The 144179-nt window shown below is 41.4% G+C and overlaps 3 protein-coding genes across 9 annotated transcripts in view; 1 reads left to right on the forward strand and 2 right to left on the reverse strand.

Moving 5' to 3' along the window:
- The first annotated feature begins 25562 nt into the window (after nt 1-25562).
- Nucleotides 25563-45233, forward strand: ENO4 (enolase 4). Of its 6 annotated transcripts, none has more exons than XM_068198185.1 (14): nt 25563-25641; nt 27757-27885; nt 29102-29292; nt 30157-30290; nt 31876-32045; nt 32257-32388; nt 33782-33847; nt 34623-34670; nt 36496-36663; nt 37898-38023; nt 40265-40460; nt 41394-41461; nt 42008-42125; nt 44209-44324. In XM_068198185.1, exons 1-14 carry the CDS (start codon nt 25606-25608, stop codon nt 44295-44297), a joined length of 1671 nt encoding a protein of 556 aa, XP_068054286.1. In that variant the 5' UTR covers nt 25563-25605; the 3' UTR covers nt 44298-44324. The 6 variants fall into 6 exon arrangements, with proteins under 6 accessions (XP_068054286.1, XP_068054285.1, XP_068054284.1 ...); XM_068198182.1 differs by lacking the exon at nt 25563-25641 and adding an exon at nt 26357-26539; XM_068198186.1 differs by lacking the exon at nt 25563-25641 and adding an exon at nt 26410-26539 and having other exon boundaries at nt 27785-27885.
- SHTN1 (shootin 1) lies at nt 44965-99110 on the reverse strand. Of its 2 annotated transcripts, none has more exons than XM_068198181.1 (17): nt 98924-99110; nt 93190-93242; nt 86682-86742; nt 82539-82633; nt 80313-80481; nt 77718-77815; nt 76695-76776; nt 74894-74988; nt 65952-66098; nt 64498-64651; nt 63347-63452; nt 61582-61664; nt 58612-58721; nt 57942-57995; nt 55080-55200; nt 54130-54313; nt 44965-46891 (listed from the first exon to the last, which is right to left on the reverse strand). In XM_068198181.1, the coding sequence occupies exons 1-17, from the start codon at nt 98979-98981 to the stop codon at nt 46681-46683; spliced, it is 1881 nt and encodes a 626-aa protein (XP_068054282.1). In that variant the 5' UTR covers nt 98982-99110; the 3' UTR covers nt 44965-46680. The 2 variants fall into 2 exon arrangements, with proteins under 2 accessions (XP_068054282.1, XP_068054281.1); XM_068198180.1 differs by having other exon boundaries at nt 58612-58724; nt 98924-99109.
- Nucleotides 99111-142427: 43317 nt separating this feature from the next.
- VAX1 (ventral anterior homeobox 1) overlaps nt 142428-144179 on the reverse strand; it is a 5419-nt gene continuing 3667 nt past the window's right edge. Inside the window, exon 3 of the mRNA XM_068198576.1 lies at nt 142428-143027. Within this exon, the coding sequence (XP_068054677.1) occupies nt 142491-143027 (537 nt within the window). The 3' untranslated portion in view covers nt 142428-142490. The remainder of the gene's footprint in view (nt 143028-144179) is intronic.

The following is a 144179-nucleotide window of genomic DNA, read 5'->3' on the forward strand; positions in this document are numbered from 1 at the left end:
TTAGCCAACAGCACAGTGCCATCGTGTGGTTCAGCCTGTCACCGGCAACTGGTGGAATATCGGGATGTTTTCACCAGAGCTTTCCTAGTTTTCATTTCTATTATGTTAATAATGTACCAGCTTTATACTTTCAGTGTATTTACTGAAAGATTTTTTTAAATGAAGCAGTTAATGTAATTCCCTCTTCAGGGTAGAAGAATGTTCAGTAACATTATTCAAAATTAACTGTATTTTGTATGCTTTACTTTAATAGTGGGCTATTTCTAATATCTTTTAATGGAAGACCACTGCCATCCTTCCATTTCTTTCAATTGATCCAAAATTTGTGGGTTATTTAAATAATTACATTATTTTTTTATATCTGTGTCTTCACGCACATAACTTTACTGATCTGTTCAGCTGCTCCTCTAAACAGAGAATGAACTTTCTAGTCATTCCCTCAATCAATTTGGATCAGTATTCTAATAACAACTTGCCACTCTCCCAATTTATATTCGTGCCTGGTTTTACTCCATCCTGGGAGTCCTGGGATTGTCAAATTTCATCCCATTCATTATTGCCCAATGCTCCAATCTATCAAGATCCCTCTGCAGGGTGTCTTGTCCCTCAAGAGACTCAATGGCACCTCCCAGTTTGGTATCAGCAAATCTGCTCATGGTGCATTCCTCTCTGACATCCAGATCATTGGTGAGTATATTGAACAGAAGTGGCCCTAAAATTGAGCTCTGAGGAACACTGATGGTATTCTGGTGTGATATTTTTTAGGAATTTGACTTTGAGAGGGAGGGCTGTCAGCAGTTGTCACTCATAGCTGTTACTGCACAGGGAACAAGCAACTGCTCACTCTAAAAGGCTGGCTTTATTTTTATTCACAAAGATTGCAGCAGCACCTCCAAGGGACACTCAGTTGTTACTATCAAATAAACAAGTTGCTTGAAGTAGATAGCATTCAAAGCTCATACCAGGTATTTGTTATTGCATGTCTATGGAAAAAGGCCTTCCTGAGTCCCTACAATGATTATATGACATCCTGGATATTTTTTTAAGCTGAAGTGAATAAAAAGTCAAATTTGCTTTCCTTCTGGCACTTCTATATTCAAATATTTAAAATTTGGTTATGTGCATACACTTATTATATATAAACATACACATTTACATTACCTTTATATATTCAGTTTCCTTTTTTTTTTTATAGTGTAGCCCTCAGCTGTTGTACTGGGAGGACAGATACACTGGAACATCCCACAGGTTGTTCAGTATGTTAATGCCATACATTGTATGACATCATTTTCCATTATGTTCCAGAAAAGAGAGTTTATAAAGAAACCTTTCACAGACCCTTGTCGGTTTCTTATTTCTACTCAAACTCCACACCCACAATCCCAGTCCTGTCCTTCAATTTTGGAAGCCTTCTCCACGGCCTCGGGTCAAATGTAGTGTTCTCCCGAGGGTCTGTGCCTTTCAGCACAGAAAGCCCAAAGCTCTGGGTGCCCAGGGTGCAAGAGAGCCTCACCCTTGCCGCGCCGCTGCCATGTCCCCGCTCCCGGTGCGTGCCGGCCGGGCACGGCGGCCCAGAGGAGGGCGTGCTGCGGCTTTGGAAAGTGACCGTGTCCTGGAGCCCGGCACAATGCCGGCCTAACAGCCCTAAACCGGCAGCGGGAGCAGCAGCGGGTGTGCGGGCAGGCAGGTGAGTGCAGGAGCGCAGGACAGTCGTTCCCCGCTCCTGGGCACACCGAGCGCGCTCTGTTCCCCGGCTCTGCGGGATGCTGCCCTCCCGCATCCCTGCGCTCCCCGGCACTGGGGGCTCTCCCACCGCCCGCGCCCCCAGCCTTTCCCTTGCTCTTCCTTGGATTTCTCCAAGCGAATCATCACACAACGACCCTCAGATTTCAAGAAGTTTTGTAGCGTGGGAGGTCTGGAGTGAAAGGTGAAGATTTTAAACCTGGCCAGTTGTCTGAGATGCTAAACACCAATGGCTTCTCAGAATTTTAGGCTGAACTTGCTGAAAACACATATTTAATATTGAACCTGAGCTCTTTTCCTACCAGAAAAGAGCTGCCATGTCCCTTTATGAGAAAGACTTATTAAAATTGGACACTTAGCAGGTCATACAGTCATTAGAAATATCTAATTTGTAAACAGCAGAAGGGACATCCCAAAGACGAGCTCAGGTGGTCAGAGCATGGTGCTGATAACACCAAGGTTGTGGTTCAATCCCTGTAGGGGCCATTCACTTAAGAGTTGGACTTGATGATCCTTGTTTTACTTGATGATCCTTGGGTTACTTCCAACTCAGAATATTTTCTGTAAAATATTATGAAATTTTGGGACAGGAACCAACATAAAAAGCTTATCAGAAGATTTGGAATCTCTGAATTCCAAAGGAAATACCTGCACACTCTGCCCTCCCCAACAATTTATGATATTTACTTTATCAATCCTATGGCTTTGGAAACCCTTAAGAATCATGAAAGAAACAAATCCTGCCTTTGAATAAAAGTTCTCTTTTAAGTTTTACATCTTTCCTATAGTAAAAGAATATTTTTAAATGGGAGAAGTTAGACTTGCTAAAAAAGCTTCACTAACAGCTGGCAGGAGCTTTTTTGCTTAAAACAGCAAATATATTTCAAACCATTCAGTACTGAAAATAAAAGAAAACATAGGAATGGTATATTCAAAGACAATTATAACATAGATGAATGTTGCATTTTTTTAATGTATGAAGTATTTTTAACTTCCATATGACTCTATTATGCAGAAATAACTATTATAGGCATTTTTAACGTTTAAAATCTATTTCTTTTAAGTGAAAGCAAGGATATCTTTCATGTGTTCGAATGCATTCTGTTGTATTACTGAAGTCAAGGTCAGCTTTTCCATGAACTTGAATAAGAGTTGAACTTTACAGTTCCAGTCAGAGGGAGGGATATTCTTGATGAAAGGTGGATACTTTGAATTGCTAAACATAGTTTTTGATAACTTTTGGACAAATGAATATTTTGAGGCAAGACTCAAAAGACTAGACTTACTAAAAGACTAGACAATGTCATAGTCTGCTGCCCTGAAAATAGGCACTTTTAATTTTTCAAGGTCTTTTAAACCTGAATTTCTTGTCTTGACCTGGGAACTGTTAAGATACACAGTTAAACAGTTACAACTGTTTATTTCTGTGATGTTTCATTCCACAAGACCTGCATTTCAACACCTCACAAGCTGGTGCTGTGTCAGCAGGACAGTTTGCAAAATGCTCTGAGGTCCTTTCAAATGAAATATAGTGTGGATTTAAGATGGTCAAGCTGACCCCTGTAACACATCAGAGAGCTGGCATAGTCCCTGGTATCTGACCAATGAAAAATCCTCATTCTTTACACAATATTCAGCAGGTCCTGCAATTTTTCTCTCAACAGGAGACAAAATGTTAGGTTACAGAACCCTTAAAATTCCCTGCTGGATCTCACAGAATCTGCAAGTCCCACCCCGTGGAGAATGCCACTTTGTGGCAGTCTCTGCACATTCCCTGAAAGAGTTCAAATTCTTTACACCAATTGAATGCATTTCTGTGTCGTTTGAATGGCAGAGTGAATGGAGACACTTGAGAGTTCTTGGTCGCAGACATTCTAATTGATCTCTTGGCTGCAGTATACTGTAATTTGTATGGAAATATGCATTTCTCTCTGGAGCCTGTCCTGCAGTGGACTAAGCATAGCCATGTCACCTAACAAGAGCACTTTATGACCATAATTTTCTCTGTTCAAATTATATCTCTCAACTTAGGACGTGCATGAAGAACCTTTCCATATACACACACACAGGAGAGAACCTGTCAAAACATGTAGCTTTGATAACATTGACTCAAAACCTGAACGCTTAACAAGAGCCCTCTATGAAATGAATGGAGAAGAGGCTAAAAATCATGTTCTCTTAGGCTAAACAGCTTTCCACACTATCCACAAGAGAGCCTCAGCTGTGGTGTCCATGTGGCAAATCTCATTAGATAGGCTGGTAAGTTTTGCACGCAGAAACAGACTTCTAAGGATTGCTCTGCCAAGAGGGGGAATGGGCAGCACACGGAGCACTTCCCTTCCCACTCCCTGTGCTGTGGGATCTGGTGAATCCCCAGCTGTTCTCCAGGGCAGCCCTGTCAGGTCTCATGCACTGACTCACTCTTTGTATGACACTCTGTCACCTCCAGCATTGCACGTTGCTGCACGGCCGTCCCGCGGCTTCGCTCCCACTTTTGGATCCCACACATCACATGCAGGTGGTCAGTGCGCTCGGTGATTATCTGACCAGCTGCATCTGCTGGCAGGGTCAAGGAGCAGAAGAAAGGTCACAGTCCTGGCACTGCAGCTGGGGAATGTGCTCTTTAGCAGGACCCAGTGCTGACAGGAGCCCTGCTAGAAGGCGTGCTCCCCTCTCAGGGCTGTGTTCTGCAGGATTTGGCTCTTTAATGACTGGACAGATGCTTACCACCTAACCTTGCACTGGAATCTGTGCCCCAGCACATGGAATCTCATGTCTGAAGACCAGAAACTTAAGAGGTTTGTTTCATAGGCTTAGCTTTCCCATGAAATTTCTGCAAAAGACACAAAGAGACCACAGAGATCTGGCTGGTATTTCCACAAGAAACCTTTTGTTGACCTTACCTTTACCCTTGTGCTCTTACTTATCAGCTATTGGAGACACAGAAACAACAACATGAATTCTAATATTTTTTTTTTTTTTTAATTTACAGAATAAAAAAGGCAATAAAGAAGTACCTACTGTGAAGGTAACAGTTGTGGACTGATTGATGCTTACTTCTGAGTCTCTCTTGGTGGCAATCAAAAATTACATTTCATAAATACATGTTTGTTATACAGGTACTTAAAATGAAAAAGGCAAGTATTTCATTCCTGAGATTTTAAATGTCATCCACCCAAAAAAAGTACTGTTAACATTTTAGCTGCCCTCAGTAGAGGAGGCCAGTGACTGACATATTAAAACCCTCAAGGCTGTAGTTAATTACAAATTTTGATTTTCTAGATTCTTCCACATGTTTAATTCTGCTCCTCACCATAAACCTTCCCACTGTATTTCATTGACTGGCATTTTAACAATAATTTTAATTATTCTTAACATTTCTTTTTCTGGCCTGATTTTTCATCACCTTAAATACTATGCCAAGAAAGAACAACAACTGGAAAACATCTTTATGCAGAAAACTTCCATTTGGTCTGTGTACCATTTATTCCACACTGATGGATGCAGCAGGTTTTCACTGCTGCACATGACCCTCTGTGGTTTCCATAAAAACAGGAACAGCACTGCCTAAACAGAGGCATAATAAACTAGCAGGATTCAACAATTTTCCTCACAAATGTAGTCCCAAAATCCAGTAAAATAAGACTGAGGGAAAAATTAGATAAGCTGTGCTTTACATTAATTAGAATATTATGGTTTATTTGTCAGAGGAACTTCCTGTGGCACAGTCTCCACTGACAACCACATCTTGTTTAAAGTATCATGTATGTTGGAACATGGATATCTGTTCTTTAAGCATTAAATCTTTCATTATAGATGAAAACCACAATCCTCACATGTAAGGAGAACTTCTGATCTTAAAGATTTATAATTTCTATTACATTTCCTGAATCTCAATTAGTAGTGTGCCACTGCATTTATTTTTATGCACTGAGCCCTAAACATCTGCAAGGCTGGAAAATCTTAGTGCATTTTTAAAATTTCATTTCATCTAGAGGTACAAACACCAAAAAACCCTATAAGAAACAATAAACAGGCCAATTAAATAATCAAATCCAATAATCAAATCCAATTAAAATAATAATGTTATTTTGTATGGGACAGTGGATAAATTGCAAGCAGACAATCTGTTTAAAACTTAAAAATGGTAATTCATGGTAAAAGAAACTTCTAAATGGAATGTGTAAGTTTGCTATCCATCTTATAAGGTAATAAGCAGTGGCAAAGCAACATAGAAAAATATAAAAACTAAGTGTCAAATACTTCAAGAATTTATAGTATGTTTCAAAGACAGGTGTATTAATAACCCCTCAGTGTGTAAGAAATCTGTATCCGTAGTCAGAGGAGTCATTAATTATGCTTAGCCTTCAATAGCAGTCTGTCCACAATACTATTCTGCAGAACTTCTTGCGTATCTGCTTTCTCCAAGCATTTTCCTCCTAGTTGTAGCATTTTCAGCTACCACTGTTGACTGCTATATCTGATCAAAGTGAAATAAATATTAGGCCCTGCAGATATCATTCACCCTCCTTTTTCCTATAGTCAAATGAATCCAGATATTCAGGAGGAAAACCAGCAGTCAGAATTCCACACAAGATCTAAATCCTCAGTTGTTGGGTTCCACCCAAGAACTTGAACCTTCCTGTTCCCATACCTTTATACCTATATTTCAAATGAATCCAGATATTCAGGAGGAAAACCAGCAGTCAGAATTCCACACAAGATCTAAATCCTCAGTTGTTGGGTTCCACCCAAGAACTTGAACCTTCCTGTTCCCATACCTTTATACCTATATTTCAAATGAATCCAGATATTCAGGAGGAAAACCAGCAGTCAGAATTCCACACAAGATCTAAATCCTCAGTTGTTGGGTTCCACCCAAGAACTTGAACCTTCCTGTTCCCATACCTTTATTTGCCATATTTCACCCATTAGATTGCACTTGCTGTCTTTCCATGTGCCACCACCAGCTACAAGTGGGTTTGATATTGTCATTTCACTAACCCTGAAGAAATTAATTCTGTCCTCAAAGTCATTGTATGGGTGGAGTCTGAGGCACCTCCCACAGTGTGGCTTCAGTGAAACAAAGCAGAAGCAGATGGGAACTTGCTGGGCATTTTTTCTGTGGCTAAAGTTGTAACCTGCATGCAAGAAGATCTCAAGAAACCTTAAATTATCCAGAGCCAAGCACCCCTTCTAAAAACATTCCCACCAGCCCACTTCTTCCTTAATTTTGCTCACACTTCTAACAATAGTTGATCTTACACATCTACTTTAACACCAGTGGAAGAAAAAAATGGGACTTACATTTCCTGGGCATTATTCAGCTGTTTGTAATGCATCCCCATGCCTCCACTTAGAAAGGAAAATGTTATTGGAAAGGTTTGGCAGATGAGCCACCTTGTGCAAATGTCAAAGTTTTAAATATGTCCAGTACTTTTTTTACTTAGTTTCCTGAAGAGAGAATAAACAATTTAATTCCTGAAAGCTTTCTGATTTTTCCCTCCCCAGTTTATTTTCTTTTTGTTTCATTCTGCTATTGAACGTAAAACAGATGAACAAGAAAAAACAAGGATGGAAAGAGTGTTCTAATGGACAGGATTAACTAATCAAAGAAAGACGAGAATAATGTTTCCTACTGGCAGGTTTGCAACACTGTCTTTTGCCTCAGTGGATCCTTAGCAAAATCTAGACTTAAATACAGGGACAAGGAAATGCAAAGAATGCAGAAGCTGCTCTGTGTTTGGGATCGATTCTATTTCCTCCTAGTCATTTCCTCCACTCTTTGAAAATAAAGAAAGAAAAGATACACATCCCATGACTTCATATTTATTTCCAGTTAAAAGAAGATTTGTGCTTTTTTTTTTTTTTAAGATATTGTAAAGGCTGAACACTCAACTAACCCCCATGTTTAGGTTTCCCTGAGTGCTTCACAGAGATTTGTTAAAGATATAAAATAGCACACCGAACAATGAAGGAGCTTGTTTCCCCAACCATTTCTGTTGAAAGCTACTTTGTATTTGTTCCTATGCAACAAAAATTAACTTTATGTGTAGGTGTTCCATGTTTGTACAAACTCTACACTCCTTAGTTGTTATAAGATTAAAACAATTTTCTCCCTCAGTAAATGCTTCCCTTGAAAACCACTGGAAGCACATAATTCATCTGTCCATTTATAGCTTCTATTTTCTTCTAGGCACCGAGAAACTGCTGATTGTGATTGTTGTTTTCCCTTTTAAGAAGCTGATGTTGAACAAGTGACAGATAAGACAATTTAATGTTTTGGTGACCATACAGATCGATTTTTCATTTATTCTGAAGTTTAAAAGACAAAAAAGACAAGCAACTAAGGTATGATTGCAGAGATTTTGTTTAGCAAATTACTCTTCTATACCCAGAAAATTTAACAAGGCACTCTCATTAAACCTGCAGGGAGTTTTAAGGTAGCTTTAGTACCAATATTTTTCAAAAAATGCATTCAAAGATTTTTCCCCTGAACCATTTTCTTCTCTATGGAATCTATCAGAACAGTTTGGAGATACAGTACGAGTCTTTAGGTGGGAATAATAGAAAAAGAAGAAGGAGAAAAAAAAAAAGAAATTTATTACCACAGGCTGCAGAAGGTCTCAATAAAAAGATAAGTGAAAAGGGAATATTGTGGGGTTTCTGAATTGGACAGAGAAATGAAAACCATAAAAATTTGGGGAAAGTGTTTGTATGGAAAAGGTAAGGATTGGATCACACTTTACATGAAGACACTAAACACTGCTGAAATCTGCTGTTCTGCATGAAGAAATCCTTCTGGGGAGAGCAGGGGGCCTTGGGTATCTGACCTGGCTGTCCTCAAGAATTTTAAGCATGAAGAACACCTAAGTCAAAATCTTCTTTCCATTTATTCTTCAGGAGTCTAAACTTGGATGCCAGAACTGTTTATCTGTACCCAGTCCTGATGTCAGGTAAGGTGGCACTAACAGAAATTTCTGCAGTTTTCATGATATTACACAAAAATAAAAACTGAGATGACTAATCAACTCTGAGTAGTCAACAGAGATATTTAAATTACTTTCAGTAATATCCTAAATAGCTTTCAGTCATATTTCAGTAATATCCACTGTTTTCAGCTTATGGGATATTTGCAAGAAATTTAAAAATTATGTCAAGGATTTGACAGTGATATCCCAAGCAAACCTAGAAATATCCTGGAGATACTGTGATGTTTTTTATTCACAATTCTTACTGCCCTCACAGTGTTAAGCATCACTGAATCACTATAAAAAACCCATAATTTTAAATTCAGAAACCCCAGAAGTAATCCTAGAGATAAGCCTGCTTCCATCTATCTATAGATAGATATAAAAAGCATGAAGTTACTAAAAATAGCAGAAAATTCCCATCTGTGTTCTTATGAAGCAATTTTTTTCTGCCTGTTCATTTTACTGATGGGAAGCAGAATTTTATATTCCAGGGATTTCTGTGAGAATCATTTAGAACATATGTCTATAGATAGTAACTTGGCACAAGTATTCACTATGAGATTTTTCCATGGGCTTAACTGTTACTCTCATTGTTAAAAAATACTACAAATCTTAAGCCATATTAATGAACATGTATCTATGCAAGTTTTGCAGTACAATAGAATTACATCACTATCAGTATCCTAAAAATAACCATTGGATCTACTAAATGCTAGAAGCAGATTTTATTGCCTCATATACTACTCTTGACCACTTAATTAACTACACAAAGGCTAATTAATTAGACATCACAGTCCCTAATCATTCTGGAATTTGCTGTATTATGTTCAGCTGGAATATCCTCTTTCCTCAACAGACCCCCTAAAGTTTAGATGAACACAATAAAGCACTATGGGGTTTTTATTTTCATCTTTCCACATGCTCAAAATCAGGACTGAATATTTAGACTGATTCTTTTTTTTAAGATTTTCCCTATTTAACTCTGTCTTTATTACAGTGGATGTTTTAGTGTGCCTGAAAGGCTTCAGCCTGTTTTGATGTTAGTGTTCTAGCATTTTAACCTAACACTGCCAAAAAAATCATTCTTGAGAAGGCAAGAATTTCATCAGCTTAACTCAATGACTGCCTACTGCTGCTCTATCACAACATGCATGTCACATGCACAGGTATTTTGTCAAGTGACTTATCAATTAAATTCAAAAGCTGCACCTCCACCACTGTAAACTGTTTTGTCAACAAGATGCAGCCGCTCTGTAAAGTCAGCCAGTGTATCGTGGTGGAATGAAAGTACCAATGAGAAACAAGCTGATAAATTGGTTTGACTAATCATTAAAACCCATCCAGTATAATCGTTTTAGCTGATCTTGTTTAAGTCATTCCGTGGAGCTGCCAAGAGAGTTCAGGGACAGGTCGATCTTCTATTCGCATCATGCCAGGATCAGGCAGATAAAATCCGATCAGTTACCTGACCATTCTTGCATTTATATGTAATTATTCCCTGTTGTTTTAAAGCTTCCATCTGGAGGAAAGAAATCTGTTCTGCTCCTGACCTTTTCAGACCTCATGTCACTGTATTTAGCTTTAACAGATGGATTTTTCTGATCTGATATGAAAATAGAAATAAAAGATTGAAAACATGAAAAGAGCGGAAAAATATAGAATCATTAAAAGCCCTGATTCACTGCTAAATGCAGGTCAGTGGGTGAATCTTCACTGGATTCATGGGTCATTGGTCAGGCCTCACAGCTTGTTCCTGCCCTAAACTGCAAAAGAATTAAAGAGACTCTATTAAGAAGGTGACTGGCACTACCTTCCTCTGAGTGGGAGAGAGCAGGAAGGACTGCAGGCTCACCCTGTGTCCCCAAGGTCATGACTACTCCTAGCACACAGCTCCAGTCTAAAGTGCCAGCTCTGAACAACACTCAGATCTACCTTGTGGCAGTGACAGCAATTGCCCTGAGCACAGCAGATCTCTGCTCGAGAGTAGAATTCTTCCTGCCTGTGCATGTCTTTTTGTCAATTTCTTCTATTTCTTATTCAATTTCGCTGAATGCAACAGAAGAGTATTTGTTGTCTCCAGAGTGGAATGTTTTTTGTGTTGTCTCTTGGATCAGAGATAAGGGCAAACAGAATAAATAAATTTAAAAAAAAAAAAAGCAAGTGTTTAACATCATTAATAAGAAGGGATGCAACTGTTTCCTATTTTAGTCTTCCTGTTTAAAAAATCCCTACACACCCTGTCATTACAATATGGTTACAACTATCAAGTGATATAATTTCCTTTATTGTTTCCTGCCCTTAATATTATTGAGTATTATTAACCAGTTGTCTGTTATTCTCCAACTGCTGCCTTTTACTGCAGCAGTGGTTTCATTCCATAGAGGCCAGAGCAATTCCTGCACATAGTGACTTTATGTAAATGGGGAATGGTTAAATTCTTCAGCCTAAATTTAGGAGTAACAAGTATTGGTTGTAAGTTCTATAAACCAGACACTTTCTGGAAATTATATTCACCTTATGTTAAAGAAATCCAGTAAATTATTTCACCCTTCATCAGGCTAATGCTTTGTGCCATTTCTGGGTAAACAAGTTTGAAAATCTTGACTTGCTTTTACAATGGTCAGCAATGTGCTTCTGTTTTAAAGGCTGTTTTCTCAGTTAAAAACAGTTATAAACTAGCATAACTCAGCTGAAGTCAATGTGTTATTGACTAACTGAGTGAAGATTTATGTTTTAAAAAGCCAATTCTCCAATAAGTTCGTGATCCAATTTTCAAGACTCCTAAAACTGGCCAACTGTTCCAAAGCATGTGGCCACGTATGAAGACAGTCAGTGGGCCACTAAGAAACAGGTGAGGTCAAAGGAAAACTTTATTTTTTCTATTTCTCTTGCTATTTTCAAGAAACTATTTTTTATAGTAGTGATGAAATAAAATTTTAAACATGTTCTAGGCTTTTGATTGTGACCGCAGAAGCATTTTATATTTTTAAGTGTCACTCAGGGTGTTTATTTAATATACATTAATAATAAGGAATAGGTTTGCAACAAACAAGTAGGAGGGATAATATTTATGCAAGAATCTACATTTACTCCTTTTCCTTTCCATATCTGGACTGCCCAGTGCCTGGCTTCTGGAACCTGTGCTGTTTCTGCACCAGTGCCTAAGGTTTATTTGGGGAGGGGAGGGAAAAGGGCTGCTAATGATCTCCCAGAGATAAATGAAATTGCTGATTTAGTCAAGCTCATTCTTGACCTTGACACAAGATGGGACAGGCAAAGGGAAGAGCTCAAAATAGAGCAAGTGTAAGAAAGGAAGATCAAACGAATGCTCAGGTCTGGCCAAGACCCCCCCACACATTCAGCTAACACCTGGCTGAGTTAGAAAACATGACCAGCCCAACCTTCCTGTAGGAGCCGATTGAAGCTGTCAGCTCCCGGCTTGTCACCCACTGCATCAGGAGGCCCCTGGGCTGCCACAAGAGCCCTAATTAGGCAGAAATGGCACTTCGGCAACTGACCCGCCAGGACCTTTGGCAAAGCATTTAACATCATTAGTTAACATTTTTATTAAAAAAAGTGTGAATGTAAATGAACAGCCAATGCATTTCAATAGGGTTTGTCGGTGGCATTGCACGCCCCCCCACTCTCCCAACCACACACACACTTTTTTGCATGAATAGTTCACTTGTTTTCTCTAAAGGGGGATGGGGAGGTAGAGACTGTTTTTCAAAGGGAACAAGACATGTTCAAAGCAGAAACAAGGTCTTAAACAATCAGACACAAACTCTTGCCTTTTGGGAAGCGTGTTGGGGAGTGAGTGCAATCCTACCTGCAACATGCCTAAGGGGATGTCTGAAAGGGAAGGCAGGCATAACCCACACCTGAGCACAGACATACAAATCACATGTTCATCTGATTGTTCCAAGGGTATTCATTGTGCTCTTGTTCTTTTCTGTTACATCCAAGAATAGGTGCCTAATCCAGTAAGCCTGCAACCCTTTGCCACAGCTATCAAATACTACAGCAGTGGAAAAGAATGAACATCTAAGAATATACTGTCCTCCTCTTTCTTTGTAATTCCTTTATTCATTGCACATTACCTTTGACAGAAGATTACAAAAAAATACCACTCAAGCATATTAGCAACCTACCTTAATTAAGTCCCCACTAGCAGCAGTTTATCTGTGAAAAGTTATTTATTCATACAGAAGAGTATGCAGCCTTGAGGCTGTTTGTTAGTACTCCATTTTTTCTGCAGGTTATTTAACTGAAGAGTTTCCATAATTTATCAATACCTGCCCAAAATCCTGGGACAGATTTTGGAAATAAGAGACAGGTGAATATCAAATTTTACAAATATACATCCTAATAAAGAACAGGACAGGACTTAGAAACGTGTACTGCCCTGTGATATTTTATGTCTGCTTCCTATGAACATCCCCCAGTCCAGGTAACTTTTCCTTTCTTTGAACCCATTACCTCCTTCTTCCTCCAATGAAAGCTACAAAATTGAGCACTAGGGCTGATTCCTTAAGCCAGATAAAGTCCATATTACCCCAGATTTTGGAATTTCCTCCCTCGGTCTATAACAGCCATACGGTACCAGCAACGCTTTTTTCCTACCAAAGAAAATATTTTTTCATTCCATTACATTCTATGTACATTCCATTACATTCTATCTACGTGGCCTATCACTTATGCTTTCTAAATAAAGTTCAAATGTAAGAAGAAATTAAAATAGATCTCCCGCAATTTGGGACTCAGGTAATGAGATATTAGTTCAAAACCCAGCTCATCAGTCTTGCTCTGAAGCCCATGGAAGTTTATCCCTTTTCTTAGAACCATATTTTAAAAAATGAAATAATAATATTATCATTTTATCACACATTGGCTTACCCAGAGATTCCAGTCCCTGACTGCTTCCAAGTCATGTAGAAGCCATATCAGGGAAGAAAAACAAACCCAAAACTTGGCTATGCATCTCTCCTGGTTTGGGCTGGGATAGAGCTCATGTTTTCCCTGGTAGCTGGCACAGTGCTGTGTTTTGGATTTAGCATGAGACTCATGCTGATAATGCACTGATGTGTTTAGCTGTTGCTAAGTAGTGTTTACTCTAAGTCAAGGACTTTCAGTTTCCCATGCTCTGCCAGTGAGGAGGTGATCAAGTTGTGAGGAAGCAGGGCCAGGATATGACCCCAACTTGGCACAGGGATATTCCACACCACAGAACTGGAGGGAGGTGGCCAGGAGCCACTGGTCACTGCAGGACGATGGGCTGGGTATGGGCCAGTGGATGGCAAGCAGTTGCATTGTGTATCACTTGTTTCTCTTCATAAATGCTCTGGGATCCACAGATTATGCCATGTAAATTTTAACTCTCTTTGTGTGTGTATCTATACACAAATAAGTGTTTGTATTCTCTTTTTAAACAAGTGTGTGTAGCCTTTGAAACAACATGGAATTCCAGATATACATTTTTAAAGCACAACACTAAGTTTAGAACTCCATCTAAGAAGCCTGGCTTGATCTTTTGACACAGCCGTTGACAACAAGCGAGCAGGTAATTTTGGCAGCACTGAAATAATTTTTACTAGTGAAGTAACAAAACCAAAATCCACGTCTTTCTTTCTAGAGCAGAAATAAGATGAGATAGATATTTTAAAAATTTATTTGCTAATGACACTCATCTGGTGACTTGTCTATCCCCATGATGCAGGTTTTGGCTTGAAAGCAGTATTAGAAAAAAACCAAAAAAATAAATTCCTTGGGAATTGCCCAAAAAACAGAATCATACAAGGCTCAGAAAGTTAGTAACTGTAAAGAGTCTATATGTGACCCCTTTTCCCATCACATGACTATTTTCCAGTCTAGTTCTTCAGTATGGCTGCTCCTCTCCCGCTGGGAGCTTGAGGGGTGGGTGAAGGGAGAGAGAGGTGACAGCTTATTGAAAAGCCACTGCTCCCTGCCTAGTTTTGGCACATTTTCTGCAGGTGCCTCCCACTATAGCCACAATAGGCTCTGGAAGAGAGGATTCAGACCTGTCAACAGCTACAGGAGGCAACTGCACAGCTTTGTCTTCCAGGCTAACTTCATTGTCTGCTGCTCTGAACCCTGCAGCACAGGCACCCGTTAATGAGATGAGCCCCTTTTCCCTCCATTTGTTCCTCCCTCTGTTTCCCTTGCCTTTCTGTAATGATTTCACTTGATCGCATTGGTTGCTCTCTAGTGGGGATTGCTCCAACAATCAGATAAGATAATTGCCTGTAGAATACTGCTCAGCAACAACTATTACTTCCTTTGCTGAAAATGTCAGAGCAATTGAAAGCTCTTAGTGAAGTTCAAGAACAAGGAGGCAAAGAAGAGGCAGCTCCTCTATAGGTACCTATCTGTGTATATTTAGCAAGTTTGCAGTGGCCAGCTCTCCTGGGTGAGAGCTTTATAAGCCAGATTTTGAGCATACTTTATATTTTCATTACTTTTAAAACTACTTAAACAATGTAAACATACACACCAAGTATTTCTCACATTTACTTCAGTTTTGGAAGACAATATTATAGAATTGCCTGGTTTGCATTTCCCCCAATTCCTATTCCATTTCTAGAGACCTAAGTAATGCAACCTCTTTTTAATCTTAAAATTTAATCTTAAAATACTGTCTTCATACAAAAGTTTCTGAGGTGAAATGACAGCTGTGAAAAGCTGTGAAAAGTGACATACCAAGAGAAGGTCATTTAAATATTGCACTCCAAATGTAAGTACAATTAAAATACCAGAAATAGTTTGGGCCACTCTTTAATTCACTTCTTCACCTGAAACACACACTACCACTGCCAAATACCACGTGATGAACAATTCAAGAGCAAACCCACAGACATAATGCTTTTTATCACTAAAGTATACAGGCTCTAGAGATTTTGTATGACATCAAGATCTCCATTTATTTGACTGCCAGGACAAATAAGCAAGGAAAAAACCACACATGCAAAAATTTACTCAGAGCACAATTGGAAAAACTGCACAAAACCTCATCCTTTATCCTTTTCCAGTTCCCATTTTCCTATACTGTATCTGCACTGTCAACAATAATACACCATCACATAGCCACAGCCATCAATTCTTTTTACTGTGAATTTCATAAAGAATAAATAGCTTTTGAAAGCTTCTTAGAGTTCAGTGAAAAGACCAGAGAGCTGAATCAGCAGCTGGATCATTACAGACTATTCATATGCTGAGTTACTGAGGAACCAACATAGGGAAATTCCTTATTCTCTGGAGAGGAACTCCAACATAGGCATATGACAGATGATTTTTGTAGCATCATGGGATTACAGCACCCAAATCAGTGACTGATATCTGGAGAGATGCAGGCCCCTGTCTTGCAATATTATTCAACCACACTTACACTAGTTTAACTGCGTAGAAAGCCAGATGTACAACTTGTTTATACACTGGATGTTTCAGAAACTGAACACTATTTTACAGTTAATTTCATGGTTATGTTTTGCTATATAAAGCTGCATGCAGTAGGACTTGCTCCTCAAAAACCTGAATTAATCATAGTGTGGGTATCCAATTAAACCAAGCACTGATTTCTGAAGTCCATTGTGTAACTTATTCTGAATTACTTAGAGGCTTTTGCTGGATGATGAGTTCTGCAGCACTGAAGTAAAAGGATTCTGTAGACATATGAAATATAATTTCCTCTTATTCTTTTCACGAGTATAGTTTGAAAACTTGATCATTGCAAGAGGCACAATTTTTTTTTAAAATAGTGCCATAACTTGTTTGTCAAAATTAAAGTTGAAATTCTGCCTAAAACTTCAACGCGAAGAACTGGCATACAGGAAACTGAGAGTAACTGATCTCTCTTTGTGTCTGAAACTTAGGCTAGCAGTGTGACTCTGGAGCCCTTGACAAAAACTCACACTTCTGGAGAAAAGCTGGCAGTGGTAATTGCTACTGATGCTTGTCCTGAAACAACTTGGCCTTTGAATGAACTCCCATCACAGGGCAGACTGGTGCAGGAGCTTCGCAAACACTTCATGACAGTCCTGAAAAAATGACCCTTTAGAAGCATGAAACACAAAAGAAAAGCTCTGCTATCCTCTGACAAGGAGCCAGGGAATTTAAGATGTTTCTGTGCTCTTTTTCTTGATTCTTATCCTCACAGATTGTGGGTAGAATTAAAACAAAATTGAGAGCCATGCTGTTTATTAAGATCTTTTGCTGCAAGCAGGCAGTAATCCATCTCAGATTTAAGCCTTAAAGTCTTTCAACATGTAGATCATATTCTTGATACACACATGAAGTGAGGAGGAGATGATCCAACAGCCCTTTGTGAATTTCAGCTTATAAATGCCAGGATACCATTTAACTTTTAAAATAGAGCAATAGAAAACACTTCTCAAAATAATTTCATTATGTCACCTACTTATACACAGAATGTTCTAGTCTGTGTGTGATGGCCTGCTTCTCTCCCCATGCATGAAGCACGTAACTGAGAATTAAAAAACTGGCACAGTCAAAAAACCTGAAGGTTTTACATTCTGACAAAGATAACTGTATACATTTGGTACTACTCTTGGCTTAATCACTAAACATCAGCAACTGACAAAAATACATCCTCTTTCTTTGCTGAGGAACATGATGAATTTTATGATGGATATTTGGGCACATTAGCTGTAGTGACTGTTTTCTGGTTGAAGCCTGATGAGTTGTACACAGAGTCCTTCTCATTGCTTTAGGTGCATTTCACAAAACATACAAATGCAAATTTGCTAAAACCTCTTTTTCTTACTCCTCCCCTCATGTTGTTACATTAGCTATTTGTAAGAAATGGAGATTAGAATAAAGTTAAAGGTACATTCCTGTCAGACAGCAGGTAGACAATATTTTCAGTGGATAACAAGCATATTTTCTAATAAATAAGAGGTCCTGGCAGAAATCTGACACTGAATTCTATTCTTCAGCACAATTCCAGTTATGGTCCATTGAACCATAACTTTTCTTACACTAACATAATGAAATACACCATATCAATACACCATAAGCAAACAGGGTTGTGCAATTCCATCAGTGCAATTAATGCAAGAAAAAGAAGGGCTTACTGGAGTGAGTCCTGTGCAGGGCACAAGGAGGATTAAAGGGCTGCAGTGTCTTTCATAATGGGAGACAGCTGGAACTCTAGTCAGGGAAAGAGAAGGCTCAGGGGGCTCTCATCAGTGTGTAGAAATACTTGATGGGAGGGAATGAAGAAGACTCCTCTCAGCAGATCCCACTGGCAAAACAAGAAGCAATAGGCACAAATTAAAAAACAGCACATTCAGTGTAAGACAAAAATATAATTTTTGCCATGAGTGCAGTCAAACACTGGAGCAGGTGGCCCAGAGAGGTTATGGAGTTTCCCTCTGGGGACATTCCAAACCTGACTGCACATGGTACTGGGCAACCTGCTTGAGTGGACCCTGCCTGAGCAGGTGGGATGGAGTAGATAATTTCAGGTCTCTTCCAACCTAAATTATTGTGAGTCTGTAATTTACATCATAGGATAGCTTCAGGAAAGAAAGATAAAATTTTGTGAAAATTCATTTGAAAGCTGTACCCTTGTGCTCTAGGAATCTGAAATGCTGTGTTAATATTAAACAACATTTTCTTCTAAAAGTCATCATATTAATTACCCTATTTATGTCATAAAATTTTCAGTTGTTCAGTTGAACCAAAAATATTTTCCAAAACCAAGCCACATTCAGAAGTAGAATATTTCTACATTGGTCCATATGTGTTTGAATTTTGAAGCATTTTTATCAGTGTCTGGAGATAATGAATGCAGATTTTGTAATAGAAACAGTCACTATCTCTATGTTTATATCAGCCACTGCTTAATTTTAGAAAACAGAGATAGTTGAGATCCGAACTAATCCCTTCTGTGCAAATGTACCATGCCTGGTTATTGCTCCAAAAGTCACATCTCTTCCAAAACACTACAAACCCAGCAGACTGACCTCATGGCCATGGAACTCTTTAATTTCCAGCCTTTCTGTCAGAAATGCTATGCATTTACAAGTGTCATCGATTTTCAATGGAAGTCAAAGGTGCACAGGCTCACTCAAAATCTTCTGCTTGGAGACAAGCCACACAACAAGCTTCTAATGGGATTCTCTCAGTACAAAAAATTTATAAAAATAGTATTTCATGGATGAGTACACCCCCAAGCACTAATGCCAGTCAATGGATTTTTTTCCTACAAAATAAGGTATATTTCATTCCATAAGCTGAATGTCATTCAAACATGTCTGAGTGTCTTATATGGAACTATTAATATTATGTATTCTTCAAAAGTCAAACTTTGAGAAGCTTTTCAGTTTACAATCACATCTCACTTCAAAAATGTGCATAGATTATGTAAGATCATTATTTCTTTTTGTTTCTTTTTTTCATTAAATAAATGAGTCTTGAAGTGAAGAAAACAATTAAAGGTAACAACCGAACATTGGGAATTTTGCCTCCACACCTCACACAGCATTTCCCTAGCCCCAGGGGAACTATTTAAAACTTGTTTGTAGGAAAAAATGGATCAAAATGTCACAACTTTCATAAAAGATCTGAAAATTTTGCAGAGTTGTGTAAAAATACTACAACAGGAAGCAAGTTTTTTGAAAAAAAAAAAAACAGACCATATTTTTGAATTAAAGAAACCTAAATTAGTGAAATGGAAGAAATGAAGTCAGTTATAAATTCATATGATCTTATGGGCTTATCACGAAATGATAGTCAAGCTTTTGCTCCAGATGGTGCAATAGTGCTTGTGACATCCACTTTGAACTGCAATCTAGTTATGTGTCAGGCAGGAGAGTCCATTATTCACTGCATCAGTGCTGGGGAAAGAAGGTTAAAAGTTCAAGACATGCCCCAAGTGATTAAGGTTGTAAAAATCAGGAGATATACCATGGGGAAAAAATGCCACTCTTCCTTTTCTTCCATACTCAGTTTGTTCCCCAAAAAAATGTGTTTAAGGAAAAAAAAAAAAAAAACAACCCAAATCCAAACAAAACACCAAAAACTCAAAACAACAACAAAAAAAAATTAAAAAAAAAAAAAAAACAGGATGCAGGAATACCACAATTCCCTACAGTAATGTACAAATTATCTTTTCATTTGAACTCCTTAGACCTTTCTGCTACCAGCTTCATTTTACCTAGAAAGAAACATAAAAACTTCTCTTAAAATCTGTCCACAAGTTACAGGACTTTAGAATTCAGTTAACACTTTCTCGCTCATTGTGATATTCTTCTCAGCTATTACATACTTGTAAATAACTCGGATTTCAAACTTTATTTTTCATGTTCCCCACAGATCACCAGTTCATCTGCACTAGTTAGGCTTCACTTCTCAGCCATGTAAACCTTTGCTCTGCTGATCAGTAACATAACCTACAAATTGCTTCCCACCACCCCAAAAGTTTCTACATTTGGAACTGCAAGTGCCACTTCTCCAATACTTAAGCAAATTCAGATTTCTAATTCAATATAGAAAGAAGAAGATGCAAAACTTGAAAGGTGAAGCTAAAAACATTTCAATCAAAAAATATCTTCTGCAAAATTCTTCATAGTGAGAGTAATGAATGGAGAGTATTAGGAAAAAAAAAGGTGCTGTAGTGCTCAGAACCTTTGAAAAGGTATGAAGTAATTATTTTCAGGAAGGTCTCTTCTTTCAACAAACAGGTAGAAAAGAGTAATTCCATTGTAATAAATTTTCTGTCTGCTGTTTTCTAACTCTCCATTAATCTCTGAGCTTGACTGCACATTTGTATAAACTGTATTATGAATTATGTACTATAAATGTATTATGGCCACGCTGCCACATCCTCTTTGAAATTACCTTATATGTAGTAACTGATGTATTAGCCCACATTTTATGCAAAGGAAAATACTGAATATGAATTTCACAAAGCCTGATAACATTCAGACTCTGTATATATTTGAAGTGTGTTAACATTTCACAGTAGCATATTGACAATGCAGACAAAAATCCCTGTAATCCATCACATCCATCACAAGGGTCCTTGAGCTACGTAGGATTTAGTAATGCCCTAAAGTTCACAACAGTTACTTCAAAATGCACACACAAAGAAATGCTGTAGCAAACTCCTGAAATCCAAGACTAAACCTAGCACTCATCAATAACCTGTGCATTACATGAAAAAACCTACACACTCCAAAACTGTATCTAAATGTGAGGACAACCTTCTGTAAACTCAAAACTCAGCTCAAAAACTTGTCTTTAAATACTGTGTGATCCAAATCACTTGTGGAGTTAGGATGATAAATCAAAGCCTGGGAGCTCTCAGCCTGCAGTTCAGCAGGCTCCTGTGGACAAGGCCAGGCTCACCCTCGCACAGCAGGAGCTGAGCAGACCCACAGGAAGGATCCTCAAAGTTTAGAAAGAAATTAGTACTAAAGCCCACTCAACTTGAAGTAACCATTGGAGCGGAGAATGATTACTCAAGGCAAATGAACTCACATAGGAGTACTTGGGAAATTAAAATAATAGTGCTGGGCGAGTTGGGGGAAGTTTTAAATAATTATTTGAAATTTCCAAACATGCCATATATATATTCCTTAAGTCCTTGCAAGTTTTTATCTAGACTAAAAGTCTAATCTAAATGTTGTGTTCAGCCATGTCCAAGAACAGAATCTATTGTTTAATCTTATACATAAAGTCATATTTAGCTTTGTTACTGGAGTTTTTTCTTTAGAGGATATAGAATATTATAGATATTTTAGATTTAAAAAGATTTTAGATATAAAAAGAAAAATCATTAAAACCCTTTTTCTAAAAGGAATTAAAATGCTTCAAAAGCATTAATATATCTGTAGAAGAGAATCTGTATCACCAAGCTAAAATGACAATGCTGATTTTATTGGAAATGCAGTTTTTATATACTGAGAGCTGACTTTAAAGAAGCCCTTCTCAGTGGAATGAACACATATTACTCTGTGAAATCCTGCAAGAACACAGATGGCAGTGAGACCATGATCTTAATTGATTTAAGGGTCAAGTTTATATCTTTAAAGATGCATTTTGGAACAGCAAAAAGCAAATCCTTCATGCAACCCTTAAGCGTGTGTTATTATACTTGGGTTTAGAGCATTAGCACCACGTATTTTTACCCAAAGGAGATGCACATGAAAAAGGGAACACACACAACACAGTATCATAAACGAGGAAAAGCTGATTGTCATTTCTTTCCTGGCACAAGAGTTACTATAAAGGCTTGAGGTGAGATAAAACTCTGTACGGTTGCTCTCAAAAGAAACTCGACGCATTTCTCTCTGAAACCAAAATAAGAGGTAATCTGTAGAAGAAGTGGGGCAAATTCTGGTAAGACATAAAAATATGATGTCACCCCTAGGAATGTCATGATTGCAGTTATGCAGATGGGGTTTTAATGTACATGTTGATATAAGTGAAGTATCTTCCCTGTTTAAAAACAAAACAAACAAAAAAAAAATTTACTACAGGGCATCATTTGTACCCAGTCATTTTTCAAAGGCCAGAGTTACACCAAGCACAGGCTTTTCCTCACTGGGTTTGTTCCTTGGCTCTTGTTACATATACTTTGATTAGAGAGTTTTTAATTACACTTTAGCCTGTTAGCACCATGGGGCCAATAAAACTAAGAGAAATAGAACTAAATTCTTTTCATTCAACACAACTGGTAACTAAACACCAATTAATTACACCCACACAAGCCTAATGAAGATAATGGGGTTGCAGAGAGTTCACGGATGGTATGAAGTGGCTTGTGGTATCCTAACCTTAATCAGTTAACTACTTTGTAATAGGGAGGATCACAGGATAAGCCACCCTCTTTCTATATGCTTATAATTACTATTGCTGTTAATGGAAATTACATGGCCATACAGATACTTCATGTAACATTCACTTGATCAGGAAACTAAAATGATAAATATTTGAGGGACTCCCTACTAGTATTTCCAACAGTTTACTGAAAACAAGAGTGCAGGGTTATTAAATGAGTATCATTCTGCTTCATCTCATTGCTTCACTTAAGGCAAACCTGACAGATTTCTTCTTTTCCAAGGAGGGGGCATCCACAGCATCTCTGGGAAAGCTGTGCCAATGCCTCACCAGCCTCACAGCAATTAATTTCTTCCTAATATTTAATCTGTATCTGTTTCAATTTGAGGCCATTGTCCTTTCTTCTATCACTGCACAGCCTTGTAAAAAGTCTCTCCCCATCATTCTTGTAGGGGGACCTTTTAGGTACTGTCAGGGCTCTAAAGTTCCCCTGGAGTCCTCTTCTCTTCTCTTCTCTTCTCTTCTCTTCTCTTCTCTTCTCTTCTCTTCTCTTCTCTTCTCTTCTCTTCTCTTCTCTTCTCTTCTCTTCTCTTCTCTTCTCTTCTCTTCTCTTCTCTTCTCTTCTCTTCTCTCTTCTCCTCTCCTCTCCTCTCCTCTCCTCTCCTCTCCTCTCCTCTCCTCTCCTCTCCTCTCCTCTCCTCTCCTCTCCTCTCCTCTTCTTCTCTCCCCTTCCCTCCCCTCCCCTCCCCTCCCCTCAAACAATGCACTAGAGAGCCACAGTCACCTCCCCTGAGCTGCTGCTCCTCACTCCTTTCCTGCAGCCCAGCCCAAGGGTGGCTTTCTGGGCTGGCAGCACAGACTGCTGACTCAGGCTCAGCTTCTCCTCCATCCACAGCCCAAGTGCTTCTCCTCAGCCCCTGCCCTGCTCGGCTTCCTGTCCCCTGCAAACGCCATGCTCAGGGGGAGCTCCATCTGCTCTGTGTCACTGGCAAAGCCACTCAAGAGCCCTGGGGCCAAGGGCAGAGCCCTGAGGGACACCCTTCATCTCTGGCCTCCGCCTGGACATGGAGCCACTGACCACAGCTCCCTGGCTGCGTCCATCTGGCCAATTCCTCATGCCCTGCACAGCCCACCCTCCAAAGCCAGGGCTCTGCAGTGCAGGGCTCGGGGTGTCTCTCATGTGGCACTGTGTCCAAAGCCTCACAGGGCCTCTGGACACATCAGCAGTGTCAGAGACTGAAATGTTATGGGTAATGATTTAAACACTGTTATGAAAGGAGTTTTGCCCATTATGGCAAAAGAGGCTGAGACCACCCAAGCCCACCCCTCCTCCACCTGACTGCAGCTTTGGGCGGTGACTTAAGCTGCCATCAGAACTTCAGATACGATACTATTGTTCAATTACCTCTAGTCTAGGGACAAGGAAACAAGACTAAGGGAGAAGAATGTACCTACAAGAAAGCCAGACCCAGGAGATGTCCTCAAAATCAGCTTGGGCCAGGCTCAGCGTTGGGGAGGCCATAGCCCGCAGGCTCATCTCCTGAGGCCACGTTTGCACATACTCCCCCAAAACCGAGAAGGGAGAAGCATAAGTGTAAGGGTAAGCATAAGGATAAGGAAAGAAATAAAAAGAATAGATGATAAATATAAGAATAAGTTGATGTAGAAGAAAAAATAGTAGTAGAAGTAAATGCTAAGAAAAGAAGAAGAATAGGGATAACAATAATAATCAGATGAAGATTAAATAGTAGTAGTAGAAAATTATTATTATTATTATTATAACAATAATATCAAGTTAAAATACATATCCACACATGCTGGAGGTAGCATCACAGAATGGTTTAGTTTGGGAAGGACCTGAGAGATCATCTAGTTCCAACAGATTTTCTTCTGCTCTTTTTCTCTGTCTCTCAACCTCTTTCCTATTTCTTTCTATCTCTCTTTCACATATTTCAAGTTTAATAAAATCTACGTTAAATAAAATCTGTGTGTTGTCATCATATGGTCTCATTGGCACCTTCAATTGGGCAGAGGCATCTCTCCCTAATCTGGTCCTAACACATTCTCTGTCCAGCCTGTGTTTGTGCTTGGGATTGCCCCAACCCATGTGCAGGACCCTGCACTTGCCTTTTGGAACTTCACAAGGTTGATATGGATCCACTTCCCTCCAGCACCTTGACTGCACCAGTCAGCTCAGGGTCACTGGCAAACTTGCTGAGGGTGTCTCAGTCCCACTGTCAATGTCACCAACAAAGATGGGTAACAGCCCCAGGCCCAGCACTGACCCCTGAGGATGCCCCTTGTCACTGGACAATGGACAATGCCCTCCCCTTGGTCATTGAGCCACTGACCACAAACCTTTCCATGTGACCATCCTGCCAATTCCTTATCTACCAAGTGGTCCATCCATCAAATCCATCTCTCCAGTTTAGAGAAAAGGATGTAGTGCTGGCAATGTCAATGCTTTGCACAGGTACAGGCAGATGACATCAGTTACTCTTCCCTCAGGTACCAACACTGTTACCCCTTTGGTCTCTCAGTCCTTTACCTTCCTTTTGCAACTTGGGTGGTGTAGGTGCAGCACTTGGAGTGAACAGAGGCACAACAGCCATTGAGCGTATCAGCTTTCCTCACAATCCTAGGCAATCAGTTCTCCCACTCCCTTCCAGAGAAGTCTGACATTTTCCCTAGTCTACCTTTTATCCCCAACATGTTCCTTCATGATGCATTTTGTTTAGAGCCTGTGAAAGGGCAGAAGGTGGGAAACTGATAGAGAAGCACTTAAACATATCAGAAGGCACAGGTCTCACGCTGGGTAGTATTTCACAGCGTATGATCATGCTCAGAGACCACCACACCAGCACCATTTACCTCCAGAAGCCTGTCCTTCAGGACCATTTAATTAAACTGGAGCTTTCTGGAGCAAGCCGGTGCATGTGACAAGTATCTGGCACTGTTTGACTACTGCCACCCAGGCCTCTGACTGCCCAAGCCCGTCCTGAGGCAGTTGTGTGCCCAAAGGAGCAGCCACGCACCACATCAACTCCTCCTGAAGTAAGAAAATCTAATGAGGCATTCGCTACCCACTCTCCTCAAGGAACAGGTAGTGTCACTTTAGAAACTTCTTCAGAGGAAACAGCTTTTAAAAAAGGAGGGTTTCAATCTCTGGAGAGGTACCATAGTATTTCTAAAGGATGTGAAAGGAAAAGAAAATGATTCCTTTGGGATTTTTCTTCATTATCACCCCACCTGGAGAAGCGAGCACACAATGAGCAAAGGTCCACACATATTGATTTTAGAGCGAGGGAAGTGTGCAGCTAACAGCTTTTAAGTATCTCCATTTTCAGTTACTTCAACAAAATTACCAGTGAACAGTGTAAGAAAGTGAAAGTTTTTGTAGGAAATTGCGGACTAAAAATGATCATTTAGGTCGCGAAATGTTTCCTTTCATTGAAAATGGAGGGCTTTCAAACCTAGGAGTTACTGCTGGCGCTTTGCAGCGTCGCCTTCACCAGACATTTACCAAACCACAGCCTGTCCCTCTTTCAGGACCATAATCTTACAGTTTTGTTGCTCGAAGGCTTTTAAAACCGAGGAAGGCTTGGTCGGGGCGTCCTGACTCGGCAGGCGGTGACCGGGCTCTGAGCGAAGCGCGGGCACACGGGGCACCGAGGAACCAAAGCGGGCCAAAGCGAACCAGCTCTGCCCCGAACCCGGGCTGTTCCCCCAGGGAGCAGAGCCCCGGCAACGCGGGGCCCGGGCAGAGCGCCCTGAGGCGCCGCCGGCCCGCCCTGGGGCTGGCGGGGAGCGGGGAAAGGGGCGGGCGCTCCCTGGCTCCGTTGCCCGGCAGCGGCCGCGGCCCCGCGATGGAGGCGAGCGAGCGGCGGCGGCTGCGGCGGGAGGCGGCTGAGTATTACCGAGGGCACCGGGTGCCGGAGCGGATGGAGGACGCGCTGAACGCCCTGTTCCCGCTGCACCCCGAGGATCTCTACGGGGAGCTGGTAGCGCGGGGCGGGGAAGCAGCCGGGGGGCCGGAGCGGCCTGTCCTGGCCCCGCGGCCCGCGGGGGGCGGCGCGGAGGGGCCGCGTGGGTGCCCGCCGCGCCGCTGCCCGCTCCCGGCCCTTGCCCTCGGCCAGGGGGTGCAGCGGCGAGCTCAGTGTCTGTGTGGTGGCAGTTCAGCGGATTGTCCCCTGGCCCGGGCGAGCATTGCCGTGGTTCTGTGTTTGTGGCCCGTGGCGCTGGGTGCTGTGCCGGTACGGGTGCGCAGCAGCCGGGCTTCTTGCCCTCTGCTGCTTGCTTGTCTCGACACGCCAACGAAGTATTGCACAGATGGACTGCTGTTTGTCCCTAACAAAAGCGCTGCTCAGCAGTGATGACTCCCGGGCCAGCGGCGACAAGAGGCTGGGTGCTGTTCACGCCGCAGCTGCTCATGAAAGGCAAATGGGCCCCACTGGAAGGGTCAAGAATCAGACCAATTTTATCTGTTCCCACTTGGCAAAGTATTGTTGACAGTAGTCATAATGAAACTTCCATTAGGGGCTATACTGGAATTGCCAATATTAGAAAAAGTGAGCAGCTCTGGAAAAAAAAAGATTTCTAGTATGGTTCTTGATGGGAGAGTGGCTGTGGAATGGAAATATTTCGTTCCATCTTACACTGTCTCCCATCTCCCAGGTGTTTTGCCATCATGAGTGGAAGGGACTGGAGCTGGTAACACCTTTCCTTCCTTGCTTTGCCTGGTAGTTGGCATGTTCCTCTTCGTCATAGCCCTCAGCGTTTCGTACTTTCCCCATTTGGTAACCTGTGGTTTGGTGACTTTCCAATTACCAGATTAAATAATGAAACTAGTAAGGAAGTATGTAGAAACCTCAGGTAGAAACGTAATCATTTTTCTAAATCAACGCTAGATCATTAAATCATTGTTTATTAACTACAAACACAGACCCAAATGTATTGAGTTATGATAGTTTGTCAGGCCCAATAAAGACCATGTTGGAAGAATGAGGACTCTGCCTACCAGAAGTCATGGTTTCCACCTTCTCACAGGGCTCAAAGCTTGCTGGAACACATAAATCATAGAATAATAGAATATCCTGGGTTGGAAGAGACCTGTAATGGATTTGTTTAGTGGTGGACTTGATTGTAAGGTATTTCATGGAATAAAAGCCTCATTGCCTGGAAATTGATTTTTAATTGAGTTCTTTCTCTTTCATTTAAGGCTAACTACTTTTCTAAATTTTCAAAAGCTCCAGTAATATGCAAATTAGTTGGAAGAAAAGTTCTTGATGGAGTTGGTCAGCCAACATTAGAAGTGGAAATATACTGTACAGTTAAAAACTATGAGAAGGTATGAGCTGCTTCTTTAGTTTTATTTATTTTACTAGGACAATATCCAGGAGAAGTACTATTCTTCTCACATACTAAGGAATGTTTTATTTTCCATCTTTATGACAAGACATAAATCCCAGCTAAGTGTTGTAACTTGGAAAAAAAAAAAGTGTTGTGAAAAGTTAGACAGTGGCAGCAGCTATAAAAGCTTTATTTTCCAAGAATTAGACAATATTTTGTGAGTGGGATCTGATAGTGTATCTCTGTATATTAATTTTTTTTCTATCTCAATGATCGTGTAGGTTTTTTTAATACTCCATACTAACCTTATATGTTCACTTTCATTTCACCTTTTCCTTTAATTTTCAGATCTTTATATTTCTCTTTGTGTGACACTTTCAGAAAAATACAGTACAGCTGAAAATACAGTACAGCTAGATTGAGGCACTTCTTTTACACTGAGCTAATAGGGTGACAGTAAAGTCAAACATACTCATTTAGAACCTGCAGTGCAGAATTGATGGCTCATCTCTTCCCCAACCTGAAATATTCAAACTACATCTTTGCAGCTCTAGCTATTGTGGAGTAATTATTTCTACTTTCCCTCAGTTGAACTCGGGTTCACTTAATTCTTGAATTACATGTAACCTCATAGATATTCACAGGATATAAAGGTGATACTGTTAGTGTAGGCAACTGTGGGAAATTAGTAAATTATGTCTTCCTTAAATGAATTTTCTTAATATCATTTGTTGTTAATCAGTACAGAAAGATAGGTCTGAATTATCTAAGACAAAAGTAACTGATCATGAGGGATGGCATTAAGCATGAATGCTGATGAATCATGGTACTACAGGCTACCAACAGCTGCAATAAAAGGTGTCCTAATGACTGTATGGTCCTTAAAATAACTCCATTCTGTCCTGATAGCATAATATGTGTATAAAGCAGACCTGTCAGAGGGGTTTTGCCTATGTAGTTATAATTTTAGGTCAAAAAGCTTGAATAATGTCTGCAATTACCAAAGTATAAGAGCCTAAAAAGAAGGTGCTGGATGAGAAAAGACAAGTGGAGCAAATAGATTTGGAGATATGTACTTGTAGGGTTGGTAAGGACTTAACTCTTAGTCTGTCTAATGACATTTCCAAGTTAGAAATTAAATAGTGTTTTAAACCTTTTACATTGTTTTGGTTTTGGTGGGGTTTTTTTGGTTTTGTTTTTCTTTTTTTTCCCAGAGGATTTGTTCCACTGTAATGGCTACTCATTCTCAAATACCTGAAAATGCTTTACCTGAAACAATTGAAGCTGATGAGAAAGAAAGAAATGACTCTGTTCATACTGCTGTGGAATGGGTCAATGAAGCACTGAACACGATGTTACGGGACTTGGACCCTACTGACCAGTGTCAAGCTGATAAGATTCTTGGGTAGGTCTTGCATGTTATGAAAATTATTTCATTTAAATATTGGAAATAGTCACCATTAATTTATATTGTAATGAAAGACATATTTAATATTAACTGGCTTATACTTTTTTAAAAACTGTTTTTAGGATATAATATCCATCTAAGACCCATTTCACTACATTATTGCCTGCTTTTCATAATTATGATATAAAAAGCATGCTGTTTTGGGCTGCAACACTGAACACAGGCTGTAGCACACAGACCTGATTGCCTTCCATGTGGATTTGGGAAAACCTTGATAATGGGAATAAGGACTCAGTTGGAAAGTGGGTCTAAATAAGATTTCAATGCATTGTTTACACTACTTTATGTATCTCACGTACTCAGTTTGCCTGAATTGGCTTTCTGTGACCCATGGGTGAAGATTTCACTTCATGCATGTAATTGAAATCCAGCCACTTCTGAGTTTGCAGCCACACAATAGCCAGTGTTCAACTCACCTACTGTCTTAACCCAGGCCTGGCTGATGGATGTCATGAAGTTATGACAGGATCTGTTAGTACCCATGCAAAGGAAATAAATCCTTCATGCTCAGACTGTCTGCTCAGAGCTGACCTTCAAACCAGAGTGATTTACAAAGCTTGTACCAAGGTTTGAGATCATTGTGGTCCTTTTTGTTTCTCAGTGCTGCAGATGACTACCAAAAAAGAATGATGTGATAAATGTATGGACTTCTCCAGCTTCACACAGGGCATCTATGGCAGAAGCTCAAACACAAGCACTTTCTCTGCTTCCTAGAATGTTCTTTAGCCTGCATCACATCTGTCTATTTGTCACATGTCTAACAAAATTTTGACCCAGTAATTTTTGTGCATCCTCCCTCAGTGAATATTTTGCAAACAAGATAGAAGAAAAAAAGGAAATTGAAAAGGAAGAAGAAGAAGCAGCAAAAGTCACTCGTGGCCCTCCTTCGAGCCATTCAACCTCAACACCTAAGCAAAAAAAGGGAGGAAAATCAGGTTTTACTTCATTTAATTTTAATATTTTCTGCAATACAGATATCGATAAAGGTCCTAAAAGACACCCTGTCTCATGTTCAAAGGGTTTGGTTACTCTCTCCTGACCTTTTTGATCACAGCAGTTTCTGCAGTAAAATGAGGGAGGGGAAAATACAGTTTCCTCATCATTCACATGCATTGGTTGAACAGTTTCTGCCTTTGTTTTACAGTTGGTTTAGACAGGAGGTTATTATTCTTCAGAGTGAGGAATAAGAATGGAGGAGGATGCAAATGAAGAATGAAAATGATAAGGAAAGAAAAGGAATTCACAGAACTGAGTAGTAAAAAGGAAATAGAATTAAGATACAAGCTGAAAACAATTAAAAGAGGAAGGAAAGTTTCCTTCTAACACTGAGAAACGGAGGAAATACAGAGAAAAGCAAAAGAGAAAGAAAGAAGAGGGTTAGATGGGAGTGAGGGGTAGTATAGAGCAAAAGGAAGTAAGCAAACATCTTACTAGAGGAAAAAGGAAAAAATGGTGTGAGACCGGAAAAACAAGGTAAGAATACACAGCCAAAACCAAACAACCCAAAGAAAAAACCACCATATGTTATCTCCATCTGTACATTAAACTCAGACAAAAAAGGGTTGTTGGCATTTGTTGGAAGGGCAGAAAATTTTGGCAAATTATTATTTCTTATCAGTTTAGTTGCAACTATCATATAGTGTCATTTAAAAACTTCCCACTTCATATGTTGGATGTGTGCACAGTAAGTTCACCTTTCACCTGAAATTTAACTTCTGCAGTTGTCAGGTCCATCCAGATATCATCGTGGTGTATTTGATATTTGAGTGAAGCTTTTGCTGATACATTTATTATGTGTTTTCACTAATTGTGGCATTGACTGTAATATTATTGTTAGATTCAGTGCCTGACTATTTGGAGCCAGTATCAAACAGTCCCCAATGCAGAAGTTCTTGGGAATCAGATCAATTATTGCAGCTTCAGCAGGTGCTCCCTGTAAGTGTTCATGTAAGCACTATAGGCAATAAATATGGTAGTGGGAACTGCTTGATTTAAAGCATATTGGACAAAGTTATTGTATCTGAAAGGGAAAGAAATTATTATCAAAAATTTAATGTGTAATATTTAAAAGACCTATTTTCTCTTTGGGAATTCCAGTTGTAATAGGCCTGAATTTTTTCTCACAGCCATTACTAGAAAAAAATCAAGTATTTGTAGTCCCAATCAGGTTATAATGTTATCTTTCATTTTTTATACAAAATCTGAGCATTTGAGGAGCACAATAGAGAAAACATGCTTTTGAAAGGAGCCTGAAAAATGATAACATTCAAACACAGATAAATAAAAATACATATTTCAGTGACTGAAAGATCTTGAAACCAGAGTGAGGATAGGTATTCTTCTTACTTGTAATGTCATTCCATATAAAACAGCTGACAAAATTAAGTTTTAAAAAAATAAAATATTTTTAGTGCATTAAGTAGACACTGAAATGACAATACCATATTTACTCACATAACTGATCCACAAGCATATATTTAGAACCAAGAAAATGTTTAGCTACTACTCTCTGTGTTGTAGGAAAGAAGGTGTCAGTGGAAGTGAATCCCTCCCCACCTGCAGAACCTGCTGAACCAGTGCTGCGTGGCAGCTTGGCCATTGGGGGAACATCACTTGCCATTGCAAAGGCTGGGGCCACCGTCAGCCACGTCCCATTGTACTTACATACTGCACTGCTGAAACACAATCAGGTACATGTGGCTTTTGTCATTTGGTTTACTTCATCCCATTACCATAATTATTGCAGCCAGTTGTGACAGTTTTATTAAATTTGCCTCATGGAATACACCCTTAACACCATTGCCTGTGTTAACAAGTTTGAACCCTGTACAATAACTAAAATATATAAGAAATTATTCTGATTTTTACATTTTTATTTTCATCTGGCACTCCCAATTACAGGAGTCACCTAAAGAAATGACTCTACCACTCCCAATGGTTACTGTGTTGAACTGTGAAAAAAATTCACCTACAAAACTGAAATTAGTCAAAGAAGTTATACTTATACCACCAGTTGAGTTATCACTCCAGCAGGTACTGTTTCATTTTTTAAAATAAATGTACTCTATAGACATCACACTAACTACGTATGTACATAAGTATATAGGTCTTTTCAATACAGTCCTTACAAACTATATTTTTCATTTTTTGTTAGCTTACAAGGCCAAAGTTTTAACAGATGTTAGTGCAGAATTGTAACACTAATAACATTATATTAAGTAAAAAGATGATTTAAAAGGAGAACCATGAAGACTTAAGTTAAAAATGGATGTTTGTATAGAGGAAAAAATCAGTTTATTGAAGAAGATGTCAAGGAATTGTTACACAATAATAGATCTTGTATGAGTAGATTATACATATTACCAGTTTGATATAGCATACAAAACAACAAAAGCCATAACAAATTCACAGGAAAGCAGGAAATATTTGGGAATAAGTTGGTTTGAAATGAAATTGTGACACTAGAAGAGAAGACAAAGAGCAAGAAGGATGGGTGAGACAGATGGGATCAGCCCTCTCTCTTTTTGTTTAGCCATGTGTTGCATTAAAGAAAGTATCTGCACAAGATGCGTCCATTAGGGCTGTGATTTCTACTTTGTGTGCTGCTGACCTGAACAAATAGCTGAGCTCGATTCTCTTTCTTTTTGCTTTTCCTTTAAGTTTTCTGGATTATCCCCCAGAGCTGTTAACAAGGTCACTAATTCTGCCCCATTCAAAGCCAGGATGCCTCCCAGTGCCCATGGGAGAGGAGGAAGGTGTTTGCTGCAGTGCAGAGCTCGAAGCTGTTTGTCCTGTGTTGTTGCCAGCTGTGACTGACTTCTGCCCCCTTCAGTATTCCTTTACTGGCACAATTTGAGAAAATCTGAAATGTCCTTTACAAAGCTCACACTCAACATTTACTAGCTCAGCTGAAGAGGAAAAAGAGCCTTGCATTAAAAGCAATGCATTCATTTAATTGGAGTGTTCCCCAATGTTTAAAATCAAGACAGTGATTTTTTTTTTCCCTGCTCCTTGGAAGTATTCTGAAGGTAAATGCACTCAGTCTTGTCAGTTTAGGAAGTCTTAGGCAGAGCCACAGTTGGAAAGAGAGATTATCACCTTCCCATTTCTTAGATATAAATGCAGACCCAGATATTTTTTACTTGTTAGATATCTGAAGGGATACATTTGAGGGGGAGACTGTTTTCCTTGACATCCCATAATCAAATATTCCTGCTCATTCTACTGCTACTAACCCTTTATAGTTGGACATGACTGCATTTTGTGGATGGAGGGATTGTGTTAAGGAGTCTGTAATGGTTTGGGCTTTTTTGAAGACTTTATATTTAAATTTGCCTTTCAAATAAGTGTTGTCTCTCTTCTGATTCAAGCTGCTAAAATGAATTAATATAACTTCTTGGTGAAGTTGACTGTTGTTTAATTTCAGGGCATAGAAAGAGTTCTGGATATTCAGAAAGAAATTACAAGAATGTTGGAGTCTCCAGGAAAAAGGGTACAAAAAAAAAAAAGTGTTCTTACAGTGAGATGTACTTCATTTGATCTTTTTACTACTCTTACCCTTTCAAACATCCACATGGAACACTTAGCCTGTTACAAGTTCATGACACAGAACAGAGGATGTGTTTCTCTGACAGATGAATAAAACATTGGTCATTTGGTGATACTAAATTAGAAAATTTAGAACAAATCATTGTTCTAAGCATAAGGCTTTCTGTTTACCTGAAGAAATATACTGGGAGTGAATGGTATCAGAGGCCATATACAATACATATTCTGACCTTGCTACACCTCTCACATGGAACATATTTTATTCCAGGTACTATTGCTGTAGCAGTAAATCAGTCTTGGTGTGTGCTTGTGCTTTTTGGAAAGCAGTGTTGTTGTGTTTCTCCAAGTACGGAGTCTAGAATCTCATTTTTAAGATCCACTGTATTTTTGATGGGCTGGGTGAGAATGTCTTGAAAAACAAATGATGGTTGGACAGATGTCCACGTAGAAATAAACATTTTAAATTAGTAACCACCACAAAATAAAACTGTTAAACTATTAAATAAAGCTATTTCCTAACTGAAATATTTGGTCTCTTTTGACCAAAATTCAGTCAATTTTTCTTTTCTTTTCTTTTCTTTTCTTTTCTTTTCTTTTCTTTTCTTTTCTTTTCTTTTCTTTTCTTTTCTTTTCTTTTCTTTTCTTTTCTTTTCTTTTCTTTTCTTTTTATCTTTATATTTTTCCATGGAATTGATTTCTATCTTCTTTCACTCCAACAGCCTGGTTCACAAGCAGACAGTAGGAAAGGAAAAGCACAAAAAGCTCCGGTAAGAAAAGAGATTTTAACTCGAAGCCTTCAACAAGGTATTAAGAGCAGCAGGGAACTTAAAATGTTCTTAAGAAAGGAAGCATTAATCTACATCACCATTTTGGAAAGGTCAAGGCAAGACTTAAATATTCCAAATGCTCATATTCTGCATAATACTTTAAATTCTCCTGACTATACCTTCCCTTCGGGGGCAGTAGAGGAAATAGGGGGAAATTTCTGGGATCTGATAATTTTTCTCATATAGAAATCCTGGTAATTTATCCAAATGAGCATTTTTGCAGGCCTGTAGCACCAGCAGAGAACTTTTGATCATGTAGACCATAAAACTGTTACCTGTTAGATTTGTGGATTGTGCTGTTTCCTAACCCTGGGAGCATAACTCCCCTCTTTATCCTGCTGCACTCAGTGCCCAGGTCCAGTCTGAGGTTATAGATAATGGCAGGTACAAACCAGTAGCTAAAGGGCAGCACTCACAGTATTGCACAGGACATTATTTTGTATGGCTCAAATGATCTTTTTTATCCCTTCAAAACTGGTGGTTTGTTGTTGAGTTTTCCAAATAGTGGGATGGAAATGCCATGCAGGTTTTGCCCTTCATTCTGAGATTATTTAAATATTATCAGGTGAGAATCATTACTGTTGTGAAGTATAAAAAAGAAAGGATGAACAAAAGCTTTCCTATTTTATTGTTGCTAAAACAACAAGAAACTCATCATCATTAAGATGCTGGCCAGTGTTTTCCTGGTGGGTAGTTTCCCTATCAGTACCACAATATGTACTGCAATCAGAAGGTAGAATATTTCTGTAAGATACACACAAGGAAACAATGCATTAGATTCTCTGGGAAAAAAATTCCATTTATTTCAGTAGGAGAAAACTAAAGGAGAAAGTAGTGAAACTGAATTTAAAACTGATAAAGACACCATGTTAGTTTGAACTTTTTTGTGAGGGAAAAAAAAGGAGAAATGACAAAGTAGGCAGTGAAGAAGAACTTATTTAGGTTAAGGAAGTGAAAACTAGACAGAGAAAAATGTTTATATACATATAAACAATGCTTTTAATAGAAGGTATCAAGGCACATCATATGAACATCTTGAAAACCACATGAAACTGCAGATTTAACCTCTATCTGAAGTGCAGGAAGACTGCAGCCTCTTTTTCTGTCTAGTGGTGCATCTTTATAATCCAAAATTCCCAGACTTCACAGTTAAAAATCAGTGTTTGGAAAACCTACAGAAAAACTGACAACAGAAGGAAACATATGAAATATTTGCTCAATACTTGCAAACGTGGCTGATGTCCAGCAGTACTCTCCCTGAAGCAGACAACTGCGTGCAGCTGGGCTGGAGGTATTTCCCCTCTATGAAATTTGTTCCTTCTAGAAGTCTTGGGAGATTCTTGAGGTTTCTTGAACACTCCCCAGAGTCAATATCAGCGTTGTAGTTGAGGATTAATGAGTAAAAGCTATTTAAAGTAGAGGATATGTTTTTGTGGAAAAGGGTTGGTCCATAGTACCACAGCATTTCTGGCAACCCAGTGGTTGTTAAGAGTGCCTTTAATACAATTTTTTAAACCAGTGCTAGCCATACAAGACTGAGATCTGCATGACTAGACTTACTTCCAAGGACTATTGCTCTCTACTCATTAGCACTTTCCTAATCCCTCTTTCCTAGGGAATTGTCCTTACAGCTGCTAAGGAGATTTCTGAGAACAAATCTATAATTTGATGACTAAATGCAGACTGAAATGACAATGAAAGGAACCCATAAATATGTATAATATATATGTGTGTAAATAAAGTGATTCTTTTGTTTTCCTTTCAGCCACCACCCTTAAAAAGAATATCACACTTGGGCTGCCTGACAATAGGATATGATAGTCTAGAACAACTGCTACTCCAATTGCAAAGAGCTTGTAACAACATAGGTCTGGAGCTGGGAACAGACATGTACTTAGCAATAAATTGTGCTGCTCATGAATTAATGGATTATGTAAGTTATTTTTCAACGTCTGTTTTCTTGTGTTTTAAAATAAATGTAGCTGTTTGTTAACATTATTATTATGTTGCAAACTCACCTACAAGCTCCTAACTCCCTTTTTTAATGTAGCAATCAAGCAAACAGAAAGAATTATCTCTGCATTTATAAATTCTGGCTGAATCCAATTGTTTTTCCATTATATTAAGCTACATCTCTTGTTTTCTTCAAACTATCCTAACATATGCTTGTATTTTTACTGTGGTATCTTTATATACACATTAGTGCCCATCTCATTGTGCATCAACATTAATTTTTTAACTTCAGGTTTTTTAATGTTTTATTTGACAAAATCTATCTATCTATCTTTCTGTCTCCTGACGAAGTCTTACAGTTCTTGCCGCTTATTCCAAGATCAATCAGGTTTTTCTCTAAGCAGAAAAAGAAACTTCCAATTCCATTTAGTACCTCATGAGCTTTTGTGTGTTTGGGTGTTCTGTAGTGCCAAACTTCCATTACCAATATCTTTTGTGAAAGCAGTTGCTCTCCTGGCTGTGATATCTGTATCCTACACCAGAAAGTGCAAAATCTTAACCATTGAATTACCAGTAATTCTGTAACTTTCTGTTATTGAACTGTTATAGCCACTAAAGCAGTGGATATCCTGGCACAGTCTCAGCGTGCTCTTAAAATTCCTCCCAGGCTGCAGTTTGTGCTTCCCGGAATGATAAGACTGGTTTTAAATGAGTCTATTTTTTTTTTTTTTTCTGTTTTTTGAAAGGGGAAAGAATCAAGGAAAGGCAGTATCTTGCTTTTGGGCACTGAAGGTGCACTCCTTACCCCAGAAATATTTTCTTTATGAAAATGAGGGAAAAAAACCACCTTTTTTTTTGGAAGAGAAAAATTAGATTTTTTTTCACATGCGAGTTGATAAAAATATCAAATATTGCTAACTTCATGCTGCAATTGTGTCAAACTGGCAGCATTGCCTAGAAAATACTGAAATAGATCTCTCTTCCTTTGGCAGTGGCTTTGTTCAGAGACTTTGGCAGGAACCCACTGGAACTGGTGTCATTTTAGGCAGAGTTTTCTGTAACAATGTGCTGAAAACTCAGACACAGAGTGAGGCAGATGAGTGAATGCCTCCTGATTGAAGCACACACAGCCCACTGCCTTTACAGAGATGTGTACACTCTGCTTTTCAGGGTCCTACTTTCCCTGTATTTCATGCTTTTACTTTGCTTTCTAGGGTAAAGGAAAATACCAAATACTCACTGGAACATTCAAAAGTCCTGATGAAATGGTTGCCATGTATGTGGAAATGATTAATAAGTTTCCTTTTATTATTGCGTTAATAGATCCCTTAAGAAAAGAGGTAAGATACCACAGTGCAGTTCTTTAAAAACTGGAGGTACTCTTCAGTGGCATATCACGGACCTATTCTCATTTTTACAAAACATGTAAAATACAAAGCTTCTGATTTTCAAGTTTTTAAGCACAAAAATATCACTAGAAAATGCCTCTGATAATTTATTTTCATATAGTTTATTGGCAATATCCAAATTTTTCAGTATTTTTTACATAATTTCTGATGGAAAATCCTGGCATTAACAGAATACGGTCAGTATACATACCTTGAAGAATTACAAGAATTTGCTTTTTTTTATCTGGTTCTACTTGCTAAACCACTGTTATTTTGATTACATTTTCCTCTTTATTTACACTATTCAAATTATAAGACGAAATTGTAAAATTCAAGTGTATTATAAAAAATTGATGTGTAATGCAATATTGTATTAGGCTGGAGAAGCAAACATTTGAACATTGTTGTATATTCAGCCAAAAAATCACCAGAATATGTTATTGCTGCAGTTCTTTGTGATGGATATTTATAACCAAAGTCCTGTCACTGGCAGAATTGCTCGGCAGAATTTTTCTAGTGGGAGTAAGACACCCTGCATTTACCTCTGTTATCAAAGTTAGAGGAGTTAATTAGTGTGGCCAATCAACTACAACAATAAAGCACAATAATATTAAGCATGTTATCAAGCTATAGATGGATAAAAGAGATTGTATAACCTTAAATATTCACATTTATAAATGAGGTTAAATTTCCATGTGTTAAAAAAAGAATAAAAACTTAATTGCTGGAGAACCTGCAGCTGTAGACTGAGATTCTGCAGTTGCACAACTTAATACAAAATTTGCTTTTGGTGTCAAATTTCACTTTATCTTCTTAAAAATAAATGCAGGGAGTTCATTTCCATGAACAAAACACAAAGACTGTGATTGAAGGGAGAGGCAAAGTGATGTTGGCTCTGTGAGTCTGCCCAGTGCCCGAATGAATAATTCTAAAAAACCGATGAACTGCAAAATCCATCTGATTTTGTCCTTAACTGGAACTCTAAAAGTTCATTTTTTGCATAACTGTGTTTAGTATTACCTCACTCTGGTTAGCCTTGCCTCCCTGTGTTGTTTCTGAGTTACCATGTTCCAAAACACCAGGTCATTCCCCACTCCTGCCAGGGCTGCAAACTTCCTTGTGAATTCTTAGGAAGGAAAACATGTGCAAGATGAGAATCAGCAGGAGAATTTCAGCACACAGTGAAGTGCAGTTGGGAACAGAGTACAGAGTTAAGGGAAATGCCTCTCCTCCTCCTCCTCCTCCTCCTCCCAAATCTCCAAGGTTTACCCATGCCACATCTTTGCCCTGATAATTAGATCCTTGAGGATTAGTTCTGGTATCAATTCAATAATTCGTTGCCAGACACCAGACCACTCTGGTGCTTAAGTTTTAACATTTGTTCTGGTGTCAAAAACTTCATTTTCTCTTATGCACAGGCTTGAAATCCATACAGGAATGGCACCTAATGTTGATTGCAAGTACATAAATACAAAAAACTGATCCACTGACCAAGAATAACCACTGGCAAAATGATGAAGTAGACATGTTTTTAATGTGAGAACTTTGCATTCTGTGGATACAAAGCAAGCAAATTAATTAGTAAATTTCTTCTTTAAATTCTTTACATATCCTTGTCCTTTATTTAGCCTGGACCATGTACCATGTGGACGATGCATTAAAAAAAAAAGAAACAAAGACCCTGAAAAGTGGAGCTTTGCTAGAAAAGAGAGCATTGTATTCTTCTGTTCCCTATGGGTCCTGCCATTGAGTCTATGTCTCTTGTTCATTATTTTATGTTCAAACAACTATGACACTTGAAATATTAACACAAAAATGCATCATTTGAATAAAACAAGAAAAAAATATTTTATGTTCCATCAAAATGAAGTAAATTTCAGGAGAGAAATCAAAATAGCAGACTACACTTAATTTAATTTAAATATTTTAACTATATTTTTTGCAGATAGTGTTGATTAATTTCAGATTAAAATTTATGTTTTCTAGCAATATCTTAAAACTCAAAGGAAAATCCAAGTGCCATGATTTCTTAGGCAGACAGATTTAAAATACAGTATAAAGTGTAATATGTTAATATGAAGGGCATATTTAGGATTAAACCCAGATCATTACTTAATTTTTAACTCCTCAGTTAGAGTTTTCATTCAGTTGAGTTTTTTAAACTCCAGTTGTTTGCTCAAATTGTTTGTGCAGGACAGAGAACAGTGGAGTAGCATCTGTTGTGCCCTTGGCTCCAAATGTTACCTGATTGCTGAAGAGGCTGCCACGCAAATTTCCAAACTCAAAACCGACCAAGACATAAACATAGCAACGTGCAGTGGTGTTGTCCTAAAGTACATTAACCAAACCAAGGTGTCAGACCTCATAGAACTTACTGGAATTCTGGATGGTGAGTAGAGGGGGGAAAGGCTGAAACCAAACCCTGCAAGCCACACCTGTAAATATTACACGTTTTCATTTAATTATTCTAATTAAGCAAATTCTAATGTAGAAAGCACATGTCAGAGGAAACCAAAATTCAAGTTTTGATTCACAAATCCCTGCCAAGGGCCTTAAAACAGCAGTCAAGGCTTCAACTGCTGTCAGTTAATACACTGTGAATGTTTTGAACGTGGGTGCCCTTTGACCCTGCAGCTAAGTGTCATGCAGTTAGATATCAGAATTAAAGAAAATAAGAGAGATGTGATCAATACATCTTAATTTTGAATAATTTTAGCATTAATAATTTAAAATTTCAGACACGTGCAAACTGATTATAATTGCATTTAGATAGAGTATTGACTACATATTATTGAGCCTTTGTGGTAAATATTAAGAACCTGTGCAGCTTCATATGTAAGATTTCTCTTTGTAACAGATTTTCTTTATTCGTTTTTATACCTAAGGAAGAGATGGACAAATTTAATATAGCTTAATTTTTTTCTTGTTCCTTAAAAACACCCAGAATCGCTGTATCAAAGAAAGTAAATAGCAACTAAAAGATTCTATTCAGTCAGGATATTCTATTCTTTTTTGAATAGAAAAAAATAATTACTATAGTGAGGAACACATTTAAAATAAATAGCACAGCCTGATCAGACAGATCAGTGAGAGGCAGAGACCAAGACAGGATGTTAGATATTCCCTTATCCATCTGAAAATAAAACAGAATGCTAATGTAGCAAACTAAAACAGTTTACATTTTTATCAGGTGGGGTTTACTCCTGTTCGTATTTAAGCTTGGATAGCCCAAGGGCAAAAAAAGAATGAGACATCCAAACAATTTCTGGGTCAAATATATAAAATATACTCTAATGAAGGTGTTCCCTCCCATTATATATAGGTCAAAGACGTGTTACCATACTAGGAAGTCCAGATAGAGAATCTTCAGACGAGAGCCTCGTGGATCTGGTTAGTATTGAAAGCTGCTCAATTGCAGAATTGCAAAAATACTGCTTTTAACATGTACTATTTTTTAAGGAGAAAGCCTTTTTGTGCTTGAGAAAGAAACAACATTTTACAAAATGGGCTTTTTCTAGGGGGTTGTTTTTTTTTTTTTTTCCCACAGAGAGTGGTTATTCTTTTGAGTTTAAAGAGAGCACAGAGGAAATTTGCCAAAGCAGGGAGTATATTCAAAAGTGTGTATGATCCATTTGCTTGCATTAGTTTATAAAAAACTGTGAGTTACTTACAACATTCCTGCGTAGTAACAACATTCTAAACAAATATCCTTAACACTCCTATATTTTATATTTTGCAAATAAAATTTCACTTCACATGCCAGCCAAAATTACCGTTTGCATCCGGCAGATCTTTCACGGAGAGGTTTTATTCCCCCGTTTTTCTCTGCGGAGGGACGAGGGCGTTCAATCACACTTGGGAGACCGTGTTTAATTTTTGGGAATGACTGACGTGGCCGAGTGAGGAGTTTGAGCATGGGCTCTCTCTCTCTTGCAGGCTGTGGGCCTGGGTGCCAGGTTCCTCAAGCTGGGAGGTCTCTCCCGCGGAGAAAGGGTGGCCAAATACAACCGGCTGCTGGCTGTCGAGGAGGAACTGGCCGCCAACGGAGCGCTGCGTACGAGCTTCTTTCTTACTTTGTTTTCAGCCTGCCATGAATACGGGCACAAAGATTGGAGGGAGAATGATTGAAACTGCACCCCAGGAGGGAAGCGGAATCAAAAGGCTATAAATAAGGGCTGACAAAAAAAGCCTAGGATAGCACTTGCCACAATGTATATTGTTGTCCTAATGGATTATCTGTTTACTGAATGTTAAAATAGACCCCTTCTTGAGGAGTAGCCTACATTAAGCTTTTTTTTTCCAGCATTAATTGGTTGGAGTCTTGAAGCCCACGGTGCAAAAGGAACAAAACAAAAAACCGCGCATATAATGTGTCGAAAAGCTGCCAAAATGGAATTTTAGGCCAAATACCCCACCTCCCTCGAGGCCAGAAACATATATTGCTAACAAAACTTCATTTCACAACCCTCTTTTGTATGTTACATTTCCAGCAAAATGTGTTTGGAAAGCTACAATTGCGTGGGTAAGCCTTAAATAAAATCCAAGGAAACCCCAAGTTGACGATGCACATTCAGCCTTAGCCACTTGTATGAATCTGCCTGCCTGTTTCAGGATCTGCATCTTCTTTTTACACTGTACCAAGGCACTGTTAAATGCTTAACAGTTCATTAGAGCCACTTCTCACTTGCTCAGGTATCAATCAAACCAGAATAAAGACATGCAGTCTAAAGGGGAGGCACAGAGACAAGGAGAGGAAGAAAGGAAGGAAAGGGTTTGCAGGAATTGCATTATGCCTAAGAAAAGGAAACACGAAGCAGAATTAAGTCATTTTACCCTCTTGTTTGTAATAATTTCCAATGTTTTACACATAGGGTAGCAGCACTTGACATGCACAAACATGTTTGTGCATAGAACGAAGTTTTTAGTTGAAGTTTATTTTTAATTGAAAATATGTTTAGCTTTTTGAACTCTCCCCCTTGCTCATAAATAACTATTGTATAACACAGAAACATAGAAATTCTTTTTTTTTTTTTTTTCTGCTAATAGTTTTGCAGAACGCACTTTTCAAAAATAAGATAGATAATTATAGAACTATGAATTTTAACTGCCTCAGCAGTATTAATATATTGCCTCCTCAAATAATATAGTCTAAGCAAAGGCTCTCGAGTCTGACAGATATTTAGACCTATATCTGATGAAATGAAGCAGCAGCAGTCCCCGACACCGTTAATCAGTTGGCAGAAATGAGATCCAGTAGCTAAATCAAGAGCAGGCAGTAGCGAGAGCGGCTCTGAGCTGCATCCCAAGCTCCTCATCTGCTGGGCTGGAGCTGGGAGCACCCGGGAGAGCCCGAGCCAGGGCACTCCAAGTGGCTCATGGCTGCGAGGTGACTCTGGGCCATCAGGAGTGCCCCGAGCGTGAGAGGGGCCAGCTCCGGGCTCAGCAGCATGGAACCTGGCCTCTGCCGATGCCGGGCTCCTCTCCTGGGGTGTCCCACAGCCCCGGGACCTGCTCCGGCTGGGGCACGCACAGCCTCCCCTCCCCTCCCCTCCCCTCCCCTCCCCTCCCCGCCAGGGACACCGGGCTGGGCTCTCGGCTGCGGTGGGCACAGCGTGCGGGGCAGGACAGGAGCTGCTGCCGAGGGCAGGGCTGGGGAAGGAGCCACAGAGCTGGGGAAGGAGCCACAGAGCTGGGGAAAGCCCGAGAGCTGGGGAAGGAGCCACAGAGCTGGGGAAGGAGCCACAGAGCTGGGGAAAGCCGGAGAGCTGTTGGTGGCAGGAACAGTTGGTGGCTGGTTACGGGATCACCGCTGGGACTGGGGCTTTAGGAGCAGAGTCAGCTGATGGGAACCCGGCCAGAGCACCAGTGCAGGGGGAAGGCAGAAGGCAGCAAGGTGAGATGATCAGTGGAGAAAGGAATGCAGTATCCCAGCTCAGGCTGCAGTGCACCATGTCCTGGTCCTGTAATCACAGTGTTCCTTCCTTTCTAAGAAGGACCAGACGTGTAAAGGTGTGTCCAGTCTTTGTAAGCATCATGTGGCATTTTCAGAACATCTCTGTGCACCAGAGAACAACAAACCCCCATTACAGCAAACATGATCTTTTTTTTTTTATTATTATTTATTTCTTCTATTTCAGGTGAAGCAAAACTTGAGTTTGTTGATTTTGCTGAAGAATCACAGCCAGGACAACTTCGTAATGTGCTTCCTGCCCCACAGCAGGCTTAGTTGCCTCCACAGCTCTCAGCCAGCCCTGCAGATTCACAGCCTGCCTGCCCAGCTCCCAGAAAACAGCACATTAACCTAGGCTGTCTCATTACTTTGGGATAAATTTCTAAGAAAAAACATTTTACTAAGAAAATCACATATTAACTATTCTGAAATCCATTTATTTTCAGGCAGTTCAGCCAAATATCTCTAGGAGATTTCAAATACTGGCTCCTCTTTTCCCAGGGCCCATTGCCTTCAGCTGAAACCAAATTAACTGAGCAGCAACTACAGTCTGAAAATACCACAAAATTCTGTGCTGCATTTACAAATTGACAAAACAAACACTGCTGTGTTAAGTCCAAAACTAAATGTTTGTTTTCAGAAAATCAGAATCTCCCTCCATACAAAGAGCAAGCTGTTGACAAACAGTAAAAAAAAACCAAACACAAACAGAACACGACATTTTACAAAAAAAAAAAAAAACAAAGGGCTTGAGTGTTATGCTGCTCCATCCCCCCCACCCCCTCAGTGCTGCTCTGGGATCCAGCCTGCAAAGGAGATTTTGCTCCACTTGTAGCCCTCAAGACAAGTGCAAACCCGAAATGTTGGGCACAGAGCTGTGACTGGCATCAGTAGGAAACCTGCTCCAGTTGGCAACAGTGAATAACAAGTCAATTCCACAAGGTCTGGGAAACTTGTCAGGAGTCTTTTTAATAAGCAACAATGAAAAGTTGAAGAAATAATTTATGTTCTAGGTAAACAAAAGTTTAAGTAAAAGAAACGCTTTTTGAAAAACTTCTGGGCTTTGCATAATTTGAAAATCTGAACATATAATACAGCAGCAATAATTTGAAGAAAAAAATACATATATGACATTTTGCATTTTAAGTTCAGTGTAACAGACAACTAGGTAAAAAATTAACAACCAGATGCAACTGCCCCAAGAAATGAAAATATCAATGAGAGACAAATTTCCGCAAGTTTATGAACTGTATGTAATTCAGTCATTATATCAAGTCCAAGCTTTTCGTAGCAAACATGCAAAAACCACCAAAATAGATGTGAAACCACCACACTCATTACTATCATTTTATTTTTAGGAAAAGCACCAGACAGTTGCATGCAGAGCCAAACCAACAAACTCAGAACATTCATCCTTCAGTACTATCACTGTTTCAAATAATTAAATAAAAAAGAATCCAAGTGCAATCAAGTACGTGCCCACCCAATTTCAGTTACACCAATCTTTAGGTAAATCCCTGATTCCATTTGTTCATTATAAAAGAATAAGATACTGTGTTGAATTTAAAGAGACTACAATGGAATGTGAATTGGCAGTGGAGCAAATCAATGATGTTCCTATCTCACCGTTGTCATAGGAAATAAGGGCTGAGGGAAACTGGGATTTGTGTTATCAAATACAGACACCTGAAGTGTCACCTAATAAAGAAATTATTGCCACCAGTGTGTGCCAGGTTCAAAGCAAGGGCTCGTTTGTTAGCACTGTGAGCTTTCAGCTGGGAGTTCTCAGAATGTTGATGATTCCCAATAACTTGCAGTCCTAGAATGAATCCCAAATGCAGCCCATACCCACTGGAGCCTAAGGCAAGTTATTTTTGTGCAGCAGTAAAAACAGACTCCAACTGCAGCAGTTCCAAAAGCTGCTGTGCAACATTAAAACAAAACCCAGGAGCAAGTCCTCCTTTGCAAAGCTTTTAACCCAAATGAGAGCACCAGTCCCAGCCCACAAACCCCTGACTCTGGCTATCATTGCCAAAAATCTTGGTACCAGAATGAGATGCTGCACTGCCTCTGCATTTCAGTCTCTGTCCCCTGACAATCTGAGACAGAAGGGTTGTGCTTGTGCTTTTCATTTCCTCCCTGTGTGGGGACAGCAGGCAGGGGACCAACAAGATCTTGGTTTAAGTGGGTATCAAAACATTTTTAGAGCAATGTGTCTAAACACATTTTTGTTCATAATTAGGAACACCCCCATACTGAAGCTGATGAGGGTGTAATCACTTAAAGGGTCTAACCCAAACCTGTCCAGCTCAAGGGGGATGCAACAGGCTTCTGGCAAGCTTTGGAACAGACCTTCAACAAGGCATCTTCTCAATAAAAGAAGAGTTAAAAAAGCCTCTTCAAATCCATTTTTAAAGGTAACTGACACTACCTAAGAAATTAATAACCATACCTGCAAAATTAAAATGGGAAAGGGATTTTGAGTGACACAGTTATTTAACACTTCAGTGCATGTAACAAAAGCTGCATACAAAAGACCATTTCAATCTGTAATATTTCTGTCTGGAGTACAGACCGTGGCCCCTAGTAACACACCTAAGCAATTAATTCACATGTCCAGATAATGATTCCCAAAAGTTACAGCCTTGCAGAGTAACAATTAACAGCTAGAACTATCTGTTTCTTTTATTTTCCCAACGTTAGTTTCTTTATGCACTGGCTTGCTTCTTTCTTCTTTCACTTTGTTCTGGTTCAGGGCATTTTCAGACATTTGATCCCCACTGGTGGACACAGGATCTAAAACTACCATGGGTTCTGTCTCTTTTTCGCTGCTAGAAGCTTTTCTTGTCAATTCTGTGTGACTAGTTGATCTAGAAGAGAAAGAATAAATATATAAATACAAATGACAGTTCACAGATGCAGAAGAGCATAAAAACACAGAAAAGCATTTCTATTAGTAGCACATATGACCAAGACAGGTCTGCTAAGCTAATAAATAGATTTATGGATTTAACAGCTGTTATGTACAGATAGCAGTGCACAAAATGCAACAGTCACATTCCCCCTCCTGGACCATTTGTTAAGCCAGGCATAGAAGATGAAAAATGAACTCAACAGGCACTGAAAAATGGCATCTCCACACCTCTGTCCCAGAGCAACCTGCCTGGGGGCTGCACTGCATGACTGAGGCACAGCATAACCAGGTGTTCCCTTGGCTGCTGCTGGTCTCCCTGGGAGCAAGCGCTGACGATTTCTGGAAATTCACCTACTGGCTTTGCTGAACTATCAAGTGTGTTTGACCCACGCTCTGTGCTGCAGAAATGGGGTTACAGCACCATTGTTTGCAGTGCAGGGATTCGTGTGGATAAAAAGCCTCTGAGTAGGGAGGAAGGAAAGGTCAGAGACACCTGGGTTATTTGTCAAAGCTGGCATCAGCCTATAAACACTAAAAGCACTTGTGTGTATTCAGAAGCTTTGTACTGGTGTTGAAAACATGCAGGCAAATCCTTAGATTAGCAAGAATGCACCAGCAGAGAACATGGCAAACACCGGGACTGCTCGACCTGAACAAGTGGCAGATTGGGGTGTTCCCACTGCCACCTTAACCCTGCCGGGTGGGCACACAGAGAGCCTGAGAGCACAGGCTTGTGCCTCCTGCACCCTGCATTCCAGAGCCTGAGCCCCAGAGCCTGAGTCTTCCAGAGCCTGAGCTCCTCATAGCCTGAGCCCCCTGAGCCTGAGCCCAGAGCTTGAGCCCCAGAGCCTGAGTCTCCAAGCCTGAGTCTCCAGAGCCTGAGCCCTGAGCCCAGAGCTTGAGCCCCCTGAGCCCCCTGAGCCCAGAGCTTGAGCCCCCTGAGCCTGAGCCCAGAGCCTGAGCCCCCTGAGCCTGAGCCCCCTGAGCCTGAGCCCCCTGAGCCTGAGCCCCCTGAGCCCAGAGCTTGAGCCCACAGAGCCTGAGCCCTGAGCCTGAGCCCCCTGAGCCTGAGCCCAGAGCTTGAGCCCCCTGAGCCTGAGCCCAGAGTCTGAGCCCCCAGAGCCTGAGCCCAGAGCTTGAGCCCCCTGAGCCCAGAGTTTGAGCCCCCAGAGCCTGAGCCCAGAGTTTGAGCCCCCAGAGCCTGAGCCCAGAGTTTGAGCCCCCCAGAGTCTGAGCCTTCCAGAGCCTAAGCTCCCAAAGCCTGAGCCAGAGCTTGAGCCCCTCAGAGTGTAAGACACCCTGAGTCTGAGCTCCCCAGAGCCTGAGCCCCCCAGAGCCCCTGGAGCCTGAGCCCCCAGAGGCACCAGCCCAGGGGCTGTGGGCTCGGAGCCCGGCAGGCTCAGGGATGGCAGCTGCACTGCACTGGTCCATCCTTGGGCTCGGCCTTACAGGCCACTATGGATGCACCATCCACACCCACAGAGCCCAAAGTGGGCAGGTGCTGAAATCCCTCAAGCTGGCAAGGCCCTACATGCACTGCAGGCTTGTCCAGAGCCTTTTTTTCTCCCCGCTTTCCCTTTTTTTTTTTCCTCTTAATTTTCATTATTATTTTTAAGGAACAGTCTTCCATTCTGGTAAGGTAACACCCTTGAGAGGAAAAGCTAGAATAACTGGAGGCCAGAGAAGAAATTCAGCTACAGGATCCATCTGCCATGAACTGCCCTTTATTGTGACAGTCTTTGTCCTAAAGAAAATGACAAAGAAGAAAGAGGTCACCCCACTCAACAATTAGAACACTGGGTGGGGACTGCACCAGCTCCCACCTGATGGGGAGAGAGTAAATGAACAGGTTAAAACCAAAAAATAATCACAGAAACAACAGTTGCTTTCCATTTCAGAAAGAATTTACTCAGCTTGCTGCTGCAGCATTGGATAGAACAAATGAAATTCCATGTTCAAGCTTTAATTACAAGAATTGTCTCTAACATTAGAATTTTGGTATAAGTTAATTAATGCAGAAATTGGCACTAATAGATACAGTTTCAGACTCATTTGATTATCATCAGAAGCTAGTGATTTCAAAAGGAAAAATAATGCTTATTTTATGCAAAAGTTGTCAGTCATTCCAGAAAAATACAAGGTGGGTTATTTTGAACGTTACAGCAAATTAAACTTTTTAAAGCAGTGTAACCAGAAGAGGGTTATTTTAAAAAGTGCTACTTTTGAAAAGCTGATTGCCCAACACTATAAAAATGGTCAAAGCCATAAATGCCAAGTTCATTTTTATTTCACTTTGGAGGTAACTATCTTTCAAATCCCAACAGCTGGACTATTTAATACAATCTGGTGAATCAAAGTATAATTCTTCAGTGGGCTCACAGTGGGGAGTCTGCATTAGTGTATGGCAGCATTCCAACAACTGATGCACAGCCAAACGCTCTGAAGTCTGTTTCATTTATAACAAAAATGGATAAAATGGCAATCATATTTACCACCTTCAAAGGACAGAAAAATGAAAGATGTCGATATAAAGTAGTTTAATGGAGAAAACCGGTGATTAAATCAGTGTTTGCAGTATAAAAATAAGAATTACTATCCGACTTTGTTGTACCAGTATTGCCTTCTTCAAATCCTTCACACTGGTGCAGCACCAGCCTGACAATGCTGCTGTTACAGCCGAGGCATTGTTAAAAATTATTAACCCTATTTATCAGTTATTCACAGCTTACTTTCACCAGTTTGCCGAGAGCAGAATGTTTCAGTGTGAAGAATGAACATAATTTTGGTGCTCCTTTTCAAAAACAGCATCTACTCGTACAAATAAAGCTGGGAAGAGCAATGAGCAAAGACAGAGTTTACCACAGTTCTGGGAAACTCAGTTTTGTCCAGCCAAGGTATTTGCATTTCATTCTGTGCAAAGCTCTTCCCTCACTGAGATTGTTAATGCTGTTACCAATATTCTTGTTATTTGTCCAGCTATATATTTAAACCAGAAACTGAGACCCTAGCTCTATTGTACTCATTCACACACAGTTGCTCACAAATCTGCATGTATTTTTTTATGACTAAACACATCAAATCTGCACTGTGAAATATGGATTTAGATGATAAATGCATTTGAGATTAATTCTATGGGATATGCAATATTCCATGCTTTGTTATGTAAGATTATCAGAAGCAATCTGTTCTGTTTGTATAGTTACAGAACCTACAGAAGGTGTAAATACTAAAGGGTTACTAAAGCCTGTGACGTAGCACTGCTGTGACCTTTGCATAAAATTTACAGTAGGAGTACAAAAGGACAAACTAAGGATCAGATTGTCAACTCAGACTTGGATTTTCTTTGTTTCCTCTGGTAATATTAGAATCTTGGCATTATTTAACTTGGGTCGGTGTTCTATTCATGAAATCATTGTAAAATCATTGTAATATGTATCCATTAGAAAACAGAATTTTATGTCAGTATTCATTGAGAATAAAAGCAAAAACTGCATATATGTCTATTATTTCAGAATTCTTAAGAAGGTAGGAGAATAAACCAGAACACAGGTTAATACTGAGCAACAGTAAAAAAACACACCAATTCCAAGTTTTGAAAGTCTGAGATGAACAAAGAGTTCCATCACAGCACTACCAGTATTTGTCCAGCAGTGATTACAGGGAATATAAACAGTGACACTGGTGAATTAGCCCTCTGCTCCCTACTGAAGTACCAGTGCTACCTGCAACACCAGACATCTGGGAAGGAAGTGCAAGAAACCTTCTCCATTTCAGAATGCCCCTGCTAAACCCAGCTGAGTACAAAGGTGGTCAGCATAGCAGCCAGCAGGACAGAACTGCAGACAATCTTTAGCATGGAGATTGTTCCCACTTTTCAGGTGCTTCTTTTGAAAAAGCTCAAAAAGATCAGAAAATTTACTTCAATGAAGAACCTTGGAGAGCTTCTGCCTGCACTGAGAGGGCACACAAAGAGCACATGCTAAGAAAAATGCCTCAGTAGCTTTTAAAACAGTTAAAACTGAGGAGACCTCCAACTTCCAGAACATCCCATTGTTTTCTTCATCTGTTGTTTAAACTAAATTTCCCATGTTCAAGCTGCACTGGAAAACCTTTGCAGTTCATTCCAGCTGAGGCTGAGCTGCTCCCTGCCGAGCTGGTAGATGATTTGGGGTACTAAGATTACAGCTGGGAGAGGGAGGACAAATCCTTTAATTGTATAAAATCATCAGATTAAGACTAACCCTCTCTATAGTGCACTCTGTCAGCAGAGAACTCTGCACCCCAGAAACACAATGTTTACCAAGTGCTGAAAAAAAACCTCACCAAACAACCAAAAACCCGGGGGTAGAGCCAGACACACCTTTCCCTTCTGTGCCTACACACTGCAGGGGGTCACAGGAGCTCGCTTTGATGCCAAGAAAAGTAAACTGTCACCTCTTCTATGCAGTTGTCCCAGAATTACACTCATGCTGGGTTAAACACTGGGGAAGAGATCTGCAGAGGAAGTTACCTGCACACTGAGGTGAGGCCTCAGTTTCTCTACAGGACACACATTACTGATATCTCCCCTCTAAGCACCACCTCAGCAAAATTTCACACATTCCTAACATCTCCTTAACGGCTTCAGACACACAAGAACCTCTTGCACTCTTGCACTGAAATAACACCTCACCTCGGGGTTCTAAACTCAGGTTTTCTATAGCATGCTCTACATTAAAATCTAGGTGAAGGAAAAAGAATAAACCCTGCCCTGCAAGAGACACCTGGCAATTATGAGGCATGCAGTGCTCCCCTGTGATGGGAAAGGTTTGCTCAGCTGCTGCAAACTGATTAAGAAGTCCCACCTTGGTTAGATTTCAAGGAATTGCAAATGATGTGAGCTGCTGATTCCATCCTTCAACCTCAGGTGGGAATAAGGAGAAGAGGATTTCTCATGCAGGGTATCCAGTCCAGGCAGGGCACTGTTTGTCCAGTTAACACAGCCTCCTTCAGGGAATGGAGTGGTGCAACAGGAGCAGAGTGTGGAGGGAAGCAGCCCCTGCTGCAGAGCTCAGGGTGATTCACTCTGTGGCCCCCCAGGACATCCAAAACCATGGATGGATCCCATGCCCTGGTTTAGCTTCACTCATGCAATGAATCCATGGATCCAGGATGCAATAAGGGCACTCCAGATTACAAACCAAAGCACAGCAAACGCAGACAATAGTGAGATTTGCTTCAGAAGTGCTCTGCTGATCCAAACTAAGCTGCTTGCAGGGCAGCCCAGAAAACTGCCTAATGACAGAGCTGAGTTGTCAGACCTGCTGGCCAGATGAACTCCCCTCTGCTGCCTGCTTCCAAGGAGCCCTGCTTCCAACAGTGCTTTCACACCTCAGAGTCTGGAGGCTGCTTCTACCGACCTCTGCTGCAAACAGCACCCAGGAGAGAAAGGAAAAGAAAAGCAATTGCTCTGTAACGTGGTGTGGGGCCTGCAGGTTATCCCTGCTCCTCCTGCCAGCCTGGCCACACGAGGGTAGGAGAGCCCCAGCACCTCCTCTCTCGCTGGAAATCCATCCCCAAGGATGACTGTTCCCAATTAAGCAGGTTTACACCAGTGACTCAGTGCAAGGAAGCCCTGCAGCACTAAGGACTCTGGCCCACCACAGTTGTTTTAATGCTTTAAACAGATAAATTCAAGTGAAATGTGTCTTTCGGGATGTCACTGAATAGGCAAGCTGAGAAATAAATTGAGCTTCACATATGCTTTTATAACACATAACAACTGTGACTGTCAACACAAGATCCTTTCCACAGTCAATTCACCACGCATTCTGCGAGACCTTGGGGCCTGCAATTATTTCATTTCCTTTCTTGTAAATGCAATTTCCACTTAGTTCGGTGGAGTAAAGGTGCATAAAAGGTGGCAGGAGTTGCTTGTATTTTCTGGTTTGTTCAAAATCACAGAAATCCACAAACTACAAACACAATTTTCAGGAACAACCTCACCTTTCTGTCAAGGGTAGGTGTTCAAGAAAATGCAGTGGCATTATTCATGCCTAAACAACTGCTGAAAATATCTTCATCTTTCCTATTAAATTAAAATGAAGATCATTTTTCTTCTAAGGATACTTAAATGAAATAAAAGGGGAAAAAACATATGATTGAAAATGGCATTCTGCTTTTAATTCTCTGTGGGAATTAAACACAACTGTAGAGCACAAAAGGAAATTGGGTTCTTTATCCACTCAAAAATAAATGGTGAAAGTACCTGCATAAGAGTGAAGTATCAGTTCATAAAAAACAGATGCAAACTGAATATTCAGCTCATTTGTCATGACTTCCTCCTCTGAACAAAGCAATGGAGACTTGCTAGAATTGGTACTGGTGGTATATTCTAACTGACAGAGCAGGAAATCAGAGGTTTAATTAGCTATAACTACATTATTTTGCCAATGTGATTTGTCTCATCTCTTTCCTTTTCTTGAAATGACAAACTGACAAGCAACCTGGCAAAGCAACAGAAGTAAGTGCACAGCCTTATTCCAAAGGGAGCCTGGTATTGTTGGAGAACAAACCAATCCTCCAGGGAATCTGAAATAAATATTGCTGAAGTAGGTTTAACTCTAATGCTGGTTTCAGGTCTTCAATTTGCTGTGATGAAAGATTCTGTGCCCATCTGTGCAAACACAGCACTTTTTTTTTTTTTTTAACTTGAGATTTCAAGGTAATTCAAAATTTTTACCAACAAGTTTTTAAGAGTAATAGTCAGGACTTATTTATTTTGGTTTAAGAGAAACTGCCCTGCACACCAGCAAGATGTATAGACCAAGATGACTCAAGTGACTGTATTTTTTTAAGTATTTGCCAGAACAACTTTTAATCAAGAGTTAACAATATAATTATCATCCCTCTTCAGGATATGGAAAAACCTCTCAACTTTGTTATTCTTCAAAATCTCTTGAGGGCTTTTTTTGGCAGAGAAAATCAACATTTTTTTGAAGAATGTTCACAGGTTTTAGAGGAAAGGAACCTTATTAAAAAGAATTTAATTTCTCCTTTCACATGAGACTGCAAATTATTGGGGGAGTCAGTGGTAAACAGCTGCAGACTGTACATGTATCTTGTTAACCAAAACTGATATTAAATCACTTTCCAAACACCCCAGCTAAACACATCTTGTACTACAATATATCTAGAAATCCACATTCTACTTACTGTAAAGTAGGCTTGGAGCCTGTAGCACCCTTTGGCTGGTTGGGGACAGGACCTGAGTTGGGTACTTTGGAAGTGAAATCTGTCTCCACATCTTTCTTGTTCAGTGCTGCCTGTGGGGCACTGGCTCCTGAACCCAGCACAGGCAGAGACTTTGATTCTGATGTGGCCAAGATTCCAGTGGGACCTAAAAGCCAAAGAAAGTTTAATGCTTCTGTTACCCAGATTGGCCTAGAAACAACACAAGAGCAGAGCAGAATTCAAGCTAACTGCAGAAATCAAAATGGAATTTTAACGAACTGCATCCAGTGCAAGAGAATTTCAAAATACTGCATTTGCAGCTCCTGCTCTCCCCACTGAGATCTTCCCTTTCTTGTACCACAGACAGCACTTGTTCTCTTGATCCTCCTGGGGGGGTAAGTCCTGCTGTCCACACAGCCCCACCCAGGCACAGCTTTGGTGCTCTCCCAGCCTGACTGCAGAGAAGCCTGCTCTAAGTACTGAGGAGTCAGGGAGCTGTCTGCAAAGTCCAAGATAGAACTCCACAGTGACATTCAAACCAGCAGAAGGGCAGTGACATTCAAACCCCTGGTCTGCAGAGGAGGTTAATTCAAATCACTTGTCCTAAATCTCATTTCCCTGGCTACCATTACTTTCAAGAGTATTTTCATAGTAGGTTCAAGCAATAACTCCAGCAATAACATCTGAGCTCTCATGGATGGAAAGAGCAATCTGAGTGTATGTGTCTGTGTGTGCAGAAAATCCTGACAGAAGCATCTCTTGGACAAAATGGGATGAAAAGCAACAGGTGAGACAGGGAAGGGAGTCCCTGTAGAAGAAGGTGAAGTTCTCCATAATGGCTGCAATGGCAGTGGTCTGGAAGAGAATGTAAAGCTTCAGGAGTCACTTAATGCAGGGAGAGGAAGAGGACTCCTCTGAAGTGCAGCACTTACTGCCGCTGTCCTGGTCAGTGGTCACTTTCCGGCGCCGCAGGACTCGTTCCAGCTCTGTTTCACCACTGTCTGTCTCAAGGGACTTCAAGCTTCGGGAACTGGTGGATTTATTCAGTGTTTCCTACAGCAAAAGAAAGGCATGAGAAACTCTCTTAGGACAGATTTTGCCAAGCAGCTCATGTGCTCAACTTCAGAATCTTCCACACTGCAGTTCCAGAGCAGCGTGCTGAGCTCTCCCATGGGTACAACAGGAGCAGCTGGGATCCACTCACCATCCCACCCTTACCTGGATTGATGATGTAGGGATAAACCACACTCACTACATATTAGGGGGTTGATATCAGGCTGAAAAGAGATGCCCTGGCCCTGCCACTGATGAACAAATGCTGATGTCTGAGGGAAGCTCCCAACTTCCTCCATCTTAACATGTGAAGGATCTTAAGAAACTGTTAGGGAGTTATCATGCACATAATTAACTTCTGTAAACAAAAAGCCAAAGATTCATCCTTTACTGCTCCAGTGGGTTTTATATTTTAGTATGGTCCTGTGTTGTGCATCCTGGTGCATACATGTACCTGCAGAAGTCAGTATTTCTCAGCTACAACTGCAGCATATTATATCCTATAATGTAGCTGATCTGCCATTAACCTGACCCTATGTCTATATACTTCAAGGTTTCTCTTTTGCACAGAGTTACATCTCAAACTGAAACAGTTTTTTATACATACAGAACATAAATAAATGCTATTACTGCCTTATGCCAAGGCTAGCATGTGGTATCAGTGAAGCTGCAAGTCCAGGAGCACTTTTCTTAAAGTGGAAGGAAAAGAGGCTTTAAGCCATGCCTGAAATCTCACAAACTTGCCTACAGGAATTTAAACATGCATTTAGTGCTTACTGCATGCATTTCCCATCTCACAACAATCAGCTGTTGGATCAGAACCTACTTGATTGTAAAATTTGCCCAAAATGTTTATAACGCAACTGGAAATTTGGTACCCATATACTGTTTCATTCTCTCTCTGAGTCTTCCCATAAATCTTGTTAATTCAGCCTTCCAAAACATGTCAGACTCAAACAGCATTTTCCAGACCATAAATAACATTCTGCTGACATATTTGTTGATAAGCATGTAACTTTTGACCAGAAATAGACAAAGAAAAGGGAAACAGCACTGCAAGTTGCAAAAGCTGTGCTATTTTCAGGAGCCCAGCAAAGCAGGTCTTAATTCTTCACTCCTGCCTAGAAGTTAAAAAATTTTATTTCAAAACTATTTGGAATTTAACTGAGCAGGTTAGTGATTAGTAGTATGCTCCAGATCTGTACAAATGTACGTGTACAAAAGCAACTTAAAAAAGGGAGTCACTCCAACTCCAGAATTTGCACAACATAAATGTGTTTTGTTTGTAACAATTATATGGAGGTCTACACAAAATGCATAATTAGCATGGCAACAACAAATGTTTACTCCATCACATTCCACCCCCATGTTTGTTGTCTGACTGTGCATAATCACTGCTCTCAAGAATAGACTGGAGCTGCATTTTATACAGTTTGTCTTGCACTGCAAATACCCTGAAAGGCTCAAAATCAACGAGCCTGACACAGGAGTGCAGTGCCTGCCTTTTCTCCCTGCTCCCTCTAAGTGCACAATCAAGTGTCCCCTGATGTCAGTGACACAGTGCTGAAGAAATAAAACAGCTATTAGAAAATGAAAGGACCCTGGGCAGGATAGCCCTGTCCAACCCTCACTGCTGCAAACAGCACACCACATCCCACTACTCCTGTAATTATGGAATTTTGCTTAAAGCACAGTCTCAGTGTTGCATTTTCTTCCTTTCCTATTTACTGCTACACTTAATTAAGTGTCCCTCTAATTAGGGCTCAGCATTAGGGTCTGGTGACTCTCTAGACCATTTCTTCCCTTCTTCCCCTGCTTTCACATGACTGGAGAACAGCAACTTTAACACATCACTGGTGATTTTAAATCACAGCACAGGCTGTGGCTACACTCTGCTGTAATGTCTTGCATCCCCCAAAACACCACTGAACTGGTTTTTGCACAGGCTGTTTATCCACAGGATGATGAGAATGATTAGTTTCACCTTCTGCAAAGTGGAAGTGAAGCATTTTGCTTCAATACTGGCAGAGTTTCATTTGACGTGCCAAAGTGGCACTTCAAAAGTTTCAGGGTTACAGAAGTCAGGGAGCAGGAACTACAGCTCCTTCTGACACTGTTTTAGCTCTTGTGCAAAAGAAGAACCAGTTAAAAACAAGCAATGCAACACATGAGTAAAGGACACAACAGGAGCAAACCCAGCAGACTGCTCTCAGCTGGACCAAACATGCCTAATGTTTTTAATTTGTGATGAGGGGTTACATGGACAGCTATTCAGAATCCATTTTTTCCACATATAAATGTAGATAGACCAGAGCTATTGCTTTATTTAAACTTCACCTATGCTAACAAGAAATCTGCTGCCACAGTGAAGAGACCAGTTGATGAGGACAACTCTACATGTACTGTATGTGCAGTCCAGGGGCTTTACTTTGGACTAGGTACAGATACTCAGCTGCCTCTCCATCCCTAAGCATCCCCACTGGTGAGTATTTGGAAAGTTTCCAAAGAATCTATGACAGACACAGACCACAAAATCCCCTCTTAGTGGCAGGAGCACACAAACCCAGAGAAAAGTGCAAAAACAAATTCTCCTAGCTTAAGTCCTTAAGTCAAACCAAAGTCAAAGGTGGAACTGGGGGATTTGTTTCTATGGCTTCAGCTGAAAATGCAGAAGTTTGCACAGAAAGCCCTGTCAGCTCAATGAGAAGAAAATGAAATATAATATGAAAGTTTCCTCTTACCAGAATCCCTTTTAGTTCTTTCATTGCACTTTCAGAGGGCTTTGGTGTTTCTGGCTGTAAGCAAACACAACACACAAATGTTAAAAGTCACATGAAATGGCCCAGGACAGACTCTGTAGCTGCAGAAAGACCTCACACAGGGGCTGCTGCCCAGGCCTGTGGCTGTGTGACATTCCTCTGTCCCCTCCTCCTGTGGCACAGGGCTAACATTCCTACTCAGATGAAGAGAAGAGCCTCAGCTCTCAGCACTGTGAATCACAGACTACAAATAAAGATTTTGTGAAGGAGGTAAGCAATGTTCTACAGTAGCCACATTCAGGCATTAGGTGCAAGTGTTGCATAAAAGAAAAAAAAAGTGTTAATACAGTCTACTTGTTGATCATCCCCTTTAACCACTTCAGGTATTCTCTCTGTGCTTTTTGTTTCTTAGCAGCTGTTTGTTTAAAAGCTTTTTTTCTGTGTCAAAGAAACTGGCCTTTATTTACTTACTGCTGCCTTCATTTTTTTTCTGTTCTTCAGGTATATGCTACTCTAATTCATTTTATCCAAAATCAAGCAAAGTAAATGAGGGGAGAAAAATGTATTCTTCTCAATTTCTAACAGAAAAGCTTATTTTCAGTGTAAATTACTGTACTTAGCTAAAATTATTGGTCTGCTACTTATTCCAAACCTTTGTTTTAGGCCTGCTTGACTGGTTGACTGGTCTCAGATGAACACCCTTTTTAATCCTGTCCATCATTTCTTCCACAGCTTGCCTTTTCAGATCTGTAACTTCTTCACCTGCTAAAAAAGTCAAAGAACAGATCACATTTCAGACAGGAACTGCAGAGAAATGGTATAAAGTAAAAAACATGTTCTCATTCTGGATACAGGGATCTCTGCTGTCAGCTCAGCTGTCCCCAGCTCCTCAAGGATAAAATGCCACTCTGCACTGAGGATCCTGACTTTGCAAATGCCCAACTGCAGAAGTTTGGACAGAAGCAGGGCCCTCATCCTGAAAAACACAAAGGTCCAGGAACTGCTTGGGAATTGCAAAAGCTCAGTGTTCTAGGCTGAAGCACCAGGGACTGAATGAACACAGCTCTGCTTCCACTGCAGCTCAGCAGAAATTCCCACAGCTGCACTGGCACAGGAGAAGCTGGAAATGCCCCATGACAGGGACTCCCAGGCACATCTCCCATTTCTCATGGGTTTGAGGACCTGGCAGGAACAGCACACCAACACCTCAGCCCGAACTAAACCCACCCCTTCAAAAAACACTGCATCAAGTTAAAGGGAAAAACTGGAATACCATGAAAGGAAATGGCTGCTTTTCCAAGAGATTTGGGATCAGGACTGGAAAATATTCAGGTGACATAGGAAGCCCTGTGATGAACCTAAATAATACCTGTTAACATATCAGCATTCTGGATAACAAAAGAAAAGACCCTTAACAAACCAGAAAGGGGAGGGGGGAAGAGCACTTAAAGCAAATACTTGGAGAAATAGGGTTGATGCTATTCAAAGCTGCAACCTTGTACCTTATGTAACAGGAATTTTAAAAAGACTTCTGCTGTCTCACTTGTCAGGGTACTACTGATGATTCATAGAAATGTGGTTTCTGTATTCTAAGCTGATTTAATGTCAGGCTTTAATTTCACAAACAGACTGTTTCAAATATAAAAGCTTAATTGGTGGCATGGGATAGAAACCACTCATTCTAAGTCCTTAACAGGGGTTAAAACAAGACCTCAAGTTTGATATAATAACTAGATCAAGAAAGAACTTTCTCCCTTTTTTAATTTTTATTTTAAGAACAGCTCAACTATTAAGAGGAAAAGCAGTTTATATGTAATTGAAGAAAGGTCAGAACTGTTAGTTTACTAATAAATAATGAAAGAATGGGGAACAGAGACCTTAAGAGTGAATTTCACAGTATTTCCTGCAATCACTGCTTGTGACAGTCTCAACAAAAAGGTGTAATCAAAACATCTAGGATGGTTCAAGGTAAGGAACCCTGACAAATCAAGGCAAATCAAGTCCATAATTGGACTTCTACTGAAAGATAAGATTGACCCTTCATCAGAGATCTCAGACAAGGTCATCTCCCTAACTATTCTATCCAGACCAACAACCTTGTTTCTCTCAGACTGGTAACCAGTTCCCAGAAATTCCCCCAGGGACTTGCCCAAGTCACTCCATTCCTCAGTTCCTCACCTGAAAATGGGAGGAGTAATACTCTCTTTCCCCCACTTCCTGCCTGTTGGTTCCATGCAACAATCCAGCCTGACTTACATACCATTAGTCTGCTAACAGCAGGGGTTGTTTTAACAGTTATATCCTATAATTTCAGCCAGGTTCCCTTCTTTGTTTAAGTGGCAGCAAATGAGTTAAGCAATTCACTAAAAACAAACTCCTGCTGTTTCAGAAGGAAGAGAGAAACAGCAAGAAAACCCTTGGTTATTTAACTGGCAATGCCTGTCTAACTAGCTCTGACTCCTCAGGCACTCACAGTCATTTGCAAATCTGTACTTAACTCCTGTTCTCAACCTACTAAGTTTCCAGCTTCCATTAACAACAATAAAATGCAATTTCAGCTGTTACTTTGCATGCAGAGCCACCTTAGTGCAAGACTGTTTTGTTTTAGGTTTTCAGTGTTATTAAAGGATTAGAATTACAGTCAGCTCTGAGTGGTAATTTCACAAGATATGAATTGAGGGATGAAAACTGAAGTATTTAACAAACAAGCTCTGTGGAGAGGCTCTGGACAGAAGAAATTGCCATGTGGAAGTTCAGAATTTTCCCTGTATTATGCTGAATATAACCTGCTCTCTGTTTCATGCTCGTAGGTTTGGTCTTCTGCCTCTTCCAGGTAACCTGTGGAAGCACAATGCCCTGCACATGCTGCAGCTCAAGCAGGAAGATTAGAACTTTTCTCCAGTTACAGCAAGTGCTAGGTGTTCCCTTGAGGTTTTTGACCTGCAGCTTCAAAGACTGTTCCTACTCAAATCCTTTCAGAAAAAATTGGATGCTGATGACCAGCTCAGTTGTGAAGGCAGAGGTGCCTATGAGGGCTACACAAATTTACTTGGGATCTCAAGGAAGTTTGCAGTAGAACAGAACAAAATGTTTCAGCTGGAAGGGACCTGCAGCGACCATCTGGTCTGACAGCCTGACCACTTCAGGGCTGGCCAAAAGTTAGAGCATGTTCTTAAGGGCCTCAAAAACTTACAAACTTGGGGCACCAGCCACCTCTCTGGGAAGCCTTTTCTAGTGTCTGACCATTCTCACCATAAATTCTTCCTTATGTCCACTCTAAGCATTCCTTGATGCAGTTTTAAACACTCCCATATGTTCTGTTTCTGGATCCCAGGGAGAAGAGCTCAGCACCTCCCTCTCCCTGTCCATTCCCCTCAGCCACCCCTCCTAGGAATACCAAATCTATAGTGCCAAAGATGCCACTTCACATCTGATATTCCTGTGCAGATATTCCTGGGCTGCAATCCCATTTCTGGACTGCAAGGCAGAGGAATGTGCTGGGCACGGAGACCTGTAGTTAATGCTGACAATCAAAAGCATCTGAACCACCATCTTCATCCCCAGCTCCTTTCCTGCAGTCCCAGTGGATAACCCACATGGCCTGAGAAGGGAAGAGCCATACCTGACTCCTGCTGAGGAGGTTTCTCCTTCTTGCTCACGTTGGTGTTGGAATGAGATCTCTTGCGAATCATCGACATGAGAGACCTTGGGGGGAAATGAAACTGCACATTGTCATTCTGTCCTGGGTCCCCACTGTCATTCTGTCCTGGGTCCCCACAGTCAGAATGAGCCTGAACATGACACACTACCAGCCTGCTTATACCTGATTATACAGCCACTTACAAAAGACTCATTTAATGGTTCTTGAATGCAGATGCGCTGAATTACCCCCCACAATGCCTCCCATCAAAATGCACCAGAGAAATTTATTTCTTTTTAACAGACATTAGGCACAAATCAAAACACTCCAGATTTGAATATTAAAAGCCAGGGTCTCATTGTGACACACACGACAAACAGAAGCTGCTCTGGCATAATAAAGAGAAAGAATTGTAGATGTTGAAGTATTGTTCTCCAGAGGACACTTAAATATGGTGATCAGTATCTCCTCACTATTTCCAAGTTTGTAATCCCTTACAGTGTCAAACAATTATCCCCTCTCTAGATTCACAATGTAAAAGTCCACATCAGCAAATGATTCATCTTCAAGAACAAGTACAAGCTCCTGTGCACATCTCATGTGTCAGTAAGCCCAGTCATTCCCTACTGAACATCATCCCTTACAGAGCAGAGTGACATCCCCGCCTAAAATGTCAAAACTCTGTCCCAGGAAAATGCAGCATCCAGTGCCTATGTCCTAAAACAACTTCTATCCACATACATATCACAGTGCATGAGGAAATAGCCTGACTTTGCTACAACAGGGCTCAAAATTAATAGTTTCACCTATTCCAAACAGTAAAGGGCAAAAAATTAAACAAAAAATCTCACACACCCCTACACAGTTAATTCATGCTATCCATCAGTGAGAAGGAGCAAACAGGCCAAATGAGTTAATAGACATAAAAGAAGCAAAAGGCCAAACACAATCTTTCTGAGCAGTGTTTAGTTTCTAAAAACAATGCAAGATGCACAAAGGGACGAATTCTCCCCAATAATCACATCTATTCATATGTTTAACACAGTAGTTCACAAGACTCCTGGATGTCATTTCTATTACAGAAGGTTGCAAACTGTCATCAAAGTCCATTTATTTTTAAAACCAAGCAGACAACATGAAGATTAGCTGAGTTTTTAAAATTAACTAAGCAACCCTTTAGTGTTTAGTTAATTCCTTTGGGTTTAATGCTGATACATCAGCATAGACTGGTCATCCTCTTTCACAGTCCTTTGCAGAAATCAAGCCAAATTTTGATAATTTTGCCCAGAAATGCTTGATGACTGGGTGGTGATTTTCGTTTGTTATTTTTTTTCTTCTTTTTAACTTATGAAAGTAATTGAATGGAGTCTGCATTTTCATCATCAGAATCTGACATGAAGGGACACACAATAATCTAACATATCCTTTGGTTCAAAGGAGTTTTCTTGGCAATAGAAAGCATTTCACAAGTCTATAATTACAGCTATCAGGTGAATAGAAAAAAAAATAATCTCCTAAATGCAGAGGAGACAGGTATCCCTCCTCCTCCAAAGTCACAGTCTAGACACTCTCTTAGGCTTGGCAAGGCAGGCACTGCTCAGAATCGCTCAGGGTGTTAAGTCTGGGGGCAGGTGGGGCACTGAGCGTGTCAGGAGCCCCAGGCAGGTGGAGAAAGCCTTTTTTCCTTTAAACAAACTCTTCCTGCTTGGATGCCAGTGATGTAAGGAGCTCTGCTGTGAGCACTCACCGAATGGGGTTGGGAGGAGGAGGAGGAGGGAGAGGCGGGGGCGGAGGCGGCGGAGGCGGCGGGGCAGGATTTTCAGACTGCTGGATGCGCTTCTGGAGTTCATCAACTGCACAGGAGCAACAAACAAACCACAGTCAGCTCTCGGGCTCTCTCACCCCCTCTAAAAACCAACTTCGATGGTTTGAGAAAAAACTCTACGAATTAACTAAAGAACAACAAGGCTAAACCACACAACTGCCAGAAGTCCGTTTTTAGACAATTTTTAAGAACAATGCACAGGATTCCCATTAAAACAGCTACCTCCAACATGAGTTACTACTGAAATTCTCCCTCACACAGGATTCCTCATATAAAATGACAGAGCAGGGAAAACTTGATCCCATTTCTGCAACAGTCTATCTGAGGTTGTATTTGAGAATGAACTAACAAGAGATGAAAAATTGACAATTACAACCTCCAGACCTCTGTCTTGCTGATGGTGTGGGCTTTCCCCATAAAAATGGTGAAAATTCGGTCGTGGCAGAATGGATTTTTTTCTCTCCCGTTTTCATCTCAGATTTAAAATGTGGAAATTGCTTTTCTACACTTGAAATGCTGTCAAATATAATTAATTGGGATGGGGCAGAAGTAGAGAAAAAAATAAGTCCTGAATTTCTTTTAGTTACAGAAATCCTTAGCAACTGTTTTGTGTAGAATAGGTTATGGCAGAGGTAAGAGTATGATTTCCGAAGTGGATATGGTTCTTTGTTCTTGCAATGATGGATTCAAATTAAAATTACAGTATTTAAAACTTGCTTTTAAATGTTAAAAGGTAAAAAAAATTAAAAATCAACTGAGTGACTTTAAAGTCCAGTTATCATCTTTTGTGTCTTTCCCACAGACACCTATTTCCATATATTTAACCATCTGTTAGACTCAGGGCAACCTATCCACAGGATTTTTGTTCCTTACAGAAGTTTTACAAGGTTATTCCTTCACACACATTCTGGTCACAGTTGTTCTGCAGCTGAAGGCAGTTGCTGTACTTTGTCTAGTGAAGCAAAGGTCTGGATCACTGCTACACAAAAGCTTCTAGGGTGTCAAATGCAGATGTGCACCAACCATCCCCCACACACACTTCACTCCTAAAATGAGTTATTACACAATTTTACCTGAATGCTTTAGGTCTCTAGCTTTTTCTTCTGCATGCTGACACTTCAGCTCCAGTTCTTTTTTATCTTCTTCCAAAAGTTCTAGTTGCTGTTTAAGGCGACTAATCTCCTTATGCAGTGACTGATTCTCTAGCTGCTCTTCTAATTCTTTAATCTGCAGTTGGCAAACAAGAGCATTTATCACAATAAGAGGCATATTCTGTCCCTCCCGTTGGCAAATAACCCACTAGGCACAGTTATGCCTGAAAACATTATGTTATAGCACAGAAGTGAAGCACAAGTCCCAGAAAAAGGAAAGCTTTGAGAGCTGGAAAGATTCTTCTGAGAGATGTCAGAATTTTCTGTTACAATCCCAACTTGCTTTATCTCTTCTTTAAAATATGTCTTTAGCTCCAAAGTACTTAAGCTTTACGTTGTTCCCTTTTCTTTTTATAGAGTTTTCATCACATAATTAATTTCAGAACATTTCCTCATTTAAAGCACGAGAACATTGACATTTTTGTTCTCTTACTGCTTCCACTGACAGGTTCATTATTTAAACTCCCTTGTCTCAACTCATGCAGATACCAGTGGGGAAATTATGGAATATCTGAATCAGAGGCAGCATTCAGATGCAGAGTAGCAGTAACTCCACAGCTCCCTAAATATATACATTTTGCTCTAGACTTCAAAGTAGCCAAAGATGCAGAGGTTTTCTATGAACTGGAAATGATTCTTACAAAATACTCATTCAGAGCATCTGAGATTGCACAGTCTTAGTATTGCTGCATTGATAAAAGGACAGGAATTGTTTACCTATCCCTAGTATTACTCTGCTAACAGTTTTAGGAACAGGCCTCAGGGCTAAAACAAAGCTCATTTTCAGGCTTTCCTGGGAAGCAATGGTGATTTCTCCCAGTAAAGAGACGGATCTAGTCTAGTTTCAGAGAATGACTTTGTTTATATCCTATCAGTTTAGATCCTCTCACAGCACTTTGAAGATTCACCTTACCCCTCCCTGCTCCAGCGTGTCTGTCTGGCTTTCCCCCATCCATGTGTCCAGCAAGACCCAAACCACTAGTGTGCACTGCCTACCTGTCACCTCCTGTTCTTTCCTTAAACCCCCAAGACACCCTTTGCATTGCTCAATGTCCAGAATATTCTCTTGCCATCTCTTCACTTAATGGGACCTGACTCACTGCTTGTAACTGCGCTTCACTGGCACCCAGAATAAAATACTTGCCTAAACCAGAGCCTTCAGGCTCAGGAGCCTTTGAGTTCTGTACTCGCATCTGAACAGTGACTCAGAAGAGGGGAATCACAACCTTCTCTGAAATGTTCTGAGTTCTTAAACTCCAAGCTCTTACAGGGGATATGATCTCAAGTAATTCTGAACGTAATTAAGACACAGCACTCCTTAAATTCAGGAGGTTTTCAAAATCTTCCAGATGAGATTAAAAGAAATTCGGTTTTACCTTTTGCTGGTGTTGAAGCCTCTCTTCTTCTAATGTGTGGGTTAGCTTAGCATTGTCATCCAAAGCCTTCAAAAGCTGTTGATCAGGAGCAAAATTCTGCAGAAGCAACTGACTCTGCCTTTTCATCTTGTTTTGTTCAATAAACATCTGCCAAAACAAGCCCACACCCAACAAAAACAACAGTCAGGCAAGTACAGTCTGATGCTAAGATGGCAATTGGAAAGAAAATGAGATACTAACATAATGTGGTAGCGATAAATGAGGAAGAAGCTGAGAAGGAAGGGGAAAGGAAGAGGAAAGGAAGGGGAAAGGAAGGGGAAAGGAAGTTTGAGAGCAAAATTCACAAGAGCTAAGCTCACAGTGAAAGGAACCAGGTGTTTGCTCAGAGCCACCCACTGCTACACCTCAATTACCCACATGTTGGCAGCATTCAGAATTTAAACACATCTCTCAATTCTGTTTCCTGGAAATGGGAACAATCTGAGCCCCATTTTGGGAGCTCTGGAAGGACTAAAAGAACTCTAGGTAGACAATAAAATATCTATGAATTCACAGGCTATCTCCTCCAACACATCTGCAAGCTTTGGCATAAAGCCACTTACTTGAGGGTTAGCTGGATATGTGAATAATGGAAATTCATTTCTTCAGGAAACGAATTTCAGTCCATGGATGTGTAATCAGTGTAGGCACTTGCCCTGGGAAAAGGGACAATTTCAGCCTTTTAGTTCTGATCCTTGTGTTCCTTCCTCTTCCCAAGGTGTATTTTTGATGTGGTAAATGAATACATTGCGAGGGCAGGCAAAAATCAAAAGGTCTAGAAACCTGACATTGATAAAAAAATCACACACATCTCCAGGCTTCACTTAAGAGGTGCAGAAGCTGTCAGCATATGCAGTTTCTCTGAGAGATCTGTTCCTCCCAGACTGAGAATTAGGAAAAAAAAAAGAGATTGCTTCCCAACAAAAAAAAAAATTCCTTGTGAATTTGTTCTGCAGCTTGACATGTCTTTCAGGTAGATGTTTGCCCCCAGGAAACAAGGGCTTCCACTCGACAAACTCAGCTGTGCCTGTTCTTAGAGCAGAAACAGGGATGGGTCATGCTGAGGTTTCACATGAGTGTGCACAGGTCAGCAGAGCCACTTCTGGCAGCAGAACAGAGAACAGCCTGAGAATGCAGGTACTCCCTCAGACTGCAAAAACACTGTTGCAGAGCTCAGCAAAAGCAAGGAGATATTTTAAGAAAAAAGTGTTAGAAGTACAGAAGTGCCATGACATCTTTTCAGATTCTCATCCTGTTTATGCACAAACCAGAATTACAGATATGACATGTGGTTTCTTCCCCTCTGGTGCCACTGCAATGCTCTGTGATTTATTTCTTTTAATACAATTAGATATTAGGTATGAGCTGATGCTTGTGGCAAGCATTCTTTGCACAGACACTTCAGCTGAGCCTTCCCAGCAAGCAGCTCTGTGCAGACAGACCGAGAAAACCACTGACCGTGCTGAACTTTTACCTCCCCTGGCAGCCTGTGTGACCCTGCATGCCAGGAGGAGTCAACTGATGCAGCCCTAACACCAGTAAAACCTGCAGTGAACACTCCACTGGGCAAAGCTCTGCCATGGGGGCAGGCAGCAAAGGACTGGAAGCATTTGATGGAGAGGAAATGATGAACATGGGCACTCTTATACAGAACAAACGGGAACAAACTGCTGACAGCGCAAAGTCAAATGCGCACTGGACATCAGCTCTCTGTCCCCAAATTCTGCCAGTCAAACCAATTTATGCTTAGGTTATTTTTTACTAGGACTGTGGCAAAAACAATTCAAGGGCAAGAAAACTTCAGAATCAAAGCTACCCACAGTAATCCATAAAGGTTTGCCTTTGTACTGCAACTGATTTATTTAACACTTCATATTCTTAAAAGAAACAGCATCTGTGAACATTGTACTTGAGAAAGTACAATCTGAATCACTGCAAAACAACTTAACACTGTCTCAAAGTTTTCTGTGTTCCTGTCAAGTCAGAAGTTATTTAACCCTGACAGAAAACAACCTCTCTCAGAAGCCAACGTCAACAAACATCGCAGTTTACCCACTGTGAACTTTCAAAGCGAAGTGAAAACCTGGATTTTTTGATTTTTGAATCTGAAAAACAGTTAAAGGCGACCAATTCCAGATTTTTATTCACCAAGTTTCTGCCACTAAATCCAACCAGAGTTGTTCCAGCCTGAGGGAGCAGAAAGCTGCCAAAACAAGAAGAAATCAAGTAGAGGAACTTGATTTCTTCAACTTGAGCAGATACTTCACCAAATGTAGAAAATTCATATTCACTTTGTTTCATGTTCTTCTGCAACAAAATGATAAGAATCCTTTTGAAGACCTGGATGAAAACTTTTTCATTCAGAAGCTTTCACATGAAGTCCTGCATTTTCAATTAGCTTTATAAATTGCTTTAGTGATATTGCAAGTATTTTCCTGCTCACAAATATAAAAGTATCTTCAACATCACAGAAGAATAATTTTGATTATAACGTAATGCTGCAATCAGACACATGGGTACCAAATTCTCACGAGGAGTCCAAACCATCTCAGAAGTTACCTACATAATTTCTCTAAGTGTCAGCATATTCTAAGAGGAAGGGACAAAACCAGACAGGACAATTGTGTCAAGCAAGCTGGTGGTAATGATTCCAAGTTTTTGAGAGGCTGAACTGTTTGACATAGAACAAAAAAGACCCTTGCAAATTAATCCTAACTTAAAATTTTAAAAATCAATTCCTGCTTCAGCAGGGCGGAAACCTGACTGGCTGCAGAACCCTGAATATTAAAGTGACTGCTGAAAGGGCAAAACAGCTACTAACAAGATTATTTGGACTAGGTGGAATTTAACCAATTGATGGATTAGTTCCGACTTTGCCACCTGCTAGACAATTATCTGCAGAGCATCCCAATCAATGCTGGAAACACAAGTCAATAGTGCAGGAATCTACGGAAAACCACGCCTGCAGCTGAAGGCAGACCACAAAGAAAAACAGTTTGCTTACAACTATCAGTCTCATTTTTCAAATCACCCATTGTTGTGCAAAGCAGTTATGTATCTTCCTCTCCCTCAATTCAGACGGAGAAGCTGCAAAGCACAGGAAATCTGGGAGCTGGCCACTTTCCATCAGCAGAGTTTTCAAAAGAGCTGGGGAGGTGGAAAGAAGTGGGTGAAAATAATAGAAGGTTTTCCCTCGACCTCAGTGAAGCCACAGCTCATTCTCAGCCCCTTGCTCTAGGCCCTTACCCGACAGAGCGTTCACTGCAGATGGATTTTGTTTACAGCAGGGCTGAAAAAGGAATTCTTCCTCATTAAAAAAGTTAGAAAGCAACTCTGTTAGTGTCAAATCCCTGGGAACACCAACCCTTGTTCAAGTAAGGTTCAGGATAAAAGTGGATACTTTCCAACCAACCCTTCTCCCAGGAGCAAAACAATGACAGAGGAAATTCTTTCATATCCATGTGAGGCTGCACTTCCATCTATACATTCTTGGGTATTTGAGCAATAACCTTTTTGTCTTAGTTACAGTTTAAGGGAGAAAAATGTCCCAGTACAGCAGATGTTGTTCCAATAAGGTAATCAGTGGTTGCATAAAGAAAAATAAAAATCAGAGGCATGCTGTCCATTATAAATAGAGTAAAAAAAGGTAAGTAGCAAGGCAGAGTCAAACTTGGGAAGTGTCAAAGAAGTGTCAGAAGAGAACATCACTCAGCTGAGCAGCTGGTCCTTTTTTCAATCCTCAGCAGCACTGCCCCATCCCCTCCACAACCTAGTGAGGAATCAGTGAGTCACGGAGGGGTTACCATTGACATCTGTCACAGTTTACAGGAGCTGATGCCTTTTGCATTATGTGTACCCCAAAGCCTCACAGCTTGTGTTCAGACCTCAACTAAGTCCCAAGAGAAGAAGGACCAAGGTATTTGTATCTCCCCAAAAGAATAGGCTGTTTGAAGGATTTTATTCGATGGGCAGGACAAAGTGATCATGCCTAATTATGGCTTGACAGAGCACTAAGTGGCTCTAAAATTAGGATTAAAATACAACTCCAGGTATGATTTTTAGTTCAATGGCTAATCAGGAAAAAAAAAGAAACTATTTTAATGGAGTCAAAGTCTAATTTAGTTGTATTAAGTCAGCAGTGTGACCATGAAAAAGGACATAAGCATAATATGGACAGCCAAGAGTCATTCATAGATGGTTCATAATATTTCTGACCAATAAAGATAAAATCCAGTTGATTTTAGTTACCTGGCTAATTGCCAGGCAGCTTCTGAAGGGATTGTTTTGAAAGAGCTACAAGCTGCAGCATTTTTAAGCTTTGTGGCTCAAAAGAAGAGGTCTAATCCAGCCATTATGGGAGAATTGGAGTAGATGAGTTAAGCCTATTTTTTTCATCACAGAGGTGCTTGGAGCATGTACTTCTGAGTGTAAGCAGACTGTACTCCCATCAACAATGTGACTTCCTTAAAAACAGAGCATTGTTTATTTTACCAGCCTGTTCTGTACAAAAGGGTTTCTCAAACTACAGCACTAATTCTTCACTTATGAGGCATAACTGCACAAAATACAGAGGAAATATAATCTCTATTGTTATTTATTTCTTCATTTCCTGCAGTTTTCTTTTTGTCATGGTAGAAGCATAGTGATACATTCTATAACACTCACAGACTTATAGCATTTAGACACCATCTAATCGATTCAGAAGTAGATCATACACCACATGAAAAAGGAGGAAACATCTTCGTTTTTTCCCCCCACTGACTAATTGCCTGAACAAAAAGAGGTGGGGGGGAAAGAGAAAGAGACCAAAGAGTTTCCTAGAGCATACATCTGTTACCATTCCCCAAGCCTCTTCCCAGGAAAAAGCTTGATGAAACAAATTAGCATTACATCATGCTTCAAAAGTGGTAACATCCAAGCTCAGGAGAATTCAAGTACTAACTACTTATGTCTCTTTAATTATTAAATCCAGTTCAGTCAGCTGGACTGCAAATTAATTATCTTCAGATACCAGTTGCAGTTGAACTATCCTGGGTAAAGCACACAGCGTGGCACTTGCAAGCACAGAGTTGCTTCTCCAGTGCTGGTTTTGCAGTATCCAGTCACAGATGTAATATGTTAACGCAAAAGTCCTCACAGATTAACCCAAAAGGTCACAAATGCATCTCAGGAAGAGGTCTTTGGGAGCTCATGTCATCAAGATAACCAAACCCATTGCATTCAACCTCATGAGTAGTGCAGACACCTGCTAAGAGTGACAATGATTTTCCCCAAATTGACAGCCACCTTTTATCTCTCAATATGGGAAGATTCAGTCCCAGAGTAAGTAAAGTCAGCTGTGCACTGGCCCAGGTGTGGGATGCAGGTATTTTGAGGAAAAACAGGTTAAATACACACATTTTGTTGTGCAAAACAGCTATAGGACGGTGTAAGCATAGAGGAGGGGAAGTCAATGAAAAGATGAAAGATGCACATTAGAGAGTCACCTAATTGTTTTAATTCATCTGGGTCATATTTCCTCTGAATGCAGCCTTTCAACTTCATAACTGCAACCTGTTTTACAGGCTACCATAAACACTTGGGAAACCTTTCTTTTCTTTTTCCACTTGTGCATTTTGAGCAAAAAGTCCACACAAGCCTCAGAAGTGAAAGGAACCCCAACAAACTGCTCAGCAGTTTGACACTTCATTTCTGATTGTCTAAGATACAGAGGGCAGGGAAAAAAATCAGCTCAATGTCAAATTTGAGAGCACACTGCTTCTTCTCCATGAGTTTCCAGAGCACTTCAGGTGCAGGGATTATCTCTCCACCAGCATAGACTAATAAAAAACCGTTCACTTCTGCTGGTTTTGGCCGGAAGAGTTCATTTTCTTCACAGTAGCTGGTATGGGGCTGTGTTTTGGATTTGTGCTGAAAACGCACTGATAACAGAAAGATATTTTCATTATTGTTGAGCAGTGCTTGCATGGAGTCAAGCCCTTTTCTGCTCCTCACCCCACCCCACAGTGAGTGAGCTGGGTGGGGGTGCACAAGAAGCTGGGAGGGGACACAGCCAGGACAGCTGACCCCAACTGCCCAGAGGGACAGTGCAGACCACCTGGCACCATGCTCTGCATGTAAAGCAGGGGGAAGAAGGAGGAAGAGGGGGACACTCAGCGTGATGGTGTTTGTCTTCCCAAGTGGCTGTTGTACTAATGGAGCCCGGCTTTCCTGGAGAAGGCTGAGCATCTGTCTGCCCATGGGAAGCAGTGCATGAATTTCTTGTTTTGCTTTGCTTTTGGGTGCAGCTTTAGCTTTACTTAGGAAACTGTCTTTATCACAACCCATGAGTTATGTTATTTTTAACTTCCAATTTGCTCCCCCATCCTACCAGGGGAAGGTGAGCAAGCAGCTGTGTGGGGCTGTTGCCAAGATGGGCCTAAACCCCAACATCACTTTACAAAATATTGTTGCAGGGCAGGATGTATGTTTAATAAACCACTTATGCAAGATTATTTTGTTAAACTCACGAGATTTTTGCATGGCTAAGAGTTTCAATTTGCTTCTCACACTGTGTTCTGCTTTTGGCTTGCTTTGGCTGCATGTACTGTATTTTGCTCATCTTTGTGGGAGAGTGCTTTTCAGGGCTACCTCTATATTATTGCAATGGCCTTCAAGATACTCTCTGCCTTCCTTTGTTTTCTTATAAACTGCTTCACAAACAGCTGAGAGATCTTCAAGTGTCTCTTAAAACCTGACACTAGAATTCTGGTTAAGCTTGCCAAGATTCCTGTGTTAACAACCCTGTTTTATTCAGGTAGGTACAGATTTTTCCATGCCTCCGCCCCTTACACACTCTATTTATTTAGTTCTTTTATGCAGATTCCTGTACCTTTCACAATGGATTGTGACTCACTTCAAAACCTCTCTCCCTTTCCTTCCCTCTCTCCACACCACGGCTGACAATATTTACTCAGTTTCTTTAGAACCTCTAAAGAGCATGAATTCTAATGTTTGAAGTTGGATCACTTTTGATTAATTAAATATATATTATGGTGGTGCCAGCAGCATGACTATAATTAAAGCTGTATTGGGCTTTTTTTTTTTAATTTTAATCAAAAGCTCTGATTTTCAAGTATTCCCTCACTCCTATATGTGCCTGCTCCCTCCCTCTCTTGCTCCATGTCTCTCCTCTCCCCCATCTGTGCTCGCTTCTGCACACACGCTCACCTGCCCTTCCCTCTCACACCTGCACTCCCAAGTGCTCCTGTTCTGTGCAGAATCCTCCTCACCTGTCAGAAGGGCAGGAGGCCAAGGGCACCCCTTTGAAAAGCAGCCCCCACCAGCCACTCCCCTGGTCCCTCCCAGGGCAGCTGTAATGCAGAGACAGAAGATGAAGCCGTGCCATGGGGAAAGGGAAAGGGCTGAGTCTGACTGCATGGACTAACCACACCATGAAGGCAAACTTAATGTGCTTCAGCCCCTTGGACAGACAACGTGCCCAGCACCACACAGGCACCTCCACAGGCTGTAGTTCTGAATTTTACTGAGCTAAAACACACATTTGGCTGTTTGAGACATCACAAACACTAATAAAAAACACTAAGATGTGCCATTTTTCAGCTGCAGTGTCAGCCACATTACTTGGAGGCTTTTTCCTTTCTCCAAGTGCTCCAAACAAATCAAGAACAAAGCACTGCACATGCAGTGTTGCCCTTTATTCAAAGCTCTTCCTTCTGTTGACATTGCACAGCTTATCACAACCAACTACTGTGGCTTTTGCAAAATGCACGCAAAAATCCAGCAAAAATTTTGAGGTTTAAAAGAAACATTTCATAGACACAGAGAAAACAGGCTAATGAAAGGAGGCAGAAAATCCCCAAACATCCTTAGCATAATCCAAACACAGCTACTGGAAGCCCATCCTAGAAAACTTAGCTCTCCAAACACAGCTGTGACCTTGCAGCACGATCCATGCGAGAAGAAGCTGACACAGCCTCACTGGAGCAGAAAGCTGTGCTGCTGTGCAGGCAGTTGTGGCCAGAGCCTGTCTAATGTCTCAGGTCACTCAAGGGACACCATCAGTGTGAAACTAGGCCAATGATAACAGGTTTTTAAAGCAATTTTAAATATTGGTTCCCCAAACGTGAATCAGCAATGCCTTTGTTGTCACATGGTTATGTATTTTAAGAACTGTTCTAAAAATCTTTCTGAGCAGCACGATACCACAGGAAGACAAGCAGGTACAGAAAGGGAAGAATAATGCAGGCCTTAAATTCACTGTTGCAGTAATTCCATTTTGGATAAAAGAACTTTATGGAATCAAAACCTTCAAGTGAACAGCTACTCTGACAGTCTGCACCAACAGGGGCCCGTATTCTGGAAGAGGCAACAACTAAATAATGACAAAACCCAAGAAATAATTGTTTACAAATAATCAGCATTTCTTTGGCATTGTACTTAAGTTGCCTGTCAGCTCATTAGTCAATTACAAAAAGTACTTTCAATATAATCTTTCAAAATGGGTCCCTCAATTGATACTGTAGTTTTCAATATCTTTTTTAGGAGTCCACATGTTTTTCAGGAAAAAAAAAAACAATCCTTCAAATTATATCACTAAAAAGACAACTAATCCCTCCCAGTTCCAACCACTACATATTCCACATTGGGATGTTGTAGCAAACTAAGCCCATGATAAATTTAAAGCCTTGCCTTGAAAGGGGGAACAGATAAGTCTGTATGAATAATTCCAAAGTGCTTAATAAATGCTTGTTGAAACAGTAAACTCATTTTTATGGATGAAGTACAGATGTTACCTAAGTAGTCTCTGGGGCTGGACAAGAGCTGGAAACTGAAATCAAGTCATCCAAGCTGGTGAGGTTTTGCCCACTTGCAATGTCTTAATTTTTCCCTTGACTACTCACCTCTTGTGCAAATGACTCTGCCTTCTTTCGCAGGTTCTTTTCCAGCTCAAAGTTTTCATGAAGCTCTTCATATTCCTCTACTGCCAGCACAGACACTGTTTATATGAATTAAACAAGATCAGAAGGAGAAGTGGAACAGATCAAAAGAAGAAGCACTGTTTGATTTACCCAGATAAGCTGCTATTCCCAATACCATGGATCCTTGACTGACAGCATGACCTAGTTTTACATTTCCATATGCAATCTTCTTTGCAGTATTTGTTCTAAACCTCACCACATATATGCACAATTACTAATCTTCTAAATAGCGTAATACTCCTCCTCTTCTGACTCAAAATCTCCAGTAACGGGCATCAAGTACCACAGACCAGATTTTGCTTCTCTTTGCCTCAAAAGAGCTTTGCTGAATCTATCAAAGATTATGTTATTCTTGAAAAATTCATATTTGCTTTCCTGGTTTGGAGATGAGCACAACATTTTTTAAAGGTAGGTACACAAAGTGGTAATTTAGACAGTGGGATACACATCTCAGCATACCTGACTCTCAAAGTGATGCTAACTTAAAAAAGCAAATAAACAAAAAACAACCACACACACAAAAAATACCCAACAAACAACCCACATACTTAGAAAGATTTAAGATCAATTCATCAACTCTGACTGAAATGCACTGAGTGCACAGCTCCAACACAGTGCCACATAAACACAGGATACAGGAGGTATTGAATACTTTGGTAGCTTACTTCATGCATACAAAAAAAAATCTTGCTTTAATTTAACTCTTCCTTCCAGGAAAACTGGCAAATGTAAAACTAAGGGTGGATCTTTCTATAATGCTTAGAAAAAAGAAAAAATTTCAGAAAATGTTCATCTGCCATACTATCCCATCAAAATCTTCAAGCTATTCTGTTCAATCAACTGTTCCAAAGTCTGGTGTTGTAAGAGCCTTCAAGTACTGCCTGTCATAGGTTAAGAAACGCAGACACATGGAAGGGTTGAGAGATGGACACCTGGAGAAAGCTTACAGGATATGCCCTACTATATCTCAGCCACTTCAGGAAAATGGGAAACACCCAATGAGGTTTTTTAACCAATCAATTTTTAATTTCTTAAGGCTTAGTTAAGCAACAAGAGGAAAGGACAGAGTAATCTAAAAACTAAAAACTTTTCCCTCCCCTCTAAACTTCTTTGGGATCAACTATTACTCATGTAGAAGCACTCACCTTCATTAAGCAAAAGCTTTCCTGTTTTGAGCCATGTCTCTTTTTAGTCTTTCCCTGCCCTGGCTTTTACCTTTCTTCTCTTCCAGTAAAGGAAAATCCATTCTTTTCTTCCAGAAGTTGGAAATCTTATTTCTCATATTCTAGCACTCCTGCCTTTTTCTCATCATCCTCTGAACATAAAACAAGTTGCTCCCAAGACCTTAGACATTCAAAATTGGAAGCTGCATCCCAACGAAAAGGAAGACTGGTGTAATGATTTAGGAAAGCAGGAGATTAAGGTTCAAACCCCATCTCTGTGAAGGACTGTGCCCCTGCCCTGATTTCCCACTTGTGTCACACAGGAAAAAGTTTCCATATTCTCACATAACACCTGCAATTCCCATTGTCACATTTTCCTGGAGTACAGAGAGTCTGGAACAGTCCATGAGTTGATGGAGCGCCTGCAGCCATCAGGTCGAGTGTCAGATCTGGACCACAGTCACTGTGCTGTAACCTACTCTTTGTACTGCAACAGAAAACCTCTGCAGCTTCTGCAAAGGATGCAGCAAACTCTTAAAGAACCTGCTGAGACTACACACCTCTGTTACATTTCTCCAGCAGTTTTTGCTGTTTATTAACTTCGGTCGTCAAAACAGCCTTTTCTTCTTTCAACTTATTTACCTAGAAAATTATAAAGAACACATCAGAACCAAGAGCACTTCAGTTAATGGCACAAGGCACACAGCACATAGATAATTCAAGCAGTATTTTGCTGTCAGTAGCTCTGTTTCCTAGCTTTGGCTTGATGCTGGGGTTTCCAGTGGGATGGAAAGCATTTTTACTCCACCTTATAGATGTTGTAACAGATGTCATAAAAGGGTTATGAACTACTCCTCCCATGGCACGTTCCAGTCACAGCTGCAAATACATCATCTTTGGAAACTTTCAGGATCAGGTGCCATAGCACCTGGTTGGGAAGTTACTTGACTGTTTGCATTTTAATATAGTCAGACCCTGTTTTGGTTGGTTTTTTCTCCTTGAGCTCTGTTTATTGTCCAAGTGCTGTCAGCTGTGTCTTTCTGAATGCAAGTGTTGCATAGACAGGAAGAGCCACTAAGTCCTGATTTGCATCAGTACATGGCTTATCCAGTTTTCAAGCAGGAATGAAACTGCTGGCTTGAAAAGCCAATTTGCTGGTCTAATTATCATGACACAGCACTGCCAATGGCTGAACTTAAGGATATACTCAATGAAGTAGCACCAGTGATTAAACTACATGTCCTACAAAAGTATTTCTTACACATCTATGGGTTTAAGGAAATCAAAAAAAAAACCCTGCAGGCTGTGATGGGTGAGGGGCTGTCAGGAAAGGGAGGTGACAGTTGGTAATATGGGCTTTAGAACAGATCAAACAGGTAAGGAGAAGTCATGTGCCAGCTACAGTGGCAGACTGGACTGTGATGTAGAGGGTCCCTTCCAGGGACATGCCCTGAGTGATCCATCACTGGCAGGACTTGAGATTAGACAGTATTCAATTAACTTCACAACTGAGTGTTTTTAGCAAAATAAGCTAAAAGTTACAGAAAGGACAGACTCCACGCCTTCCATGGTACAATACATACTTCTTCAATTACTTCTGCAAGTTTGCACCTCAGGTTTTCCAGTTCAATGGCCAAGGTCTTCTTTTCCTCATGAACAGATACGATTTGATCTCGCAGCTCTACAGTTTGAGGAAGGAAATGAAGAATATATTTTATTCGAAAAACAACAACAAAGGAAATGTCACAGCAATGCAAGTACAGCTGAGTATGAAACACATGACCTACGTATCAAGCATCAGTTGTAATCAAGGAACATCCTCAATAATTTATGAGCTTTGCATAAGTGTCAAGTAACAGATCTGTAACTGGGCCACAGTTTCAGATTTACTCTGTTGAGGTAAGCTCCTTGTTCAGTCTTGCTGTCTTTATTTGCATTTTGAATGATTCATTTCCTGCTACAACAGGGCAAATCCTGCCACCACAGGAGGCAAGAGTGTCCTCAGTCCTGCTCTTGAGACATCACAGAGACTCTGGTATGGAGGCAGAAGAAAGCAATTTTTAAGAAGCATCCTTTAAAACAAATTAACACACTTCAATTCTTTTTGGATCGTGAGTTCTTGTCACAAGGGAAATAAACAAAACAACAGGCAGTTAATACTTGGGAGGTTTTCACAGAAGAAATTGTCCTGAACAGCTGCCAATTTATAGCCTTTGTAACATTATGTGAACAGAGTCAGAATATAACCTTTACTAATGGAAGAGCTAATGCTTGTAATTTTCCCCTCAGAATTTTTGATCCTTAATTATTAAAATATGAAATAAATTAAATTCACAATGGAATAAAACATTTGATTATAATCACTTCTTAACAGGAGATCAGTTTGCATACATAATATATCAAGGTTTAGGTTAACATAAAATCACCACAAAAATCAAAATTTATTGATATATATTAGCTTTAGTAAGTGCTCTCATTCCCCACCTGCTTCCAGTATTTCACAGCACTGCTGTTCATTGAATACCAGCCGAGTTGAGAAAATTGTGGCTAATCAATTGCAGATGATGACGACATGCTGGATGTTATTCTGGTAGGTTTCACATCTTGAAAATGTCCACTCTACACCAGCATCCCCCCTCCCAGTTCTGGAGCCTCAGATTTATTGTCCTCTAAATTAAAAGCATACACTTTCTAAAGTAAATAGAAAGACTTGTTTTCCCAGAAGATTCTTGATACACCTTGTCCATTTTATGGATTTGTGCTCTCCAGAGAAATTAATGGGGGAAAAAAGTCTCACTGAAATTTATGGGACTTGGATGAATTCTGGTTTTACAATACATGTATCAACCTCACTATGCAGAGAAGAAAGCATATCCACATGCCACAAAGAGCCTCAGGTTTTACTACCTTATTTGTGTATCCTTACAGAAAAGTGGTGGGAGGGAAGAAATCATTCCAAGAAACATCCAATACTTTCTTGAATGGTGAGAAGGCTAAAGGACCTGAAGATCCCCAAAATACCATTTTTCATGCTTTAATGAATTGCTCATCAAGACAGAAAGCAGATACATCAAAACCTTTCTTCAATATTTCTCTAATTTGACCCTGCTACCCTCCCATCTGATCTGCAGCCAGTGTTTATTCTCTAAATGTATTCTTGACACCTTTCTCCAGTAAGGGCAGGCGGTATTCCAGAGTCTCATTTCCCATTCAGATGGGTTGCATGGTGTGCATCACACCATTTGCTGCCTTTTCCTTCATCTAGAGGATGGAAAACTGATTACAGAAAGGTACTATGACACCCTATTTCTTCAGTGGGATTGTTTCACAAGCATTTTTACAACACACACCATCTTTCCTCAGTGACACTTTGTAAAACTCCACTGCTGCCGCTGCATTCAAAAAGACAACAATTAACAAGGTCAAACTGAAAGTTCAAAGAAGTTGTACTTAAACAACATGTGCTGCTCCAAGTTACAATCAAATAAAAAGTGAAAGCCTTTTTTTTAAAGAAGCACTTAATCTTGTCACAAATATGACACAACAATATAGAAAATCATCATGACTTCATCACAGAGATGAGAAATAAGGCTGATTTTGGACAATGGAAATATTAACTGCCTTTCAAAAAAGAACCAGAAATTTCTGGGAAAAAAAAAAAGCACAGATCTGTCTTATCAATATATTTCCATGTTCTCCAGCTTTGCTGTTTTACCCAGTACAACAGTCCCTCTTCAGGCTGCTTGTTTGGTAACAGCTCTGGACCATGAATGAAGTTTGTGCAAAGGTACACAATGGAAACAGAAATGGAGAGTTCTGTCTGACAAGCTCTGAAATAATGACATTGCAGTTGAAGGTGACATTGTCCTTCCACTTAATTTTTATTTTTTAAGGGTTTTAGGAAATGTTTCTTTTACTGATTCAGCATTGAACTCTCTTAGCTGGGTAGATCTCATTTTCCTATTGCATTTAACTTCCTCTGCAGGCTGTATATCCCTCACCATTTATGTTACACACTACCAGCCCACCATGTTCTTAGTCATTCCTGGAAATCCTTTGATTCTGGCCACTCCCAGAAGCATGACTTGGAACAAGACCAGTCTCTGGTCCAAACCAACACTGCTGTTCTTCAGACAACTTCTGCCTTGCAGGTGGTGTAGGATCACAACAATGCTCACCTTTTATTTGCTGCTGACAGTGCACAGAATTGCATGATCCAGAGGTAGCTTCTGTATCTGTGGATGACTCATCCTCATCAATGTTAATCTCTTCAGTGATAATTTCTGGGCCCAGTTTGGCCATATAAAGCATACTAATTCTTTTCAAGGTTTTATTTTCTTTGTTCAGCTGAAAGGTGAGAAGTACAACAGTAAGAAGCTAGTTAGTCTGTCTTTAAGCTGCTGGGCAAGAAAAAAAAGTCAACTATTTTTTGTCCTTTATCATTAAAATATCTCTCAAACAAAGACAAAAGTAACATTCGATTAAGTTCCATTCAACATTAGAATGGTCTGAAGATGGGGTGCTTATCCACTTTTTCCTTTGAGAGGCCCAAATTCAACATGATGCTTTATCCATGTCTTCTTTTCCTCTCTGGTGCTTCTGTTTAATAAATACTGTGCAGGTTTAAATCAATCAAATCAACTATATCAAGCTGACTTAATGCTACACAGGCTTTGTGATAGCTGCTTCAGGTCGTCACCTTTAAATGTGTACCAGGAGTCCCAACTGAATGACCTGAATTAAGAGTTTGTACCCCTGAAAGCTCATCTGGTTTTCCAAGTTGGATCAATTGGTTAAATAAAAATCCTTACCTTCTCCTATGCCCCATTTTGCTTATAAACTACAAATACTACCACTACTGTATTCCTAGTCACAACAGAATTATCTCAAAATTCTTTTGAGTTATTGCTGTAGAGTCAACTTACATAAGATGAGAGCCATCTCATGAACCAATTGTTTATGGGTCAGAGCACAAGTCAGAAACCACTTTGGGCTGGATGCCTGAACACGACTCGTTGGTAGATGGTACAGAAGAGATTCTACAAGGCATCTCTGTCTTGATCAAGAAAAACTGAACAGGAGTCCCTGCAAATGTTTAATTCTCATAACTTCTTTCACTATCCTGCATCCAGACACCCCAGGGGTGTTCAGGTAAATGTCAGGGGACTGCCCACCCACCAGCCAAGTCTTTCCTGTGCTTAGGTTTAAGAATGAAACTCAATTTTCTAATGACTAATGACACACCACATGCCAAAGTCAACATGGACTTCAGAACTCCAATATGCATCTTCAAAGAAAACATACACTGCACAGTTCATCTGACCCTGAATTTTTACCTAAGCATTCATCTCAGCCCTTCAACCATGGGAGATTTAGTCAAGAATTTCTTACCTCCTTCCCAAAGAATCAAAATGAGAAAGTGGGGAGAGTGGTGTGAGGAGCCCTACATGGTGCAGTCAGCTCACAGACAAACAGACCCACAGAGCAAAGCGAGTCTTTGAACTGCCCTTGTCCCTGCATTACAGGGAAAGTGCAGAGAAGAAGACAAGTTGCATAAATGTGTTCATTTTCTTACTTATATGCTGATTGTCTATCTTATGAATTCTAATATAGTGTCATTATGCAAACAATTAAGTAAATACCTCCAGAAAGTACATTGCTAATGCATCTAAATTAAAGTGATTTCTTGCTGGTGTGATTTTTACCATATCTAAGGATGTACTTTGGGCAGGGAATGGGGAGGGAGGGGAAAAAAAAAAAGGAAAAAAAAAAAGGCAGTCAGCATTGCTAATGAAATTTGGTTCAAAATTGCTGTAATCCATTTTCTGATGAAGTGGCTCAGATGCATTTTACACAACCAAAAATATATAAGAGAGATAAAAACATTCTTTAATAATAATGCACTTCTGATGAGATGGAATATAGAAAATTACACACTTGCTAAATTCATCAGACTAGACGCAATCAACAGAGCAGTGGAGGTCACCTTTCCCCTGCCCTTGCTTTGCTTTCATAAACAATCACCTGAAATGTAATGCAGTGGTTGACTTTTTTCCATTTGATTTAGACACTGAAATGCTCATTATTGTTTTCATACAGAGGAGTTCTAAAACTTATTTTCCATTTAACCTAAATGCATATGAAAATTAGAGATCAGGATGCTGGTCCATGAAAATAGAAACCACATTAAAATGGGTATTTTTTTTCTTAAAAGGTAGGAATGGTATCTTGCATCTGGCTGTTAAGTTTTTTGCCACTTCCAAACTATTTCACAGCTCCACAAGATTATACAGAAACATATAAGGGTCATGCATACAATCTCAAGTTTTAAATAAATAAACAGATAAACAGGTGAATAAATAGATCCAAAAAGAGCCCCCCAGCATCACTATAATTCTTCTCACCTTAGAAGCCAAAGCCTCAGCACTTTCACGGCATGTCTTCTCAATTTCAAGATGGTTCTGAATACAGTTCACTTCCTCAATAACCATGTGAGAAACTAAGGGAGGAGTTCAAAAATTAGTCAGTATTTTCCTGAGATTGACACATGCCTCCCATGATCAGAAATAACATATCTTCTTTTGCTAACTTCCATTGTGAGCATTTCAAACACAGGGAAGTACACACTTAGATAATCTCCACAGATAGGAACTGTTCTGAGCATTGAATATGCTCAGAAGGTTGTTCCTTTAAGCAATTCCCTTTAAGGTTGTTCCTTTAAGGTTGTTAAAGGTTGTTCCTTTAAGCAATTCCCTCAAGCCATGTTTGCAGCTTTAGAGGGGCAACTGTAGAACTGAGCAAAAACTTATGGAAGCAGAAGACCAGCAGGAGCCTCCTTGACAAATCTCACTCATCATCATCATTTCACTAACACCTGAGGAATCAGAATGACGCCTTTAGGATAATCCCTTATGAGATGTATTACAAAGTTCCTTTTCACTTTCTGGTCTGTTTCTCATTCAGTCTCTCTGTGCTTGAGCAGGCCCTAAAATGAGCACCATGGTCTCATCTACCTCCACTGTTCAGAACACAGATTTCAACACACAAAATCTTCCCTGAAACCAAGACTGGGCTTACTGCAGCTGGAATGCATGGCTGTACATTTGATGTCACAGCTGGAGGAGCAAGTGACACATCTGCAATCCCCATTATAATTGTGGGTACACATCACTCTGTCAAAGACAGGCAGGAGAGTGACCAAAACGTTCTGGAAGAAATCTCATTTGGTAACATAGGAGACCAAAGTGAATCAGAAAGAATTTAAAAGTACAGATACATTTTATCTTGCAATTCCACTCATCTTCCAGCAGTACATACTTACTTTAGAAGTGTTCAAAGTCTAAGGGACAGGTTTAAGGCTGCACAGGGGAGCAAAGCAGAAAATCCAAGAACAGTTTTCCATTTCTCAGGCTCACTGATGCAATTCCCCCTTGGCTTCTGACCCCTATCCAATCCCAAACAGCAGCCTGTTTGGGATTTGCTAATTCTGCAAATCATTGCATGGCACAAATTCCTTCTCAGCCCAGTGTCAGGATTTCAATGCACAGAAGGGAACTACTTGTAGCTGAACAACACTTTGGAGCAGGAACAAGACTGCAAAATATAGTGTAATACAGAGGACTTTTTCCCTCGTATTTCCTTTCCTTTTCATCAAGATAAGCTTTAAAACCTAAGGATTTTACACCACTGGGTAGAAAATCCCCCTTGCCCTCTTCCAAGAGTTTTGATCAAAGACTGAAGAGAGATATTTAAGCCCTCTTTGACATACAGAGATCATCTTAATAACTACAAAACAGAACTTCATGACAGGAAAAAGAAGGTCATTAACAAATGTTTTTTATGCAGCTTTATATTTAATAACAACTGAAGTTTTCATTAGTGAAGTTTTGTTGTTACCAGAGGAAACTAGCAACACATTGGTTTGCTGAGTCGCTGCATGAAAGACCCAAAATCTACAAAAAAGAAAAGGCAGGGCAGTGTTCTAGTAAATCCTGGTCTAAAAATGATATTCACATGATATCTTCTACCACCAGTGCAACCAGACTTCTTTCTTGGATTGTCTTTTAATTTCCATTTAACTTGACTATGGAGAAATTACCTGCCCCAAATGTGTTGTACCAGCTGCTACATACAATTTGAGAGAGGAAAAGTTTCAGGCAGTACATCTCCCTGTCTCTTCTGGTTTTATTCCACTGAGCCCTGGGAGCTTTGAGCAGTGAGATGCTTTGGGCTGGATGAGGGAGCAATGGAGATCCAGAGCTGCTCCCATTTTACAGACAGGAATCTAAGGGCCTCAAGCAAGGCTAAAGTTAGGAAACAAGGATTGGGCTCTCATGGCAGAACTAGGGATTACTCTTGGTTCATTTAAACTTAATTAACCTGCAATTATGATTAACTCAGGGGAAAAAAGTCTTTCCAAATTAAATACAAAAAATATATTATTTCCTAAGTCTGTCCAAAGTTCTTATTATGTTAATATTAATATTCATAAAGAAGCACTAAGTGGCCTGAAACATCTCTAACCTTGACAGTTTTTTTCAGGGGTAATAATAATCCGCAGCAAATGCAGGCCAACCAAAAACCACTTAACTAATTAGTAGTTGCAGTCACCGAGAAAACATGAATCAACACTGTTATTACAAGTGGCACATTTGAGTGGCATCTAATTATGACTTGATGAGCACGATACTTGCATTATCAACATTACTACTGCATCCCATCAGGGACTAAAAGCCGCTGATGGCATTGACTGCGAGAAACTCCCCCTCAATGGCACCGCAGCACCCAACAATCTCCTTGGCAGGGGCACCCTCACTAAATGACATGTTAAGCATAATTACTGGTAGACATTGTAAATAAACAGGATTGGAACTGAAAATTGTACCAAGTGCATAAGACACAATCTGACACATTGGAAGTGGCAGCCTTAATTGAGAGTTTCTTTGACTGCTCAAGATCATTTCAACTGCATTTCTCGGAGGACAGTGATTATAACTGTGGAGACAGACGGCATAATGGTATCAGCACTGCTGACAGAGCAGTGAATTAAATTGTATCTGCTGTTGTGTGAAAGCCTTGATGAGAGGTACAGATCCTTAGTGGTCTTATCATTATAACACAATGGTCATGTTGTCATCAACCTTGCTGGCTCCAATTGAAAAGAAATGATTGTGTGTTGAAGCTTTCCCCCCCACCACCACCTTCTATCTCTTGTGCTCAATAGAACCAATTTTCAGAGAGCTATGAAATCACGCAATAGGGCCTAAAATGCAGCTGCTTGGCATACAAACGGGGCCCCATTAAACTGGAATCACACACAATATGTGTTTATGCCAGGAGAACAAATAGAAGCTGAGTACAGGCCAAGTTTATTCACAGACACAAAGCCAATGTAGCTCTTCATCAATATAATTGCCTTTTATATTGTCGTTTAAATAATGGGCTCTATTATTGCTTTAAAATCCTAATATTCCTGGCATTTTATCACTATGTTTACAAGGTATGTCCTTTAAAAATGTGAAAGGAAGATAAAAGAAACCTATAAAATCTTACAACATCAAATATTACCTCAAATTTTAAGTCTTAACTACTTGACATTTTCTGCCACACTCCAGTATTCCTCATATCATAACAAAAACAAAACAGGCAGCCGTTTTTCCAGAGGAATTGTACTTCTTAGAGAACATTCTTGGCTACCTAAGATCACTCAAGGTAGTAGACAATTCCTGTTGATTTCAGATCATCTTCCATAATTGTATCACACAAACTATTATAGAACAGAAGTGAGCAAATTCCTCTTTAACACAGTCACACAAAAGTACAGACCATGTGATTTCCTTCTCCTGCATTAACTTCATCCACATTTCTGATGCTTCATCGTGCAGTTCACTGTACTGGCACAAAGCAGACGTAACAGACCACAATCCCATTGTAATTGTCTCTTCTAAGGAGCTATTCCACTAGGATACTTCCACTCCCATTAGATGTGCTTTGTTGCTTCCAGACACCATACAGTTTCAATTGAACCATTACCATAAAAGTGCAAAACTGAATATTGACGTTCTCACAGCTCAGACAAGATAGAACTTGCTCTAAAAATTAGCACATGAGAGCAGTTAGTCCTAAAAACCTTTCCTGGTGTGTCTATGCTTAAAGTAGTATTACTCCTTCATGAAAAGAATTGCCATTATTATTATTACTATTACTATTATTATTATTAATCTCAGCAACAGAATCAAATCCCACTCAGTTCAAGCACGCATCATTCCAAAAGTCACTTGCAGAATCTAGGTGAGATAGAGCCACCACTGTATTTTCATCACTTTGCACCTTGAGAATGACTACCCTTGCCAGAGAGTAGAAATGCTGTAACAGCATTTATTCTGACTGGGGGCAAAGTCTCACTGGATTAGCTCCTTAAACTCAGCTTTCAAGGAGAAACAGCAGGTGGACCTGAATCTCAGCATTCTAAACACTGCTGTAGAGTGTGCAGAACTATGTTCGTAATTGTCTACATCAAGAAAATCCCACTGACATTGTCAGCTTACTTTTCTGAAACTCCTCCAGCTTTTTGACAGCCTCATCTCGTTCTTGCTTGATTTTGTCACACTGTAGGAGAAGAGAAAATTGAAATGAAACACTGATCCCGGTTATTTAATTAGCAGTCAGTCACAACATACAAAACCAACCAAGATCAATTGCCAGCACAATAATATACAGAAGCCTATCAAAGCATTTCTTTTTCCTTCCAGCCATGTAAGATCAATGGAAATTATGCATAAAAAATTCATTACTCAGAGTACTTCCTAGCCAAACTGGCACACTGTACTTGATTTAGGTTCTGATTCAGAGCTACTCTGAAAATATTTTAAAGAGACACATTATCCAAAACTGATATAAGCAGTTATCCATATTACACCAACAGGAGAACCACTACTTTGCATGTCAAAAATAGGCTTTCAGTCTAGTTTCTTTAACACAAATACTCAGCAAAGAGGCCTACATTTCTATACCCACCCTGTGCAGGGAAAACCTCAAAGCCAATCATCAGGGACATGCTGTTTAATTTCATTATATCATGAGCAAAGTTTCAGCTTTGTAGAGAGAAAGGCACTCATGTTCATGCTTTAAGGAGTGCCCATCACCTAGTTTTATTAATTTTGTGGTTATTGCTAACACTACACAGGCTTGCAATCACCGATCTTATGATGGAACAGTTTCTTCAAAAAGAAAGAATAAAACAGATGTTAAATAGAGTTCTCTAAGAAAACCCATTCTGTAAGTAAATGAAAGAACTCAAAGAAATTAGTAAAATTCACAAGAGACACAGTCAGTGACTAACCACAGTGTGAAAAGCACATGACCCAGGGTGAAGTATGACTGGCACACAAGGCGCCTTACACACACATCCTTCCTCACATGCGGCAGGGCATGTTCACAGCAATAAATCAACCTAAGACCATGAGTTAACTTCTGGAAGAGATCTGTGTGACTGAGCTCCTTACAGTGTAACTCCAATTACAAGGATGCTGGCCACTGGAACAGAACTGGGTAAAAAAAAAACCAAAAAAAAACAAGAAAAAAAACCCTGAAATGATTTTGCTCGATTTTCAGTTTTTCCACATGAGGAGCCACTTTGAGTTAGCTGGGAAAGGAGCCTGCTGTTAAGGAACAAGAAGGGGGAGAGTCTGATTCAAAGGCAGCCAAATTCAAGAGAACTCTTCTATCAGCTACAGAGGACCTTGGATGAGACCCAAAGAAGGATCTGCTCTCGGGCAAGGCGAGGATGCCACTGGTGCTGGCTCAGGGGCAGCTGATGGCTATCCGTGGGAGCAAAAGGAGCGGCACTCAACAAGAATTCTCTCTTCTCATGGCACTGGGGTGATGAGGCTTCAAGGGACAGGGGCTGAGTAGGAGGACAGGTCAGTCACCAGCTGCTGTAAGGACTGTGAAACGAGACAGAGCTGCAGAAAGAGCAAAGACATGCTGAGCAAGCAGCGCCGGACGAGGACTCACCATTTCCTGGGGCCCTGTAAACCAAGAACCTGGGAAGAGAATCTTGCAGAGGAGAGGTGGGGAAGGGAAATCTCTGCATGAATCTTGCTGCTTGCTGCCCTCCCTCTGTTTCCTCAGCAAAAGTTTGTGTTACCTTCGTGGCAGAAGTGTAGTCTAAGAGCAGAAGGCAGTGAAAGATGCAGAAGGTGTTTGTGGCTGTTCTGCAGAGCACAGTTCTGCCAAAAAAGGGGAACTGGTGGGAGCTGCTGCCTCCTTGGATTTTCCAAGAAAGACCCTGGAGCCACACTGACATATTTCACCCACACACGATTTTTCTGCACACTGCAAGCTTTCAGCCCACTGCACATTAAGTGAGCAATTTAAAACCCAGGAACATTAGCATTTTAAGAATCTCATCTGTTGCCTGTGGAAGTCAACAACTTTCCTACTGATGGAAACCTTGATGTAGAGGACATAGCACACTCCCTTATCCCAATGACAGGAAAAACTCCTTTTAAAATCCTCCAGGCAGCACGCTATAAGGCAAAGCAGCTTTCCCTGTGCAGTGAAAGGGGAAGTTAAATGACCTATTCCACTTCACCTCGAGTGCTATTTGCAGAGAGAGCTCCATTTGGACCACGGCAAGCTGACTATTCTCCTCATAACTGCAACATTTCTCTGCACAATCAGGGTCTCTAGGCTTGGGTCTCTGAGGAGCAATTCCTGCTCCCAGTTGCAGTTTTCTCAATACCTTCCTTTTGCTGCTAGTGTGCTTCAGAATGAAAGAAGAAGAAGAAAAGGAGAGTGGGAGATTGCTGCCCTTGCTGAAATGATCAATGGAAAGCACTTTGCCTTCTGTCTTGCAATCAGAGCCATGCAAGCAGAACTGTTACAGGTCCTTCCAAAAAATACCCCAGTTTATCTTCTAAGAATTAGAAAAATTTGAAATTTTCTGTAACTACTTACACTGCTTCAAATTTGAAATTTACACAAAAATAAAAAGCCTATAAACTATGTTTCATAATAAAATATACTGTCACCCTTCAAAATAAATTGACCTTACCTTTAAAACTGTAAAGTTTAAAAATCAAAATTTAGACATATGAGCTGCTCATAAAATGCCCCACAGAAATCTTAAAAAGTTCATAACCATCTCACTTTTCAAAAAGGCAATCTGAGGCATACACAATAGAATCATAAATCGACACAAGTATCACTCTTCCTAAATATTAAAAGGCAACTAGCATAACATTACTATAAAATCTACTGTTCACTTCCCACATTCAAGCACATGCAACTACTGAGGAGAAACAGTTTCCATGTATTTACTAAGCTTCCCCTTTTCACTGTTAAGGGATAGCTCCAAACTAAAGAATACCCTTGAATAAAAACTTAGAAGTTTGTAGCTCCTGGATTGCCAGTCAATTTTCTGTTTTTAATTTAATGAAGAGTTCCAGCTTCTCTGCAAAGTAAAATAAGCATTTATTCTATTTTATTTAATATATCTAGTAGTAGTAATCTACTATATTTATACCACCATTATCTCACTTATAAAAATCCCAGCAATATACACAGACAATATTGCAGTCCTGAACTGGCTACAGGGCTCAGTGATAATCTCCTAGCAGTAAAAATACATTGCACCTGTATTTTTAGGAATTAACAGTCCAGTTGCCAAAATTAATTTTGTGAATAACTCCATGTATTCTTCATCTTTGCAGGCACAAGTTCAGAAGATTTGTCGATCCCACTCCTTCCAGATTTTAGCCTTCTAGGTAGCCAATACACAAGGCAATACTTTAATTTCTAGTTTCTTGTTTATGCTCTACTAACAGGCTTCTTTTTTGCCAACTATTTTGCACACAAGCTCCTACAGACTTCAATAAAAGGCCTTCAAAAGGCAAAAACAACAGGGAGATTGTTCAGTCCAGATATTAAGATGCAAGAAGTTCACGTAGTAGTCATATAGTCAATTAAACCATTGCTAAGCAACACAAGACACAATTCTGTCCCATTGACACAGATTGTGAAATGTATGCAGATTTAATGCTCGTTCTAAAATTGTGAGTTTGGTGCAGTGCTCAGAAGTATCCAGTGACATTTGCAGTACTCTGCTTAGAGAAACAATGAGGATGTCATCAAGGCAGAATCCCTTCCCCATTTCCACTCGGTGACAAAACATATAATCCACTCCATCCGTGTGCTTTAGCAGAGCAAACACCATGAATGATGTATCAGAGATACAGTATTACACCTACTGTTTTGGATAGCTGTCTTGCTTTTTTTTTGCCCCTACTGGCAGCATGACAAAACACTGTCAAAACCAGCGTTCAGAGTCATTTCTGTCTGATTAGCAAGTAGTCAAATATTTATTCATGATCTGACTCTGAATATGTCAGAACTGCATATTAAGTTACCCACATTTGTGTGCAGCTGAACGTTAGTTATCCATTTTTGGGGGGCTGGTATGAATGTTTTGTTGGCTACATCAATAAAAAAGGTGACCTAAGAGACGTAATCTGCCAATATAATTTTGGCTCCATTGTTCCTAAAAGTATTTAAAAACACTAACAAAAAATGTCTCGGGAAATGTTGTCAGAGACTCCACCACTGGTCTCCAAATTGGCAGTTTTGCAAGGCAATGAGGTAGAGACACTGTGGATGAAAGATCTTGTCTTTTGCTCCTGAATTTTCATGGTTATTAGCATCCCTTTCAAAGCAGCAGTGCTTTGAACAAAGTAACCCACATAAAAGTCAATTTACTTCCTAATTTTAAGAAAAAATATGGAACGAGGAGTATAAATTTTCCAGAATTAAAATTATATCTTAAGTTAGCTGCCCATTATCCACTAAGTTCCACGTGTCTAATGGAAACTAGGACAATTTCTGCATGCACAGCTCATCTTTCAGAGCCATACAAGCACAGTAGTGACTTAGGAAAGTATTCCGCCAAGTGTACCAAAAGCACGTACACACAGACTGCTATTTAATTCCTCTGTGGCACTTTCTACACACAGTCTGCAAGTCACCTGCTAAAAAAATTAACATCTCATTCTCCTGTTGGCGCAATTATGTGACCACAATTGATAGAGTGGAAGCCATTTGCTGACATTCAAGACAGTGGCAGAAACAGGAACAGAAGTTCCCAGACCCACAGGCAGAGAAAGCCTGTGCTACATTTTTCCAGCAGCAAGTTTGATCCTGCAAAACATAAACTTAAGATACAAAGCAAGAGATGCTAAGGACCTTTAGGATTAAGATTACTCTGCCCTGCCATAACACAAGGAACAGTTTCTACCAGTATTGGCACTGGAAGCAAATATAACCATGATCTCTGTATCAGATTTTTTTTTTTTTTTTGTGGAAGAAATGCACTTAGAGCCTCACACTTAACCACTTGAGTCCAAGCACTTGAACAATGAACCATGACTGCTTACACAAGCACACCAATTTGCAGGATGGAGTTTTTGGAGGGAGAAAACTTGCATAACAACTGAAAATCCAGCCCTGAGCACGTGTTTAACTGATTTGCTTAGCTGGGAATGTAATCTCCATACACTCAGACTTGGGGGATTTTTGGGTGTTATGCAAGAATTCTGAAAAAGTTCAAAGCAGCCTCCAGATGAAACACACAAGAGTAGCTAGAGATATGCAGCTGTAGGAAAGAAGCCCTGTGAGAAAGAGGAGCAAGGAGGCAAGAAAAGCAGAATGGAAAAAACAACCTCAGAACATCTCATTCCATCTCAATTTCAACAATAAAAGTTTTCATTGACATGCCTTTTGAAGAAAAATAAAATTAAATAAAAATGTAGCTCAAGGGAAGTCTCTCCATTCCTCCCTTCCCAAGCTAAACAAATCTTTGCTGAAGAAACACCAAAGCTGATATGTCCTGGGTTCAGGGCAAAGCTGGGGAGCCTGTTTTTCATGGGGTGTACCCGTCCTGGCATGGCACTCCCCACATGTGACAGAAGCCAACAGCCAGTATGGGACAAACTAAAGGAACAGAGCAGTGCGGGGCAGGATGCTGAAACCACTCCCAGGCTGCAAATGGTTTGGGGAGTGCAAGAGAATCCTGCCCAGTGTTAAACATGCCTACACACCTCCCTTTCTGCTGTCAGACACAGCATTCTGGGCTGGATGGAGTCTTGGACTGAGTCAGTTTTATTCTCATTTTCTTCTGAGCATTTCTTCCAAACAGCAAAGAGAGAGGGGACAGATTTCATGGGATATCTGAGATGCTGGTGAAGGACAGCAGAACAGGAATGCAGCAACAACCAAAGTGAAAAGGACAAGGAGGTCAGAGGATAAGGAAGGAATGAAGCACAATATGCTGACCTCAGTAGAAATACACATAATCTTTGCTGAATCATAAGTGAACATAAGTATCAAATTTTCTTCAACAATAAGAAAAGAGTTAAGGACAAGGTCTTCTCAATACAGCCTTGAATTGAAACATTTGTAACTAAAAATGACCATTCCAAAATGATTTCAGAAGAAGCTGAATTAAACATACGTGTCTTGGCAGCTAATAGGGATTTAAAAACTGACAGATTTCTTACATCTTCAGCTCACTCATACTGGAGAAAGGAGAATTTTGCTTACAATACAGTGTAGCACTGACTCCCCTGCATTTCTCCCTACCTTCAGAAATCATATTCCTACATTATAAATGTTCAGAAGCTGAGGGAAGTTGTTCTCTTTTTTTTTTCCTTTCCAGTAATTAAGTCCCCTGTGCAAACGAAGTCACAATAAAACAAGACTTAGATCAAAGAGAAACAATTCTATCTGAACACGTGACTTGGTCTATGCTCCCACTGTTATCACAGGCAAACCTGGTAAAGCAGCAATCACTTATAATATATTTACAGGAACCTTTCTGGAGTGGGACAGCCAGAATAGCTATGAGAGTTGCATTCATTGCTCCATAAAACACATAGGTGCAAGTAATATTATTATTAAGTGACAGTGAACTCAAAAAAGCAGTCAACAATTGGCCACAGTCCACAAGGTTATCTGGTATTTAGCATTTTAGTATTAAATGAATAATTGATTCATACAAACCTCTTCCTTTGTTTTCTTATTTTCTGCTCTAAGCTCTTCATATTCGCCAATAGCTACACAAGGGGAAAAGAAGAAAAAAAGTTAATATAGCAGTACCTCTTCCCAACTTAGCTCTCCATTTGATTACATTGACAACTCTTGTTTTCTATGCAGACTTCTTAAATAACATGGGACATAAACTTCATTAATAGCCTATTAATATCCTATGAACTGGACAGCCTTCTAGAATTGAAGCAATTAGGAAGAGTCTGAAAAGGGTGGTAGCTCCCAAAACAATCAATAACTGATCAATGTAGAGTTAAACAACCTTATTGATGGAGTTCAAAACTTACAAGGTGAATATACTGGTTTGCAGTGACCATTTTAAACCCACACTGGCTCAGGTTACAGATCAATCCTAGAAAGAATGGTTGGTGTGATATATGGGTACCTGCAGAGCAGCTGATCCGTGCACCAGTAAAACCAAGCTCTCCCATCAATCCCTTTACTCTGTCCCCATTTCTTATTTACTCAAAATTCCTAGCCACCACCCACGCCCAAGAAGCAGGAAAAGAGGAAAAAAAAAAAAAAAAAAAAGCAACAAGTAGATGAACACACAAGAAACCACAGTGGTGAAACAATGTATTTCCTACACAGGAGCACAAAGGCTGTGCCTCTTAAGAGGTCACTGCTCCACTGCCAAGCTATTCCCTGTTCCCCTCAGGAAAATATGGGAAGAGACTTCTACCATCCAGATGCAAGAAAAGGAATGAAAACTGTACCAACAGATGTAATTCAAGTTTCTTCACACTTGAAAACGGCTCGTGTTTGCTTGCCTTTAAGGCAAAGTTATTCTTGACATTCAGTACTTTACAAATGACTGAAAAATGTAAATACAGATTTGCTCCACCCTCGACAGCTCTCTTCGTATGCCTCATGAACAGAGAACTCTTGACTCATTAGCCCTGAAGGAGAAAATAACAGAATATTCTGGGCTATAGCTCTTAACCCACCCAAAATGTATTCTCAGCCAACCCTGCTCTTTCTTACAGTAAAAGAGTAAAACCCCAAAACTGCCAACATGAGTGAACACAGCATGTTCCTTCATTAACGGTGGCCTCACTTATTCTCCAACTACTCACTCCACAGCTCAGCTGGCCAGGAGGGACTGTCCTGGAAACATATCCATGCCCTTTACCAGTATTAAATTAAGCACGTAACTTTGTATGCAGAAGCTCCTTTAATTGTAACTTAGTCTTTTGATCTTCAGTTGTGAACCTGTGTCTCCTGAACCTGAATTTGCTAACAAAATGTAAGTATTATCTAAATTAGATGTTTTATATATTAGGTACTTCCTATGGCTGAATAGGACTTATTACTAAAACAAGGCCATAAGGGTAAAAGTATATAATGACCATAATTCACAATGAACAACAACAAAGACACCTTCATTTACACAGAGTGAGGTGGTGACTCTTCCTACTCTTTTTATTAAAAAATTAATCAACCCCTTTCCTAAAGCTGCATATTAAAAAATACAAATTAAAGGAAAAAAACCACCAAACTTTAAAAATGCTACACGCATATATTTCAATATTTATACTGCAAACCAGGGCAGCCTTCCAGTTGATTGAGAGCCATTCCATGCCAAATCAATAAGTAATGCCACTTCAGGATTTAAAATCTACTTATTTACTCAAAAAATAAGAAGAGCTGCCCAAGGAAGCAAGTGTCACTCCACTGTTTTTGCTTCCATACCATGGACCAGGCATGTCTTTACTGGTACAGGCAGGAGAAAGAGCTGACAGTGCAAGAAGTCCTCTGCTCCAGATGAAACAAGTTAGCCCAATTAAGTCATATTTTGTTGGTAGAAGTAAACTAACACCTGGCTTTTTGGATGTATCATTAGAGACAGAATTACCCCTGTTAGCACCAGAAGCTTTAATGGCATTGCTGCCACCACATTGCTCCTCCCAGTGGACATGAAATAGGAAGGATCAGGCCAAGAATGCTGTGAAAACTCTTGAACAACAGTGGCCTCCTACATGTACAGCATGCACAAGACTGTGAAGTGCTGTCAAAAGGATAAAAAAAGCCAAAAGGGACCATTTTTTCCCTTGTTCACCATTCTAGGCCATAGTGCTTGGGACTAGAGATTGGAAATCATCACACTTCATCAAATCCAGCCAACACAGAGCAAAGTTAGACCTTACAAAAATGAAGAAAAAAATCCAGGCAATATAAATACCTTTAGTATATGTGTGGTTAGAAGCAGTTGTTAACCACTGTAATTTAACAGAGTGACCAGAAATGTGGCTATGACAGTGGCAGTGCTGAAGAGTAATTTTACCTAGTTTATAACTCCAGACAGTTTGATCACTGATTCCTGTTTTCAGCTGAACAAAAAAGAGACTATTGCAGAAGATGACTGTCTTCAAGGGCAAGGTACCAGAAGTGCAAATAAAACCAAAGACAAACAAGGCAATCTTCCAGTCAGGTAATCAACTACTGTTATGATTCAGCTGTTAGTCAAGTTTGCTACCATTCCTCAGGCTCTACAACCAACCACTAATAACACAAAGTTTTGCCAATCTGGTTTTTTCTTTTTTTAAGTCTTACCCATAGGAATATAAGGGCCAGTTGAATAGAAGCATGCATCACTGGAAACATCACTTAAAATACAGTGAGGCAGTAGTCATATTTATAGAGAGACAGCTTTATTAAACCATGACATTTCAGAAAACTATTAGAGGATTAAAACTCAAACAACACTTTTAAGTCCAAAATACCATCAATACAGAGATCTCGTTTCTTCATGATGCTCACCTTAAACTTAGTAATGGAGAGAGCTGAAGAATGATCAGTATCAGGTATCTGAGTGTAACACACAGGACTTGGAAAATTCAGCATGGGTGAAAGATAAGAGTATCTTGCACACAGATGGCTTCAGTGTCCTTTTTGCTGCTCAGAGCTTTGCCAAACAGCCAAGCAAATTTGCCCAAGCCCCAGGGAGCTTCACAGCTGCCACTGAGAACTGAGTGGGCAGCTACAAAACACCTGCCTCAGGTTCAATCTCCCGACCTTGGTGAGGAGAAGCAAAAGCAGCAGCTGGAATGCACAGCAGTCAGCCACAGACGCTGCTACCCGCCTTGCCCCCCACCTGCGGCACCATCCTCAGACACTGCATTTACCTGGTGCCAGGCAAGCCTCTCAAGACTAGAAAAACATATCCTGAAAAAGAAACCAAGCCAACGCCTACTGAATGAATGCTTCCTGAAAGCCTTCCAAACCCGTTTGCATTTTTCAGAAATCTGACTACGCATCAGAATGTTACAAAAACCTGAAGCCTTACACCGCTCTGAACAAAATAAAGATAGGACAAGTCTGTGCACCTAGCGCCCCAAATATTCAGATCCAGCAGATCCTTCCACCAGCTGCATTTATTTCCAAGATAATACTGTTATCTGCATTTGGAAGCAACAAGAAAATTAAGAGACTCTGTTCAGCAGATCATCCTAAAATTACTTGAGGGAAGTTGGTAGTATCTAAAATAGTCTTGTTTTGCTACCAATAAGAATGGAAGGGACACTATCTATTCCAAATCACAGTATATAAAGTTAGCAAATTTACTTATCTACAGTAACAACGTATTTTATTTTACTATTAGAATAATTTCATTTATCCCATTACCTTTTCAGTGCTTGAGTTTTTCACTCTAGGAACCAGACTCATCAGTCAACACAACTTAACTACTGATTTAATTATGTGTGCTGCCATATTTTTTGCATAGTTTTAGATGTAAAACAGAAGAGCACTTTAATTTTTTTTTCCACTACGTAACTTTTTGCCTACATAAAACAACTTTCTCACCAGCCACATCATCACCAAAGTCTACGTTAGCCTAACAACACCCCACTAAAACTCCTCTGTGTAAGGATGAGCATCCATCAAGAACAGAGCCTTACAGGACTGGGTCTGCCAAGTACAGCTTCTATTTCAACAGCTCAGGTGGATCTGGGACAGCCAGTCCTCAAGTTACAGTAACTTTCCCTTGAACTAATTCCTCTAGTCCTGTAAAATTTCCTAAGACATTAAACACACCCAGCACACTGGAGGAGAAGACTTTCTGAGAGCAGAAATGAAGCCCTGCTCTAAACAATTTCAACAGATTCAATTTTCTCTAAAGAATAACACAAAGTTGTCTTTTTTGCAACTGATCATTGTCATTTCTACAAATGCTCTCTTGGAGTACTAGAGGGAAGCAGTCAGTCAGCATGAGAACCAGATTTTGAGCCTTATTTTTTGGTCTCAGATTACCAAAACACTCAGCTGTAAGATTATCATTTTACACCTAATGCATCCTTCCAAAGCAGAATCTATCTAGTGCTGATGGTAATCGTGAATTTCCAAAGCTGAGCGTACAAGAAAAACCCAAAAAGTGACAAAGCAGGCCATAAATAGTCCATTAATACTCAAATGAAACTTGGTCAGGAAAAGCTTCTGCTATACAGCAAAAGTGATGGAGCACATTTACGGGCAGAATGAATGACAGAAAAATGGTACTGATCACACCCCTGTGATTTCACTCTTTACACAACTTTGCCCAATCCTTTCCAAATTGCCCCTCCCTGGCTCACGGGAGACCAGGGGAGCTCAGTTGTGGGAACTACCAGATGTGAATTCCAGCATGGTTCCTTCACACCTCCTGCACACGCAGCTGTGGCACAGGAGGCAAGACAGACTGCTTGGTGCACAGGAAGATAGATGTTCACAACTCAAACAGATCTTTGAATGTGCCCACCTGACTAACTAAGGCTGCAGCTTTGCTGGATCAACCTGGCTCAGGGACAGACTGACCACAGGGGAGTTAAAAATGGCTTATGAGCACCCCAGCTCTTTTCCATGTGCCTTCTTGCAGAGGATTAAATATGACAGTGTTCTGGTTTCTGAGTGCACTCACGAAACTGAACATGCTGAAATTCTGGCCTTTCCTACTAAAGCACCGAAAGTGACTCACACACGCACCAAACCAGCCCAGGATGGAACGACTAAAGCGTTACAGAAACCGACAGCGTATCAGGACAGCCCTGAGCTGTCAGCGGGAACTTTGCTCGCTGATGGGGACTGGGACGGCAGGAGTTCGATGGGTCGGGCCAGGACGGGACCCTGCAGCACGGAGCGGGAGATGGGACACGCTGACAGGTTAGGCACGGCCTGGCTCAGCTCCACGTCAGGCTAAGCTCCTCGGACGGACAGCGAGGCGGACAGACTGTCAGCCCTGGAGCTGTCCGGTGCTGCGGGCTCTGAGCTCCCCGCCAGGGCAGCACCGAGCGGGCAGCGCCGGGCCGAGGCACCCACGGCCCATGTGCGGCACCGCCGCCTCCCGCCACCGCCATCGGCCCCCGCGACGGCCGCGCTCGCAGAGCCGCTCCATCAGCTGGGCTGGAAAAGCCCATCGAGGCCAACCCATCTTCAGCCGCGGCGGGCGCCCACATGGGGAAGAGCCAACACGTCCCCCTGCCCTGCATTATTTCATTAAGGTTTTTATTATTTCCCTCTGCATGGGCAGAGCAAGGAGCCTGGGAGCGGGGCCGGGGGACGCCCAGGCCGCGCCCGCCCCGCCGCGCCCCGTCCCCCCCGCGGGCGCGGAGCCCTCGCCCCGCGGCGGCCGCGCTCCCGCCGGCCGAACCGGGCCCGCTGCGGAGCGGGGGGAGCCGCTTTCTCCAGCGCCGGAGGCGGCGCCGCCCGCCCCTACCTTGGTCCTTCAGGCTGGCCAGGAGCTCCAGCTGCTTCTCCTCGTCGGAGCTGTTCATCCTGCCCCGCCGCCGCCGCCACGGGCCGGCGGCTGCCCCGCTGCGCTCCGCCCCAGCGAGCGCGGCTTCACCTGGCAGCGGGCGGGCGGCGGCGGCCGCAGCCCCGGGGCGCGGCGAGCGGCCCGGCCCGCTCCGCTCTGCACATGCCCAGACTCCCGCGGCGCCCCAGTGAGCATGTGCGGGTGCGGGCACGGCGGGCCCGGCCGCTGGCGGCTCCGCCGGGCGGGACGCGCTCGGAGCGGGGTCCCGGCTGCGAAGGGAGTCGCAGATCAGTTCGGCTGGAATAGGCTTCTGAGGTCATCGAGCCCAACCTGTGACCGAACGCATCCCTGTCAACCACACCATGGCACCAAGCGCCACGTTCGGACTTTGTTTGAACGCCTCCAGGGATGGTGACTCCACCACGTCCCTGGGCAGCCCGTTCCAATGTCTGATGACCTTTTCTGATGTCCAAGCTAAACCTCCCCTGCCTTAAGACTGTGCCCCCTTGTCCTGTCGCTGGTTTCCTGGGAGCAGAACCTGACCCCCATCAGGCTTCAACCTCTTTTCAGGGAATTGTACAGTGAGAAGGTCTCTCTGGAGCATCCTCCAGGCTGAATACCCCCGCTCCCCCAACTTCTCCTCATAGCACATGTGCTCCTGACCCTCCACTAGCTTCGTTGCCCTTCCCTGGACTCGCTCCATCACCTCAGTGTCCTTCCTGATTTGAGGGGCTCAGAACTAGACTCAGCACTTATGGTGTGGCCTCACCAGTGCCGAGTGCAGGGGAAGCATCACTTCCCTGGGCCTGCTGCCGTGCTGTTCCTGACATAGCCCGGGATGCCTTCTTGGCTGTAGAGCAGCACCCCCAGGTCCATTTCCGCCGGGCCGCTTGCCAGCCGCTCTCCCGCAGCGTGTACCCCAGCAGGGGCTGGTGTGGCCAAAGTGCAGCACGCTGCCCCTGGCCTTGCTGAACCTCATGCTGTTGCTCTTGGCCCATCGATCCAGCCTGTCCAGGTCCCGCTGCACACCCCAGGCAGGGTCTCCCGCAGCGTCAGTCCCCCATGAGCCGGGATTAAGCCCTCCTGCTCCACTCCCGCACAGCTGCTGCTGTGTTGCTGCATTTTTAATGTGCCCTTTTGCACAGCTTGCATAGCACAGCTTTCCACTGAGGAGTCTTTGCCCAGAGAGTGGTGGGACATAAAATGGCTGTTTGAGTGCCTTGGTACGAAGAAAGCTAAAAGGTTTTAAAGAACCCCCGGAAGCTTTTTGCTTGTGAGGATCCAAGGGAAAACAGCTGCATGCCAGTGCCCAGCACTTGAAGAAAACTTTGGTACAACATTAGGGCAGAGGGCTTTGACAGAGACCTGCTGTGTTCACCTCAGAAGAACACATTTCTCTCTCCTATTCTCTGATGATCCCTTTCTGAAAAAGGAGGAGATCCAGTGATAATCTCTGTATTGAAATTGTTACCTTACCCAGCTTACCCCAAGGCTGACAGTAAGTGCAATGCAGAGTTTCTGTTTATACATTTTCTGAGCTCCAGCAGCAGTCAGCTGAGCAATCTCCAGCTATCTCCAGACTGGCATGGGCAAAGGTACAGTTCATATGCCTCCCTCCCTCCCTCTTTGGCAAACACTCATCAACCCCTGTGGCAGGCAGGTCAGAACGCACAGATGTGGCAACATTAGTTAGAAATATCAGAGTGAAAGGAAAAAGACCCTACTACAAATAGTTGTTCAGTCCTCCTGCCTCGTTCCTCCCATACAGTACCTCAAGTTTTCCCATTTTTGTCTAGTAAAAGTTTAAAATATAAAGAGACTCTATATGGATGATTTACAGCACTCTCTGTCCCACAGGTAGTTAATGACACGTGTAACGTCCTGGAAAGAAGCCATAAGAACCATGTGAGCTGTGCTGATGTCTCAGAAGCATGGTATGCCTCATGGAAGGTAAGGGAGGCTACTCAGCTTATTTTGAACTAGTCAGCACAAAACACCTTTAACTGTACTAAATGCAAAGTTATGAATTTGTGCTCCTAGTCATATGCAAAGAATGGGAAATGACCTTGGAAAATGAAGGCTCTGTAGAGGAAGTGGGAGGCAAAGTGCAAGCAATTATGTAAGTGCTGTTAGAAAGTTACTGCTGCAAAACAATGGGGGTATGCTGACAGCAGGTAAAAAGATTCTTCTGTAACACTGACAGGACCAAAATAAATTTTTGGTATCCAGGTCTTCAAAAAAAGAAAAATTTATAAAATTAATTATTTAATTGGGTACAAAAAATTTAAAGAGAAAGCACAAGAGAAAAAAAATTACCTAAGGTTTGAGGAGAGTGCTTTGCAACGAGAGACCTCAAACCCTTGGTCTTTTTAATTGAGCAAAAAGGAAACAAATTATTTGGTTATGGCAGTTTCAATATGTGAGGGCTTTTCAGCCTAGTGGAAAAGAGTCAACCAGAATCTGTGTCTGTAACCAGAAGCTGAACGTAAAAGCTACAAATAAAGCCACACATCATTAAATGCCTGCATTTGAAGGAACACAGAGGTCCTATTTAGGTCCTTGGAGTTCTGGAATGACCTTGGTCTTGAATAGCCCCCACGTTAGGTCAGAGCAGTTTTGCCAGTGTTTTACTTTTTAGTGTCCTTTCTTGGGCTGCCTTGTTGGCTTCCCTTCAGCCACAGGTCTCCTTCCAAGTCCCTCTTCCCTCTGCTGATATCATTCCCTTTCATTTCCAAACCAATTTCCTTTATGCAGTGTAATAGCAGGATTTGCAAAAGAGTCATTGTAGGGTTGCTTATCCCTGCACGGTGCCAAGGCACCAGACATTTTCATCCTCCAACAATGTTCTGTCTGTTGTATGCAGCCAGAACAGGGCATAAAATCCCTTTGATATCCGCAAAGGCTGCAAGTCCATTCTTCCATTATTTTATTTATTTACTCAAGTTAAAGTAATATGTCCACATCCAAAGGATTCACTTCCATAATTTCTATATTAGGGCTTCATAATTTTTCTTTTTGTTTTTATTCACTTCTGTTTACATCCAGTTACAATGCCTTGAAAAGTCAGCATTTAAAACAAGGATCTCCTTGTTTCAGACCATGCTGGTTGCAAGAATAGGATGGTTGTCACTGCAATAGCATTATCTATTATTGCTATAGTAGTAGTAGCATTAATATTAGTAGTAATAATAAGAAATTAATCAATTGTTGCTAATATTTTTCTAAGTTATGAGATAGCTGAAAAGTTAACTCTATTACTAATAATCAATGGTCTTTGGAATACCAAAATTCAGATGCATTCATCATACCTCTACATTCCACCAACTCATGGCTGTAATGGATGAGAATCTGTCTGGTATTCTCAATTACACAGTAGTCATCAATCATATAAAGTAGGATAATTACAGAAAAAAAAAAAAAAGTAAAAAATTATGGAAGTTCTAACTTTGTCTTATTTTGGGATAGATCTTAGTGAGATGTTGGACTCTTCCTGTTATTTTGACTAATGTTTGAACCTGATGCAAATGATCACTTCCCAACAGGTTTGTGCAACTCAGGCTGTTGCACCTGCTTGCATATAATTTTTTCAACTTTTTTCATGGTTCACCTCTTGGATGGGACTTTGATGAGTAGTCAAATGATGGATTTGGCAAGTTGAAAATATTACATAATGACAAACTGGAGTAGGTTGCAGTTGATTAATCACATAACTCCTAAATTCATAGCATCTAGAGTGAAGACCTAGGAATTCATAGCATAATAGAGTTTTTGAATTTTGATTTTTTTTTAATAATAAAATTTGAAACAATTATTATGTGTGTGAACAATTTTGTCCTGGGACCACCTACAGTAAAATGTGAACTTTATCTATAAATCCTTAGAATTTTTTTTTTTTCATGTATTAGCTATTTAGCATAACAACACTCATAACTGGGCATAGAGAAGTAAAGATTTTGGTACCCTATCAAGTAGGTACAACAGTCAGGAATTTGATGTGGTTGTTATTTATCTATCATCTATCTATCTATCTATCTATCTATCTAAAATATGCATATTCCCATTCCTCATTTTGGGATAAAATTTGTTCAGACCTTCTAATGGATACCAAGACAGCTTTACCTCTCCCTCATAAATAAAGCCCCAACATCTCCAACAACAAAGAGCAAGGAAGGGAGCAGTGGACCCCTCTGGCTGGGAGAGAAAGGCATTCCCTTCGGAAGCACTGCAGTCCATCAGTCCCTGCAAAGCCTGAACTGACTCCTGAGGGTTCATCACCCTCCTGTTGAGGAGAGCTACCTGGTGGAAAGAGCCGTGACTGCAGGCTGAGCATACCCTCAGGGCACAACCACAGCCATATGTTTACTACTTTCAGAACAGACAGATTTTATGAGGAGTGGGGGGACAAGATAAAATAAACTACATAATCACTGCACAGATCAACAACTATCAATAAACTGAAAAAAAAATAGAAATGGCAGTAGCTATTTGAGCATCTAATTAACAGGATGAATAAGACTAAGCAGCTTGTCTTGCTGAACTAATGTATATTTTTCCATCAAACCAATCAGTGCTGAATAATGACCGGCATAATATATCAGGGTAAATATAAGCACTTCTTGTCTCCCTAGGACAGAAACTAACTAATCAGCACACATTCAAACTGGAGTAGAAGTATGATTAAAGATAAAAAACCCTCAGATAATACAGATTCATTTGAAAAACTTTAACCATTTGATTAGAGACACTAGCATGATCTTTGCTAGTCATCTCTGTCTAGGATGGCAAACATGTCTGTCTCTGCACAGCAAAAAGGCACAAATTAATTGGGAGATAAATCAGAGGAAGATTAAGCATTTATCATGGCATTTTTAAATGCTCTAATTGTACCATAATTGACAATCCTGGATATTAAATTTGCAACTGTAAACTATAACTAGGCAAATTAAATCTACTCACCCTTCCTAGCAGTTCATTGTACTTTATGGATGCTCACCTCATATAATTTGGTTGAAATGGGTGCACCCTCTATCTTCAAGCACAGACAAGTGGTGGATTTCACCCACTGAGGTGTGAACATCTGCCAACACCTGCATGGACACATACTTAGAGATAACAAATAGCTCACTAGTGAGATCTCCCATGCTTCCAGCCTGTCAGAGACAAATACCATGCTTTTGGGGAGTTAGAAACCCCTTTTCAGACCCCTTTCCTGAAGTGGAGGACCCTGTTGCACCAGTATCACTGGGGAGGCTGTTATTGCAGTGGCTTTTATGAGCTCCTCTGGGGTTATTTGCTTTGTTCTGTAGCAATTTGGATAACTGGGCTGCCAGAGCACAGAAGAAGACAGGTTGTATAGGAATCTGTAAACCACTAGGTGTTATGTGATGGTGAATGACAATAGCAAAAAAGTCCTTTTTTTTTTTTTTTCCTAGGAGGAAGGGATGATCTATTAAAAAAAAAGGAAAAAAACACACCTTAGCCATATAAGATTAAATATCTCTGTGCTCATAATTTCATGGTGAAACATGGACATAATCTGATTTTGGTGTGGACAGATGTTTATGATGGGAGAAATCTTAGGGAAACAGCACACTGCAAGCTGATCAAGTGTCACTGAATACAAAAACTTATTCCTTAGTAAGTTATTCCTGGAGCTTGCAGTGCTATTTCTTTGATAAACAACTAACATCATGTCAAACTAAATAATAAAATCAGCTAGTTAGGAACTTAAACACATTACTATACAACAGTCAAGGTCTTTTGGTACTGATCATAAGCATCTTAAAAGACCATTCATTATGCATAGCTTTTGAATTCAATGCCACTGTTATTTTGCCTACGTCTTTATTATGCTGATCTGCAAAGTTGCCATCATAATTAATTTCTACAGAAAGGGCAAGTCATTTCACTTTTATTAAGCAATTTTGCAGCTTATGAAAAATAACCCATTGCCCTGCTTCCTCAACACACTTTCCATCTAGTATTTATGTGCAACTGGAGCCACTTTGTCTGTCTCTCTCTCCCTCTCAGTTGAACTTTGCATGCAGCTCAACAGCAGTTGATGCTTTTGTTCCTGTTGCAGACTTGTCCCTTTTCTGGTGCTTGCACTACCTCCATTTTTCCACATAATTAGGGTCAGATGCTAGTTCCCTGAATTAAAAGGCATTTGGGCTCTCCTTCCAGCAAGCCTTTCTACTCCCTTCTTGCAAAACAAAGCTGTCACATGCATTCTTTAGCTGGTGTTGGATTACATTACACCACTTGACCACACTTATTACACTAAGATAATTATGCCAGGTATTTTGCTGATAAAAATCACCATGGTGTTATTGTGTGCTGTGGAACTCTATCAGTCCATGTCAGCAGAAAATTGGATTCTTTGTAAGAATTTAGGGACAAACCTCAAAGTTGGTATAAGGATTCTCACCAGCTTAACCAGCATTTCTGGAAGTCCTTCAACAACGCAGAAGTAAAGGAACCAGGGAGTAACCAAATTTATTTCCATAAAAACACCCCACAAACTTTCTGCCACTCTCCCAACTGTTCATCATCAGTTAGCAGACAAATACATCCTTTGCAACACTTGATTTTGCTGATTTGCAGTGCCACAGGCCAGCTCCTACAGCTCCCACAAGCACTGCTCCTGGTTGTGCTATAAACAGAGATGAAGAAATTCTGTAATGAACCTTGAACTAGTAAGTCTGAGAAGCTTATAAAGGGCTGCTCAGGAAGGATTAAAAAACTGCTCTCAGTGGAGTTTTACTGGTACTAAACTTGACCCAAAATGTTAAAATTTAAAAGAACTCCTTTCTCTTGGAGCCCATGCAGGACAATTCATTTGTGTGAGATTGAGCCATGGGTCAACTGGAGCTGGGGTTTGCCCTGTGGCTTCTCAGCATTGAATGGCCTTTCAAAAAGCTGAAAGTTCCCACCAGAGTTTGAAACCAAGAATCACAGACAGCGGAAATGGAATACAGTGTGACCACGGAGCCTTTTGGTCAACAGGACACTGCAGTGTGTCTTCTCTATCAAAGCAGGTCATACAATACCTCCTGAGAGTGACATTGAGGGGAAAAATCCTGCTTGTCATGCTGGTTCCCATCTTGACTTTAAAATTATTCCCAGTTGGCCCCATTTTAACAAAACAAATTCCTTGGATGAGAGGATATACTACTTTTATCACCAGAAGTACTATATATGATATTCTCACTCTGCCAGTGTTTTTGATTTGTATTATTTTTCTACATTAAGGTTTTTTAATAAAAATAGATGACAGATTGGGCAATAGCCACATCTCTGGATCTGATCAGTCAGTTATGTGCTGGCTTAATTGCATTACTTTTAACTGACTTGCTTCACATTCCAAATATCAAGGATATCTTTACTCATATATAATAAATATACAATAAATATACAATAAGTATAATAAAATACTCAAAAGCTATGTGAAAATACTGCTTTAATAAAAAAAAAAAAGGAGGTAGTCTCAGAGAAGAAAGCTATTTCCCACATTGTACAAAACTAGTGCAATAAAACAATCTAATAAGTCAGAATGTTCTCACAAGGTGACTTGTTTTGTCAGTTGAGTACTTGAAATGCTATCTAATGTCTCTGCGGAAATGGCTGAAAGAAACAACAGATGTCTCAGATTTTTGCCTTTCATGTCTTATTAAAATCAAGAAAAGATGGAAAGGCAAACAAAGGGTTACTCATCATTTTTCTCTCCCTGGAAGAAGTTCCTGTGAACACCACCTACAAGAAGAGGCAGAGATAACTGAAAGCCAAAAAGCAATTTAGATAATGATGAACATTTATGAAAGAAAAGATTCATTAAGACCACTATTCCCAAGGATAAAAGGTGGAAAGGAGACAAGAAATTCTGCAAGCAGCTCATGTGAATAATGTGGCAGTGCCACTGCAGCTTTCAGCAGAGCCATCTTGTGTTGTTCCCTGCCACTCACATTCCGCCGAGGAACCCTGAATGAGAGGCTCGTGATCTGCTTTGTGCTGGATATTTTCGACTTCACTCCCTCATTCAGACTTGCAGCTCTGGCCTCTGAGCCACATCCCTGCTCTGCAGGGACTGACAAGCTCTTACCTAAGTAAGGCTCAGTGATTTGGAGCATCTCACTGGATGCTTGCATCAGGCTCTTCCACTGATGTCCCCAACTCCTGCTTTCAGCCGCTCCCCACACTGCCTTACATGTGAAGCAGCAATATTTGCCATTGTTGATTATCTGCTGAACTACAAGAAATATTAAAAATCTTCTGCACATTGCTATGGCAGCCACTTAAACTTTGCACTAGAAGCCAAAGTAAACACCCAATCCCATGTTCTGTTATTTTCTCCTTCTGTTTCTGCAGGAAGAGGAGTATGTAATTTGCATTGGCTATACCAAGCATCTCCTGATAAGATGAAAATCTTATCAGTCTATCTTAGAGAAAATGCATATGTAAAATGTGACCCGAGCAGTATTTCTCACCCACGTTTCAGCACAGCCTGGGGAGCACGTGCCCAGCCACCATGCTGTGTGTGTGTCACTGTGTGCTGGGTGTCACACAGCCCACCAGGATGGCTGGAGGTCCTGACGTTCCCTGAGGACACCTCTCCTGCCACTCCTCCACAGGCAAAGTTCTGAATCCATCCAGGCTGTGATTAGCAGCACTTGATGAAGCTTTAGAGAAGAGGTGCCACAGAAGAGATCAGACTGTTCTGCGGTAAAAGCCACTTGTAGGAGATGTGCAGAAATCCAGCCAAGATAATTTAAAAAAATAAAATAATGATCCCGTTTTTGCATTCCTGAGCCAAAATACTGCAGAGGAGTTCACACAGAATAGGTTGTCTTTGATCTTATAATTTTTACTCTTCATATAAGGAAACTGAAGAGATGGCATTACTTTCCCTCGTTATTTTCATTTAAGGCCTGATCCCAAGGTGTTGATACCAGTGGGATGTGCTGATGCTAAGTGCACTGAAAATTGAGAAAAAACAGTTTTTAAACCATTCAGTGAATGATCTCATGCCTAATGCCAAAGGCCTCAAGCACTGGAAAAGATTGGGCTGGTGGGTGGTATATGTGAACTTGTCTTTAGAGAAGGCTGTCCTCAATTAGAAAACCATAGAACAATTTAAAAAACCTCAAAACCTGTAATCAGTTTATTTTTGGACACTCCCAACAAAGATTCAGACCTTTTCTTTATATACAGATGCATGAGAATCAAAGCACTTCTGTACCTACTGTAAAAGTTTTTAGACTAACAGTAAAGCTGTGTAACATACATATCTTTATAAGGTTTAATTTTGTTTATAGAATTGCCAAAATGTAATGATGTGGACTAAAGCATTCAGTGGCAAGTTTCTGAGTAAAACCAAATTTTGGGTTTGTTTCAGTGGTTACACTGCCACTAATTTTTCATTCTTTAAAGAAATAAAAATCAAACCTAAACCAAAACAAATTATTGCTGCTTGGTTGGGAAGCTGTAGCACCTCACCACCTTGTGGCAGCTCTAAAAACCTAGCCAGGGATCCCTGTGGTGGCCAGGAGACTTCTTGGCCACAGAGTTTGGTTTTGTCAAGGCAGAACACCGGGAGAGATGGGGCAGGGGCATCCTGGAGAACACAGCCTCTGCCCTGCCTGAGTCAGAGCAACCCATAAATGGGCTCTGGAAAATCCATCCTAAATGATCACTCATGTTGAGGGGAAGCTGAAAACTATCCTTACCTGCCTCCTGTCCTTCCCCTCCCTAGGTTTTAATATGCTATTAAATTAGGAAATACCTCTAGGTGATGTTATAAGACAAACCCAAAACAACTACCCTTTTGAAGATGACCTGTCAGGTGTTCCCCTTTCCAAAGAAAAGATGTGGGCCTGTGTGCCCTAAACAAAGATTCTAATCTTGACAATTCTTCACTGGAGCAGGAATTTGCAGCTGCAGGTGCAGGATGAAGGAAGGGAAAAGGGAATGCTGTGAAGGGGGCACTAACCCCTCTATTAGGCCAGGCTGCTGTAACACACATTCCTGTCTCAGGACAGGATTACAGCTGCAAGTCCAAGCAGCTGCATCCCCTCCAGAGAGGGGAAGATACAGAGCCATTTCACTCTCTGCTGTTATTGAAATCAAGTCTCCCATGCCTATGGCACTGCTCATGTGGGACAAGGGATTCATCCCTACACTTTGTGCAACACCACCAGCTCCAAGATGTTTCCAGACCAGCTGTTGAAATAGGTATAGAATGGCTTTGTAGCAAAAATGTCCCATCAACACACTTCCACCCTGGCTTTGGATCCTCACCCTAAATGAACTGACCTACAGCCACAGCAGCATTTGAAGAAGCCCTCCCTTCCACCAAATACATCCACAGGCCTCCAGGCCACTCCAGAGGCATCAGAAGAGCCAAAACCAGGCAGTCTGTATTGAACAGCAGATTTCTTTGGAACAAATGCTTGGCAAAAAACTGCTTTTACATTTTTGCTTCCTGCAGTGCCTCAGAATGGTGTCTGTTTAACTAGCATGTGCTTATTAATCTGGTAAGGAAGGCATTCTGGTGTGGTTAGTGAAAAACACAGGCAATTGTGTTTTGTGTGGGAGACAGTCCAGCTTGCCAAGCTTGTCTCAACAGCCTGTTCTGCCCTATCATTTGTGAGTAATGATTTTACTCCTCTGAAGGAACCGGCTCTATTTTATGGAAGTAAGGGTGATCCTCTGACCAAATCCATTGGTAGAAAGGGTCTGAAAATGAAGGCAGCCTGCTGAAGTGAGAATTGCTGCCCATCTGGGGAGAGCTGGCACCGTGGGTCTATGAGATCTCCAGCCCTGGCTCTGGTGCCAGTGTCAGAGTCAGTAATGAGTCTCAGGCCCATCCAGACCTGATAAAGTCCTTGGCAAGCACCAATGGCGATTTAGTCTCCGTTCTTTCGTCTGAAGAACAACAGACTGCAGTCAAAAAACACTCTAAATTGTCCCACTCACAAGTCATTCATACAATTTGCCAGTGCTGGCAGATGCTAATACCTTTCTGTCCCTTTCTAGAAGCTAGATTTATTTTATCAACAAATAAATCTTGAGCCAGTCTGAGTTGGCAACCTAAAGATGAACAGTTTGAATTTCAATTTCCTCCTCTCTTATGCAGTCTCACCAGAACACATTCCTGCATGTCCAGAACTGCTGAAAGCCAGCCACACTTTCAGTAAATATAAATTTTCTAACTCTGTTGTTTCTAATGCTCTACTGTCTTTGTCTCTGGTCTCTTAGTATCTCAGCAATATTTTTGAAATATGTCTTAGCCTTGAGTTCCAGGTAAAGAACCAACTGGATTTTATCAAACAACAGAAAATCATCCTCCCATCAGGAGCTCAGGAGGAAATATCTTGAAAATACCAACTGCTTTCCAGTTCTCTGATGTGTGGGAGGAAGCCAACTGCCTCAGTGGAGCTGCAGCAAGTTCGAGGTGTGTACAAATGGTGGAGTAATGCAAGTTGGACAGAAATGTATGAAAAAGAGAGTAGCAGGGGAAATATCAAACAAAGACTAGGTCAAATCCCAGTAGGAATGAGAGTACAGTGAGGTGGGCAGTATTTAGCATAGGAGATCAGCCTTCTGGTGTGTACTTTGTCTTTCCCTGCATTTCTGCCCTCTTCATTTCTTCCAGCTGCTCAGCCAATGGGAAACATTGCACTGATCGGGTGCTTTCCAGGTTCCTTCAGGTTCCAGTTTCCCTCTGCTCATAAAGCACACCACCCACCCTTTGGAGCTGTGGGATTACACACCTGGAATTGCTCAGGGTTGTATTCAGTCTGCTTGCACCACAGTGGCACCTGACCAACCCTGGCTGAACCCTGTGCTCATCATTCTAACTGATACAAAAACTCTTGCAGACACTGCACCAGCTAAACCTCTCCACCCTAATCCCCCCCCCCAAAAATAGTCAGCTTCAGTAGATAATGCAGAGACTGGTATAAAGGAAGCAATACCAGTGCTGTCATTAGACTGCCTCTGTTGCTGTTTTTTCCATTTCCTTTTGCCTGTCAGCAGACCTTGAGCTCATGACTCTGGCCCTTTTGTCCTTGCTTTGGCACATTCAACATGTGGGATTCATCACCCTCATAAGGTTAGCATCTGCTTTTAACTATGCAGGAATTCTGTAAAGCATTGTTATTGGTCCAAGAGAGGAGAGCTATCAGCACAAATATCACAGATGAACTGAAATAAGATTTTCAGGATATATAGGTCTGAAATGTTTCTGACAGGTCAGCTAAAAGATGCATTAAGGCAGAATATAACACACATCAATCTCAAGAAATGCTTTTCTTTCCTTGACTTCTACCCATTGGAGCAAATCCTGAGCCTCTGAGTCAGCTTGTTGACATACTGGGGCAGAAATGACTGAAAAACACTTGTAAAAAAACATTGCAAAAGCTCTGTAATAAACCTCTGTATCTTAACATTATTGGTATATATAGCAGTCATTCTTCATTGTTTGCTCAGTGTCCTGGGCAGCCAGGAACCACACTCATTTTAGATTATTAAAGTACAAATGCATCTCTATTGACATAAACTTGGAGAAATATATCAAAGGAGCAAAAGTCAGGTTTGCCTCCCATGAAATTAAATCAAGAGAGATTAGTGCAGTAAAGGGCAGTGACAGAGAGCCTGCCATTGAAATACTGGTGTTATAACCAGCTCGATTGCCTTTTCACTTTGTTTTGCCAGGAGAATCTAACACTGGGTTTTCACGTGGTTAGTGGACGCCTTGGAGGAAGCACCAAGAAGTCCAACACAGCCAGCAGTAGTGGAGGAGCTGTTCACAGCTCCAGGCCATTGTGTGGCTCAGGGAGGTTTGGGCTCTCAGCCCTCAGCCCCTGAGCTGCAGGGCTGCCTAAAGAGGCTGAAGCAAAGCAGCCCCAGGAGAGGTTTTTGGGTTGGTGGAGTCTTGCTGGACTGGAGTCAGGTTTGTGGTCTTATTGATTAACTAAAGGGCATCTTTATGTTTGTAGACTAGCAGGGATGTCTGAGTGGGAGATCCTCCTGCCTGGGAACAGGGAATGACCCAAAAATGCCTTAAATAAGACAAATGTGTCTTGGCAACTCAGAGCTCAGAGGAGGAGCCACTTCTTCCAGGTGTCTCTAGGTGGGCAGTGCTCCATCCTCCCTTTGCTCAAAGGCAGACCACAGTGAGGTTCTCAGTACTTCAGCTGCCCTAAATACCATTTATCCCATGCAACTGCGTTTGCTATTATGGAATTATGGACTTATGGAACCCTGGACACTTACAATTATGAAGACTGTATTGACTAATGCCTCAGCCAATATTACATGAATATAGTTTTAAGTTAACTGCATTACTGATTCATACTGAAGGATAGCCTAACCCATCCCAGGGATAAATGTAAGTTCTGCATAAACTCATTTAGCTGCCAAATACAAACTGGAATAAGGCTTTTTTTCTTATATGAATAAAATACCAACTATCTCCCATGATGGTAAACAGGAGCAATATTTAAAGGACCGAAAGTACATGATGAGCAGTCTCAACTATTCTACAAAAGCAAATGTAATAATAGAGGAAAAAAGGGGTCTTATAAAAATATTATAATGAAAATGGCATTCAGAAATCCATTAGCTGTGCTTCATCACAGCACCAGGAAAGTATTTCAAATGTAAGCAAGGATCTTTGCTTTTAAAATCCTTAATGAAGATGTAAAGTACTAAAAGCCACTAGGAAATCTTAAAAAATGAAAGCAAGACCATGCAGCAAAGCGAACACCTTGGTTCATAACAAGTCGATACTGTTGTGCTTGCATACATTACTGCAGACTACCATTGTCTGAGTGAATGAGACTGCAAAACTCACCTACTTTTTTTTTCCTTGGCCTCCTTATTTCTACTAAGATTTGCTTCATTTGTTGATCTCCCTGATGGGTACCATAGCAATGGATGAAACAGGGCCATTTATTGAAGCTTCCTTTTATTAAGTTAAACAAAATGCATTCATGTGAAAATTGAATGGAAAGATAAAATAGGCACTGAAAACAGGTAAGGGGAGTACTTGTAGAGGATTGGGTTCTGAAACATAGCTTAAAATTTGTTCTTTTGGTAGGAAATTCAGTGTAATCTCTACATTGCAAAGATCCCAATAGGTTTTTAAGGAGAACCTTAGGATTTATTAGGTGCAGAAGCTCCTAGTTTCTGTATCCTGCAGCAACATCTAGAGATCAGGTCCTCCCAAAGCAGATGGCGAAGACACTGCTAAAAACTTCTTCAAAATGTCTTGCACTAATAGGGACCTTTTTCCTGTAGATGTACACTTCAGACAAAACCTGTGATTTTTTTTTATGACCACATTTTTCCCAAGTGCTCATCCCCTGTCATTTTGTTGTCAGGTATGGCTACAGCAGGGTGTGTTGTGCAGCTACTGAATGTCTCTGAGGAATGCAAGGGTAGTTTATAAGGGCATAATTTCACTTCAAACAAGTCTTTCAGTAGAACATTGCTTACTCTGCCACAGCAAGGAAGAGAAAATGCCCTGGAAGTTGCAAAGTCCTAGACTTTATCCTTTGCCAGTAAATTAATTGAGGAAAACCAAGCTGGTACTTCATATTTGTTAATGTAAACCACAGTTAAAGGAATCCTGGCTTCCAAGGCAGGTGGTATGTGAGAAAAGGATAATTGAAATGTCTTCTGCAACAAGAACAAATGTTGTGCCTGGGCTAGTAATGCTGGGCAGCTCTGCTCAGTGAGCTGGTGCTCACTGCTGTGCTTTAAGCATTTGTGCTGCAGGCCCTGCTTATCCTGTGTTTGCTGTGCCACACAGGGAGCACTGGGGATGTCCCATGGTCGGTCAGCAAGGCACATCCCTCCACATGGGCCAGTACTTCTGCTGTTTGACAAGTTCCAACGCTCATGCCTGCAGTTCCAGCTGCAGCAAACTTATCAATGGGAGCTTTGTGTTCGCTGACAGATGCAGGGGCATGGCCTCAGCTCCCCTGGACACTCTGGTTTGCTTTCAGGCATGCTCACCCTCACATTACACTGCTGGGTATGTAGAGAAAAGCATCATGCAGCCAATAACTGAAAATTAACTGCTCGGCTAGGACTGAACCCCAGCACATTTATGAGTAAAAAAAACCCCAAATCCCTGAATATAATCAGTTGTAGAATCGTCCCCAAGGTCTCACCTGTGGTTGTCATTCCATCAGAAGTCCAACAAACCCTGGACTCACTGGTCACTTTCTGCTACAGGCAGCATCCGCTCCTGGTTTGCACTTTCTGAGTAGCTCTGTGAGTAGCACAGCCTCCTTGCATCCTCTTTGCAGTGCAGGAAAGGTTAGTGTTCAATCCTAGATTGAAGGAATCTGGCTTTGAGCTCTCGATTATCTTAAATGCAACCAAGTAGGCTTTTTTTAAAGAAAGATGCTGTAAGAGCACACAGCTGCATAAAGGATGAATTATTCTCTTCCTTATGCCTGATGGAAAAGAGAAGTCAATATCTTAAGTGTAATAAAGTTGATGAATTATGGGTTTTAGGAGACAGATCTTGCATTGGAATAAAGAGAATGCAGCAGGCAATCAGTGTTGTGAAACTACTGTTTATGCATTTCACAGCTTAACAAATAACATAACAATATATAGAGATTGATTTTATAATATAACATAATGATTTCATGCACAGTAGCTATTATAAAGTGATGTATTGTTTATTTGTTCTGTCAATGCCCAGCAGTAACTGGTTATTTGTTTGCCTGTGCAAGAAGGGAGTTGGCAGAATCTTACCCTGAAGTCAGTGCTGGTTTCTAATGGTTGACCATTCAGAATGTGTTACACAGGCTGAATCTATGCGGATGAACAAAGGAAGTCCAGGAATAAATCACTGCCAACAGGCTCAGCCTGGCTTAAGACCATGCTGCTCAGGGCTAGGTTATCTTGATGAGCCATGGAGGTGGCCCTTGGTATTTCTTAGGTACATCGTGGCTTGAGACAGAAATAATTGCAGTTTTAGGGCTTCTCTAACTTTCAAAATATGTGAAATGACATAAGGGCTGTGGTGCATCACTACTTTAGTGGTTTGGGGGTTTTATTTGGTTTATTTTTTTTAAATTTGTGTAAACCAGCCTATGTGTTGGGCGGTGGGATTGAGACATGGGTGTAACCCAGCTGTCACCAGCCCCCTGCTCTTTTAGGCACTGCGATTTTAGGCACTCAGTATTACTTTGCTGTCACAGGTTTTTCAAGTGGCTGTGCCTGATGATTTGGGGCAGAGGTGAGAAAGAAGCTTGTCCCTGCAAAATCAGGGTAGGCACTGAGGGACAGCTGATTGGGAAAGCAAAGCAAAGCTCATTCTGAGCGCGAGAGCCTGGGCATGCACCTTTTGAATCCTTCACAGGGACTTCCCACGTTGCCATGTGCTCAGGCTTGGTGAGGCAGCTGCTTGTTTCTCATGGGTCATGGATGTCAGACCCAGTTCTCTCCTGAGCTGGGTTCTGCAAGGGCCCAGCATGTGGTGAAAGTTGTGCAGCTTTCTGAGGATAATGGCTGTGTGGTGGGACAAAGACAAGGGAGAGATGTTAAGAAAACAAACATCCAAAGAATAAAATGGCTTGTGCAGACTGACACAGAGAACATGTGTGTGCAGGTGTGTGCAGCACCTCCGTGGGCACATGCACCACTTGGGTTCTCTCTGTTGCATTTGGTAGTTTGAGTCATTCCTGTCAAACCCCAGGCCTGAAGCTCCTTCTTTCTTTGGACAATCTATTTCCTTTTTCTTTTAATTTTGCAAAAACTCCCTACTAATCCTGGACAGGGGCGGAGGACTCACTGTTCCAAAGCATATTTATTTGGATTATTTACTCTATTTCATATCAAGCTGCCTACTTTGTGGGCACTGGTAGAATCAGAGCTGTGTCTGTGCTTCTTATGGAGGATTTCTATGTAAGATCTCAGTGCCAAAAGGCTTTTAGCCATGCTGGTACCAGTGAAGACATTGAATCTTTGGTCTGATATTATTGGGTCAGCAAAGAGTTTGATGTTGCGTCCTCAATGGAACCTTTTTATTCTCATTATTTTTTCTGCGAGAAAATAAAGCTTTGAAACTACTGAAATGTTGTTGGCCTCGCTTTATTGCATGTAATTTTGAAGCATTTGTTCCAGGCACACTACAATTTTTGCCATTTAGTGATTACCTTTAAATTCCACGAAGCCTTTTCTCATGTGCCCTTGTGCAGTGCTTTGGGAGATTGTCTGATGTGAAAGGCACTATTACACATTGAACTGATTATTGTTGTTTGTTGCTGTTAACACAGACAAGAAACCCTCCTGGCAGGGAAACAACTTCTTTGCTAATAAGTATTCATAATTTGTATCTCAGCAAAAGATGTAAACATATATTATCATTAAATAGGCTGTAATTTTAATTGCCTATAAATGTTATTAATTCTGATTGTGATTATTCAATAGGTAATAAAGATAAAGGCTGTCAAAATTAATTAAGTACATATTCATTAAATTCAAGGTAGCTTCAGTTTCTTTATTGCACAAATACAATTAACACTTAATCTGAATCTCAGTAAGTTACATAATCATGTGACTCAAAATAAAGGGAGGATACAACCTTGGCCTTTTACTTTTTACATGGGAAAACATTAATGATGCTGACATTGGAGACAATTAGACAGTGTCGGCCAATTGTTTTTAGTCAGCTTTCTCTCACATCTGTGGTGTCTACAAGCAAGAAGGGCCATTGTTTCTGCAGGCCTCCGTCGCGCTTTGGCTCTTTGTGCTAACCGTCAATCTCTTGCTGAATATCAAAGCTGTGAGGAAATTAGAACAGACCAGCTCTACTGCACCACACTAAAGCTTAGCAGGGTGCATCCACTATGCTACTAATTAGGCAGTGGCCAACAAAATAACCTGTCAATGTGTGCTTGCCATTTCCCACACACCTGCATTTCATACACTAATAAGCGTACAGCCGTGGAGAGAAAGGAATAACTGCTGAAGTGTGAAAAATGAACAAAATATAACAATGTTTCTCTCCCCACCTATACTACTGCCAATTACCATTTAACATTAGGTAGAATCAACATGTCGGAAGAAATACAATACAGTATCTGAAACTAAAGAGGGGGTAGGAAGGAGCAAAGCCACACATAGCGAGTGTATTAATGTTTGCTGCAGAACATCGCGCTAAGTGGAATCTCCCTTTATTTGTATAAACCAGGAGGTTGAAAATGATCATGATTAGGGTTTTTCTATTCATGTCAGCCCGGAGAGAAATCCATATTTTTGTTGCTTACCAAAAAATATGTGAATAAAAGCAGTGGCAAATGACTACTCCAGTGCTGTTCTGGCAGACTGCATCCTTCGTGTGCAGCACTGCAGCCAAGGCAGCACGGGCTGACTGAAGTTCTCATCTCCCTCTGATTTACTTTCAGCCAGTCAGTTGCAAGCCTCTCTAAAGCTTCTGTGCACCATCCTTCCACTTTACAATTCCTTCATTTGAAATCATATCAATCAGGATATCAGTACCCGCTTGCCCGCTGAACTCATTACATTTGTGCTGTTATTTCCTGTCATGAATCTTTCCCCTACACAGGCAGTTAGAAAACTCCTAGAAATTACTTTTCTCTCTGAGTGATAAATGTACACAGAAGTGTCCTGTTATTACTGTTATGAAAGTGGGAGGAGGAATGCTTATGCAGTGATTAGAAATGTTCTGTTTGGAAGCGGCTCATCCTCGGAACACAGAAATCAGTTTTATTACAAGCGCCATGGCATCGCTGCGAGCTCGCACAACTCCCACTTACGAGCCCTTGTAAATTGCTAGGTTTCGTACCATAGTAATTCTCACACCATATATTTCTTTCCCTTTCCCTTTCTTTAATGCCTGATCAGATTGCAGGAGCGATGATTTAGAAGTGATATGCACTGAAAACAAAGCAGAGCAGAAGTAAAGATGTTAAGTCAGGTGCAAAGCACCCAGGGCCAAGCTGCTAAGGCCATTACCTTTGCCAAGGGTCTGACTCAGCTGAATTCAGCACTTCAGACGTGGAGCTCTTTATTTTTTTCCCTCTTTGCACAAACCCAAGGGTTATAAATGCAAATTTACTCATATGAAACACTGTGATTCCTTGTAGAACTCCCTCCCCCTCCATCCTGATGCATATACTTAAATTCTCTCTTTTTTTTTTTTCTTCCATGGACTTGAGCTTTGGTGGATGAGGTAAATGAAGGGCAGAATTCCCTTCAAATACAGATTTATGGAAATACATCACTCCTGAGTAGCCATCCTACCAGGCGTCTTCAATATAAAGCTGAATTTAAAACATGAAATGAAAACCAGAGGGCCGACACTCTGTGTGGATGAAGCTGTTTTCCTCTACAAGAAAAATCACTTCATCTCAATATGTAGGAGAAATGACTATATTGTTATGCTATCCTTGATGGAAATCATACAATAAAGGCCAATATTCAAATGGTATTTGTTAGATACTTTTGAACACCACTCTGCCTTTCATTAGACTTTATCCAGGAGCAGCATTTTCAATTATAAATAAAAACTTTCTCCGCCTCTTCCCACTTGAGCTCAAGTACAGAAGGCCCCTATTTAAAATGCAGCTCCCGAGCAGGCCACCAGGCCGCCTGTTCAGCTGCCAGTGGCTTTTGTGTACAAAGATGTTAATTGGTCCTAATCCCCTCCTAGAAGCTGTTTTGGTAGCCTGACCTGGCACCCCAAAGGACACCTTGGTGTGAAAAACTAAAGGGCCCATTGAAAAGAGAGTGAAAAGCAGCACTGAGCATTCCAACACATTTTAATTTCAGGAATTAAAAAAAAAAAAAAAAAGAAAAAAAAAAAAAAAAGAAAAAGCAAGGGGAGGGGAGGGTGTAGCCAGAGGGGTTAGGGCAGAGGGGGGGATGGATGGCACACATCATCTTGCTGATTCTGAATTGGTCATACAAAGCTTTAGTAACCATGAAGTAAGCTCCACAAACACCCTTTACACACACACACACATCCAAAACGAAAAAAAAAAAAGCCAAGATATTCTTTTGTTTCAGCTTCAGGTTTGGATCTTTCTTCCATTTTGTTGTTCCCAATGCACAAACTCTGTTTCGGAGAGCTGAAGGAATCCAAATGCAATCCAAGGGTCTGACATCCCTTTTTCTGTCCTCCTATGGAGGAGCTGGATAAATCCAGCCCAAAGTTAGTTTCCCTATGGATTCTGCTGGCCCATTATGTGGCACAAATAAGCATCCAGGACCTGAAGTAGAGAGGACATTTTTTATTAGGTACTTCCAGAGTAACCAGGGAGGGGGCAGGGGCGGAGGGGGAGGATTGGAAGGACAGGGAAAGGGAAAAAAGGCAGTTATTATGGCAAACTTATAATCAAATGTACACAAGAAATGTTAGATATAAACACTCCCCCTTAGGAAGTTGTAAAATGCTATCTTTTCAGCATGCCATTGTGCAAAATGTACATTTACAGCTTGGGTGGTAAATTATGCTAATAGAATGCACAAACCTCAACCGTGAGGTTTTGAATTTTTTGACACAGTTCACAGATCAACTTCATAGGTCAAAGGAGTTTGCCTCCCACAGCCTGATAGAGAGATATACAGTCTGTGTGTTTTATTATAATCTTGCTGAATGCAAGTTTTTGGGTAGGATATATTTGGGATATTTTCATCTCCGAATTCGTTCATAATGATTATTTTTCATTAGACACTGCTCTAGGCAAGGACAAAACACTTAGGAGACTCTTTTCATGGAAGTGTTTCAAGGTGTTGAATGCAAAAACCCAGTAATAAAAGCTTCCATAGCACACCAATGTACACAGAAAAAAAGCTACAGTAGCGATTCTTTCACCAAAGAACACCGACTCAGATGTACTTTTTCATGAGCTTTTGCAGTACAAGGGGAAAAAAAGGGCATATAAAATGTTGGATTCCTTAATCAGCAGAGATTTTCTGCTCAAAGAACAGGGGCCCATGGTTAGAGTTGGAAGGTAAGACAAAGACACGATTCTTGCACAATTATTGTAAAACAAACAAACCAACCCCCCGAACACAAAGCGCCTAAGAAATGTGGAGTATCCATTTGGAGAGAACAGCAAAAAGTGCTGCATTCTCCTGCCGACCTCCTAAAGCACTTCTGGGCATCTAAAGTTTGCAAATCACACTGTTAGCGTTTTCCAGACTCGTATGAAACTATATTTTAATGCCAGATTAGGAAAGGGTAGCTATCAGAATTTAATCTTGGTCGGTTATCTCAAGGTGCCTTTTTGATTTGAATGCCTGATTCACTGCTCTCATCATGATAAAATTACTTTGTCTCTGGCATGGCATTTTCTGGATCAGCTGCTTAAAAATGTTGTAGTAAGGTATATTCTGGAAATAAGGTGGGACCACAGAAGCACCTTAAAAAAGGATAAAAATGAAGATAATCAAGCTAAAAATAATTCCCTTGGAAGCTGAAAACTTGAGTGAAGGGAAATGTTAAAACTTCAATGCAGAATAAAAAGGATGATAACCTTCCTTTTCCCAAAATATATTTGTCTTTTTGAAGTATACAGACATATTTTAATCATTTTGGATGTTTTATGTGTTTATTCCTGTTTCAGATAACTTCTTTGCAATGAAAGCAAAGACAGAAAAGAACTCAAAGGGATGCAGGGAGACAGGGTTTGGGTCAGTGTTTCCATGTGCACACCCTAAGATGTGCTGGAGGAGCTGCTCAGCAAGCACAGAGCATCTGCTAGTTGAAAAGGTGGCATGTTTGAAGAGTTTTAATTAAAAAAATCTGAATCAGAATCTGACCTAGACTTCAGTCTGTGAGTGATCTGCAGGTGAATCATGCTCTGTCTCCTGAACTGAACTGATTATTCACATGAGTAAGGTGAGCAGGGCTTGTTCCAGGGTCATCCATGTGAGTCCTCATTATAGAACAGCCCTGAAGATCCTGAAGTGAGGCAGCAGAAGCAACTGGACAAACTAACCCAAAAAATCCTGCTGCAAACCCCACTCTGTCTCCCCCAGCTCTGCAAGCTTCTCTGGCACTGCACAGGGTCAGAGCAAAAGAAAAACCTTACCTCAAAGCAAGGGCTGTCCCTGCAAACCACAGCAGGTCATTAGAAATGTTTTTTAAAAGTATTTATTTATTAAAAAATTTATTTTCAAGGGGATTGAAAAATAACTGCTCCAGGGCTCCAAATGGTTCTTGTTTTTCACTGGACTTTTCAGATGTAGCTTTGCTTATGAGCTGCTGCTGGTGTGTGTGGATCTGTACTTTCCCCTCAGTATTCCTGCACTTAAAATAAAAAAATAAAAGGGAGAGAAGCAGCCTCTGAAAACCACTCCTTCCTCTTTCGGGAATTGAGTGTATGGTGAATATGTCATACTTTTTTTTTTCTCCCCATTCCAGTCATTTCCCTCCACTCCCCCTCACATTTACAGCTCTAGTGGTATTTCAATCCAGTTAATGTTGTAATCCAATGTTGTAAATGTCACAGGGGTTAATCTCCACCAAGCTTTTAAGAAAATAAATCAGCATTTTGACTGATTTGATACTTTAAAAAAAGTTTCCACCCACTCCTCTTTTCTTTTCCTGATGTGGCAGGAGGGGTATTAAACTCTGGGTCAGCCTATAAAACACGGTTGGATATTTTCTGTTATCCCTGCCAGGTGGCAGAGAACCACAAGACTATACAACTCCTTTTTGCAGGAGAGTAGTAAAATAGAAGGATTCCTAAATGAGGGCCTTATCCTGATGGGCACCCATCTGTCCCTTGAATTCTGTAATAACTGGGGAAAAAAAGATGAAACAAAGACTTTGAACAAAAGGGGGAAAAAAATAAGGAGTGAGAGCATGCAGTGGCATTCCTTGCCCCTGTTGGTGCACCCACAAAACTTTGAGCTGTCTGCTGCAGAACTTCCAGGAATTTCCAAAGTGGCAGCTTTTGCTTTTGAATTTACATCCGAGGCTTTTGAGGGGCATTGGTGGAAATCACACCCACTCTCACACCTGTTTACACGGGCACTCAAAGGATGCTACTCACTCTAAACACCTCTCTGGCATCGAGGCTGGCTGGAGGCGCCAGCAGAACAGAGCTGAGGAGGGCAGCACATTTCCAGGGTGTGAAAAATGTCCTTGCTCCTCTTTTTGTCAATGTCAGCAACCAGCAAACGCTGGGCTGGGAAGGAAGGGCCGTGCTGTGCGTGATGCCAGCTGCTGTGCTGGGGGAAGAAAGGCACACCAGGACGATCAGCCAGCTCAGAGCCTCCAGGGTCCTCCCCCAGCCCCAGCCAGGTATGCAGGGACCCCCAGTGCCCCCACCCCTTGTGAGGGGCCTTGGGCCAGCTTTGGAGAGCCATGGCAGGGACCAAAACGGAGGCAGCAGGACTGCAAAGCTAACCTGATCTCCTCAGAAGGATGCAGAATATTGCTGCCATGATTTCATTGTCAGGAATGCCTAGAAAGATGAAGCAATTAAATATGACGGGTGCTCTCTGCACACTCTGGGTATATCAACAAGATAAACTTCTACCATCCTACTCCAAATGGAAAACACTGGTATCTGTGTTTTAGAAATTAGGAGGTTCAATACAAAAGCTGGCACATGGCTTTCAGAGATAATCTGTCACATAATCAGGAACAGAACAAGCAAACATAATGTTTAAAATCTCAGAGGGCTGTTGGGTGGGCTTGACCCTACAGCACACCCTCTGAAACCTGCTGGCCTTGAACCCAGGGCTAAGAAACCTCCTAAAGGAGGTCTTACAAAACTCCAGAATGCTTAACCTTTTGCATGGGATACACCACCCCCAGCTCAGATTCAGATTATCACAGCACTTTTGTGAATCACTTAATTCCTTCTCCAAAAAATCTCTATTCACTTTACCTTTTTCTGCAAAAGTCTGGCAGTATCAAAACCTGTAGTTTTTCTAAAACTGCTTAACAATGAAGTACCAAAAACCCACCCTTGTTCTCTCTAAATAACCTACATGCCTAGAAAACAGTGAATACCCTGTGAATACACAATTTAGGGAAAATCAATCTACATCTGTCCCCAAAAGCACAGCAAAGGTAGCGGATGTGGATTGGCTTCCTGTATTTGCATTTCCTTCACACAATGAGTGGATCTAGTTACATTTGTTTCACCTTTCAGCTATTTCTCCAATTTTCCTTTCTGAATGGAGGAATTTATCCCTTTTTTTTCCTCCCAGAGTCAATGCTGGGGAGGGAAGCAAGGAAGTTATCAAAGGGGGGAGGGTGGGGAGAACAGCCTAGCCAGAGCTAAGGCTGTAATTACCTTAGAAACATAAAGGTCTATTCTCTCATTGCTGAAAAAGGGGAATTACACACATAACTTCCATTAACATTAATGGGGCTCACCTACATAAATCCCTGGCACATCAATGGGAGAATAGATCCTGTATAACTATAGGTACTGTTTACTCAAAGGAAGTGTGTACCAAAGCATGCTGCCTAAATCAGGATAGAGTGGGTGAAAGCTCTACCTTACTCATTTCATTGTCACTTGCTCTTGAAGGGCAATTATCAAGAAATTATTAGGTAGTGGCATCTTAATATCATGCTCTCCTGCCTTTTTAGTTCTTCCCTGACAAAGGCAAAAGCTGACAGAATGTAAAATATTTTCATAATGGATTTTTTCCTGCTTGTTTTTCTGGTACTCCCCCTTTTCTACAAACAGAGACACACATCACTTGTGTTTATCCCTCTCTGCTCTGTCTCTGTGTGTGATTATGAAGGCTGGGCTGGTTTATAGCCAGTAACACGAAATAAAAGGACTTCATCTCTTCTTTTTCATGGATACAGGAAAGAAAGTATTTGCCTTTCTATTTTTCAAGTTGATCTGCTGTTCAGAACGGCTATTGCATGAATGTCACTCCAGATACTGTGTGTAGCAAAGGGTTTAGTGTTCACCATCACTGTTAAACACAGTGCAACATCTCATTGAGTCAGTGCAATCACAAGGGAGGAAACTGGGAGCTCCAGCTACCCACAATGCTTTGAACTGCTCCAGATTTTGGAGAGGTAGGACAAGAATAAAGAATATTTAGAGCAATCCTGGAACTGCAAGTCACCATCTGACACTTCATGGCCATAAAAGTTAAGCTCCAGTAATTGTGCAGGCTTACTTTGGCAGGCTGTGTCAAGGCACTGACAGCACCAGCACAGTGACGGGGGTTGAAATGCTGGGTCCAGGCAGCCTTGTCACTGAACACAATGTCCCATTCCCTGTATTCCTAAAATACAGGCCTCAAAGTACCAAATGGTTACTTCTAATTCAAATCTCACATCATTTACTGTTGGTTCCAGAAGGTTTTTCTATTGGGTGTTTGTTTGTTTGTTTTGTTTGTTTGTTTTGTTGGGGGGTTTTGTTTTGGTTTGATTTTTTAAATTTGGTTTGGGTTTTTTATGTTTTTGTTTCTTTGTTTTTTTTTTAATTCAGAAAGTGTAAAATTCATCCACAGAAAAGCATTGATCTTTGGGTGGGGCAGATATCACCCACACGGAGGAACTGGGTGAAAGGGAAATATCCTCCAGGCCATAGACCTGCCCTACCAGTGAGCTGCCTGGTTTGATCCACTCCTTCCTTTTTTGCTCTTCCCTGGTTTCTAGGAGGTTCTCTAACTGCTCAGAGGCTGTATGAGTTTGGGAGGGAATGCCTTTCCCTATTGTTCCAAGGGGAATTTCTCTCTTTAAGGGGCTCTTTAGCCAGCTTGTGGTGCTCTGCATCCCCTGCATTGCCAACAAAAAACATCCAGAATGAAAGCAAATTATTGTGTAGCAGAATGTAATTAAGGAAAATGTGGATGGTTTTTAATCAGAACCCCCAGCTTAAAGTCTGGAAGCACTGTATCAAGATCATCCTTTGGTCTGGGAGTTGTCAGTGTCTGTTCTAAATGCAAGGATAAATGGAGGAACAGAAAATAAAATCCAGACCTATTCGGGTCTGATATATATACCAGGGACATAAAATGGGAAGACTGGATTTGTGAAGAAACACAGCTAATGTGAGTGGCATGAGTCTGCTCAATATATCATATTCAGAGAGGGAAATCGTTTGTGATGGTCTTGCAGCTCTTCCAGGCATCTGCAGAGATCAGATCAAACCTATTTAAAATGTGAAATTTCTGGTTCTGTACGTCAAAGTCAATTATGTCCCTGGCTTTGAAGAGGGCAGAGTTTCACTTCCTATAAACACAGAAGGATAGAAGTTCTCACTGTTGGCTTCTTTGGAGCAGCTCCTTCAGTGATTTCCCTTTTAATGAGACATATTACTCTGGCTGTGAGGGAAGGCCAGGTTCTGCAGACCTTATTTCTATGAAGTGTGTGTGAGCCAATGTGAGTTTTGCTTGAGTAGGGGCTGCAGACATGACCCTGTGCTTTGATAAGCCAGCCCCCAAAAGAGTTATTTTATAAACAGCAAAGGTAGGCAGAACAGGACCAGCCAGTCAGGACCAGGGAAAAACTTTGGAAAACTTGTGAAAACAGGGGAGAGATTTTAAAACCAAAAAGCTATTTTAGTTATAAACAGGTGTCCTCTAAAGCTCTTAAAATTTACCTGCTCAGCACAGTATGCACCAAGTTGAAGTATAATGTATTGACTTTTCTTGGGAAAATTACCTTCCCTTTTGTATTTAGCTGCCAATTTTTATGCTGAGCTTTTGCCTTTCCTGGAAGTTCCTCATATGAGCACTTGTAGCCAGATTTTACCTACCTGTGTAATGACCAGGCAGGAAGAATATACTAGGCATGCTGTTTTCATCTGCTCATGTCTTAGGCATGGAAGATTCCTGTATCAGTCAAGTCTGATAATAGGCCCTGAATACAAAATAAAGTCACTAGCTCAGCATCATCTAAATGTATCTCCTCATAAAAAAGCAGCAGTGCCCTGGACCACTTGGCCTTCCTGACCTGCTGCCATCTATCAAATCCTATTGATAGAAATAAACCTGGACTAGAACTGCTAATACATCTCTTCTCTGAGAATGGCTTCTGACACCATATTATCACTGGTGCCAGCTTGGGGCTTTTGATTCTTCCTCAAAATGCATGTTTGCACCCTGTGCATGCTACCCCCTTCTTACTCTTTCTTCCAAGAGAACACAACCACCTTGATTTGGGGGTGTAACTTGTGCAGGCAAAGAAATGCTGCCATATTTCAGCAACAAAGACTGTGATGCCAGTTGCTGATCTCAGCCATAATTATTGAACATTTTTTTTTCTTTGGAAACACACAATTATCGAATTCATTGTAGACATACTGTATGCACTAACTTAATTTTAGCTGTGTAATCTTATAATGGACATCAATGAATAGAGGATTAGTCAAAACCTATTAATAAAGAGATAAAAGAGGCCCTCAGATATTTTCTTTCAAAAGGCACAGTAAGCTTCAAGTTCTGCTTCTAGAGCCCAGCTTGCACAGTGGGCAGCACAGTAGGGCAAGGGGGAGAAATCACTCCCTTTAAATTGTGGATTAAAAGCAAATCTACCTTGCAGGTCTGACTTTAGTTTTCATTTAGCAGTAAATGCCTTGTGTCAGCATCTCTCTCCTTTGAGGTCCCTGAGAACCCCTCAAGGGGTGCTAGTCTGCACCGAAGCCCATGAGTGTTTCTGTTTGCTTTTGCATAAAAATCTAGGCTCTTGCAAGGACTCTGATGGTGTGGGGCTGAGCTGGGGCTAGGAAAGCACAGCACCAGCAAGGGGAGCAGCAGGGCAACCTCCATCCCACACTGCTTCAGCTCTGAGCTTGCAGCAGAGCAAGGATAGCCCAGTGTGCAAAATATCCAAATGTGACCTGTTCCAAGGTGGATCAGACAGCGCAAAGGATATTTTTTCTGCATGTGTGAACACGTGTGTTTCAAGCCTTAGGAAGAATAAAAGCTTCAAGTGGTTCACATGGTGGTAACTTCTTGCAGTTGGCCTGATTCCATGCATCTGAAGTTGAGAGAAATATTCTGCTGCCAGCAGTGGAGGCTGGAGTGAAGTTTAGGTGAGCTGTATTTAAAAATTTATTTCAACACACATTGGAAAATTGTTTGGAAAATGTGGACTAGGATCAGAGGAGTAACTAGAAGAAGAGGTTATCTGAACATCATCTCTGTGCCACTGGGAGTATTTTAGCTGCCTGGCTTTTAGAAATTTGGTAAGGAGAGAGTGCCACATCCTGAGAACTATCTGGTACAATAGATCATTGTCATTTCTTTTACTGCCTGGAGAGCAGACTATGCAAGGCTGTTCCTGCAGGGTTTGTAATTTCCTTCTCAGAACCCAGAGAGGTAATGGATAATGTCACCAAAAAGAAAAACAATAATACCATTCCTCCCCCAGAAAACCCCTAAACCATGAGATGGCTGGGACATAATACTACCATGGTAGTCCTATGCCTGTATTGTATGAGGCTTTCTCAGCTGAAAAATTTCAAGGACATTTTTCAGGACACCCAAATCACCTTTGAGCACCATTTTCACTTTCAAAGCTCTGTCAAAGTATTGCTCTCCTAAAAAAGTATGAGCACACCAAGATTGCACTATTATTGTTGTTGCTTTCACGTTACAACAGCGCATTGTGAGACTGGAGACAGGAATGTTAAAAACACCCTAGATGGTATTAGAGCAGATGGACTGTGCTGTTCCCCAGAGTCCAGTGGCAGTGTAGCACCAAGAAGTGCTGGCTGGACCTTAAGGACTGTTGGCAGAGCTGAGGGGCAATAGCTGTCACTTTATTCTGCACACTTAACTCCTATTAGTATTAATGGAGCAGCACATAAACAGTTGAGAGCAGATCATGGCCTGCAGCTATTTATGAATTTCTGTCTCATGTCTTGCATTTTATGGCATTGTTCAGTGATGTCACCCATAAGCTTCCAGTCACTGAGTTTCTATTTTGACATATATAGGAATGTGCATGTGAAATTTGTAATGGTGAAAAAGGAGGCATGCATTTTGAATTGAAGTGTATCTTTCAACGAGAGAAGTGAATTTCCTTACATAAATGCTCCTGCTGCACAACCCCCCACTCCAAGACTTCGTGTGGCCCCCAACAGCTGCTTTTTGTAGGCGGCTGGTGCCCTCACCATCTTGTGCAGGACTTGTTTATTTTTATTTCAGTGGCACTTAGAGCTTCCCGAGGAGTGAGGTCCATTGTGTTATGTGCCGGGCACACAGCTGAATTGGAGCGAGCACGGCTTTCTCTGTGAGTGCTCTAGAGAGAGAATAGATCATTAAGGTCACTTGTTTTCCTTACAGAGGCCAAGGCAGGATTGATTCCTACATTATATTCCATCCGTGTATGTATTTTTCCTTCCCCGTTTCAAGCAGCCAAGGTACCAAGATATACTCACTTCCTTTAGGAGAGTCTTCTGCAACCCAGACATCTTGCCCAGACAAAGTTATGCCTGAATTTTTTAAGCCCACATTTTTAAAAGTTTCATTCTATTATTTCTAGGTGGGGATTGTTCATGCAGGGAAGGACACTTGTCACAGAAGGAAAGGGGAAGGAAACCGTGGCCCCTGCCAGGGCAAAGAAAGGGTTGGAGGAGGCAGCCTGAGCCAACCATAAGAAGAGTCCCACTAGCTCTTTCTACCTCCACCCACTTCCAGACACTCCTGGCCATGTTTGAGACAGCACTATTGAATCCATTCAGCACTACAGCATTGTATCTGTTCAGAGAAATGCACTTCAGCAGGCCAACCACCCTTAAATCCAGCCCCATTGTTTCTCCTAAAAGCCTCATTGAAATCTGTATGTATAACTGGCTGCTGTTTTGTGAGTTAGCCATACTTGTGTGTTACTGATTTAAAAATGCATGTTCCTTGGAGGGTTATTTGCCTTGAAATACCTCTTCTCGAAAAAATGTTCCTCCTTCCTTCAACAATATCATTGTGGAAATTCCACCCTTTAGAAAGATGATCAATATTGCTTTGTGGACTGGGATCTGATAGGAATTGGTGTTGGCAAGGGCATCAGAGCAGTGGTTTAATATATCTGTGTCTCTGTTTACTGAGGAGCAGTGTTACCTGCCTTGCCCACCAGAGAGAGACGCAGTCACTCACACACACCTCAAAGTGCTCCTCTTGCATGCTGTCACTGAAGCAGTAAAAGCAGCTGGACTAGAAGGAGATGGGAGGAGTTATTCTACAGACTGCATTTTTCACTATCAAGGTATCTTGCAGTAAAAGATTTGTTTAAATTCTTAACAACAAAAGCACAGGCTGGGAGCACTGGCAGATCCAGCAAGCAGATCCAGTGACACCTCTTCCTCCAGGTGATGGTGCAAAGCAGGGCAGGGTGAAAAGCATGATAGATTTGTGAAGCGCCATTCACAGCTGGGTGTGACAAAACTCTGGTTTGTTTCATTAATCACACCTAGAAACCCCTCAAAACTATAAAAATGCATTGTCAGATGTTCTAAATGAAAGCCAGCAAATACATCTGATATCTAAACATCCAAAATGGTGTGCCAGCCTTCACCCCTTTTGAGGTGTGAGCCCCTCGTTGGTGATCAGCAACTCAGCAGCTTGCCTGGAGCTGTGTTGAGGTAGGTGCCTCTTCCAAGGTGCAGCTGTAGTTACCTGCCCACCAATGCACCCGCCATTGCAGCAGCAGTCATACAGTCACAGACTGCTTTGGGTTGGGAGGGCTCTTTAAAGGCCATCTATTCCAACCCCTTTGGAATAAGCAGGAACACTTTCCTTTGAACCAGGGTGCTCACAGCCTCATCCAACCTGGCCCTGAATGTTTGCATCCACAATCCCTGTGCCAATATTGAACACCCTCATTGTAAAAAATGTATTCAGTATATTTAAAATAATTACCCCTTGCTGTATCTCTACCAGAACTATGAAAAAGTCTGTCCTCACCTCTCTTTTGAGCCCCCTTTAAGATCAGGTGCACCTGCAACCCTACTACATTCAGCTGCTGGCTGGATGAGGTTTTTTCTGCAGCTGCTTGTGTGCAGCACTGAGGTGCATGCTAAGACTGGCTTCCAGGTGCATTAAGATACATTCAGCTCTGGGTGAGGGGGAAAAGAATCTCCATCTCCACTTTGAAATGAGGGGTTAAACAAACCTGTGGCAAATCAGACTGCTTCACAGAGTGTGGTAATGGAGTTGATGCCATGTGGATGGCAGAAAGTGTACACGATATTGGCCAGTTGTTTGATACTGCCACTCTAAAGGCCCCAAGAATTAGACCAATTTCACACTAGAAGAGGTGCTTGTTTCTCACATTTTCTTTCACAGTTGGAGTCCTGGTCACTTGTTGATCTTCTGTCCTCATAAAATCTTTCCAGTTCATTTAAAAGTTGGCTCTCTTGTGCATTTCTTAAATTCTTTCTGAAGCTCAAGGTTTGAAATGCTTCCTTACTTCTGAGACTCCAAGGGCAAAACTGTAAAGTGAGCACCCTGACCCAAAAGGCCTTATGCTGCCAAATACAGTCAGCAAGAATTTGTGGTAAATGGGGCTGTGGGATCATGCTCCACTATTAAGTACTGACTAAATGGTATCTTGTACCTGAAGGCTTCAAAATCCTTTGTTTTGTTTCCAGCCTTCTGCAATGCATCTCTGTGATACAGGGTAGAAATTCTCCAATGAGAGATTTTCAAACTGCTCTTTTTAAAATTTTACTCTCCCCATTAAAAAAAAAAAAAAAAAAAAAAAAAAAAAAAAAAAAAAAAAAGTGGTCATATAAGGCTGGTAAGTTATTTCCTTTACGTTAAGGACATCTCTTCTTTCCCTATAATTTTAGAAAATACTACTGTTGAGTCCTTTCAACATGGTTATTTGCAAGATAACTCATGAAAACGTGGTACTGCCTATGCTGTTCCCTTTCCCTCTCTCAAAGCACACTATGTACGTGGAGATTAATATTTCTCACATAACAACATAGAACAAGTATCATTATATTAATTAGCAATTGTACACAGTTCTAGCTATGGAAAGAATTGAAGTCCTGCACTGTTTTGTGGTGCAAACCTCACCAGTTCTAGAAAATTACTGCAGGAGCTCACCAGTAGATTAACTCTTGAATTAATCAAGACTGAAGGTGTTGCCTACTAGCATTGTTGCAAAACGTATTTTTGGTTCATATCCAATCCCAGACTACCAAGAGTTAATAGACTCAATATCCACCCATACACACTTGGGTAATCCCCACAGCACTACCACCCACCAAAGCACACCTTGAAAGTACAGAAGTCCCTTGTCCTCTAATTATGATGCAGACATATTCATTTTACATAAGTTAAATGGGTTTTCCTTCTTTTTCTGGTACTTGTTACCTCGATTTTTACACATCAAGAAGTTGCAATGAAACACCTGATAGTTCTTTATGAAAATGTCATAAACCCCCTGATCTGGATGTTTAAATTAGTTTCTTCTTTTACATCTTATGCACTAAATTTCAGAGTAGCAAAGCAAAAAAGATTCAGCTTTGCACCGAAGATTGCTTCCTGGATTTGCTCTTCTGTTGGGACACTCTCTGTTTTAGCCTGCACAAACTGACATTGCAAAATCTTCTCTGCCACTGAATTTTTTCTATGTTATCTGCATATCCACAAAAATTACCTACAGAGTGCAGGCAGTTTCAAGGGTTGTTCTTAGCAGAAGCATATTTGTGTTTACATATAGCCAGATATTAAACTCCTTGGAAGCTCTAGATAGGTGAACTCTGGAATTCTTTTTTCAATAAATAGTCCCACAGGCATTAGCAGGAATATTTTATAGTGCTAATGTACTTACATGAATCTAGAGAGGAGTATATCTGCCCTCTAAACCGTGAAAACAAATTATCAGGTAGAAGATTATCATTTATCTTGAGTTTAATATAAACTATCATTACAGGGTTTGAACTTGTGGCTGAAGACTTTCCACTGTTTACTGTATTCTTAAGGACTGACAAAGCAATTTATTATTGTTATTCATATGAAAGAAGTGCTAATCAACTGGCCTAATTATGCAAATGCACAGCAGGGAAGAATTTCTACCTGCAAATCTTACAGATAAACTAAACAAGAGTGGGAGCAGAACAGAAAGGGAAAGCAAATGAACAAAGTGGTAGAACTGGAGCTCTCTGATTACCAGCCAAGGTCTGCACATTCCGTCCCCTTTGAACTTCTGTAATGTTTTACTTTCTCATAGAACTTTGCCAGACACAAAAACATAGTTCTGCAAAGAGCATTTAATGCTTTTAAATAAGGATCCTGATCACCTATGGATCTTAGAAATATCTTTTAAATGATGTCAAGGAAAAAAATCTTGCTCCTGTTAACTGTGACAAGACAAAATAGTGTTTCATGTTCATTTGGACATGAAGGAGGTTATTTCATGGAGGCTATGAAACATGGTGTGCTGATTTTGGCTGTGGTAGACTCAATTTTCTTCACAGTAGCTGCTGTGGGACTGTGTTCTGGATGTGTGGTAAAAACAGTGTTTGTAATTTAGGGACATTTTTGTTACTGCTGAGCAGTGCTTGCACAGAATCAAAGCCTTTTCTGCTCCTCAGCCTACACCACCAGTGACCTGGCTGGGGGGCAGCTGATCCCAGCTGCCCACTGGGATATTTCTGCCCTGTGGCATCGTGCTCAGCACACAAAGCTGCAGGAAGAAGATCACTCTGTGGTTAGAATTGCAGGGCTGAACCGAGCAGGCAAACCTGCCAAAGGAAGATGTGCACTGTGGTATCAAAAGGGAGTTGCAGCAACCAAGTCTTTCATTTGAAACCATCTTGCCCTTCCTGAGTTCTCTTTCCTGATTAAAGAAACCCATGACACGGCACCTCACCCCTGACCTGTCATTTTGGTTTTATCAAGACCTGCCTTAAAATGACGGACGCGTTTTGTGAGACGTCCAGATCCATTCCTTTCAAGTCCTTCCTGTGCCGGTGCTGGTGCCCGAGCTGCCCTGCAGAGGTGGGAGCGATTCCCGGCGGGCGCCGTTCCCGGAGCCCCGCGCGGGTTCCGCGTCCCGGCCCCGCGCTGGGGCCGCCGCTGTCCGCGGTGCTGAGCGGCCCCGGGAGCGCCTCCGCCGCCCGCGGGGAGCCCCAGCCCCCGGCCCTGCCGACAGAAAAGGCTCTGCCTTCCCTTCCTCAGGCACAGGGTGAGCTCCCGCGTGGGGAGCAGGTTCCTCTCCGAGCATGAGCAGTTACACATAAAAGGGATCCCAGCAATCCTGTTGATATTTCTATGAATTCGTTTTTGTAGCGTCACTGGTGCTTAGGGCACTCCTGCAGAAAAAGACCATTTGCCTGAAATTTTTATGCCTTGAGGTCTCTCTGGCTAAGCTGGTGCTCTGGAGCGTTGCATTGTATTTTTCCTTTTTGATTCATGTGTCTGATTGTCCAAAAACAACATGCCAAAATTTCACTAAAACATTAGAATAATTGCCTTAGCTGTGGATAAAAAGATAGAGATAAAGCTCACACCTTATGTTTCATACTAATTATATCCAGAGGGATGCAAAATTTGGCTCATGAAGAAGTTTTAAGACAGTAACACCATCTCAGCACAGAAGCAGTGCTTACTGGCCCACAGAGCCCATAGAAGGTAAATGCATGCTCAAAACTCCTATTTGCAGGGAGAGACTTCTACAGACATATCTGGGCAGCTGGATTTGAACATTTCCAACAGAGTGACAATATTTCTTCTTTAGTCGGTTCCTTTTTTATAACTGTGTTTGATGACAAATACTGTATTCATTGATTTTTCATCTTTTCCCCATTCATCCACTCTTGTCAAATAACCTTATAATATTTGTTTTCAGCATTGAACATACTTCTAAGACACTTGAGATGTGCCATAGAAGACTTTTTACTACATGATTAGATGGCCATTTCTTCTTTTATATACACAAATTAGCCCTTGCTTCCGTGAAAGTCTGTGCACAGAGTACAAGGCATTTCCCTGAGGAGCATTAAATCAGGTTGCCACATTTCTACTTAGAAACTTCAGGAGCTCAAATTTGCAATGAAATACAGACTAACAGATGAACTGGAAATGCAACTTACAAATCTGGTGCTTTCCCTTTGCAACAGACAAATTCCATTTATAAAAGTTTTAATCAATTCCTCTGGGTTTTTCCCCACTTGGCTTTTCTGATAAAAGAGAAAATTATTCTGAGCACAAATGGTCTATACTAAGACTGAAGGAAGTCCCTCTATGGTGATCATCTTCTCACAAAATATCATTTAAACTGCACCTGATAAAGGATCTGATTTCAGCAGGTAAAAGGCAGTAGGACACTTGGCAAGTGGATGAGAAGCAAACTTACCAAGTTTCTTAGGATCTCAATCTTAACAAAGGGCGTGAGATACAATTTCATGTATCTCATGTTGTTTTTCCTACGACCACATTCCACACCAGTGGAAGAAAGTATTAAATATACATGCAAACATTGGTTAAGCATGTGTGTGTATTCAATTAAATTGGTAAATAATAATAATGACAGTAGAAATATCTAAGAAGACACAATGCACTGAGAAATAATAAGCATAATCCCTTCCATTCAAAATGTTTCACTCCATGGGGCCAGTAATCCAAGACTGTTTCCATAAGGCTCTGCTGTTTTAACAGCTGTGACACGGTATAAAGTTTCCCATTTGGAGCCTGAGCACAATTAAAGTCCTGCTCAACACCTGATGTAATGGGCTCTTATTTGCTAATTCATCTCAGTAATCAGCTGATCTTGAGGATGTTCACAATGCTGTGTCCAGAGAAATATAGAGATTATCTTGGAGCATGCACTCAGGATGCCTTGGATTGGCTATTTATCCTCCTTAGCTCTTTATGGCAACAGACACTTCATTCTCCTGCCTGTTTCTAATTTCCATTTAGGATTTGGTTTATTAAATTGTTTGGAGACCTCAAGGAGATTATAACTGTCTAGTGGTAGACACCCTTTGGAGGTTTAAATTAAAGACCAGGCAAGAAAATAAAGAAAAGAAGAAAGATCAGGGCTAACAAGAGGAAATAAGTGCTAACACTGAGTTGGAGTCAATTATGGTGGCTGTTAAATTTTTGAACACAATTTTGCGTTAACTTTATTTCAGTGCAAGTAGACACTCATACCTCCTTCTGAATGGGTTTAGATGAACACCAGCATCCCTATTTCAGAGGAAGAGCAGATAGAAACTCACTGACCAATGACTAACAGTGCTCTCAGATCAGACAAATTCTGGCAAAAATGAGAATTCATCATCTTAATTTTCTTAATTTTTCATCTTAATTTTCATGGCTTTTGAATTAAGCCATGAGGACATCCTTCCATGCTTCTGTACACACACCAGGTTGTCTTTCGCTTGCTTCTCTCTCTAACAGTATATTTATAGCCAGGTATGACCTGAGTAACCTTCTTCTCTCTTTTGTGTCCTGGCTGGCATTCTTCCCAATATCCAATCTGAATCCCTGGAGCCACAGCTCATGACTTGCCGACTCGTTGCTTGCCAGGATAAGTTTCCTTCTACTTTTTGTCCACTACAATACGAGGAAAAAAATGTGGAAGGCAATTTAGAAGAACAAGAACTCTGCAAAGTTTCCCTTGCAATTTTTTTGCTGGATTGATCTCTGTGTAGCTAAACTAATAAAAAATCTTCTAATATGAAAAAGTTACCAACCTTAGGAAAAATTTAAATTCATGTAAATTTTTTTAAATTTTTGAGACAAAATTGGAAAACTACTTTCCCTTTGGTTTTCCATCCATTTCACAGATTGTTTTTCATGCACCTTCAGTGATGTGCTTCTGGATTGTTGTGGTGGTGCATCTGCTATCCTCCTCATCCTTGGGCCTGCTCTGTGATCTCAGGAGCTCCTGATACACCTTGATGGAACCAACTGAGTGGTGAAGTGTCCCTTGACCGCACCAGTCCAGCCATAAGACACTCCCTGGTTGTACCAGGAGCTCTTGCATGGTAGAGGTGGAAAGTACCAGAAAGATCAGCTTCCCAAAAAAGGTGGGAAACAAAGGATAAGCAGTTGTCCTTTGTAACTTTGGTAAGCCACTTACCTGAACGGTGTCCTGAGTGGAGTGGCACCAGTGTGAATTATAGCCTGGGTGGAATGGTACCATTGCTACAGCACTCTGGGAAGCTGCAAAAAAAACACAGTAGTTATTGGCTTGGGTTATGGTCAGGAGGGGAACTTGCTGATGGCCAAAGTCAATCATCTTGTGACCCTATACATGGTGGTCCTAAGTGAGACCCTTTGGGTTCTCCTGGACTGCAGCAGCTGCACCAGCACCTCCCTCTGACTGGGGCACCTCTCAGAGGTCCCAAGTCAAGCTTGTGGTACTCAAGGAACCATCTCTGACAACAAGGCTGAGACTGATCCCTCCCACACACATCCTACATTCCTTAAAGTGAAACCCTTGCCTGTCAAGAAATGTAAAGGGATTTGGTGTGAATATTTCATTGAACCTGAGGGGAATTTTTGATAGGAACATTTACACCCATAGAAATCTGTGTACACATCATTTTTCCTGTGTGCCTGTGAATTGATTATGGTATGAATGTTACTGTCTCAAATCTATGGTTAAGTCATTGTTGTAGTGAGCCCTACTGAATCACTATTGTAAATGTTAAGGAATGCAATGATTAAGTGATGCTAAACCCTTTTACACCCTTATCTTTGCATCCATATCCTTTACACCTTTACCTGCTTTTGCATTCCCAGATTCCATACAAATATTTTCAAATTGCTTCTAGTTTTTTGCTTTAACCTGTGCAGTAAATAGCAGAGTGAACCTTGCCATCAAACTCTGTCAAGCTGCATTTCCACAAATTCATACTAAACCCTGCTTTTGCCCATACCTTTAATGGTGTTTCTTTAAGCAGCCAAACCACTCATTTGTGAGAACTGTTAGAAGATGTTTCTACCAGGTAGGCGTGCCTGGTTCTGTGACAAACTTTGTGGATCTGCCTTGTGTGGATCAAACTGTTTTATTTGCTCTCTGCTACATCTGGTTCCTTGGTTTTCTGCTTCAGCTGAAATATAAAAAAACAATTTATTTGTCCAGGCTGTGGCATCTCATCAGATGAGGCCTGTGATCCAGTTTTCTTGCATTGGCAATGACACCAAGTGCCAAGTAAAGGTTTGTGTTCTGGGCAAATCCTTATACTGGTGTGACGTTTTTATTCTTGCTCACAGCAGGGAGATCAAACAGAAGAATGGGTTGCAGATAGCTGAAGAGAAAAAAGCTCTGGGAATTTTTTACTTTATTTTTTTCCACAGGGAGAATAAGAAAAAAAAAAAGGCAGCACCTCTTGGCAAACAGTTGTATTAAGTACAACTTGCAAGAACTGTGTATGAAAATAAGTCAAAATTATTTTGATTGTTCAGGAGAAAGGAGACAAAGAAAAGGTAACATGGTAAAAGAATTAAAAAGGACGTGGTTGCAGAAGGTGGGAACATCTGCTCTGCTACTTCTAATGACAGGACTTGGGACAATTCATGTTAACAAAAAGTAAAAACATATACAAAATACAATAATTTTGTTCTGTGTGAGATTGACTGTGGAACTGACTCCACTAGAAAAGTTTTAAGACTTAATATACAAACTAGAATCAGTCATGAACACCAACAACTACATGTAGAAAGATCACAAATAAACGCTGCGCTTAAGTTGCTCAGCAATTATTAGAAGCAGAAAGATGAGGACTAAAGTGCCTGTTAGAGAGTTCTTACACCTGAGTCAGAAATGTTTCAGGTCAGCCCCTGCCAGCCAGCACTTTGGCCACAGCTATGGCCCAGGGTCACAGTTTATATTGTGGCTGTTGCATAGACAGCATCACATCGATTGATTTCATTTTAGCTTCCCTGGTAGTTTTGTTAAACCCTTGCTAGTGGCTGTGACTTGCTTCTGTTCAAGAGTTATGCTTTGGAAGTGTTTTTCTTTCCTTAAAAGTAATTAAATACTCTGAAGTTAATCAGAGACCTCGTGTGCTTTTTTACATGTCACAAGGTCATGTATCTTGGGCTGATGGCAGGATTGCAAATGGAGACAGAGTGGTCAGAGGCTGCACTAATCCCTGGCATGAGGGATATGGAGGAGCAGCAAAAAAAGCATGATCTCTGTTAAGTGGGTGGGCAAATGATTTTGAAAAAATCCTCTAAATAGACTGATTCCTCTTTTCCCTATGTGTACCTGGCTGGCATTGGTTTGTGTCTTCCCTGGGTGCTCTGGAGCTGATCCTGAGAGTTTTTCCTTCCTGAGAGCCACAGGAAGAGTGATATTGTCCATGTAGCTGTGAAAATATTCCTTGAGTTCAGATGAACAAATTTAAATAGCCTGTGCTGCACTCCATCTTTTTTAAATCCTTGCTCACTCTAAGCCTATGTGTAGCTGCTGCTAAGAGAAAGTTTGGGGAAGTCCACCTGCCACAGAAATCCTTTTGTGATTTCCTTTAAAAATTCATGCCAGATGTAGATTTATACTTAGTTTATTCGTTTTCCTACTAAGTATTCCTGCCCCTCACACTCACACATGCTCCCTCTGCATAAGCCAAATATTTGTTTGAGCTCTAATGACCCAGTGATGGCCACAAATAAAAATACAGTATGAAATACAGCAAAACCTTTCAGCAGCAAATATCTTCAGGAAGGTGGCTCGTGTTCATTGCTCCAGTAGGATGAAACTCAGCATTTCAGTGCAAACAAGCAAGTGGTGTCTCTGGGCAGCACACAGCTGCAGAACAGCTTTGGTGTGGTTGGAAAAAAAAACAAACAAACAAAAAAAAACCCCAAAAAAGCCTCACCAAACCAAACCAAACCAATCAAAAACCTGACCAGCTTTTATGTTCAGACTCACTGTGTGAGATGTGTGTATGAATGATTTTTAAGTTGTCCTATGCAATGACACAGGTGGTATTCTCCCTTTTTTTTTTTTTTTTTTTTTTTTACAGAAATGCAGGTGAACATATTTTATATATGTGTTTTGTAGAAAGCAGGGTGTTTTGGCTCTCAGGGACCCCAGGCTTCTGAAATGCTGAAAATTTCAAAGGAAATGATAGATTGCCTCCCTCCCTATGAAGGGCCAAGGTTTTGGCCTGAGTCACAAGCAGAGACTGAAACAGGACTGTGATAGCCCTGCACGGGACTGGAGAGCCTCTGGTTTTTGCTCTGACCCCAGCCCAGAAGCAGCCTCTGATACAGGTGGAATTTGAAGGAGACAAGAAAAAAAAAAAAAAAAAAAAAAAAAAAAAAAAGGAAAATTTCCTGAAGTATTTATTTTACCTGAATGCTTAGACAAGACTCCTTCATGCTTCAAGCCACAGCCCCTTTTTTTTTCTTTTAAATATTCAGAAATAATTAATAATAATAAGAAGAAGAATAAAAATGTCTAGCTCTTTACATGTATACTGAAGGCTGCAAAGCTGTAAAATAAGGACTTCTGCTATTGTGTCAGCAATTTTAGCCTGATGCTGGCTTAAACTGCTTTACAAGAGGAGCAAAGAGCTTACACTGACCACAGCTCCAACCCCGAGACTGCAGATCAGGCCAGCAACCAGGCAAAAAGAGCCTCATGGCACCTCTGTGAGGGGACAAGAATGCTCCTGCAATCTCTGGTTAAACAGAGGAGCAGAGAAATCCTCTTTTCAGATGAGGGCACCTGAGACAGCTCTGTCAGACACGTTTGTGCTGCTGTTCCCATGGCTCACAATGCAGCAGCAAATTTGGGCACTGAAACGGCCTCATCTCAGCTGCAGGAAGGTCCTGCAAGACAGGGCAAATTCATCACACAGCTCAGCCCCACGTTGGCAGGGGAGCCCAGGGAGGGTTTGAGTGGTGGTAATTCCCTCCTTGGCAAAGGCAGCCCAGGCCAGGGCTCCCCTCTTTGTCCAGGGCTGTGGGTGATGCTGTGCAGTCCAGGCAAGGCAGAAACTGAAAATCACCCTCTCCCTCCAGAACTCCCTGGCAGATCTGTTCTGTCACATGCAGCTCTTTTTAACAATGCTTTTCCCACCCCTCCCCTTGCAGTTTTCCAGTCCTGACCAGCAGTTTCAATGTCACCTCTTCAGATGTCACCTGCGATCCCCTCCTTCACCCCAGCTGCCCTTCCCCTAGATCATTTCTACACTCTTCATAAAAAACCCAACCAAATAAGCATCACCACTGCATCCTTCCCTCCTAATCTGGAGCAGTGCATCTGCCCTGGCTGGGACAGGCTCATGGCAGAGCCCACTGGAGGCCCTAGCAGGGACCCGTGGACGTGGGGACAGCAGGTGCCACAGTGCCCAGATGGCTTGGCCTGGGGAGCCAGGGCAGTGGGGGGCTCCTGGAAACCAGGGGTTCTGTCCTGCACTGGCTGCCCAGTAAAATCCCTCAGGGCTGGGCTGCCCATCAGAATGAAAGCAAGAGCTGTTCAGAAAACACCTCTAAATATCTGTATTCGTGCACACGAGCTGTGCCTGTGTATTTCGATGTGCCTGTATAGCTGGATGTTGTCACACACATGGATGTGCATCCAGCCTGGCCCGGCACTGGCAGGAGAGGTTTGGAGGGGAGCAGTGCCCTGCACGGGGTGGCACCTGGCAGGGTGGGCACCTCCGGGGCACCGGCAGCACCCTGGACACGGACACGGACACGGACACGGACACGGACACGGACACGGGCGGGGATCAGCCCCGCGGGCCCAGGGAGTGCTACAAGGGCTGGGTGGAACACGGGGCTGGGAATGCCCCAAACTGCCCCAGCGGGGAAATCACCCTCTAGGAACTGCCTCCCACTCAAAATGAAACATTAAATTAAATTTTAAAAAAGTAGAACTCGGGCAGGTTATGTAGTGATAGTGTTTTGTTGCTTTTTTTTTTTTTTTTTCTTTTTTCTTTTTTTCTGCAGTGCATGTATAAATGAAGGCAATTTGGATGCTACAAATATAAGACGAAAATACACCTAATTCCATCATCATATAGATATAATATATTTCACTCTCACCACATAAATACAAAACATCCAAATATCCAAAACATTCAGAACAAAAGTTAGTAGCAAGGGCTCAGCGCTCGATTCATTCATTATTTTTTCGACTAGTTGCCTAGAAACTTCAGACGTAAATAATTTACAATAAAATTACTATTTTCTTTTCATCCAGCTCCTTCTGTCCAGTTCTGGTCTATAGTTAATTCTATTTTCTACAGCAACCATTCCACTTTTTGTAATTTTTTTTTTCTTTTTTGGTTACAGTTTGGTGGCACGTATTTATACAGTTTGTAAACGCCATGTGTTAAAGTTCAAAGAAAGAAAAGAAACTTAAAACCAAAGTAAATATTTTTTTCCCCCAAAGAACTACCTAAGTACAGCATCCCTTTTGTGGCAAATTCAAGTACCGAAATTGAACAGAAACTTTTCGATCCAGAATACTAGAAGATGAAATACATATTTGTGGAGAAAATCGCAGTAAGAATTATGAAAAAAAAAAAAAGTTTGTTACATAGATGTGTTTTAAAGTACAAAAATAACAATAAAAGATACGCTTTTTATATTTTATGTTCATTTTAAATGAAGTGTGAGCGATATGCGAGAGGGTTATTTTAGGAGGAAGGAAGGCTACAGGGTTTTTTTGTGTTTAGATGAACATTGAAATTATTTGGAAAAATCAAATAGAGCAATAAAAATTAAAATGACGATCGCAACAGATCTAGATACAAATAGATTCGTGAGTTCCATGATTTATCTGCAGACTTGTTTTTACAGATAAGCTCCGCGGGACAGGCCCGTCGGAATTCAAATTGAAAAAAAAAGAAAAGAAAAAAGGGAAAAAGGAAAAAAAAAAAGCGGGGGGACGATGTGTTATCTCGAAGGAAGAGACAATTTTATGCAAAATTTCTGCAGCCACAGGTTTCTGTCTCCCCTGTTCGTGACTGTACGTTCAGTCCGTTTCGGCCCTTCCCACATTCAAGATTTACCGTGAAAAAGAAAAGTTGCTGGAGGCTTTCCTGCCTGGTGATAAGGGCTCGGTCGGGGCTGTAGTGCAGCGAGTGTGGGGGTAAACGGGGGCCACAGGTGGGGCCCCAAAACCTTTGTGCTTAGAAATCACTGAGTCTGGGAGACACAAAAAAACCACCCCAAAACGGGCATCACCTGGCAGCTCCATCCTCCTCTCTCCGAAATCCCGCTCCCTCACTCGGCATTGGCTAAAGCCGGTCGAAGGGAGCCCGGCCGACCCTCGCCCCGACCGCTGACCCTCTGCGTCCCTTCCCAAAGGAACGAACAGCGCGATCGCCCCTCCCGCACGGACAGACGGCCCGCGGGGCAGGGGGAGCGCACCGGGAGGCGCCCGCAGCCCCTCGCCGCGCCCCGGCCCCGGCCCCGGCCGCCGCCTCGCCTGGCCCCGCGGGCTCCGGGCCCCGCTCCGCCCCGGCCCCGCTCCGCCCCGGCCCGCGGAGGGAGCCGCGCCGCGGGGCTCGGGGGCGGCGGGGAGCGGGGGGACGGCTGCCGGCGGCCGCCGCGCCGCCCGTCCCATAAATACCGCCACAAATAGAGACTATAAATATAAATAGGGGGAAGGTACTTAGAGTCAGTCCAGTGCTTTTTTCTCAGCGCTCTCTTTATTGTTGGTCCGGGAGTAGGGCTCGAAGGCGGACGAGCTCAGGTAGCGGGCCGACAGTTCCTGCAAGTTGCCCGCCAGCGAGCCGGCCACGGCCAGGGGCGCGGAGGAGAGGCGGCCGGCCACCGAGCCCAGCAGCGCGGGCACCGGCAGCCCGAACAGCCCGTGCCCCGCGGCCGCCGCCCCGTGCAGCGCCGCGGGCGGGGGGGGCCCGGCCGCGCCGCTGGCGGCCGGAGGGTGCGGAGAGCCGCCGCCGCCCGGAGCCGCCGCCGCGCTGCCGCCGCCCGCCGCGGCCAGGCCGGGCCCGCGCAGCGCCGAGCCCAGCGCGCCCGTGGCACAGGGCGGCAGGAGGCCGGGCAGCCCCGGCGGGGACAGCAGCCGGCCTTGCTCCAGCAGCCGCAGGACGCTGCAGGTGGCGGCGGTCTCGGACACCACCGACCGCAGCTCGGAGTCCTTGCCCTGGTCCTTCTTCTGCTTGGTGCGCCGGTTCTGGAACCAGACCTTGACCTGCAGGCCGGGGAGAGAGGCAGGGTCAGCGGAGCGGTGCCCCCCGCCAGGTGCCCCGGGACCCCGGCGCGGCTCCGCGGGGCGGGGGGCAGGCTGCGGGGGAGGGCGCACAGACACTTGGCAGCGGGGAGCGTTTCCAAAACGCACAAAGCCACGCTCACAGAACACAACCCCCCACACCCTCTGTCTGTTCCCGGTTTCGGGGTGACCCCGGGGCCTTTCGTTCTGCATCTTTAACCAGACCTCTCCCTTCGTCCTAGTTTACTACAGGCCGGGAATTCTCTGGGAGACGGAGCCGGCCCTTTCTCACCGCTTTATTCTAAGCCGGCTCAGCCGGAGCCCTGGGCACTCTGCGGCTCGCAGCCGCCGCTGCCCGCTTCGACTGCCCTTCCTGGGGGTAACAGCAGCAATGATCTTCTTTCCCCATGTTCCCAACTGGACGCTCTCTCTCTACCCCCAAATAATTTTAAATAATATTCAACTTTTAAAAGGAATCCTGGAAGTCACTCAAAAGACAACAAACAAAACCAAAACCAAACCAAAACACAACAACCACTCATGGCAGGTTCTGTAACCTGCGAGCTGTTGAACTTGTCATTCCTATCCGGCAAGGAAAGAAAAAAGCTAATTAACGTGTCAGGGGAATTTACTGTTATATGATGTTTTGTGGAAATATGAAACCGACTTTAAGAAGTTTGGACTTTTTGGATGCTTCCCCATGCTCTCACACAGTTTTAGGCCTCCTGTCGGTCCCCGGCCTTTCTGCCTTGGTGGGTGGAGGAGCAATTCTCCCCCTCGGACATACAAGGACTCAAAATACGGCCCAAACTTGAGCCCCATCCCCGGACCTCTCATACCCAGGAAAACCCAGGCCGAAGGTCTCCAACCCGGCAATCCCAGGGGAAGGTGCCCGTCCCCCTCTGCGGGTTTGAGCGCCTGTATCCCGCTTGCTGCGGGCTGGGAGCGCCTCGGCCTGCCCTCGCTTCTCCTCGGCAGCAGGAGTGAAACTCCGCGCCCGGGGGCGGCCGGCTCCGCGCAGCCGGGCACACCGAGCCCCGCCGGGGCCGGAGCTGGGGGAGCCGCTCCTGGCCCGGCAGGATTTTGCCTTCGTGGCCAGGCTCCGTCCGAGGCCCTCGGGCCGGGCCGCCTCGC

Source organism: Anomalospiza imberbis, chromosome 8, assembly GCF_031753505.1.
Source record: "Anomalospiza imberbis isolate Cuckoo-Finch-1a 21T00152 chromosome 8, ASM3175350v1, whole genome shotgun sequence".
Classification (NCBI taxonomy): Eukaryota; Metazoa; Chordata; class Aves; order Passeriformes; family Viduidae; genus Anomalospiza; species Anomalospiza imberbis.

What these genes read in the sequence shown, in the direction of transcription:
- ENO4 (XM_068198182.1), top strand. Translation starts at nt 26,405, where the DNA reads ATGGAGGCGAGCGAGCGGCGGCGGCTGCGGCGGGAGGCGGCTGAGTAT. An exon ending in CTCATGAATTAATGGATTAT is followed by an intron (nt 36,664 to 37,897) that starts GTAAGTTATTTT and finishes TTTGCTTTCTAG; the next exon opens with GGTAAAGGAAAATACCAAAT. An exon ending in GGCCGCCAACGGAGCGCTGC is followed by an intron (nt 42,126 to 44,208) that starts GTACGAGCTTCT and finishes CTTCTATTTCAG; the next exon opens with GTGAAGCAAAACTTGAGTTT.
- SHTN1 (XM_068198180.1), bottom strand. Translation starts at nt 98,981, where the DNA reads ATGAACAGCTCCGACGAGGAGAAGCAGCTGGAGCTCCTGGCCAGCCTG. An exon ending in CCTCCTCCCAACCCCATTCG is followed by an intron (nt 61,665 to 63,346) that starts GTGAGTGCTCAC and finishes TTTCCCCCCAAG; the next exon opens with GTCTCTCATGTCGATGATTC. An exon ending in CAAGCAGGCCTAAAACAAAG is followed by an intron (nt 57,996 to 58,611) that starts GTTTGGAATAAG and finishes GTTTGCTTACAG; the next exon opens with CCAGAAACACCAAAGCCCTC.